The sequence below is a fragment of the Brugia malayi genome (genome assembly GCF_000002995.4).
Source record: "Brugia malayi strain FR3 genome assembly, contig: Bm_v4_ChrX_scaffold_001, whole genome shotgun sequence".
Classification (NCBI taxonomy): Eukaryota; Metazoa; Nematoda; class Chromadorea; order Rhabditida; family Onchocercidae; genus Brugia; species Brugia malayi.
In genome coordinates, this window is record NW_025062479.1 from 6481872 (window position 1) to 6596798 (window position 114927).

The following is a 114927-nucleotide window of genomic DNA, read 5'->3' on the forward strand; positions in this document are numbered from 1 at the left end:
TGTTATATAATTTAACTTAATTTGTATATTGGCTTCAATCATATATGTATGCTTGCTTATTAAATGAAATAATTTATGTGAGGATAAATTCTACATAAATTCACAGGTCATTACACTGGACAACAAATCCTTAGGATTGATCATTTCATTCGGTCACCTGCTGAAATACAAAGTGTTTTCACGTTTATGACATACCAGTCCTGCATATCAGTTACCATCCGTCAAATTTACACTATTACATTTTCCTTTTTATGGAAATTGTTATCTATTTGTTATATTTCAAGTGGATCTGAATTATGAATAAAATAAAATGAGCAAACCGGGAAGGCATTGGAAGGTAGAAACAACTAAAGGGACATTTTTGTATATTTTAGATGTTTGTGTTCATTTACTTATTACAACATGAATTACAATGTTAATATATGCTACTATTACCACTTCTTGCAGTCGCGTCTTATGTTTGTATTTACTAAGTAACATTAATAACTGCTTAACATCCGACAATATAACGATTAATATGGTTTGTTCACCATTCTTTCGTTTCTGGCCTCTGGTTGAAAAGTGGATTGTGCAGTCACATACTGTGCAAGTTAACCTATTCAGGCAAACTGTAACCGGTGAGTTATTTACTAGAAATTAAGGACATTCGGAGTATGCACAAAATAATGTGAGACATTTAAAATTAACATCAGTGTTTTCGATCGACACCACTGGTGGTGTGCAATGTGAAAGTCATCGTCGAAGTGTGTGTAGTGTTTGAGAACGCTTTTAGTTCAAGTCAATTACAATGTTGATGTATGCTATTACTTCTTTATTATATCAATTATTGTAGGGCACTTGAAATTTGGATTATTTACTTGAATCTATTCAGTGTGCGGATATGTATATGAAGTCTCAAAGAATAGCATTGATTTCAAATTATTTGCTCGTTTGATTTTGATTATGAAAACGGTTATCGCGCTGTAATTCATATTAATTCGTATTCGTGCTTCATAAGTGAAAAACAGGCTCTTTGTATAACCAGCAATATAGATTCACTAATCTTAAAAAGCTGCTGGTGCTGTAAATCTCACAAGTGGGCTCACAACCTTGCTAGAACTGAAAACATCACTTCTTTTTCTTGTTTTTGGAATTATTTGCATAGATGACTCAAGCAAACAGGCATTTGCAAAAAAATAAAGTAAGATCCGATATCTTGGGAAATTTTGAAGAATTGCATGCAAAAAAACTCATCAAGTGTACAAAAGATGATAGAGCTAAGAGGAAGGCAGAAGAGTTCAAAGTTGTTAACAAACCTCCGATATTATTGAGATGATTTCCCCAATTATTTTATTAAACATTTTAAGCATTTTGTTTAAAATTTAACATTTTTTTTTATATTTTGCACAAATGCGAAATAATTTATTCATGACACGAAATTGTTAAGCAAACAAGGGCTACGATAGCAATCCTAATTATTGATGACCGTTTGTTGTAGGAAACGGCCAAGAGGCCAAGATCCTCTCAAAAAGGGACGGTGTTAGCTCTTGCGATCTTGACTGTTCTTCCTTCATATATTTTTGTTGCTATATGCGATCAATAGTATTTAATTTTTATAAATATATGGAGCATATTCCCAAAACTCTCATAGTGGCAAGTAATTGACGAAATGGCATAGACCATCGTGTAGCCCAAGTAAAACAGAAAGTGTACTGAACGAAACGTCTTTTTTTGCGAGCTATTTGGCATCGTTAATTAGCGTTGTTTGATCCAGTCAGTAATGTAAGGGATTACGGTCGCTCAGTTCACATTTCAGCTCGATTTTGGCATTTCAAATCTTTGAGATGATTTTCCCAATTATTTTGTTAAACATTTTAAGCATTTTGTTTAAAATTTAACATTTTTCTTTTTTTTTTTTTTTATATTTTGCACAAAAGATATGTTTGTAAACGTGGACAACAATACGGACCAGATGGTTCGAAATCTCATTAATTGAGAGCTTAACTGCCAATATTAGTTTTTTCCCGGCAGAGTAGAAATGTGTAGTCAAGAAAAACTCTAGATATCTTTTTCAGAAATAATGTTTAGAATTTGGAGAATGCATAGAAAGTAATTAAAAATCGAATGTGATAATTTTTCCTTGCAATATTTCATTTCAGCATTGTTTACAAATTATTCTACGTTCATCTTAAGCTTCCGTCGTTAATCAATGTATGTTGCTTGCATCTGTCAATTAACACAAAAGTGGGCATGTGTCAGAAAAGTTTTATGTAAAATCTTTCAAATCTTTTTCGTCACTTTATTTTCCATTTCTTCTGAATTTTTTTCAACGAAGAATTTACCAACTTTCTTGTTTATGGAGATAAGTTGTATGACTTTCAAATTTTCATGATGAATTATAAAGATGAGTCATACATTTAAGGAAAGCTCATTTTATCGCAGTGGCAGCAGTGCTCATATAACTCAAAGTCATTTTTCGAGATTTCTGATTATGAATTAGCTCGTGTTGCAAAGCATTTTTTTTTAATTGTGATGAAAATTATCGCAGCTTTAAATTGATATAAGGAAAAAGAATTGAATGTAAAAAATATAAATTAAATTTATACTTAAGACATTTAAAAATGTAAAACACTTTAAAGATGATTCGCTTTTTCAAATAAGAATCTCGCTATGCATTTTGAGACTGTTTGGATTCCTTAGGTGTAGTATATTGTAGATAGTCTCGATGACGGATTTAATTAATTCTTTTGTATTCCCATTTTAAAATAGCGTTTTGTCCTGTGAAATATGTTATATATATATATATATATATACATAATCCGAAGCAAAGTTAAGAGAAAGATATCGCATCTTAGTTTCTTGTATATCTTTTCAGCGTTGAGTAAATGATAAGTTCTCTGTTTAACCAAAGAATAGATGTAAGGAAAAAGTATAAATTGGTTGAAATAGTTGGTCACTCTAATCTTTTTATAGAACTGAATATGCATTTCTGCTTTGTTGTTTGCATATAAATCATAATAATATCCGTAAATAAATGCGGACGTTTGAAGATTTTTGGACAGATCTCTGCTGATTTTTTCTTTATTCCATCATTCCAACATTTATGAAATGCTCCTCTACTTTTTTATGACTTTCATCATTTTCTTCATTAATTTATGGATTTATGCTAATTTGAAAGAGGTCTATGAATTTTGACGTTTATGTATATAGTACGTGTTTTGACATTTTCATGATGGAAGAATCAATAACTGTATCAATCAGTTGTTTTGCCTTAATTCGTATTTAAAATTTGTGCTGTAATTTAAAACAGTTCGAAGTTATAAGCCAACTGATTTTTTTTTCATGTCTACAAACAATTTATGACTTTATAGGCAATAATTTTCATTTATTTCATTCCAAAATGAATTTTTTTCTAAATACTGCTCTCGTACTGAGGGAGATAAAAATGGAAATACAAGGTTGAAATCCAAGCAGCAAAAAATTGCTGGTTATCGATGTACCAGTCTTCCTTTCTTTCTTGCTTTGGTTTTCAATCTTTTTTTATCAGAATATGAATTCACATATGTTTTACTAGAAAGAGTGACCAGTACAGTAATGGAAAAGATCTTAAAATGTCGGCGAAATGAGCCCTCTTTCTACAGGGGTATGAATAAGATTCGTCATATTCGTGGCGAACTCGCAGGATTTGTTATCGTGTGGCGCTTAGCGACGATAGTGTTGTATTTTTTCAGTGATTAGAAAGAGAACTGGTAGTGTCGTTGACATTACTGAAGTAGTGGTTGAAGAAGTTAAATAAATGTTCGCTTCAGATTCTGTTGATGCAGCGTTGGTATGGTAAAACATGATCCAATATACTATGAATGTGTCTGGTGGGGAAAGGTGAATCAATATGTTATTATTGCAGTGGGATATAATTTTCTTATCATGTTTTTAGCTGTGTTTAGAATCTGTAAAAGATAAATCTTGAGGCACTGTTCATTAAGTGGCAATCGCTTCCCTATGATTTTGGATCAAAAATCCGTGAACTTCTGTTACAAGTATTATCGGGAAATTATTGCAAACTAACATCGGAAATCACGGGAAAGAAGTAGTAGTAGCTGAGGATTGTAATTAGTAAGGTTAAGGTTCAGAGCAAAAGGAATGTGAGGGTTGAGAAGTGTGTTGTGCGATTTATTTTGTTATCTTCTACGATATTTTCGTCCTTAATTCTGCATCTAGATATGCATAGGGAAATTTTTATCATTGCCTTTTTTTAACCGCCAAGATTATTTGATATTTGTAAACACACTACTTCCATTGTGTGATACATGCTTCTCTTCTTGTGTTGATCCTGAACAACTTTTGATGAGAAATGCAATCATTATCGGCGGAAATAAATATGCTTCAGTGGTTTGCACTGAGACCATGATTCAAATTTATTCCTTTTTCGATTCATTTCCCATTCTGATCCAATCATTTCCCAAGTCAAAGTATGATAGGTACAAAATTCACTTACAAGAGGAACTTTTTTCCTTTCTACCATTTGCTGCCTTTAGAATTCAATGTAATTTTATGCCATTATTAGCCGTAATTTAATTTGCTGCTCTTTTTCTATATGTCAGGAAAGAGTGTTGATAACGAATGAATGAAAGAAATGAAATTATGCTTAACTTGATTTTGCTGTTTTTTACTACATTCTTCTGATTCTCACTGCAAGTTGATGTCGCAATGAAGTTTGTTCGGTGACTGAAGTAGGACCCATATGATGAAAAACTGTCAAATATTTATGTGGCAAAAATATTAGTCTTTTCAATTTCCATGTCTATTAGCGGTGACGAGGGATCTTGCTTTCATCGTCTCAGTATTTATGATATGAATAAAAAGTAATAGTATTTATCAGTTTTTTATCCAACCGCGTATGACTGGATTACTTTCCTTATAGATCTAAAAAATTTAGAAATCGAGTTATTTATAATAATCTGCTCATTCAGTTTGCCATGCAATACGAATTTGAAACCATATGATGAAAAAATATAATGACACCAAAACAACAACGATATATTTTTGTAAATATTTGTTTCCCGTTACATGACACGTTAGTTTGTTTTTTATAAATTTGGTTACTAAATTTAATTTTTTATCAGATTTAAATGGAATTTGAATTAATCTGTGCTGAGAATTGACAGTGAATATTAAAAGTTTTTCAAGTACAGTTGTAGATATATTACAAAAGTTAACATTAGATAAGGTAGTTGAGATTTTAACAGAAAACTTTAGTTGGCTTTAATCATGTAAGCCACTTTACTTTAGCATAGTGTAATAAGTAAAGCGTAAATAAATCATTTACACGCAATTCTTTGTAATGTACAGCAAATATATCATGGTTGTTTAATTTTACCTATGTTGGTGGTAAAGCAATGCAGAAAAAATAAATTGATTTCAGGTCGTTACCATACTTTGTTCATGTGACATTCTTATGACACTTTCATCAGATGATTTACTATTCGATTCAAAAATTTTCAGTTTATTTTAAAACATGACCTATCTAGATTCTTCATCAATTTTTCCTTTTAATATTGAAATAGAAACGCTGGGGAAATTTTGCTGCTATTGAAATACTAACATAGATTTGCGGAATATTTTTTAAACTTGCTAGTAATGCAGTATGACTACACACCAAAACTAAATTTCTTCATTTACGCATTGATAAAACCCGAAAACTAAGGATTTCTTTTCAATTTTTTTATGTTGAACTGTAAGAGATCATAGAAAATAAATTGTCATCCTTTCTACTTCCTGAGGGAATTCATTTCGAGAAAGTTTCCTCTTCTTCACTAAATTTTCCGTTGTAAATCTGATTTTTGCTAGTAGCTTATAGAAACATTTCACTTTGCACTAAGCAGAAAAAGAATAATGCGGTATGATTGTAAATTATTGCAGGATGTACAGCCTTTGTGCTTGCATCATATATCCGTATTTGAGTGTCATTTTTGAAAATATTCATTTTAATCTTGTTTTGATGTTTCACACACAGTTACTGCGTGATGAAGCTGTCGTAGGTAACTGTTGTAGGATGTTAAATAAAAGCGTATGAAGCAGTGAAATATTCTCCCATATTATACTACTTAGGCGCTTTTCTGTCCATTATCACCAACCGTAGATGGATGATGTCGAAACGTTTCAGGTATGTAGAGAGAATGCACAAAGAAAACGTTTTTTATAAGTAATGTCAGAGTAAAAAGTTGTTAAAAAATAACCAGGAGGAGGTGGATAATCTTCTGAATCAGAACTGATGGAATTATCAGTGGTACTTAGGATTTTAGCCGGGAGCACAGGCTGGATGACAGAATGCTTCTGGAAACTTTCATCAGAAAGAAATCGAGAAATACGACATAGATTCATTTGCGATGAATCTGATTCTTGTTTATTCAAGCCAGCTTCCAGCAACTGTCCACCACATCCTTGCAAATGGTAGGGAACCGCCTCGTTCGTTACATTTAACTGATATTGTGGGTAAACCTAAATAAAGCAATACCCAAATTAACGAATATTGCCAATCTTCTAAATTTTTACCTATAGTGAAAGTTATTTGAATACTTGTTTTTGTGCATGCGACTGACTGGGAAAGACTCACGAAGATGCGAATATTGTTTCCTAGTAATATAATTGTCCATAAGCTATTTAAACTAGCTGAATGCAAAGTGGATGCAGCGGCAAGAGGTGGTGGTATCAAATGTTAAAGTATCTGTGGAGAGTTATCTGGGGAAAAAATGAACAAAGAGAGCACTAAAAGATGGAGAAACTGATCATGTTTTAAAAACCGTTAATAAAATAACACATAACAGAAAACTCGCCTGAAAACCTATTTTATTCTGATGCACTGCAAAAGTTCCGAGTTGTTGCAGACTATTATTGGATTGGGTTTGACGAAATTCATAGTCCTGTAAGCAGTTTGATAAATGCATCATTTACACAACTTGTAAAATATAACTGCTCTAAAAAATCTTTCCCATCAATAATCAATTTAACTGTTCTCTAAAATAAAACTCTCCGCAGAGAGTTATATGCCACTATGATACATATAATAAGCATATGTTGACCTTCCACGCACTGTAGCGAAATCTTCATTATTATCTAGAATCGATGGGAACTAAGAATTTTGCTGACATCATGAGAGTACCTAGAAATCCTCTAGATTCCTCTACCTTAGTTTTTTTTTCAGTTTAGTTAAATTCTCATCGATTCTACATTAACGGTCTTGCAGGAAATTGTTTGTTGACCACAGATTCGCTCAGGCAAATTCAAAATCTTAAATTCAGATCTCTATGTCAGAAAAGAAATGAGTTCGCACTGATGATTTTTTTTTTTTATCCGTTATAGAATGTATATCAAGCCTTTCATATTTCTAGCGCTTAGTCAATCTATTACCGGATAGTGAGCAAGTGTCCAGTGGTCAAAACTAGAAAGTATGCTGTCTTTTTTCACTTTCACATTTATTTCTTTCAAGCCTATTATTCAAGGATACACACAGTTTATCATTTTTTATGATTGCTTGACATCATAAAAGTGAAAAAATGAACTTGAATTGTGGAAACATGGAAATTTTGGAAGAATTAAAACCAGAAAGAATTATTTATTCCAGATTTATGAGGGTTATGAAACAGTAATGGGAGGGTTTTTTCACGGGATTCCTAACAAAGTAGAAATTTTAATGTTTAAAGACAAGTAACTCCCCCTTCAGCACCCCTAAGAAAAAAGTTTTATAATGCGGTCTTCCAGAAAACGAATCTGCACGTCGGTACTGCACAATAAACAACATCAGTGCTCACATCTTTTTGGCAAACGGCAAACTCATTTAATGTCGTCACATATGACGCATATGTAGGAAGTGTTTGCATGTATCTACTGTATGTCTGTGTTTCTGTTTGTGTACGTTTGTGTGTTCGTGTTTCACCGCTGAGTGATCGGTCTGTTGTCCTACTCGGTCATCAGTTTCTGACCGTGAGGCTGCGGCGACTGTCGTGTCCACCGTATGTGTTTAGACCGTGCTGCGCTGTCTTTCCACAATAGTTCGTCGTCGTTGCATTTGCTTCGTAAAGATTTTAAACGTATTTAGTTTTCGTCCATATTCTTTTGTAAACGTCATCCTAAAAGTTACTGTTAGGATTAAGTCATTTAAAGTAAGGTGGAAACTGCTCTCTCTTTCTGAATCCATAAGTTCGTGATATCCTGAAGTATAAATCTCCAGCTTAATGCTCAGTTTAAAACCCAAACCTGCTGTTTTGGTTAGGAGGAAGCTTTACTCGACAACTCCAAATGATAAAGTGCGTAGTAATGGTGCTGATTATTGACGACAAATAATAAGACACATGATAATACGAAGACTGAAAAAGGAAGCAACTATCACTGATGGCAAGTGGCAGGTCATATCCCTCGGGTTAAATCGCTTGTGAAATCGATATACGTATATATATATATGTTTAGGTAGGGCACTTAAAATAGGCCGAGAGTTGTTAGTGCCGGATGCATTTGTCTTTTTCCCTGCTGCCTCTCAACCCTTAGCAATCTATATTTGATGTTCCTCTACATTTCAAATGTAAAGAAACCGCATGCTCTACCTCTCTGCATGTATACAGCAAATGAAATTGTTCCACTGAAATACAGTTAACAGCGAATCTTCCCCCCTGTATTTTATATTTATAAATAATTTGCCATTATTACACGTTGACGGCACCGCTGCTGTTACATTTAGATAGTATTTTTAAAATAGTGTGAAATGTTTAACAAATCGATCTGAAACATTCTAAAAACTAGATTCACTGCAAAATTTGACCTGCAGAAGGGAAAATATTCACAGAAGTTATTATGATTAATTATTGTTACTACCATTATTGTTATTAATTATGTCTTCGTAGCTTAAACTGGAATTAACCAGTGTTTAGTTGACCGGTTCGTCAGCAAAAGAAATTCAGCAATACAGTTTATTGACGATCACACAGCACTTTATTGATTTCGTGTTCTACATCAGCAGCTTTTATATGGGTCAGTTGTGGAATTTTGTGTGAAATGTAAAAGGATGATTATGTGATTTTCATAATTGACTTCATATTAAAATGTAGTCTATTCTAAATAGTTTGTATGCTTTTATATCTTACTTTTTTTATTATGTTACATATTTTCCGCATTTCACTTTTCTTATTAACCGATTATTCTAAAAGTTATTAAAGTACCTTCTGGCAGCCCTGTATCTAGATATTGTCAGGCACTAAGCCTTGAAGGCGAATTATATTTACTAAACTTCTTTATGGACAGATTTATAACTAAGAATAGACTTCAATACATATAATAATTTTTTTATAAGCTAGCTCCAGTACTCTCCCATACCTCCCAGTTTTGGAGTTGATATTGAGCATTTTCGCTGACGATGTTTTGATGCTTACCAAGAAATACTAAGTTTTACTTGATTTGCATGTAAGAGCGAAAGCAGCATTGCACTTTAATAGGAATAAGTATCATTCTTTTTTTTTTTTTTTGATTTTGACGCGTTATATTGCTCTATTTTCCTCCTCTCTAGTTGCGCAGTATGTTTTCTTCCATGAATTGTATTTTATTGGAGCGAGCGTTTATCAAGCTGCGAAAGCTTACGTTATTAGAAAACCAAAGAATGAATGTTTTTTAAATAACTTTCTTGTAAAATAACTTTTAATGCTCCTCTCTTCTTGTGTCTTTTTATGTCTTATATAGCAATATGTGGTTTTTCAGGTGGGGAATTATGTCGAGAAAAAAGATGAGTAAAGTCATACATTTTAGGCTTAACAAAAACTTTCGTCTGAACTTAAAATTCTTGGGAATTAGCTTTCTTGATATAACACCATCTTTTAATCTTTATTAATGCTTTATTGGAAGAATGTATTCGAGGAGGTTCGATAGAGAGTTGTATAACTATTGAGTAGGAACAATTATTTCTGAATGCAAGATTTTTTCAGGTTACAGTTTTGCATCATTTAATGGTGAGAATGTATCAGATTTATTGAAGTGATTTTTGAAGTTAGCGTACCCCTTTACAAAAGGCTCTACTGTTTACGTCTGAAGAAGACATGAATGATTTAAACAACTGTAAGAAATATTCTCTGCCATGTAATGCAAGCTTTCAAAAAAAGCCATATTCTGTAGGCACAATGTGGAATTCATCGTAAATCGAAGTAGCATGGTTTCTGCAGCAGTGGAGCAGTGCTTTTTCATCGTCCACTTCTGGGTTTGGATTTTATTTGTGAACGATAAAATATAGTGCACTCACTCACTCACTATAAGACATTTATTTTCGTGCAATTTCTTCTAGTGATCCCATCGATAAAACTATTTATGATTTTGAAACAATAGTTCGGTATATATTTAACTTATTTACCTTAATTATTACTTTGCGATTTAACAACGATGATTTAATTATAAACCGGTGAATTGTTAAGCAGCACAATATCTTCATTAGTAACAACAGCGTTCGAATTTGTCAGATTAAATGTTGCTTCCTTTTCTTTTCTTTACACTACTGTTGTTTGCGATTTTGCTGATAGTATCTTTGCGTTGCTCATGGTGTAAGAGCTACACCTGTAGTATCTCTTTCAAGGTACTATATATCTCTGAATGAATATTATCTCTTCAAATCAGTCATCCTGATACCATTATCAGCTCTCGAATACATAGTGCCATAAAAAAAAAAAAAAAAAAAAAAAAAAAAAAAACAGTAGTAAAACTTTTCCTTTTATTTACTGTGGAACACAGAAGCCTTCATTGAGTTGTAGTTGTCAGACTTCTTGTATCAGCTCTAACATGTGAGTTTTGGTATGATAAAATTAATCGTGATTAATTCCATTTTTATCTACTTTATTGATGCTCGCTTATTTTTTACATTCATTAACAAAAGCTTCAAGCAGGAAATATGAAACATTGCATTTTTCTAATACTTTCAGAATTACTCCACATTTCTTTCATGTGCTGTATACCTTTTTATGTTAGAGTTGTTTTTCCAGTTTGGGTTTAATACTCAAATCGGTTTACGGTCTTCGGGAAGCTATGCACACTTGTTCCCATTTCCCCATCCTTATTTCAAGCACATATCTTTCGCTCTTTTGGTGGACGTTCAATAATCGCAATTCTTAACTAAGATATTTTCATAAATTCCTAACCAATTCTTGATATTTTTTTGCTTTGTAACAAACATTAAATTGGTCGAACATAGAAGAAGTTGGGGAAAGTAGAATAGGGAAGATAGTGAAGAGTTCACTGAATTTAGTAAATAATCTTTCAGCAGTGCTTGCAAAATAACTTGGTAATTTCTGCGGTGCTGATGTTGCAGCTGTGAGGTCCAGTGATGCTTGAATATAAAGATACTTCTTACGAACTGGAATTTGCTTCTACAGGAATAATTAGATAGAATTCATAATTTATTGATACGTTCTAGCTCTACCTGTTCTTCCTCTTATATCTCATTTGCTATATAGCACATGAATTTATCGAAATATATTTTGTTTACTGATAATGAGATGAGCTCTGTTTCGAGGTTACGATATAGTTGTTCGTTTTCAGTAATTGCAATGCCATCACTTTTGGGATCACGTTCAGGCTCTACGGTAATGCACCAAATACCACGACAGGTTAAAAAAGTTTGTTTTTAAAAACTCTTTGGTCTTCCTAAAAACCTTATAAATTCTAAATTGTAGATTTAAGAGATGCAAATTTCATATCTGTAGTGTTTGTTCTAGTCTATTTGGCTGTGAATCATACATACTTAATACACACTTATAAGTCGTAAACTGTCTGTTAAGGGATAATTTCAGGTCTCAGTACCTATAGTACCCGACATTACTACTCAGAAGTACGAGATGTATGAAATGAAGAATGTTATTAGACAGGAGACAGTGACAGAGGACTTTTACGAACTGGAACATTCTGTTATGTTGCAGCAAAGGAATGGCTTATTGGAATGCGGAAAATATAGTAAAAGTAATCTTCATAGTTTTTCTATGTAAAAAAATTTCCCTCAAAGTAATTTTTCCTGGATTTTCCCTACTTAGTCAAAGTAATTTACTAGTCAGTTTTTCAGCATAAAGTCCGACTTGCGATTCTAAAAAGAATTTTTTTTTAATTTTATTCCCATCTTGATAATCGATCATCCTTTTTCCGTACAAGATTTGAAATGAATTTGCAACATAGGAGATGGACGAGCATTTGTTAGGAGTGAGCGATGAACAGTTCTTCAAACTATTTTATTTTATTTCTTAGTAGCCGCAGTTATTCCGAAACGATAAATAGTTTTTAGGCGTTCTCAACTTTTCAATTAATGAGGGACTTAGTTATATTTAGCTTTAGAAAAGCAAGTCAGGGCATTCTTTACTCATTGATATTAAATTGGATATGTTAGCAGTGAGACTAGACCAAGTTTCAATGGAGAAAAATTTGCTCTCAAACTTCCTACAAGTATACTTGAGCTTCTTTTTCAAGTTATCCTACCCTTTGGATTAACTCTCTTTCTTGTTACAGATTGTATTCCATTTTTATTATCTTTTAATATATTTTCATATATCTGGATGATGCAATAAAAGCTTCTCTCCTTTTGAATCGTAATCTTCTGTAACCTCTGAAATTAAAAAAAGAAAAAACAAAATTTTCTTTGTTGTTTTCGAAGATAAAAGAGTGGAAATTTGAATGATAACAAAATTCGATTATAGCATTTTTTTTTTTTTTTTTTTTTTTGGGAGTTCTGTGATTTTTTGCGTGAGCAAAATAGCAGTTACAGATACCAAATCACTGACAAATCATATACCATGCACTAGCACGACAACACTGATGTTCCCTTCAAGCTTCTGTTTCGGCGACGATTCATATTCTGTGCGTTCGATGCTCAGCAAAAGGAAAGGTTTGTGGTGCTTTTTATCTTGTTTATTCTTGCATGCAAATGATTAAGAGGTTAAACGACAAAACGACTGGAGAATATTGTTTTTCCAAAAAAGTAGTTACCGAAATGGCATAAGTATTACTGCCAAAAACATAAAATTCTTAGCTAGAATTACACGTTCACTCAGTTGCTTGAAGTTGATGACAAATGAACGTTCGAATAAACGGTCTTCCTCCTCTGCATTAGTCATTACAAATCTTCATTATTTACCATCTTCTTTTAGATCAATTTTCAGTTCCAGAATTTTACTGCATCTCTACTGACATTTTCATTTACTGTTTGGTCTTTAATTTATGCATCCGATACCTGTTTTGTCCTGGTCACCCTCCACCAACTTTATAATTTTGTCCATCGCTCATTCTAATTCGGTTACTGACATTGAGGAACAGGTTCTGCTTGCATATAAGATAGGAAAACATGGGAAATAAAGCCATCAGAGCTGTGTTGTAGTGATTCAAAGTTCAGCAAGGAATTATTAAGATAAGGCTTTTCATCAACGAGATCCCATTTTCCAGTGTTAAATTTAATGAATTAATATTACGGTTAATCTCTATTATAGTTTTAAGAAGTCGTTGATTAGAAGAGTTTAGCTTCTTTCGTCTTGTTTTGAGACTTTCTTTTTCTCTAAAGACCATGTTGTTCCTTAATCTTTATTACGCGGCATAAGATGATTTGAAGCAACTTTGTTTCGTCAATTTTGACTCTGCAGTTGAGTATAGGAGAATTATGATTTCTCAGTTTTTTCTTTGAACGTTAATTAGAACTTTAAATTGAGTTGTATTGGCACTCATTTTTTTTATTGGTATACACGCGATTTTAGAAATGTTATGTGAGCTCGAGTGGTAAGTTTTATTACATATCTGAAGTGAGAATTTCAATTCAATATAAGTTGTGAATTAGTGATATTATTCAATATAAGTTATGCAAAAGTACGAAAACTTTAATCAGTGGCATATGTGCAATCAGTTGGAAACTGAGCTAACTCTCAATAAACATTTTTAATATAATTTTGTTGTGATGGTTCAAATTTTTGAAAAAATTTTTTATTGATTGCAAAAATGTGTGTTATGAATTTCTATACTGATATCGAAGGTTCGTCGGACTGATTTTTTTCGCTGATATTTAATCGACCAGATGTTTGTGTGAAGTTCAGCTGCTCTATCTTATACTGGCTTGATTTTTGTTTCATTTCTTCCCTTATTGATATTTTTCTGATTTTCCCTCCATCGTGTTCTTTATTTGAAAAATTATCTAACTTATTCAAACGTGAATCTCAAAATAACAGTGACTGATAATAGTGTTTAATTCCTTCGTTACTGGAGCATGTTGCTTCTTAATAATAAAAATTTTTCTTTGGCCTACCAACAAATACAATATTGCCTTAAGAGGACTGCGTTGAGTTGTATGCTGTATAGAAGTAATAGTGGGAAATCAATTTGAATTTAAAGGTAACAGTGGTCAGTTTTCTAATTTGTATGCACTTGACTAAAACAAAATGTTGTGGAGGAAAGAGAGGTGAATAGAGAATTTAGCAAAAGAGAAGTTAGCGAAAGAGTTCACAGTAGTACATCATTGTTGTAATGGCTGTCACAGTGATTCTTGTATGCTTGCCATGTGTTTGATGCTTTTGTAATAAATTAACTACGTAGTATGATTCTATATCAAGGGAGCGGCAAGTTTTGTTAATGGAAATTTGATGGACATTGGTCTGTCAGTCGTTTTCCACTCATTTGCAAACGTATTTGTCCAAAGATAAGTATGTAACCTTAAAGCTAAGTAACAAAAAATAGTTAGAAGGATCCAAGGATAGAATAGTGGAAAAAAAATAATGATTACGAAACATCGTATGACAGTCCTTTTTTGTGAAGTGTGAAGTTAGCGTAGCTATGTTTATGTTATGAAATGATGTATCAAGCAGATGCTCATAGCTATCATTAAAAAATTGCTATAAATGGAACAAGATCGTATGTGATATTAGGTTGAGATGTGACTTTTATTTTACATTGGGTGAGAATTGTTGCAGAGTGAATGGCTCAACGAATCAGATGAGTTCCACTTTCCCAACCAAATGGCAATCCTTTACTTGACGCGTATCTTCATGAAAGATATATATTTTGCAAACAAGCAGCTGTATTTTCATTTGTACTCATATTTTCGAAATTTAAGGGGATTGATTGAACATTTAATGGTTGTTCTCAGCAACTCCAATTTTATCATTTTTCTTTCGACTATATGAAATTCTTAACTTTCCAAGTTACTTATTTTTTATAATGTACTACTGATTCGAGAAAAATCCAGATATTTCGTAAATCAATAGTTAATGAAAGTCTTGGATTCCTTTCCTGTTGCCTACCTCTAAACTCTTTTTAAATATTGCATTCCTTCTTGATCGTTTCTTTAAAAATCTAACCCTGAACTTGCAAGTTTTCCGTATAACTCGAGTCTTTTGAGTTGAGATAGGTTTGGAAGTTTTTGAACAAAAATATGATTCCTAGAGTCTTTGTGTTCTGATACTTAATACTGAAAACTTATCCTTCTTGCAGACCGCACTGATTCTATGACCACTGCGATTGCCATTTGATTATTTCCACGATCAGTTTTGACAATTACTTTCCCAGTCATTTTGTGTCTTAATATCACTTTTTTTTTTTTTTTTTTCAGTAAAGTTGGTTAAAAGGATGTCGGGAAAACTTTCAGATTGTTCTATGAACGTGGAAAAACAGTGCCAGGAGAATTTAATTAATCTATCACCATCCTCATTACTTTCTTTGAAACAACGATCCCTTTATGTTAATGGACGATATTCTAATGATTTGTCTTATAATGGATGCCATCGGAATTCAGCCGATTCTAGTTCAAGTTATAGCAGTTCTGGTTTTGAAAGTATGAAGGTGCTTAGATTTTTCGGTTTACTATCATTTTCACAACATTCAAGTAATGAAAATAATTTCTTCATTATTACTGTTATGAAAATGCATTGGTTTTGTGATGTGTAAGATTTTTTCGAATTTAAGTTTTTGGACGTTATTGTTAAAGTCCTCAATATAAAGGGTTAGCTTTCGTAAAATATTTTTCAGAGTGATCAGAATTATTTGGCTAGGTAAAAAAAATACAAAATTCACTCGCTAGGTAAAATATTAAAGCACAAGTAAACCATAACTTTATAAGCGGAAGTTCCGAAATTTACTTCTTGATTGAGATAGGAAATTTTAATATTTTCATAGAAATTGTTCAAAATAGGATCTTAGTGAATTGCAAGCAGTGAAATAAGATTAAGGCAGGAACACTTCAATTTTAAGTATCTCAACAGCAAAATCAAAATTTTTGCTTGTTTCAGTGTGGTTCTTCGCATGTTTGTTCAGCAATTGGTGCTCAAGATGCTATTGTTAGTAATTCTGCAGTTTTAAGAACTTCATCTACAAGTTTGTCTCTTTTGCAGATTTTCTTATCTGTAGCGACACTTTATTGACTTTGAGTTGTTTCAGTCGCAAATTTTTTTTGAGATCAATAAGCTATTAGTCACAAAGGACTAATAGTTTATTGATCTCAGAACATCAAACAAAATGAAACTATGGTGTCTTGAGTTTCGATTTTAATTGCAGTATATGGATCGTCATCGGGCCTATTACTGAACAGTTCGCAATCACGTCTTTCAATACAGAGCAGTATTAGTGGTGATGCTTCTTTAGTCATAAATAATATGGCAAACATATTCGACCATTCAGGATCTGAACGTTTGCATGAAGATCATTTAAAGGATATTATTAGATTATCGCTTTCTGACATAATGATCGAAAGAATGTCGGTATGCTACAATTTATATAAATACAGAAGTTTTTAGTGATATAAATATGACGGAGGTAAAATTCGATTTGTGCTGAAGTGAACTTATTTGTTGTGATTAATTCAACCCCAACACTTTTATGTCCTGTATAATTCTCTGTTTTCTCGCTGATTGTTTTTTAACACTTTCTGTGACATGTCTTGGTAAAGTCTGGTGTTTCTTTTGCTTCATTTTTTTTTTCTTTTTTTGGTCCTTTTTCCGCTATTTCCTATACTTTGCGTAAAAGATTCATGCCATTTTTTGGAATCGAATTAGATTCAACTTATAACGTATGTTACAGGAAGCAGAAATTTTGGCATTGTGGCTGGGTGATTTAGGATATCCAGAATATTTAACAGCATTCTTGACTCAAGGCTACGATCTCTCAACGATTGCACGGATTACACCTGAAGATCTGACAGCACTGGGAATAACCCATCCAACTCATCGAAGATTTCTTATCTCTGAAATTCATAGGTGGCATATAACCGATACTTGGCCTACACTGGTACCATCAGGAGAGTTAAGGTTATTTCTATTGCTATTAGTTTTTTAATTGTTTACTACAGGATTTAAATTATTTCCTTTTCAATAGTTCATTTTTAGTCTTTGATTTTTGATCAAATTTTTAATTGTTCCATTGTTTTATTGTTCGAACAAAACTAATATCTTTTATGTGTTAAAAATGCTTTAGAGATTGGCTTCCATTAATTGGCCTTCCTGAATATGTTGCTTTATTCGAGGATCAAGGATATTGCAGAATTGGTGAAGTTAAAAATTTTACATGGGAAGACTTCGAAGATATTGGTATCAAGAAGCTGGGACATTTAAAGCGTCTTGGTCTTGCTATTAAAAAAATGAAGGTTTATCTGTTATTGCTAACTTTGTTTAATATTTATTAGGCATATATCTCGGCACACGTCGATTGTTTTGGAGCACGTTCAGAGCTGTATCAGCAGCGTTATTTTTGCGCTTTTTATGAAGTAGTTTCGTCGAACTTAGATGTTTCGACATTTTGTGGAAGAGTAACTACAGTTTTCTAGTTGGCAAATATATCATCGGACAAACCGAAAAAAATTATCATCTATTAGTTAAAATCTAGACGTAGACTGCATGCTGCTGGTATTTTCATTATTCTAAATATTTTTGTCTTTTACTCAGACAATCAAATCAAACTGGAATTGGAATTCTTGAGCTTCAAATTTCAATTTGTGATAGAAATCAAATTTTCAGTTTCATTTTAGAGAACAGTTAAATTGATTATTGATGGGAAAGATTTTTTAGAGCAGTTATATTTTACAAGTTGTGTAAATGATGCATTTATCAAACTGCTTACAGGACTATGAATTTCGTCAAACCCAATCCAATAATAGTCTGCAACAACTCGGAACTTTTGCAGTGCATCAGAATAAAATAGGTTTTCAGGCGAGTTTTCTGTTATGTGTTATTTTATTAACGGTTTTTAAAACATGATCAGTTTCTCCATCTTTTAGTGCTCTCTTTGTTCATTTTTTCCCCAGATAACTCTCCACAGATACTTTAACATTTGATACCACCACCTCTTGCCGCTGCATCCACTTTGCATTCAGCTAGTTTAAATAGCTTATGGACAATTATATTACTAGGAAACAATATTCGCATCTTCGTGAGTCTTTCCCAGTCAGTCGCATGCACAAAAACAAGTATTCAAATAACTTTCACTATAGGTAAAAATTTAGAAGATTGGCAATATTCGTTAATTTGGGTATTGCTTTATTTAGGTTTACCCACAATATCAGTTAAATGTAACGAACGAGGCGGTTCCCTACCATTTGCAAGGATGTGGTGGACAGTTGCTGGAAGCTGGCTTGAATAAACAAGAATCAGATTCATCGCAAATGAATCTATGTCGTATTTCTCGATTTCTTTCTGATGAAAGTTTCCAGAAGCATTCTGTCATCCAGCCTGTGCTCCCGGCTAAAATCCTAAGTACCACTGATAATTCCATCAGTTCTGATTCAGAAGATTATCCACCTCCTCCTGGTTATTTTTTAACAACTTTTTACTCTGACATTACTTATAAAAAACGTTTTCTTTGTGCATTCTCTCTACATACCTGAAACGTTTCGACATCATCCATCTACGGTTGGTGATAATGGACAGAAAAGCGCCTAAGTAGTATAATACGGGAGAATAAAATATAAATGGATATAGTTTAAACTTAATTTATTAATAGTACACAGAAACAAGAATGAGAGATTCGAAGTAGGAGAATGCTTCCCAAAAACGCGTATTTCCCAAAAAACCTAAGGCGATCAAGGAATCCATAACAGTTGTTGGTCCTGTGGGATGCAGTTGTAGTGATTTTGAAAGTGGTTCGTTTCAGCACCCTTAGTATGTGAGGGGTCCGTCGAGCTTTTGAGATCGGCATTTAATGAAACAACAATGGCAGCAACAGCTGAATCAGGCACAACAAACGGTAGTAATTTTGAACAGTCCTGTAATGAGATTAATTCTTTCTCTTTAAACGAGCAACTATTATTTGCAAAAGATAACTGTGCTCCAGTAAAAAGTCGTGATAGCTTATTTATTGTTAGGATACAAATGTAATGAAGGATCGGCAAGTACCAGTTTTCCATGGCCGAAGACACCACGTCTCAGGTAAACTTATTTCACAAAGATTTTCACCAGAAGTTCAGTTTAGTCAATCTAAAATATAAACAAGTAAAAAGTTTTCAACCGCAACGGTGATTTTTTCCACTGTTTGTAACACAGTTTCGAACAGAAATTTTTTTGAGGAATACTGAGTTTTGCGGAAAACAATAAATAATATGTCTCAGCCTGTTAATTAAAAAGTAAAGTTATGGAATTAATGACTATTGGTATTAGTATTTTTCTACTTTGTTTGCATAATTGAAGTTACTCAACACCAACCAATAATGGTAGTTTATTGAACGATATTGGTTGTATGCTGCAAAACTTAACGGATGAGTTGGATGCCATGTTGTCACCTTCACAGTCTCCCAGTAGGCAAATCTCTTTCTAACGGCATAACAAATGGTTGAACTTCTGATTCTGTTTATTTTTATTTTCCTGATTGTGAGATTATTTTACAAATAATCCGGAATAAATTTCTAAATAAAAACTTGGGAAATATCCGCTTCGTTATGATCTATTGCCTTTGCTACTGAAGATACATCAAGCTCACAGGGCTATTGATTAGAATAGTGTTACAGCTATTATTTCAACGATAAGTTATCTCTTTACGTATGAAACAGTGAATTCCGAAAATCTTGCAAAACCGTAACTCAAATTAGTTAAGATTTAAGCTAAACTAAGGAAATAACTTTAACGTGTAGGTTATGCATGAAGCATTCCCAAATAGTTTACTGACAGATTGTTTAGTCAAAAAAAATTTTTTTGTAAATATCCAAGTTCTATGTTGATTATATTTAGCTTAAACTTAGTTGGAAGTTTCCTCAATGCAAAGTTGTTAGGCTTATAGCATGAACACAGTGGTTATGAAGCTTATTTTGATTGTTCCTGTCATTTTTCCTGCACCTTGCCTAATTGACTGCAAAATAATTCATATCTATTGTATATACTCTTCATACATACAGCAAATAGCTCGTCATATAAGCAATCGTTTATCTGCTGCAAATACCGTCAATCAGTTTATGTTAACGATATAAGAAGTATTGGCTGTTTTTAATTTGTTTTCGTGTGGATACCACTGTAGACTCAATAAAACATATTTGTCGTATTGTTGTACGTGTTACCTATGTCCATCTCGTTTTTCTAATGAATAGATTTTTTCATAAGATTGACGTCGGTATCAGTCTTACATAAAGTAATATGGATTGCTATTTACGGAAAAGCTCGGCGTTTGTTGCCTGATGTTAAGAACGGTTGAGAAGCTGAATGAGTTATCTAGCGTAAGGGGCTATCTAGATTGTAAAGTTGAATGTTTTAAGTCACGTCAATGCCAAAAAAAAGTTTATACGGTCGTGTTCAGGGAAAAGATTTGTTCATCTAGTGCTGGAATACATCCCATTATTTTCTAGTTCCACATTTTCTTTCTCAAATGTCAACTTAATGTTGTTGTGCCGATCGTTTTATGTTCCGAAATTCAATTATCGATTTGGGCGGTGCCTTAGATCCCGTTCATGACGTATTTCTCGAAGACGGGCAATTTTATTTCCTAAATTTGGGATGACGTCAAACAGTATCTAAGGATCCTCGACAACGTCATGAATGACGTCGAGGAAAGGGAAACACTGAAACTCCATCTTTAAATATTATTAATGTCATCCTAAACATTAATATGAACAACACGATAATATAAATCCATCCAGGCCCGAAGTCATGCTGTTAAGTTTCCTGATGAAGAGATGATTTTGATCAGGAAGGGAAACAAATGAGTAAATGCTAACGTTTTTTTCGATGAAACTGCAATAAATCAATATAGTACGTGTCCAGAACTTCCTGTTCTCGTTGGTGGTATTAGAGGAATTCGCAACAGCCTCCATTAATCTACATAGTCCATAATGAATAGCTCAACAATTGCCCTATGCTTAAGTCTCTTCACTGTAGTAAATTCTCTTCATCTTCGATAGGATTTGAACGCAAAGAATGTTTAACAAATCATACATTTTAGCGTAGAAACAGAAAACACATGGAATCTTTCAGCATTAGTACAGTCTAGAACTTATGCAGCAACAATTCTGAGTCTCTATTTGCGTCTTGGAAAATAACATATAAGCTGTTGAAGACGGTGATAAGTGACTGCGTGAAAGAAAATTTATACAATATACGGTTGACAAGATGTGAGTGAACTGAGAAAAGTCACTAGTGTGTCAACAAATAATGATAAAGGATAACCAATACACGTATTACTACGGCTTACACTGCGTTATACGAAGCTAACAATTTAAGAAAAAAAAAAGCATAAAGATTTCATCGAAACAATTGAAAACCAGCGACAACGAAGTTCATAAAAGAGTACCACATATCAACAAACCGTATTAAGAACGTGGTGTTTGGGAAAAAAAAGCCAGCAACATAAAACAGATAAATGACCCGATTAAATGAATCGCAATGCTGATGACGATTCACGCACATATCCTATTATATGTCTATATATCATAACAGTCCTTTTAAATGTGTATTCAAAACTACTGCGACCTTCTAGTGTAAGTTTAATAAAAATTATTTTTTTACCCATTCTACAAATAATACAACCAGTACTATTAGTCTTGATTGGTTGCATTAATTCAAACTCGATTTATTTCAGATATCGCTATTAAACAATAAACAAACTAGATGACCATTGATGCCTCCAATACAAATTAAGCATGACATCGTAAATGTACAATATGAACATAATTTTAGACTGCTTTACTATCAGTTCAGACACTATGGAATAATAAAAGTGAAGCACAGAAGCGCGTACCATACATCTGCAAAACTTCAACGAGACGAACCTGAATAAATGTAGGCTTTATATTTTTACCGGAGCGTATATCCTTCCACTTAGTATGAGAATCCTTACTAGTTATTTAACACGAAACATGATAAACACTGGATATATATACATATAATGGAGAGCTTGCTTTTTTCTCTCCTCTCGCCCTCTCCTACTTTTAAATTTGCATTGATCAGTCTCAATTAGGGAAAGTAAGCAAACGAATCAACAAATCAAAACTGGAAAAATGAAGCATAGTCACTTCTTTTTCTTGTAAATGTCCTCATTCATCTGGTACAGCCTTAGCAGTTGTAAAACAAAAGTATTCTAACATTTCATGAAGATTATAAAAACACATATAAAACAAGAGTGACTACAGCAATAACCAGCTTAATTTAGATCACATAGGATAATCCCTTCTTCAAAAACACTATAAAATCGTATTAAAAAAAGAATAAAACAGTTTAACGCTACTAAAACGTTTAAAAAAATGCACGCTTGCATGAAGTGATATTTAAACAGATGCACTACAACCAATAAAATGATATTCTCCTCCTCTTGCTTTCGAAGTTGTTGTCAACTAAGAATGACAGAAATAAGAACAAGTTTTAGGATGAAACATGAGAAAGTATGAAATAGCAGCTTAGTAAGGATGGATTAATTCAAAGGAGGGTCTTCTTAAGAAAACTAGGAAAAACTAAAGAAATTTGTAGCTCCGTGTTAAAACAGTGAGAGTTTACTACTAATGGTTCAGGCACAGAAAGAATTACTGAAGTTTAGTTAGTGTATTACATGCTCAGATCTCGATAAATACACCATGTAAAAACCTAGGGCGCTAAAAGTTGTTACATGAAGACCCAAACATTACTGGACCTGACAAATAAAGACATGGTTTCTGTTCAATATAAACAAAAGCGATTTAGTGTGTTCTAAATCTGACTTCATATTCGAGAAACCAGGTCCTTCAATCTTTTTTCGACCATTTAAAACAAGCAAATATTTGCATTTAAACTGAAAAAATTACCTAGCATGAAACATATGTAGGTAAAAGTATGACTTTATAATGAAATGAAAAACAAGCGTAATACATATTTTTCGAAAAAGAAAGGTGTAGATATGCGAAGAAGAAGGTCAAATGTATGGCATTAAATGATAGCGGGCACGTAAAGAAATCTGAAAAAACAGTACCATGTTCAGAGAACTTTCTCATTTGATTCTGTAAGGAACAACATATAGAATAGTTACAGCACTGGGTTGTGTTGATGTACAAAAGGAGAAAATCCAAAAATTTCAGATAAGTCCATAATAAATCACCAGATTTCGAGTCACTAGTGCCATATAGTTAAAGAAAAGAAACTAACCCTAGTGTGGTTAAATTAAATGTAGTACAGCTTGTACCATAGCTTCTTTCGAGAAGTTCATATATGGTGTATCCAATGTGCAGTAGCATGACTAGAGAGATGTACTACACTAGATGATCATATAGTTTCAAAATTACCATAGTTTTGATTCAGTGCAATTCAAATTTCCACCTTTTTATAGCTGACCTAGTAACCTGTTCCTATATATACAACAGTAAAAAGTATTAAAAGTAAAACATGTAAAAAAAAATCATCTTTGAATTTTCGAATGAAATTTATCTTAATTTCATCTAACCTAAGATTTGTCCAAAAATCTTTGCCAAGAGCTGTATTATACACAAACGTTAAACTTGAAAATAAAAACTAAAGTTTAATATAAGCAAGCAATTCCCCGCAGCTATGAATCACTGCTGACCGAGAGTGCCATTAGAAATGAATGTTGAATCTGATCGAAATGATCTTACGCACTGACCAAATAATTTTCACGCCGCTTTTGAATTAGCCTATCACTTCCATTTGCATTATACATAGTAATCATATTAAGGTCCGCTGATATGTACTGTATTGATACCAATGATTCGTACTCGAACTGGCTAACATAAAAACAGTTTATATGATAAAAATATTTTTACCTTAATTTATGTTAACTTACCCGAATCTAATACATCTGAACATTAATAATCTTTCCCATTTCAGACTTAACAAATATTCTTTATTGAAATAATTACTTACAGCAATGTTCAGATGACGATGTACAAACAGATTGGTTTACGAACAAGTTGCTTTGTTTCTGAGAAAATGAGCAGTCTATAAAAAATAGTAAAGTGCTAAGTTTTAATAAATATTTTCATTTGATTTCATCATACTCATTGTTTCTGATTGCAGAACATGCTTAATAAAATATTCGACAAATTTTTGCGAAGCATCCCAAAGTTATTTTGACAAGAAAACAGCAAATACCTGCCGACGGTGTTGTGGGAGATTGCATACTTGCCATCATTTTTTGTCGCATTTCACGAATTTTAAGTGTTAAAGTTTGCTTGTTGGGGAAGAACTGTCGGTATTTATTTTGGAAAGCCGAAATAGCTTGTCCTCAAATCACATCGAATAAATGTAGATGAAATACAGTAGCAATTTTTAATAAAAGTAATTATTAACAAAAACTAACCTGAAGGAAACATCCCATATTCTTCAAGAAGTTCAACTACCAACTGTCGCCGATGATCAAGTAATTTGCGACTTGATGATTTTTCAGTTGAGCTATCAAGAGGCGTTTTTGGTGTTCGCGGACTATAGAGCAATGGAGAAATACTGTCATCCTAAACATGATCACTGACTTCAACTGAATTAACTATTTTGGACGTATTAAAATCATTGATAGCAATTGCCAAAAACTATCAATAATGATTATATTTACAGGCATTCAATGCTTACGGGTATTTGGCAGATTTTTGGCCTTTACAAACAGGTAAGATACTATTAGTAGGAGAACTACTAAAGGAAATCGTATGAGCAATAAAGTATGATTTGGATTGTAATCATGTGGCAAAACTATAAATATATCAGATGTAAAAAATGTTGTTACATGATCGTGAAGCGCTAATGGACTGAAATTCGACCCGAAAAAGAAAGAAGAGTCATATCGAGCAGATGCGATCGCTAAAAAAAAGTTACTAATTTCAAAATATGGTTTTACAGTGTAATAGATAATATGCTTCCTTAATTTTAAGTCTTTCATATGATGACCACATTTCCATTTTGCTTTCTTTCATAATTATGTGTATTTACTATTCAAACAGAAGTTTTAAACATTTACTGAAGCAAACCTGTCTGCATTTTCACCAACCTGGAGTCCTTGGTTTTGATTGTACAGTGTGAGAAATGTTTAGAAGTGCCTCTTTTCTATCATAGTCACCTTTGCTACATTTCTGCTTTTCCAAAATTGTTCTCAAGAGAGCTGAAGGTGTTGAAGGAAGTGTTGCTGTGCCTGAAGAATAGTTTACAAATATTTAAACTATTCTAACTAATATTTCAAATAAAGAAGATACTCTTAGAGGAAAAAATACAAAAATCAAGAGCAGTACCTTTCTGCGGATCATCAGGAGTGAATGCCGGCAAGTTGGCAAATTTCTTCTCGAAGTCCACTTGATTTAAAACCCTAAAATGAGAAAATCGACCAGTTTCGAAAATTGCGCCAATAGCAAGTGGTAATACAGTACAATCTGCTTATTTCCATCTGACTAACCTGTCCATGCTTTCATCGTTCCGTTTAAAAAGCTTTTTGATTGGACTTCCGTTACTCGATAATCTGTTTGATATTGTAGAAACATTAACAACGTCTATTGTTTCGTTCAATTCCTTATAATCTCTCTGAAAAAAGAATGACAAACCTCGATTCTCTCTAATGCTATCAAATAAAGATTTACAATTATTACCTCAGCTCTTGATTTCTGAACTGTCTCAGGCTTTTCCAATTCACTTTTTTCTGAAATCGTGAACATTTCTATAATATATAAACTATAACATCAATTTCATACATTCTTTTTCCATTTGAAAATTTTGAAAACATCTTCAAAAGCTAGATATCATTTTTATTGCAGTAAATCTACAGGAGTTCAAAGAAAATAAGACTACTACTATTTTAAGCAAGAAGAGGGATTTCCAAAGTGGAAGATACAAGATCTCAGCAGTATGACTGTCAAAGATTCGTACACTTGCTCTAGTTGATCCTCATTCTATAGAGTTTATAATAACAGTTACCATTCAAAATTATGAAAGGATATTGCTATCGAGTTCTATCAGTATTTGCACAATAAATCCACAAACTGTTTTATCACTCATAAAAAAATTTAAATATTTACAAAGACCTACCTGCAGACTCAATTTTCATACTTCGCAGCTGTCCTTTTGCCATACCTCTTTGAGCTGGGGTGGGCATTAACAGAAAAGTATCCAGGTTTTCTTTTGTACAGGGGACTATAGTCAATGAACCATGTGGAATTGAAGAGACGATCTCTGATGGTTGCGTGAATTCCACAGAAAAACTAAATTAAAGAAAAAAAGGAAAATATATGTAAATTTTTGAAGTATAGTTTGCGCAACATAGCTGAGAAATAATAACCTTTCCAAATGATTACCATCCAACGCTTTTTGTTCTACCTTTGTAGATTTCATAACCGTAACCTGTAGATAAATCGATGACAGTAAAAACGTAACTAACTTGTCTTTTACAAACTATAACTTAAGAAAACATTTCAAATTCTCTCCGCAGTTAAAGAATTTTAGAAAAGAAAAATGAAGTCCGAATATCCTCATACGCAGTTGAAGCATGGCGTGATGACAAAAAAAAAAAAAACGATAAAAAAATTTCATTGGAAGAGATAAAAAATGGAAAATTTTGCTTTATCAACCAAACCTGGAAAGCTGAACTTCTTGAGCTCACCATATTGATGTTGCGATGATCGCTATCGAGAATATCATTACGAAAATGAGGGACAACTTGGTGTGCAAGTGATACCTAAAAGTTTTCATTAAAATATGCTACAGTGACTGCAAATCATGTAGGAAATGGATTTAAAGAAACCTGCTGATGAGTTTTCCTAGGAAAAGTGAATTCTGTCCCCGATGAGATCTGATTTCTGAAGGTACTGTCTGCATTTAAGTTAGCAACACGGCTTGCTTGCTCATTGTATGAAATCAAAACAGATCGATTTTGCATGCCTGATTCACGAGACAAAATTAATGGAATTAAAAGGCTGTTTTCAGATGACATCGATACCGGAAGTGGAAACAATTGTGCAGCTGATTCCACTGCAGTATTTCCATTTAAATGAAGCCGATCAGCTGTCGAAAAACCCATCTTAAAATGTATTCTCCAAGTAAGTATTACGAATGCTTTTTTGTTCATCGGATTAATGTGTATAGAAGGAAAAAAAAAAGTATTTCTGTGATAATATATGCATACAAAAATTCGAACCAGAGAAAATATGATCATTAAAGATTTAGTATAATGAAGAAAGTTAAAGTAAATTTGACCCAGAAGTTAATTAACAGCAAATAGGTTATGTCTTTCAACTTTCACAATCTCGATAACATATTACCGACCAACATAAATATACATAAAAAAAAAACATGATTTAAAAACACGGCTTTCTACACCACTTATGAAAGAGGTACAAAACCTGTCCTTCAAGTTAGGGAATCCCACAATCAATTAAGAAATTAAGAAAAGTAATTGTTAAATTTTTAGAGTAGAGAATCCATTATAAAACTTGAGAAATTACTATACCAGCGAATTGAAAGCTGTGTGAGCTTTGTTACAAAAGGTGTGCAGAGTATTGAACGTTCCATATGTATAATGACAATGCTGCTGTTTTTCAGCGGGAAGGATGGAATGTGATGCAAGATCCGGTATAGTCGTATTCCACGAAAATGACGAGGGATGAAGTGATGAAACAAGCGGTTGTAGTACACTGTTGCTGACATGATCCATATTGTCAGCCAGTATTTTGCTACCCTATAAGCGACTCACTGTAAGAAAATCGACTGAAATATTCTCATTCATTGTGCGCATAAAAATCCCTAGTAAAATGAGCTTTCTAATGATGGTATTCGGTTTGATTGTTTCAAATACATACACTATCAGTTCTCAAACCCATGATCGGCTGCAGCAGATCCAAACAATGTTTGTCGTTTCGTTGATCATTGCTTTAAAGAACACTGTGAATGTTAATGATTCATTTATTAAAACACACACACACAAAAAAAAAATAAATAAATAAATAAATAAAGAATTCTTCTTAAAAAATAAAGCCAATTAACGGGAGTGCTTACCCTGAAGACATGAGTGATAGCGGAATGCAACCAGGACTAACCAGTGGTGATCCTGGAACCATATCTATTTCTGGCTTCAATGATATCGGGTGATGAATTGTCTAAAACGCACCGAAATACGGTCATTTCAGACTTGTTAGAAGTGATCTGTAGAAAACATCAATTCTATTTTAAATCACAACTACAAGAATGTGTTCTTTCGAGCTCTACGGATTCAGTTCATTCCAAAATTCTTACGCTCAGCATAGTCTTGTGGACAAAATTCTTCCACCCAAGTAGTACTCGTTGATTTCTTCTTTTGTGAAGGGAAGAATGACAGTGTGGCTCATGATGGTTTATAAAATTTATGGCCACACCCATTTACTAAAAGCTAACATGTGTGGTTGGACTGAACAGTGGAAGAGAATTCCCATCGATACATTCTGACGCCATCTGATCCGAAATATCAAGATCACTCATAGTATTATCTTAAAATTGAGTAATTGATTATATGGACCAAGAATCTTGAAACATTAAGAGACATAAATTTTAGAAGAATTACTTATTAAAAGAACTGTAACTTTTAGCATTCACTTCGACCAGATAGAAGAGCATCTCCATAGTGAAACGAAAAAGTAAAAAAAAGAAGTCAAAAGCTTTGTTACTAGGCTATGTTCTTTCCATTCCATACTCTTATTTTCTAGGCTGTATTCTTTTTCTCTCTTTGTTTCGTGAAAATGTTTGTAAAAATTTATGACAGCAAATGCTTCTTTTCATCTTCTCACAAATCGCATTTTAATATATTAACAACAGCACTGCAGTGCTCTATAATATGTTACTGTGATTTCCAGTCTTAAATCCCACTGATTCTACTTAAATTGCACTGAAGAAATTTAGCAATACGTACGTATTTCTGCTTCCAATCTGATACCATTTGCTGTCTTCTTTCTCTCACGACTGCACCATTTCCAGTCTGGATGAGCACGGAAATGTGCTTCCTTAACCTAGAAATTGAAACATTCCGAGAATAAAAGACAGATTCCAAAGTGGCGAATTTCGATAGATCAAGTGGTGCTAACCTGGGTGGCAAGATCATGATATTTCTGCTTTTCCTCGGGGCCTAGTGCGTACCACCACTCACCAAGAATTTTCGAAACTGTTCGATTGTCACGATTCGGATACTTTTCATGTACTAAAGGTCGATGTCGTTTTGAAAAAATCATGAAAGCATTCATTGGCCGACGTATGTGCTGCCGAACCTGATAATTTTTTTACCATGTTAAGCAAAAACATATTCAAAACATTTAGCTACTGATGCAAACAAACTATGAACTCATCCGTATGAAAGATATAGCTATAAGATGTAAAGTCGATATAACGAAAATAAATGTCTTAGTGAACAGGAGAAACTCAATGTCTTTGTAGAAGCGTACAGATTTTTTGTTTGAAATATCTGGACAGAGCACTGTTTGCAATTTACGCTTTTTTGATAATTGATTCATCGACATTGATTCATCAGTTGTGTCAAATTCAAATGTTTCTTCATCAAACTCGAAGTTAAACTGATCTACAATTAATATTAAATATTACAAATAACCAAAATCGCAAAGAAGAGTTTTAAATTCATGTAATTTGAAATAATATTTCTCTTTTTTTTTTAATTTATGTAATCTGAACTGATGCATTTGCTTTTATTATAATGCTTTTCAAAAAAATTCTTGAATATAAAACAGACAATAAAATAAAACCATAATTTACAAACCAAACAAAATAGTCTTCGAAGTCTCCGACCCATAATGCGCTATAAGCTGAGTATCTGTACTCCCGTCTCTCTTTTCGAATTCATAATCCCTAAAAAGTTTTGAATTCAGAAAATTGTACCCGCTTATCACTTCTGGCCTTTTCTTACTTGTTGTAGCATTGGCTAACGCCATGTTGTTGAACATCTTCACTCTCCAATGTATTATTCTTAGTTCCTTCTTTTCTGTTTTTATCGTCGTCGATCATTTTACGATTTTGCACTTTATCAGTGCAATCAGTACCATTATCACATCTGTCACCTTCGGCACCGAACTGTTGGTTTGTACCACCCTGATCTCCATCGAGCGTCTTTTCAGTACCACTAGTTTGTTGGTCATCACTGAATTCTTTTTGATCCTGAACAGTACTATATTCACATTACCAAATATGTCTTTGTATAATCATCAGCAGGAAAGCACTGAAATACAGCAGGCAAACCGTATCTTGCGCTGAATCATCAGGTGTTGATGCAAATTCCTTTAATGAGTTTTCGAATACTCGTTTCTGTAAATGTGGTACCAAATGATGCCATGGAATCGATAACGAGAATCTCTCACCTGCAAGTTGCTTCCAGTTTCTTACCATACAATCTTAAAGGGACAGAAAAAAAAAAATTCGTAAAATTACTATTGAAATCTGTGTATTTCATTTATGATACAGAAAACAAATCTAGAAATCTCTAGAGCCACAGATCATTGAGATCTTTTATAAAGAAAAATATTTTAAAGTAAAAAAATTGAGCCACGAGAAACGAGTGTTCGTCAGCAACAAATTCACTTTATGAATTAAGAGACAAAATTTTTATTGATTTGACAGACTACTCATAGGGGAAACTAGATCAGTAATTTTATTAAGATAGGATAGGTTAGTACTAGCAAGAAGAAGCAAGTGAAATCCATTATAAAACTGTTTGTAATCATATCAAATAAAACCATGAAAACTCTGAACAGCAAAATAATTCATAAATAAAGCTTTAAGGAATAGCAGGATAAGAAGAGAAATGATGAAGAGAGCGGAAAGAAAGACGGAAGATGCAACCCTTACCTAACAAATATACAAATTAAATAAATGTGATAAATGACAGAAAGAAAAGGTCGAAACTGAGAAAGAATAAAGGCGGTAAGTGTGTTTATCAAATAAAACAGCCGAAATGGCACTTTTGGTAAACTCAGCTTAATCGCTGCTAACCAGGCATGACGAATTTGAAAATTTTGCCAGTACACAAGCAGTTCTCAGCTAGTAGCATAACTACCTACCTTATTCTTTTAGATACAGCATCACTGCGTATTCAATGAAATTAATTTCTCTTGAAATTATTGACTCCATTTAGTATTTGACCTACTATTGATAAAATAATAGAAAATCCATCCTCTCCGTAATTTTCATACACTTGACAGATCATTTTACTGTATAACAAACGTCAGTACTATTAACTCCTTCATTGCCAAATGACGCTTAAGTAAATCAAATTTGTAAAAAGTTATTTATTCTTTAACCGCCCTCCTCAGCCGTGTTCATTCCTTAAACCTCACTTCATTAAAAAAAAAAAGAAAAAACATATTTTTAACTTTCAAGAATAAAAATTAAATAGTAAAGGAAATTGCTTTTGAATGGAACTTTTCTACAAGAGTACTATGCTAAATGATTTATGTGTTTTCTGCTTAACCGAAAATTGTGCGACCAATTTACTTATTGGCATGCAACACTGCTACAATGTAAAGGATCAATTAATAGACCTTCCTGATCAGTTTCTCCTTCTGAGTCATCCATGATATTATGCCTCGCAGTATTGTCACCGGAGAATGTTCCAATCGCACTTCCTACAAAAATTCAATGGACTAGTAAGACTCACATAAAGGATACAAGTTATTTACATAAAAGAAAAGAAAAGAAAAAAAAAAAAGAAAAGAATGCAGACATATAACCAAAAATCATTCCAGGGAAAATTCTGAAGCTTAAAGAAACGTACCGCTTCTTTCACTTCCATGAAAAAGTTGTTCATGAACACTATTGCTGCAGTCTTCCTCAAAATCATCATTGTCTGTTATATTTTCATCATTGCAGCCGTCGCCCTTGCAAGACTGTGTTTTTTCGCTTGCGTCATCTACCTCCGTATCTGTATTTTATGAACAATCGAACAATTAGATTTCATCAACAAAACTTTTTTTTTTTTTTTTTTTTCTGATGATTTCTGATATTAAAATTTCTTGCTGAACAGTGAAATTATTATTAGAAACAGTTGAATGCTTGCTTTACAAAACAGTTCGAAAATATTAGCACTACGTTTTCAACAAAGGGTCATTTCTATCGTCGATTTTGTTATGTAATAAATTTTCTTAATGTATAAAATGAATTCAGACAAAAGATGCAACCCGTGCCAGCAGTGCTTGCATCATCCAATATATCGTCACTCTCGGAAAACTTCTTGCTTGTTAAAAAATCTCCTATCGGAGATGTTAAGTCATCCGATTTTGAAGCTCCCAAATTGTTCGACACTTCTGATAACATACTGAACGAAGAGAACGGGTCGAAACGAGGAGCAAGTTGCATCAGTAATGAATTATTTGCATTCGTACATATATTCAATTCCAACGCAGAATTCTTCAAAAATTTCAGTAATTCCTACTCGTATCCATGATTTCTTACAATATTAAAGAGCACTTCATACTTGAATCTATTATTAAAATATGATTTTGGTTTACTGAGAAAACTTTTTACAAAAATAACTCATGTATGGGGATGCAACCTTCTTCCTTGGGATTTGTATAGGCATAAGAGGCAGTAAATCACATGGTTGTGGATAGGTTCGCTCGAGGAGTCGATCTGTCACAGTCTTTAAATTCGGATGATACATACCATGATTAATAACTGACTTATCTATCTGAAACTGTTAAGATGACAAACGACTATGTAACTGATAAAAAAAAACGCAAGAAGTTACTTGAACAGGACGATTTCTGACAAAATGAAAATAACGGCGAAGTCTCACCTTGATCGCTTCAGTAAGGGTATCATCTACATTACACGAATGTGAGAAAGGTGGTGCACTGCCGGACATTAACTTTGGAGCTAAAGGATTTGGTGGAATAATATGGTGAAACCGTGCCGGTGCTGATGATGAAAATGGTTGTTCTACACTTGCGGATGGCATAAAACCTTGAAATATTTCATAACCAATTGCTGGAAGGTCCATTACGGATGAAATAATTTTATAATTTTTACTCCACGCATTAAAGCTTTAATATTATCAATTCCTCAAACACAATCAGGAAATTCAATCGAATGTTAATTTATTGAATTTTATGTATACATTAATTTTATTTTGAAAAAACTGATTGCTACCGTGAGTGTTATGAAGATTCAAGAGAGTATTGGCAACATCAGTTTCGTCGAATCGACGACCTTGTGCTTCTACTGGACTCAACTCTGAGAATTCTCCATGTGACCAGTCGATCGAACTACCACCTGTATTCATATACCCTTTTCTCAATTAAAACGATAATATGAAAAGTTTTGTTTAAAAAAAAAACATTTTTCTTAAATTGATAAATATATTCAATCGTTACCTGGTGAAAGTGTAGTAGCAAGATTAAACTCTGATCGAATAGATTTCCCTTTCAGTGAAAGATGCCTTGAACAGTAGCCACGTCGCTGCGATTCCTAAAAGTGACTGAACATACAATTTTCGGAAATTTCTAAACTTTAAAAACAATTTGAAAAAAGAAAGCAAGTTCGATGAGGGAAGCAATATAACAACCAACAATAATATCAATTTCAAAATATCAGAAATACCTTGTTACAACCTTCTTTGCTGCACAGCCGTCTCCACTGCTTCCCATTGAACTTTTTGCGAATTCCACCTGGTGTTGTTACGATTTCGCCTTTCTTGTATCTCTGCTGTTGCTAAAATCTCTTTTGCAATTATCTTCAGCATACTTTGATTTATGCAAAATTCATATTTGTGAATATTTATCAACATAATTGACAGTCGTCTGATGCAAGTTGCTAACCTTACAACATATTTATAAAATCTGCCCTGTATGTTATTTAAAATGCAATTTCAAAAAAATTCTCGACTTTAAAAACAATTTCAAAAAAGCCAAGTCAGATAAGGGAAGCAGTATAACAAACCAACAATAATGTCAGTGTTGTGAGGTCTCTAGAAGACTTGGGCAAATAGTGCACGAATAATTATTGATATGTAAACTTCGTAGTCTGTAGCTAGTGATTTCCGAAAGTTAACTGCAATCGGAAACATATTTAACTGTTTGATTTTAAAATTAAATTATAACTGCCACACAACGATGGATTTATCTCTCGCTCGTTTACTATTCATCGGTGGTCTTCATTATTACATCTTCCAATATCCTTGGTGAATGAAAAGTAATTCTTCCTTGATCACCTCTTGGAACAACATCCAAACGATGAGTCGATTCTGACAGATAAGAGGACGTCAATAATATAATAAATGCTAAACTCATGCTCATGCTAAACTAGAACGCCATTAAAAACAGCATTTACCTCTTCAACTATAACTTTAACTATAACTGTGGATCAATATCAGGATAGTCATCGGTAGTCTTCGTTATTACAATATCTTCCGATGTCCGTGGTGGATGAAAAGAAAATCGAAAACTGAAGCTTACCCTAATCCTCAAAAACAGTAAAACGATTATTCTGGGAACAGGTCAAAGACATAAACTGTACAAGGGAATGCTTACGTGAAACATGAAAAGTAAATGCAGTACCATAAATCCATAATGTAATCTGCAGTTCGGCTGAACAATACCAACAGTTTTGAAATCGGTTATGTTGAAGAATATATCCCAACTTAACGAATTCTACTCTAAGGAGTTTAATTAAGAACTCAAGTCAATGTTAGTATCAAGTTATTACTGTCATGATGGAAATTTTTAATGCGAACAGTGGACAAGAGGGAAGACCCAAATACAAAGCAAAAGGATTGAACAATAAAAAGTAGAATAAAGAGGTGGTCCGATGTTGCTAATGGCGGGGACCAAGCATTTTTAGAAGAGCTGCAAAGATCAAGAACAGAGCAAAGTGAGATGATGGTCAATATACAACGCATTTTAAGAAATATTTTCGAAAGCAAGTATCGACAGTTGCCGTCATGAGCATTCCTGCAGCGGGGAATAGAATACTACAGGGAAATACTGTCGACAAATAAAGTTCAAAAAAAAGAAACGAAATGCAATGCAGTTTAACCTTACCAACTGGCGATTAACAAGAGTGAAAGAATCATACATTTTATCGAGGAACCTTTTCGTGCGCAAAAAGTTACATTTTGCATCCACGGTGATTAAAATTACGATCATCCTAGCAATAAAAACTAAAAAAAAAAAACCGAGGAGTGAAAACGGGAATATTCCCTCCTCCCTAAATTGATTGAAAAGTAATTTGAGAGGATTTTAAGAAAAAGAAAGGTTGAAAGCGTGAAAGCTAAGCTTAAAGAAATCTTCGATTGAGATTTCTCTCTTGCACTGATCAATTGTATATGAAATTTTATCACATAGACAGAGGGAAATTCTTAGCACTAGTAGTAGCATCAATATCGAGCGCATTCATAAGGTTCAACTGAGGTTTAATTAAGATTATTTTTAGTTAATGAAAAGAGTAGATCACAGTATTGTTGCAAAAAAAAAGCAAAATTAACAGATTCCCAACATATTTATAAGCTATTGACGAATTTTATCACCAGTTATCTCAGCATGTAAACGATATATGATAAAAGTGGAATACGACTGGACAGTAAAAAAAATAGCATTATAGACAACATCTTCACTCGTAATCACTTGTTAAAATGAGGAAGGAAATTTCAGTTCCTTCTTTTATCTTTCTTATAGATTATAAGAAGCTGTTCAATGCAGTTGAAAAACCATCGTTATTCAGGCTCCAATAGAAACCTGACAGATTGTGATGTAAAATAACTTAAAGATTAATAAAGGCTGTTTGATGAAAGCGTATACTTTAATCCTTGAATTCGTTTACCAGTTGAGAAAGATATAAAGCAGAATGATTCTTACTCTCCAAGCCTTTATGTGTCTCCGTTTAAATGGTATTCTATAAATCGTATTACAGATATACAGATTAACAGCCGAAAGCTTGATTATCTAAGCATTACAGATGATTTGCAAGCGGACAAAGTCAGTCTAGAAGAACTCAATAGTTACGTTCACTTTCATCAAGAAGTACATATCACAGTCATAAGCTACAGATTTCAGGATAAAGAACTGCTATATGGTGCAAATTTTATAGCATTGTTAATGTTTTTAGAAGAAAAACGCGGAAGAATAACACAATTCCTCATTACTTCTCTAAAAAAGTTGGAAAACCTGGGAAAAAAAAGCAAGCGGGAATCATTCAGAGCATCCACAAGAAGAAAACGATGTCAATCAGTTGACCTCCAAGATGTCATGCATAATAGTGGAAGGGACAGGTAGCATTAGAAGCAGATTGACCAAGAGTAATAGGTCTAACATAATATGGTGGCCTCAAGAATATTGAAAAAAATGTTTAAATCCCACGTAATACTGTTAGTTTATGTGCAACAACTAATAAATGACCAATGGAGCCGTGAACACAATCTTGCAAGCAAGATAATTACGATAACCATTTGCAAAAAAAATAAGAGAAATATCCGTAGTGATGTGAATGAAGACACTGAAAGCAGATCCTTCGGGATTTTCTTCATCAGTACATCGTCAAGTATATATAACTTGACACAACGGAAACGAATTCTCACCTGCGCAGCTGCAGCGCAAGCTGCTGAGACAGCTTGACTTGCTACACACTGTTGTACTTGCTGGACTTCATCAAAAGTTGTCGAACTGCTAGAAATCGCTTGGTTTGGTGCTAGGCCAAAAAATTGCGTTGACATTCGCTCCGCAGCAGTTGCTCCTACAGCAGACTTTGGCGTTGATTTACCCGAAAAATTGTTCGCGTCAGATGTACCGTCAATCTTAACAACAATTACTTTAACAACAACTGAAAACAACAATTATTTTAAAGTAGTTTTATTAAAAATAAACTAGTAAGTGTATGTTTTACTAGTTAACAAATTAGAGATGTTGATAGCCAGCAGGGCTTCTTGTTGACAAGCCGCCAGTACGCAATCCTAATTCCAACAGACTTTGTGAAGTTTGAACTTTACTGTTGGAATAAATAATGCTATATCGTACACTCTAACCTGATCATCTTTCATCGGCTCATCATCTGAATCTGCAGCATCACTATAGCTTGTTTTTTTTTGTAATGTTTGAGATTCAGTTTCTGTCGTACTAAAACAAGTGTTTTAAATCGAAAATGAGTAAGCAGCTCAGAATAACAAAAGTTAAAAAGTATTTTTTTAGTCCCAGAAAAATTTCCGTGTTAATATAGATTTTTGCTACCTAGAGGATCTTAATTTTTAAAGATAAATGCAATTTGCTTCTACATCAAAATGTGCGATAGCATCTTTCTTAATTGGAAATGAAAAAAGAAAAGACCTCAAACGGCTGGATGAGGTTGTTTGAACAACACTTGGTAAAGTTGGAGGTGAAAAATGCGTTACTGTACTTGTCAATACTCCAGAAGAGCTGTTCGAATATATTCCACCGTTTTCATCACTGTAACATAATTAATTATGAAAAGCATAATTTTTCTTTCATAAGTGAAATCTTCGTAACTACGGCAAAACCATGGCATTTTGTAACTAAGCAGAATGAGTATGCACTATTTCACTTTCCTATCAACTGTTTATTAATCTCTTTTGAACGAACCGGCTTTTGACAGCCGTATTGTAATTGTTTATGGCACTTAGTTCATCATACCAAGGTGGACGTAACAACCGTATACTTGCACGGTGAAACCAAAAATCAGTTGAGATGCCGACATGTAAACGCATCTGCAATATTTCACTTTTAACTGGAACATTTCAGAAATTAATCTAGTCATTGCAAAACTGCGACCTCACTTTAACACGCATTCATTAGTAAAAATAAAACATGTAATTAAAATTCGGAAGAAACCTGAAACATTATGGGCCAAGCAGTTTTTTTCAGTACTTCAGCTAGATGATATATGTTCTCATCATTCCTCCACTTCACGCAAACTATGTCCGCAACATTGATCTGAAATAATAGAGCAGTCTTTTGCATGGTGATACTACTTAATAAAAAAAAAGGATGAAAAATTTATTGAATTGCATTACTAATGAGAATTTCAATTTTTAGTGATGAGTTTTCTAACAAATACTCCGATTATTGCTTTGAAGACTATGTGAGGACACAGTGAAATGAGTGGTGGATTATTCGGAAACATCCGATAACAAAACAAAAAAATAAAAGGCAATCTCCTCTTTTTTCTCATTAAGATTGAAATTTGGTTAAACAAAGCGATGTGAATTTCCATAAGGAAGAATAGTACAATATTAGGCGCATATGCTTACTTGTATTACTTGCGAAAATGAATGCTTTTTCAAGACTCGGTTTTCATATGGAAGGCAATAAACATAGGAAAAATTATAGCTCATTCTCTATTATTAGCATTCTGATGAGTATTTTCTAGAATATTAACAAAATAATTCATTCACAGTATGCAGTGAATGCTCTACAAGATTTTCACCCTAAATGAAAGAGAGAAGTTACCGAATCAGGGCTTGGTGCTTGATCGGCGAGTATGTCAGGATATTCACGCAATGATGTTATCACGTCTTCGAATACATGTTCAGTACCATTATCAAACTATAAACTTAATTAGAAACTTCCCAAAACATGCTGACCCATGATTGAAGCATAAAACAACTCGACTTCTTCCTTCTGAACATCTGATTTTGTTTTTGATGCAACGTTTTCAAGAGATTTTTGGTAATAGACAAACCTGTACAGTAATGTCTTTATTTGCTCTGACACCTTTAATACATGCTGGCAGATATCCTTCAGTATCAGGTGGACGAGCCAGCACACGACTTGTTTTCCACACTTCCAAATTGATTGTTGTTTCATTCACTGATTCCACTAAAACAAGTCAAATGGAGCACAGGAGAAATCCTTACCCCAAACACCATGGACTCCTGAATTTATCCATGGAAACAAATCATTATGTTCATAAAAACTTGAAGTTAAGAAATAAATAAATTCTGAGATATAAAATTACTCAGATGTAATAAATAAACGAGAATTCAACAGCTGAACGCAGATTACTGCATTCCACTTTCAGTTCTCATCGATAATTTTAAAAGTCTATAGCTTATTACAGTATTACAACAGTGACATGTTTTACTAAATTTGCTTCATATCTACCACCCCGAAACAAATATCAAGTTCATTTGTACCTTAAAACTAATAGAGTTGAACAGAAGGGTGTAAGGATGAACAATGCCATGACTGATGAAAAGCGCATGCATATAACGAACGTTAAAATCCAAAAATTCAAAAACCATATAAATTCTGATGAAACTTCATGATTTCATGAAGAGAATGGTGAATTCAGAAAAGGTACCGGTAAAATTCGTCGGTATTTCAAGTCCTAGATTACGTTTTTTCAACTGTTCCATTAATGCAAGAGTGTCAAACTGCAAATGAAGCTGATCACTGACTGACACATGTCATTTTACTAACAATGAGGCCAGTATGGTTACCATAGGTGATGGCAACTATATCGCAACTGTTTTAAATCACCTGTAGTGTCATTCCTTGAGGTGCTGCTGTTGTTGGTCTTGATGCATATATGTGCTGCTGTTGTTGTGGTTGCGATCCTGACGAAGACGAAGATACATGTAGCTGGACTAGCAGTGAACACGAACTGGGAGGTGAATCCAATGATCCTCCCGCTCCTAGTGAATATAAATTGTTTAAAACGCTGATAAAATTCTCTTTTCAAAGTTTGAGAGCTCAAAAGCATTTCACAACTATTACCAGAAACAGTTGAGGCAAGGAAATCAAAACCTTTGTGAAGTTGTAACTTCAAAGCAAATTTAAATGAAATCCAAAACTATATATGAGGAGAATACAGTTGACCGTTCAAACGTCCAAGCAAGGTGGACAAAGTAAAGCTAATTAGCGGATGGATATACGATTCTCCTATTTTTTCAACGTGAATTATATTCGAATACGCAACGCAAACGAAATAAAATAAAACACGTACCGATAGGATCATCGGTCGCTTTTCGTTTACCACGCAGCTTAGGATGTACGCTGGAGGAATCATCACGAATACTGTGTCCTTGTTCAGTGTTTCCATCCATTTTTCATTTATCTTTTAACCTTATTCTTCTTCAAACAAGAATACTGTACTGAGTTTTTAACTTAACCACTGTAATCAATTCTAAGCGCACCAATCGGAATTAGAATAGTACACATTTGAACTCAAAACATCTTTTGACAGAGACAAACTTAAATAACTTTGATCAGCAAAATGTGCACCTTGGGTTTTCTTCAATCAGATTAGAAATGAGGATTTTATAAATGACTTATAGCTACCTCTCGCCAAGTCTTGTCATATTTCTCTTCATCCTCTCTTGAATCAATATTTCAATATTTCGAAAAAAACGGGAAATTTTTATTTCTCTCAGCCTAAAATATATCTACGTATTTCTAAGAACAAAACATTCTAGATACTTTCATTAAGACAATTCAAGCAAAGAATGATTGAATAAGTGTATGATTTATCACGACTTATAATTAGAAATATTAAATTCATGTTTGTTAAAGAAATATTACAAACTGTATAAATTCACCTACAATCGTTCCTCTACAAATCAAATTTATCCAATAACGTTTACTGAACAGATGAGCAATCATGAAATTTCTTGTGGTTCTCTCAGCGAACTGGATATGTACTCTCATCAGATTACCTGTAAATGCCACTAATTAAGTTTGAACTTATTAAGCAATTGGCACTACTGGTAAGAACCGTACTGGATATTTAACACTTTAAAATTTGTATATTTTATATCATTAAAAAATTGTTTCCTTCCATATTTTTCTAAACAGAACTCATACTTGTTATGATTGATGTAAGACACTTTACACCACTCACCTCACGAATCGCTTGCATTTCGACAATAGAATGAAGAAGTAATCGCTTGCATTTCGATAGTAGAATGCAGAAGTCTATTGATTAGGGACTAATCCACAAATACAGTAACGTGCGCCAGAGCATACATCGTCTACCAAAAAGTGATAGCAGGTAAAAACACTTTGGCTTATCTCCAAATCTAATAATCAGCAATAATCAAAACCCGGATACTTGTAAACTGTCAGTAAATATGTTTGAAATATGAGAAAAAGGACGGTTCTTGTTGAAACAAAACATCCAAGAAAGGAAATGATGAGAAATACCAGTTTTCAAAAGATTAGAACTGCTTTAATAAACCTACTTATATAAGCGCAGTTGCTCTTGGAACTTATTTTTGCTCATGACACAATTTTTACTTTCATTTGATTAATTCGATGACTTAAGCTTTATAAATTGCAAACTCCTACTATATATGTTAAACGCTTCGATCAAATGGCTTGCTGACAACAGTTTGGGAAAATAAACACTGCTAATTTATATTTTGATAAAGTAATAATAAGGTGTCCGATACTCGTTAGTGCATTACGTTCTAATAAGAAAAGCATGCAAGTTAATCGGAAAATTAGATAAGAGAGTATGTTGAAAATATAAGACTCTGAGCAGAAAACAAAGGATTACTTAAATATCTACGGCGCCAAAAAAATATTGTCGGAATATTGTTTGAAGCACACGGTTCAGGTACAGCTAATAGCACGAGCTGCAGAAAACTATAAGCGCATAAAAGATGTTTGACCTGAAATGCTACGGCAATTCTATATGTTTTATAACTCAGTTACCTGATGATAGGGAAGATAATGAGTTATGTTGCTGTGACGAAATCGGAAAGGTGTCGGTCGTCACAGAAGTGTGAAAATGACTCTTTGGGTCTAGTAGTTCAAAAATTGTTTCAGGAGTGAACGATTCCTAAAGGATATCGCACTGTTTACTTGTTTAAAACAAAATGATCGACCAATAAAAAGACATAAGTTGAAATATTTACGAGTTTAATCCATTAATCTTCAAAATAGCAACGATGTAGCATGAAAAACTAAAAAAGTGAACTTCTGAGCTAACAAGAAACCTCGCGTTTTGATTGTTTTGTAGCAAAACACAACTCCCGAAATTGTTACCAAGAATAACATGCTAGTGAGTGCCTTCACGATATATCAAAGCGAATTGAGTCATTGACTTGATGGATTATATCAATTATGTAGCGAATTATTCTGTCCCCTAGCATGAAGTCTCAGAAGAGAAAAGCAGACATTGCAACTAGGATAACTCTCACTTTTTTAAATAACACATGGAATAGATAAAATCAATGCACTGCTTTTTTATGGCCTCCAAGAATTACTTCGTTAGAGTTTTCAAATAAAATTGATAATTGGTAAATAAAAGGCAAGTAGTAAGTGGATTAATGACAAAAGCGGACAGTACAGAAAGGGCATGATAAAATAAATGAGTGTGAATATCAATATCATCTATCAATGAACCAATTCAAGGTAACCTTAGTGTATTGTAGGTAAAAGAGCCGTGCAAGTTCCGTTTTTTCTTCCTTAAATACTTTTCAACCGCAATGGTGAACACGAATATCTCCACTGAAGCAAGAAATACACATACTCATATTAGATACATACATACAAACAAATGCACTTAATAAATACACGCAATGGCGAACACGAATAATAAACAAACAGCTGATTGTTTGGATGGAACTAGCTGTGGCGGTTTCTGACTGGCGCTGTGGTACAGTGTTCCTTTGGCAATATACAGAGACCTGAAGAAGTTTGTGTAGAATGAGTTCGTCTCATTGTGTATATGTGTAGGCATGTGGTAAGTGTATATATATATATATATATATATATATATATATGTGTGTGTGTGTGTGCAGAGTACATATCTATAAGAAAAACAAATGCTTTTACCCTAGCTATGGTGGATATGGCCTAGATAGTTTGTAGGTTCAGTGGTTGGCCATTATCACTTTTACATCAAAACTTTTCATTCCCAACACGATTCTTACTGAAGTAGGTGGAAGTTTTACAAGCATTATTTAAATATGGAATAGTTTTTCTCTAATGTGCACTTCGGTAAACTAAATAAGTCTTTCAGATTTCAATATCATTGGTAGAGAATGATGTTTTCTGATTCTCGTTATTCCTTTTTCATCTTTGTTTCATTTCTCGAAATTTCCCAACTTTCTTTTCTGTCATTTACCTCATACTTCCCTCACTATTCATTTTTCCGTCTTTGCACTTCAAAATTTGAATTGGAAACATGCTCACAATCCACATCGGTTTATATGTGTGTTTTTCATGTTTCCCATGCGTTCACTAATGATGCATTTAAGTGAAAAGTGAATTTAAGTCTTTAAATGTTAATAAAGGTTTGTATGGAATTTTTTAAACAAGCATAAAAAATTCTTATCATTTCTGTTTCGTCAATCCATCTCCTTCTATTCATTTGAACTACCCATTTGTCGTCGTCTGAATATCTTGATATTTACAATTCTTTATCAGTTTGTCTTAAGAAAAGAGTTAATCTATCGCTTCCGATATGGTTAATCTTTCCAGCTTGTTAGTAAATCTCATGGCTGTTTGATAAGTAACTTAACATTCAAATAAACGTCCTATCTGGTGTGAATTAGTACATAATCTAGATAAACCGAGAAATGCCGGGAATGCCGACTCCGACGACTGGCTGTAAATGACAAACACTGCAGCAACCACTCGAACGGTCACCAACCACAACTAGCAGTGGCTGCAACATTCCATTGGTTACAACGTTCGAATGTGAAGAACTGCAGTTCTACAAGCAACTTTACAAGCTATTTTTCAACTTTATCACAGTACAATGACTTTCGCTTGAACTCGATATATCCCAATTTTGTTTATTTGCTTATCTATCCACATCATCTACAAGTGTAAATGCGGGTTACAAACTTGTGACTTATCGAGCTTTGTGGTAAGTTGCGTCCTTAAACTCCGAAATGGTAGGGAAGAATGGAAGTTTCCTCCAATTTTATTGCTAGATAAAGTGTCTCACTTCTGCTGCCTATTTCTTTCCTTTCTTTCAGATTGCTTCCAATGCTGAAGTCCAGTCTTCCGTAGGGACAGAAAAACATAAAACGTTTTACATTTAATAACAAAATGTTTGAAGTAGCAAGAAAAAAAAACATTTATCATCTGCCTGGTTTATCAAAAATTATAACATGTAACCATATATAAATTTTAGGAGCCTCGAGTCATTAATGAGATAACAAACAAATGAATGAAGAGGCGCCCGTTTGTTTCTTTTTTTAAAACGATTACCTTTTTTCATTTCGGTTTAAATGAATTTTGTTCTTACCTTCTATCGGGACTGTCCTAGCACATAAGCGCGGAGAGTTGCATTATCATACGAACAATACCAATGCTCGGAAAAAAAATTTTAGCGGTAAAGACTGAATCCATAAACTTCAATACCATTCTTGATGTATTGTAAAAAAGATATATTAAGTGGTACTAAATTTGTGAAAATATAGCACCTTTGGAAAAATTCCTTAATAGTTATTCCATAAGAAGTTTTTTACGGGATTTTATCTAATCTGACTAGTTATTAAGGAATTTAATGTATGAATGAGAAAATGAAGCGAAAGATCACTTTCAGTAGAATTTAAATATAGTTAAAATTTTGCGCAAAAGAAAAGTCCACATAGTAACTAATCAGTGAAACTTCTAACTTCAAGATACAGTGCAAGAAAATGAACCAAATCTAGTGCTATCTGTTGTCACTTAAACTAGCTTAACGTACAACGCTTATAAGGTGTAAAGGTGGTCAACAGTAGAATTAGCAACATCTGAAATACAGACCCTTCTCAGCCTTCCCAGAACAGCCATCTATTTATAAGCTTAAACAATTTCCACAAGTACTTTTATCTTTAGACCGTCAGTTTTAGAAATAAGAAACAGTGATGAGGTGCAGTCATTATTTCATTACTACATTAAAGTCAATAGTTTTTGGAGACTTTGCTGCAGATCAGCATCATTCAATTTTTGTTTGATGCGCACTGGCATAACTTCAAGTTAATTTCGACCTGCGATCATTGGCCTTCTAATAACACTTATTTTTTATTGAATAAACTCACTCTTTTTTTCTAGTAGTTCACTCAATGCAAAAGTGACAATGACTGGTAATTCCGAATCATAGTTTACACAATTAAAAAGTTCAGAAGAAATTGTCATATTGGTTTACTAAGGATAGACAATTGAATTATCGATGAACTGACTGGTGCATGAAATGTTCTCAGGGTCTTCCACGAACGAAAGACATAAGGATACAAATGATAGACGAGTCCGTAATCTTCTAATCTTCAGAAACACAAACATGCATGTTTAGAGGGAGCAGTATATGGCAAACATGCGTCAAATATAATGAAGCACAGCTGAAGCCCCACAAATAACAACGACCTTAGATGCCCGCTCCGAATCCCATCAGATATTTTTATGCCATGCATATACAACTACCAGTCACATGATAACATGTCTTATTCCAAAATCAGTCATCGCATATCAAAGAAAGCAAACAGGAGATACTGCGACAAAAACTTGTCACTTCTACGACACTGCTTGTCAGGTCTACATGTCAGGTTCACAGCAAAATACTCCTGCACTATTCTGAGATATATTGAGATACGAAACAGGAAGGGAGAAAATAAAATTTATGACGTAAGACAAAAACAAAAGAAGAGTAACAAAAATGTAAAGTCATGAAAATGTGTGATAACGATAAGGATGAAGAGCTGAAAGACGATTGAGCGAACGTAGCAATGAGTGCAACTAAAAGAATTTCATTTTTTTAAAAACATACATACACACAGACACTCATACATACATACATACATACGTACATACCTACATACACACATACATATACACACAGAGAGACATACACATACAGATACAACAAACAGACTCGATATTCATACCGACATACGCAATCGAAAATACAGGGAAGCACTGGGAGTAGACTGGAAGCAGGCAAAGATGGGGAAGCGTAGATTTAAAGTGTCGATGAAGGTTAACGATGCCCCCTCTGAAAACGCACATTGTACTTTGCCTCACAGCAAGTGCTTCCCACACTGTCGTCAATTATGGAGAGCCATGCGGGAAGCTGTAGAACTATCATAACCGATTTCTGCAGTGTTCTGTGTCCCTTTTGCCGGAGCTGTACATGCATAGCTCTCCATCGCCCTTTTTTGATGCCATTTATGGATAGTAGTGAATCAAAATCATTTTAAGAACCATTTGAAGCGAAGCGTACTCTGAAAGTAGCGGTTTTGTCTATCATTGAGATTTTCTAAACCCTACATCCACACCGATGTGATTATTTACGCAATAAAGATCAGGGTTATTAATTCGTTCCTTTTGTAAACTTTGCGCAGTTTAAATGTTTCCGGAAGTTCAGAAGAATGGTTGTGAATGCAAAGAGACGTATGTCGTGTTTTTAAAGTTTAAAAAAATTTTTTTGGAGAATTTAAAGAAATTTAGAAAATCGAGAGAGTCTTCAGTCTTGTCGAATGGTTTTGGTTTAGGAGTCGGTAACTTTTATTTTTGTACAACAAATAAAGCCGCAATAAATGCGATAGCCATCCTCCAATTCACAGCAAAGACTCCAGGAGAAATGTACTGTACTCCATTTAAAAAATATCTGAACAACCTGATAAGTTTTTGAAAATGGCGAACTCACGATAAATAATAACGGTTGACGAAAGTCCAGAAGCATATCGTAAAATCATGACTTTCACACATTTGCAGTCTCAAACATCGTTTAAAATTCCAGTTTTCTCCACTTCTTCAAGATATGACATGTAGAGAAACTTGCTCTCTGCATTAATAATCGTATAAAAGCATAGCAAGATGTAGGATTAATAGCGATTAACTTTCTGTAGTCCTTTTACATCCAAGCTATCAAGAAGAGAATTCACGGAATCTTTAAAGATCAAAGAATTGTAAAAAATAATAGAATTGCAGGAGTATAGAATGCGATGGCATAAAAACCTTTTATAATTATTATTTATGGAAATAATTTTTTTCTGTTATGTCATGTATTATGCCTCCAGCATATATATACTCGCTTTCAGAAATGAAAAGGGGACACGACGCAAATTAATATTTGGAAGCAATGAAAAAGAGTGTTCGGGTTTACCAGTGTTTGTTTTTAGTTGTGACTGATGGACGAAAACCATGATGCAAGTGGCAAAAGTTCTAAGCTTTGAAGGAGTAAGTGAAACTGGATGTGTGCTGAAGAGTGGTGAAGAATTTTGCATTACCTACTGCTATGGAAAATGGCTGAATGATTACGATCTATTATTTTAACCTGGTTGGTAGTGAAAACGGCAGTGTCGAAAGTGTTCACAATTATCTCAACTTGAGATGAGTCATTGGATTGATCTTAAAACTGCGAACAAAAATTCATTTCATTTGTGTTGTTGGAAAACGCGTGCATTATGGTGTAGATCCTTATACTTGAGGCATTTCTAATGAGAATGAGACATTCTTAATTGTTGGACATTGAATTTTACTTTTGATTCCCAAATAAGCAATATTTCACTTGCACAGGCTAAATGATGTAATCACAGGAAGCTTTAGGAATGTCCTGCACTTTAGTGAAAAAACTGATGTTTTGAATAACGAACATGCTCATTCTCGATTCCTTTTAAACGCATTCATAATACAAACCGACAATCATTTTGTTTCATTTTAATGTCTTTCCTCTGAAATTTATCCTAGTCAATATACTACATGATCTCTTCTCGCTAACAAAAGAAAAAAAAAAAACGGCTGAGTTGTTTGTGAGAAATCCTGCTCTTTCCTGTGCATTACTCAGTAGTGATGTTGAACTCAAGATATAAATTTTATATTGGAGCTTGAATCAAGTAAATTTCAAAAAATTTCAGAATAATTTATGGAGAACAATTATTTTCTCGACTATTTTTAGTAAACGTTCACTTTGGCAATAAACAGAATTCCAGGTAATAGAATCTTGCAGCATGTGCAGCTTTCGATTCCTCTCATAAGTTTTCAACAAAAAAATATAATAAAGCATTTGCTTTGTATAAGTGGAACAAGGAAACAGCGGTATGCTACTATCCGCAGGAATTCCAAACTGTGCAGTTCGGAATCCTATGATTAAATTGCAGGGTTAAATTTTTATCTTCAATATGTTTTCAATACTGAAAATAGCATCCCTAATTTCAGAACATTTCATGAAGTCATTGGAGATATTAGTGTAAATTAATTTATGTTGCAAAAAATATCGAGTAGTGGTCATTACACTACCTCAAAACAAATTACGTATCATAGCTGGTTTTCATTATACCGATATCCTCATTATGGGAACATCTTGTAAACTTACTCAAAATAAGCTTAATATGTCCCAAAAAGCTAGAATACATACTGGAACAGTATGTATTCTAGCTTTTTGGCCTATTTATTCCACGAACAAGTGTTCAGGTTTTATATATCACTGAAAGATATCAGTTGCAACGTTATAATTTCATTCCTTGTATTTTTCTCAATTTCGAGGATCCACGGAGAGCATTAGAAGTGCAGATTTGAATAAAGAATCGCTCAACAAAAACAGAAAATGGATGCGACACATTAAAATGGTCAAACATTCAACTGGTTTTTTGCAGTTAACTGGTTTGCTTATATTATTTAACTGGTTTTTTTCGCGATTTCATGATCTTGCTTGGATGACGTCGGATCATCACCTTACCCTTCCTTTTTTAATTGCGGTATTTTGCTCTCACTTTGATTTCACTTTATCATGAAGATCTTCCGTAGACCATCAATCTACTTTTCTTGTTTCTTTACATCACTATCCATCCTCTCCTTTTATCTTATTTGCGTTTTTATCCAAAAGCAGTATTTAGCATTCAGTGTGTTTGTCTTTATCTTCCATCTTCAAGCTTTGACATCTACATCTGTTCATTCTCTTTTACAATCTCTTGTATCTACCTTCAGGCCACTCCCCAAACTAAAAAGTGTTAGCCACACTATTTCTGTGTTGAACGAGTTTTGTAAGTAAGCATTTTGTTGAAGTCATTTCATGAAGATAGTATCCTGCATAGCTATTACTTATTCGCCTTTGCGGCGATTAAATTTTTGGGTTACAAAGCTCAAGTTGTTGTGGAAGATTTGAGGAATTAATCATTATTTTAGGAAAGGTTGCTTGTCTCGGAGAGATTCGTTGGATATAGATGTAAATATTGGGGTAACAGAGGAATTCCTTTATTAATAATATTTATAATAATTCCTTTATTAGTAGAAGCAATAACACAACAACTTTATAGAGAAGAATTGAAGTTGAACTCTCCTGGTTATTGGTAAAAACACACAATGCCCCTTCTCAACAAGGATGACCTCGTTATATAGCAAGCAATGTGCATAAACAAAGTATATGATTTACAATATGAGGTTGACCTGCCGAAAGAGTAATCGATCTAACAATGAGCTGTTGACCTGGTTTACAAGCAAATCTAATTACTAGTTGACAAGCCGTAAAGGACAATAGTTAAGTAAAAGTTGTTAACCTCGTAGATTGATGGATAATTTACAATTAGTAGTGATACAACAATGAGGTCAACTAAATGAAGGACTGATACCGTGTAAACAATAGATAAAAGATTTACAGACTAAACATAAGATTGGAAACACAGAGTTGTAAGCATTATTTGCAAGATTTCATAGAACATATTTCCTACTCATATTTTCAACTCCTATGTAATATTTTAAAGTTTCGCGATATTAAAATCCGCGACATAGGTGGCAGAAATTTTGGTAAGCCTTATTTTGGTTTGAAAATTACTCTTTTTCCCTCTCGGGTTGTAATCTTAGTCTCAATTTCAAGCAGAAATCCTTAACTCGAAATGTTTGCTCAACTGAATATTATGTTGAAAACGCTTTCTCTTGCACATTTTGAACCATACAGATAAGTTAGGTTATTTGCATTTTGCAAGACATAAATATAAAATAGATCAGTGAAATTGGTCGTTGAATGACTGACTTTTATTTGAAAGATGGATCGACGAATAGTTTAAGAGAAGAGTGGACGTGACAGTATTTTCTTGAATAAAGTTGGACAACATTGTATAAATTAATAAATGACGCGAGTAAGTGGATGTCAAAAAAACATTTCTTAAACTAAAAACTGATTCCAGTGTTATTTTCGTGGTACTGCTGATTTCATTCGTCCTTGAAATTAGCTTGATAAGCTTAAGATTGTTTAACATGTCGTTTAGCTTGATAGCTAAGAGCTATAGCATAAGCCTGATTTCATAAAATTTATGATTTGGTCATTCCACATTCCAGTTAATATTTCAATTTTACATGAATTTCTCAGTAATTTGTGCCGAGAAGTTTGTAACTTTCAATTTACGATATAACAATGGTTAAAGTTTCAAAATATAAAAATTCATCGGAAACTTTTACCATTTTCGCATAGAAGTTAATCTATTCTGTTGGATTTTATTGCTGCTATTTTAGTAAGTTTCATTTTCCTAGTTTTTTGGCTAATAGAAGTCATATCTAACATACATGCATAAACAATAATAACTTTCCCATTATTTAATTAGACATAACCGGACATATTAACCTAAAATGAGCGAGAGTTGTTACTCATACTAAAATGACATGAAACGATTTTTTAGTGCATAATGAATATTGGCAAAAAATCTCAGCCAGAACTAAACAACTAAACAAGTGGCCTGGTATAAGGAATAATAGGAATTCATAGCTTTCCACTGAGCTACCAATCGGAATATTCATCCAAAATGCTCTTTATTTGGAATCTGGTTTAGTAACGGCAGGCGTAGCAGAGAAACACTAATAGTGTAGCCTCGCGGAACAGGTTTGCAATGCGCTGTGCCAAATTCATCAAATACTTCTGTACCACTGAAGCGCCTCTCTCCCTCATAATTTTTCAGTCTTGGATTTAATGCCAAATACTTGCGTTTTAATATGATATTTCATTTCTTTTTACCATATTTATCCTATTTCAAAAGTAATTTTTAACTGCTTTTCAATCATACTGCTGGAATTACGACAATTCTACTGATTAGGTTTTTGTCCTTCAAAAAATTTTTTAATAATGTTCCTACTTGCTTTGTACTGTTCTATTATTCCATCTTGCAATTGAAAAGTGTTGATATGCTATTGAAGAAGTTATCATTTTATCTTGTGATGAAACCTGATGTAACTTGAAGTATTAGACGTCATTACATGAATAGGTCCTTTTTGTTGACAGAAAAGGTTTCATTTAATGTAACTAATGCAGATAAAATGAATGAAAATTTTCAATTAAGTGATAATGACGGCATGATATTAGATGTTGTTTCTATAAAATTTTTGCAAAATATTTGTTCAGTCGCTCCAGTGCTTATACTAACGAATTATTTACGAATTTGTAGAAAACAGAAAACATTGGAGGAAGTGGAACAACGTATAGAACATTACACAAAATTTATTGTTGAAACTGACAGTACTTAGACTGATGGATTAAGAAACAATGTCAACTTCTGTTCATGATTTCCCTTCATTTTTTGTAAATTTAGCAATCCCATCCATTATTTCTAATCTATTCCACCCTCCCTTATTGATCATTATCATCAACCGTTCCTTTCTGAAATTGAAATTGATACACATAAGGCTTGAGATGAAGGTTATATTTTCTAGTTTTTTCTTGTTTTGATTGTGCACAAATCTTCAATTAAAAAAAAAAAAAACGATAAAACTAAACGATGTTGTAACAAATCGTTTAGTTTTATCTAAATTGAAACGAATTATCAAATGCACAAGAAAACGTGTTATCAAAACCTATGCTAATAAAAGGTCATTTAACAATAGAAACTTAAACATGAATAGATTACAATATTACCGTGTTATTCCTTAATTTACTTCTAAAATGTATTTTGAAACAATGGAAGAATTTAGAAAAGAGCAAGAATGTCAAAGTGTTACAAATTCTGCCTTTAAACAACAGCGTAGCGATAAGTTTATATAAATTGAAATGAATTATCAAATGAATGTGATAAGAAAGCATCGTATTAATATCTGCACTAGTAAGAGGTCATCAGAAAGGCTTGTAAAACGAAAATCTTCCAGTTTTGTAGGTCACGAAATGTACTCATTAGTCAGTAATTGAGCTCACTAATAATTTCACATTAAGCTACATTTTTTATATAGTATGAGTTGACTTTAAAATGGTCGTTTTCTTTTCAGAAGAATTCAGAACCAATTGATGTATTTGTTTATATATTTGTTCTAAAGTTCAACCTGAATATTAACATTATATTTCTTTTAATCTCAAACACATAGCACAGCAGATTACAATTATTTCAATATTACTTCACTTATGACCAATCTCTAGGAATTACAAGAATATATTATTAATATTTGTAAATGAATGAATATATATATATATAAATCTGTCAGTTATTTTTTCTCTAGTTATTTTTTCAAATACTTCTGTGGTTGTCAATAATTTATTCTAATTGACAATGTTGTGTCGTTTAAAAAAGTTATTAAGGTAATACTAACATAACGTATTATTTGCTTTTCAAATCTATACTGCTCTGAAAAGAATTAATGTAATGCCAGGAATGAATGGATCTTGAAACAATTAATATTATGCAGTCTGAGCAATGTATAATCAATACGAATGATTATAGACTTGACCATTTTAATGAACTAATGTCGATGATTAGTAAGTTGCTGTGGTACACTGTTCACCTGGTAATAGGCTATCTAATTTCCCTTGCTTACGAAAAGATTCAGCTAGGTCATTCTCACTGTAACTATTGCTGAACTACTGCTGCTTTCATCAATAACTTTTTATCTACTGCTGTTGATCACTTTGAAAAGTGATAAGAAAATACTTTTTCGCCCGGTTCTTTTCATCAGGTTATCTATAGTGCCGTGAATCAGGTCATTTGTAACGTTATGAATTAAAATCTTTGCCTGCCGTTCATCGATTAGACACAGTTCGAAATTGAATGGTATTCACCTATCGACTCAAATAAGCGTGATCACCAATTCTTTCAAGGCCGATAGTCTTGGAAGTGTCATCAGTCTTACCGTTTACTATGATATGTTGTTTTCAGGTCTTATTTTTTAAACCGAGTTTTTGCAAAATTTTATCTGCAATACCACATCTTTTCTTGATTACAGCTGATGGGACTGTTGCCTTTCTACTTCTGGTAATATCGTTTTTTTTTTCTTCCAATTCGAAGCATGTAACAATTCTCCTAACTCTCGCAGTTTTTCTGGTCGATCGAAAATCCAAAACACAAAAAAAAATTTCTAAAAAATTTTTCATGGTACTCATTATTACAAAGGCTTAAAACAAATCGTTCAATCGAATACTATCAAAGGCTTTTATGTAACCAGTTAAAAAATACAACGTTAAAATTTTTTAAAACAATTAATTAAATTAATCCAAAATGTGTTGTATAGTTTTCCGATTCGTCTTGCTTACCGTTTTGTAGAGCCACGAGTCTTATCACCGTTTCACTTTTTAAAAGAATCTTTTAAGTCTAACTATTCTTGGCAGAGATTGTATAATTGTCGAGTGGATATTTTCGTTGTTTTGGATATTTTTTTTGTCCTCATGAAGTTCAGATCTAACGAAACGATATTTGTGTTTTGTATAATTGTTCGGACTCATTTAAATCAGAGTAACGAACAATGCACTGATTTCTGCCACCTTTGGTTTTTTGTGAAACACATACATGTATTCACAATTACAAACACCAATAAACTAGCACGCGTTACAGCACCAGCTCAGGACTGGAACGAACGCAAAGTAATTGATATTCTCAAAATCATTGGCACTGCGATGATGCTCTTCAGTTTTTAATGTTCTTTAAGAACCGAGAAATTGTAATTTCATATTTTTTTTTTGTATTTATTTTTTTGTAATTTTATATTCTTATGAAAAGTAAAACGAAAACAATTGGCTTATCAGTTGATTAGCTTACTGGAATAAATCAGAAATCAGAAAATCGCTACTACTAATAATATCGCAGTGATACGGATATAATTCTCGCTCAGTTGCTGAATCTCAATTAACCTTACCAATCATAAGATAAAATTTTATCAACAATAAAGAACAGAATTGAGAAAAGCACTTTATCAAATTTGTTGCAATATTGAAAAGTTTACTTTAATGCCTCTTAATATTTTAACTTTAAAACCAGTTCTTTTCATGAGTCTGTGCTGATCGCTGTTCCATAGCATTTGCTTCCGCAACTATAAAAGTTTAAGGTCTCAAATTTTCACATTTTTCTAAAATCAGAATCTTTGGTTTTTCTTTCTGTTTATGAAGTTTAGAAGCTCATTTCAAGTCATGCCAGCTTTACACCAAGCAACTGAACTTTTGCTTGCATTGCTTACAAAATCTATACGTTAAACTGTTTTTGATCTGAGGACTGCAACATCAATAATATTGACAACTGATCAGTATGATTATACTTTGCTTGTACTGCCTAATTCTATTTATGCCACATTCAGTACTAACAATTTATTTTGTAAGCATAATTTCATCTTAGTTTAAAAATACTTTTAAGAAGAGCTATACAGCTTCATTCAAATACAGATATTACCCAAGCACTTTTCATTTAAATTATTTGAATTTTTGGAAGTAAGCAACCAGACAGAAGATAAACATTCTTATGAAAGGAATTTATTGGAAAGCGAAGTTCCTACTATAAACAATCAACACTCAGCTCTGCCCCCCAATGATTTTTTCATGAACTGTTCCTAAATTATTGATTGTCAGATACATAAGGTTTTGTTTTATCTTACATATGCCATATCTGTTACGTGAGATTCAGCGCTAAAATAAATTCTAACTGTATCTTACTAGAACTTGGGATTGATTAATGTTGAATCATGAAGACATGAAAACTATGAGTTGAGATGTTTTGGAAATTTTCAACTGCAATTGGCTACGTTCAATATTCATAATCGTCATTTCGAAGGTACTGTCAAACATCAGTCTCATAATTTGGTATGTGTCGAACTAAGTTCGAAATAACTCTTTGAAAAAAATGCAGAAAATAAAATGCTTCAAGTTAAACTGATTGTTACCATTACTGAGAGATTGGGTGAACGCCATTTAATTTTTTTCTAAGCGTTCCAAATGCAAGAAAGCCTTAGTAATTTGACATTATCAAGTCATACTGGTCATTGTTCGCTTATGAGCAATATTTTATAATCAAATTGTTAATCTATTTGCTTCTATTATCGGTCAAATATCACGCGAATGAGCAAGTGATGCAAAATGAATCTTAGAGCCATTCAGAATTTCTACTCACAACTTTTTTTTTCAGTATAACATGTTCGAAAAAACTTTTCTTATTTTTCTACTAACAGTGCCAGTGGTGATTGTCGAATCGAAGCAGTATGAAATCAAAGAATTCGAAAACCCTGCTGTAAGTTTCCCAATTATTTCCAATATCATTATGTAAAAGCTGCCATAACGTCTTTTTTTTTCCAGAAAGCATTGCCATACAAAGAAGTTCGTAAATCTCATGAAAGCGAAATTCTAAAGGGAATAGTACATTATGTTGCTGTTGCTCTTTTCTTGCGGTTACTTCACCCAAAAGGCGACTGAATCCATCATTAGTCAAGAATTCAAACTTGCGCGCCTTATTTATTCTGTAACCACAACGTCTTTAACAAACTGAGATGCTTTCAAATTCTTCCTAACTCGAATGTAAAATAACGTACTGCATTTCTTCGAGTTTCGGTCTTCTTCTAGTACTTGCACAAGTTCTCGAGAAATTCATTGTAGAAATCCTTAGCTATCATCCTTATTGGTAAGTCGATAGCACAGAAAATTACAAATGTTTCGTTTGTTCATTACTAAAGTTATCTTTTAGAAATGTCCATTACATAGATATATCTCCAGAAACAGCTGCTCTTGTCAAGATTGGTTCATGTATCAGCTTTCACAGTCTATTTGTAGTCCTTGAAAGTGAAGATGCACTACTGATTTTGTCTCCATGCTACAGCAGTTGTGTCGGTTGGATTTTGGTAAAAAACAAAAGAGACAAGTTATCAGATCTTAACAGCTCATTAGACTTGAGCAATTCTGCATTAGTAACTGTTACGTTATCGTGAACAGAAATAAAATGCGTCCGTGTGGTCTGTATTGGTTCTGCTTTACTGGTAATGAATTGAACGGACTCCCAGTCATCATTTCGGTTTCATTTGCATGATTTATTGGTTATTTCAAATGTAGTTATTTCTATTTAAATTTCTTTATAATTTCCTTTACTTTAACTTTCTCGTTCATACTTTTGATTCATTTATTCATCTTTGGTATTACCTGGAAAAATTGATTTTGTTACTAATAAGCTGCTAAGTTTGCTATATTCTCTTCCCTTTTTAGTTTTTATTAGAATAAAATGAGAGGTTTGAAATGAAGCTACATTAAAGCTTTAATCCTTTTTATCTCTTTTAATGCTTTTCAAAAATATATATATTTGCACTTTTTTTTTTCAGAGATTACCAGTGGAACCAGAGTTACGATAATAAATTTGTTCTTTTTAACAACACTGCTTGAAATGAAGTGATCCAAGAAAAAATGAAAAGCTTCATACTTTAAATCACAATTCTTCTTCCCAGTTTCTTATTTTGTTAGCCATTTCTGTTCTGCTTGTGCCACAGATATTCATCACTGTAAGTCGCAATGGTAGTTTGGTCATTTTCTTCTAAGAGTCCTTGTGCAAGGTTGCTGCTTCCACTGATTTTCCGTTCTGCACGTTGATTTGAGGAAGCGATTGGAGTGACACAGGTTAAATGAAACTATCGGCCCATTAATTTCAGAAAATCAATCAAGAAGAGATGGAATTTAGCAATGTTTCACGATCTATCGAATAGGAGCTTGCCTATAATTCCGAAATTTATATTACTTTCACATTATCTGAGCTATAATCATTAACAGTTATTACTACAAAAATCAGAAGAAATCATGGTTTCAAAGTTGGGGTTCAAGATAGTTAATCATTGAGTTGAAAACTTGCGCATGACGTGTAGGTTTTAGGATTGTGGTAATCAAGCAAATGAGTGGAAACCGTGCATTGAAAGAAAAATAGCTGATCAAGTTTTTGGAGCATGTTGTGATCGTTTTGCGCCACCAGAATGCCGAGGCTTATGTATCTACGAAAGTAATCCTATCGAAGCACGAGTTGTTGTAATTTTTTCTCCTTATTTCTAACTGCTCATCCTTTCCTTGTAAAATATGGGTTATCATAGTCGTTTGATTTACATATTTATTCATTAGAGTTTCATTATAAAAGGAAATTTGCAGTTAATGCATGCAATTCAACCATCTCGATGTCGTTTATATAAATATCTGAGTTCGATAATACATTGTGCCGCTCAAACGCACGACAATACGGCTTGCTGTAGAGACATGGGTGTTCATGAAATCGGTTCGCAGTGCTTGCAGTTGTGTAAACCACAAGTAATCTCTACAAACTTTAAATCTATTCCTTCATTCTCTTTTACTTATAAACAGCAAAAACTTTCATAATACGTATTACAATTTAACGAACTCTCTCAGATAATTGCATAAGGAAAAATGTTATTAATGTTTTCCGTTTAATTGAATGCGTTCACGCAGATGATGTTAGCTCAATCAATCATTTTTGACCTCTGATTCTAACTGTCGTGAAAGACGAAATATTTAAATTATTATATCCAAAACTAACAAATTCCTCTTATCTAATTCCTTTTCCTCACACAACAAAAACCCTTTGTTAGCAAAACCCTTTATTAGCAGTCTTTGTTTCACATCAGTTAAATATCCTCTGCCGGATATCTGGTCAGTTCAGTTTTGCATATAAACAATCGTCCTCCATACGGTTGTTCATTCTGCATTTTGGGGTGGTTTTGATATCATTTTAATGTTTTATAATTATATCTTTCGTTACGCATTGTTATAATATTGATTTGTCGGTTTAATTACCCATGTTTGAGGTTTCACGACACTAAGCGTCTATCTATATGAACATCTGATATTAGAAAAATACTTTTTCATATATTAGAAAAATTCGGTTATTTATTTCCAGGCAGTACCTCTTCAGTTGTGGGGTACTAGATCACTACGCAAAGATCTCGTCGTATGTTTGGCAAAGTGGGACCAAATAATGTTCTGTCATCAAGCTGGTCTACGTGCTCGGAAAATCATGAAAACACCAACGGTAGTTACGTCACAGTAACTCACTATAGTCCTGCTCTTTGTTCTTTCTCGCGTGTATTTTATAAACATATATTAGCGTTGTTCTTTTTTTGATTTTTGGAACAATGTTAGTGCATCTTACACAATTCTATTGACTCTAAATGATTAGAAGAATGAGAAAGTTCCTCTGACTCTGCAAGTAGGTAAGAATTTAACTTTTTAATAACTGAACTAAAATTTGTTTCGGTTTTCATACTTATCACACAGAATAGTTGAAGACTGCTGCAAAAAAAAAAAAAAACGTATAAAATATGTTTCGAATGCATTTGCTGAAAGAAATGTATATGCAAACATGGTTAATATGGCTCCATTTGTACAGATGTAATGGAGTATAACTTTTGGTTAACTTCACGCTATTTGAGACCACAATATTGTTCTTTGTGTGGCATTAATATTATTAAAACACTGGAATTCTCTCAATTTTTACTATTAAAACTGGAACTATTCTGTTCTTTTTCTTTTCTATTAAAACACTGGTATTCTCTCAATTTTTTAAGACAAACAGTGTTTCTTATGACAACCTATTTTTATTCCCAAGCAACTTGTTAAATACACATCACGTCAAGCAAAAGATGGTGCAAATTTCTTGCTTAGTGTGTGTCACCAATTTCATCACTATCTTTTCCTCCAGTTGTCATGAATGACTTTTTGTTCAACAAAACGTATTTTTTTCTGCATATTCATTTGTTTTTCTTTATCCACGTAGGGTTTGTTGATTTATATCTAATATTCTTCCTTACCCTCCAAAAACAAAAATAAAAAAACAAGAAAAAAAAAATCGACTAATACCTGCAAGAATTTTAATAGTTATGGTTTAATTTTGACAACTAATGTTTAAGACATTAATTAACTCAGCTGGTGTTTCAAAAGCAGTGGTGCTTAACAAAATCAAGCTTGCAAAGACACTATTGAAAACGTTGTCTTTGAACCCGCTAGTTCTGGAATTCTAGAGGAGTTCTTTGAAGTTCAGCAATGCCTATATAAACTACACTGAAAATGTTGTGCTGTTTCATTTGCTGCTGTTAGTTTGCAAATTTTGAAAAATTTCAGAGAGAACTTTTTATTTATAAAGGATTTAGGAGCGAAAAAAATTATCACATGAGAAGGAAGAAATGCGTTCTCAACTGAAAGGTGAAATTACTGAACTACGAGCAAATATCGCCAAGATGAACTTAATGATAGAGAAAGCTGGAACTTTTTGTAGTGAGCCAACAAATCAAATGAAACATGAATTGCAGGTAATATCGCATATTTAGTCGCTTCAAAGTGTAAAACTGTAATGGAATTCATAACTATACTTATAAACATGGTTTTGTTTTTTTTTCTCTAGATGAGTTATAACTTAATATTTTAGAACCTCTCAGAAGAAAATATAGTACTGAAGTTGAAGCTAACTGAAACTCACTTTGAACTGGCAATCATTAAATCGGAACTAGCCATTATTCGTACTGATTATGAGTCCAGGAAAAAAGAAATGTCAAGTAACTCGAAAGCATTATTTGAAAATGCTCAATAAACAAAATTTGGAACGACAACTCAAACTGCTCTAGTAGGTTTTTCTAGATTTATTCATTTTGCTTTCGAGTTTCTTTTTTTTTATTTCCAGGAAGGGGTCTAACTTTTTATGTAGCTCACACAAATACTGTCGTTTATAAGTAATTTAGTAGAATAGTTTTCAATTTCCAAGTATTATTTAGCAGTTAGTAGATAAAATGTACTTTATTGCTGGCATGATTCACAATTCGTTTACCGTTATTAAATTAACTGAGGTGAAAGGGATTTTTGTCCAGAGATGAGTCTTTGTCACCAATTTCTTACTAGATATGCAAGAAATTTCTTGAAAATTTTGTGAGCAAAATTATAGTGATGCGAACAGGAAGTTTCATGATACAAATGATAGCTTGCGCAAGGCGTTGGATCAGAAAGCCATAGTAAGCCATCTTTTTACAGCATATCTAATATATTTAAAACCGTCGGTACACGGTTCACCCTCCCATGCAACACTCTGGATTTTGGAAGCATCGATTTCTAAAATTTCGAGGAAGCTGTGCACTTTTTTCCTTCTTTTTAGCTCTTTCTTATCAAATGCTTAATTATTGTTTTCATCATTGTAACATACTAATGCTGTCTTGGAAACACTGGTCCCAAATTTCAGTCCTGGAAGTTACAACGCTTTTTTTTTTTCATCAAAACATTCAGAATAGTAGCAGATTTTTGAAAAAGGCATGTGTTTTCCGTAAATTTTCTAAGCCTGTTTTTGAAGTATAAAACGTCACTCTTTTCGAAACTATTTATAGTCAGTAACAATTATATATGAAAAGCACATAATGCTAGTTCTCAAACAATATACTGTTTTTGAAAATGTTTTAACTGATTTATCTTTTCCCCCTTTTTTTTTGATTTTGAGATAGGACTGCATTTTAAAAGATGAGGAATGAAGAAAATGCGAGAAAGGTTCTTGTTTCTGATTGACATCTTCTGAACAAAAAATAACCAAAATAATATGTTTACGTTTAAAACGGATTGTATTTTCGAAGGATTATGTGACTGTATGTTTTCGATATACTTTGATTTTATTTTTTCAGCTTACTTCATCGCCTATGCGGGTTTTGTATGATACTTCAAATGCGAAGCCGAGAGAAACTCATAGTGCATATAATACAGATGAAAATACTGTTTTCATTATTCTGATTAAATGACAGTTCTTTGGGAATCACTTTTAATAAATGTGGTAGTGGGTGGCCATGCATAAATATCTTCTAAAAGTTAACTGGAATTTGAATAGTTGTCGAATAAATAATGTATCACTCATGACTGTTGAATGAAGTCTCAACATCATACCAATAAGATCGACCTAAGGGATACTCTGTTCATCAAAACTATTTCTACGGAAGACGGTGAAGCGGTAGCAGCAGTAAATTTTTAATTTCATTTCTCCTATCTACTACTTTTAATTGATATTGTGTTTAGTTTTATTTTTTCTTCACTTCATTTCTCAACTTCAATTAAAATGCTAATTTAATTGAAAAAATTTAGGCAGTGGGTGTTCTGTTTGCAGAATGCAGTGCTCTGAATGGTATTAATATTGAAGGAGCTTTGATGAATCTGATTAGGTATAATATATAATTGCTGTTGTTTATTTATTACCTCTTCTGAAAAGGAACTTTTGCAGAGAACTGATAATAACGGAAGATGTGGAAATTAGTGGAACTGGTGTGATTATCATGTCGAAGTTTTCAAAAGAAATAAGTAATTGTTGCTGCTTGAAAAATTGAATATTTACCCTCCCGTATTTTAAGGATCCAGCAAATTCCGAAATGTAAACGAAACACTAAGCGGTTGTTTTTTATTCCTAGTTTCCTGTCAGATTATCTTCACATATTACTCGTTTGGATACAAATATTTATTCTGCGAGATACATTGTTCATATTTTTTACTTTATCAAAAATGCATTTTCGTTTAGAAACTGCGTAGCTTAGTACCAATGAATTAACTATAAAATCTGTGAATTCCATTTCACAGTGGTGAAATTCTTGCTACTTGTTTCTTACAGAGACATCTTTTCTTACTTGTGATTTACATTTTACACTAAAAGTAATAGATTTGTCGAAGTTATTCAAAATGCAGATAAATAAGTGTATATGATACATTCGACTATAGTGTATGCCAGGAAACAAAGCAAATACGTGATAAAGTGATGGATTATACTGTTTTTCTACAAATAAAAATCACCAAGGCTTTTTACTAAAACTGGAATTCGCTGTTGTCTGCGCTTTAACGTGGGTATAGTGGCGAAAGTAGTGATAGACATGTACTTAAAGGAATCGAAAAATAAAACTGTCCATTTTTAGGATGTTTTCATGATCTAAAACATCTAAAAAGTTTTCATGATCTCTCTTCTCAGACTTCAAATCCTCATGTTTTCTAGGTGGCATTGGAATTCTTGTTAGTGGATTTATAACTGAGTAAATTTTCTTGGCTGGTTCCTACGTTCATCTGAAAACCTAGATCTTTTTATGCACTTTATTTGTTTACATACGAAAAAAACTTGTTTTTTCGTAAACGAAGTTAAAAGAAAATCTTTTTCTAGAAATTTCGCTTTAATATCCGTACTTTTCGCAGATTCTTGATATGAATACTTATTTTCATCCTTGTAGACAAAAAGTGAGTATGTAAATAAATGTATTGAAGCATATGTGTTATATTTAATGACATGATATTTATATTGATATATTTACATTATATTTAATACAATATTTGTGTTTTTACTGTTTCAAGATCGTTCACATGACTTCATTCACATAAAATCTGTATGTCAATAATTGGGAAGCGCAAATTTTGGAAAAAAAAAATTTGACTACTTAAGCTAAATTGTTGCGAACGCTGTCCACTCTTTCCTTTTTCTCCGCTGTTTAATTACTAGCACAGATGACGGAAATTTAAAGTAAAGAATTAGTGACCTCGAATATTATAAGTGCTTGTAAAGTACTTAGCTTTACTTCTTTTTTGATGGTAATATCAAGAACGCAGACAAAGAGCATTTGTTTGTTTAATTACTAAACACAATTTGTTTCATTAGCGGGGTTAATTCTCCTGCGCCAGATATTTTGAAATGCACTGTGAATTTTAGAGTTTGCTTGGTATACGTCATATTATATAGTTAATTGTAACAGAAGGAAGTGTCGCATTAAGAAATTATATGCAAGGAAACTCCCATTTAAGTAACAGGGACCGATCAATCTATCGATCAAATTTAGCGGGGAAAATGCCCTGCTTTAGCTGATTATTCCATATTTCTATCCACTGCGAAGGGCACAAATCCATATAAACATTTCGGAAAAATTTACACCGCTCGTTTTTTTCACCAAGTAGTGTAATGCAACGGTGATAATCTACGTAGTAGTCAAAGCAGTGTCGGGTCGCCTTACATTGCGGATATCGTACATCATAAGGCGCAGTCCATAAAATACCATCTGGTCCTCGCTGTTTTTCATTGTACTCTTGAGAGAACCATTCCGGTGCATCTGGTTGCCGGGCTTTATATTCACTGCATTTTTTTTTCAGGTGTTCGAATCGTTCACCCAGGGTTTCCGGCACGGAAGAGAATTCGTCGCTCATATCTGTAATACTTCCCCTTTTACTTACTTTTGACAATATTAATTACAATATAAAATTAATTTTCAAATACTTCACTGAGGAAAATTAAATGCATTATTTCTACAACCTAATCGGCAGATTCTTGAATGAATTATTTTACCTAACATCCCTACAACTAACACACAACATCTTTATCTTTATATACAATATCACATTACTGGCTAATTTGACTTACTGGATATGTTTTGATTTCGGCTATAATTTGAAGCAAGGAAGAAGTCCAACTATGAAACAACTGTATATGGAAGCAATTAGAAAGAAATGAAGAGGTCGGAATTTAAAAGTTTCAAAAATATGCAAATTGCATTAGTATATATGTTGCAGCCATTTGGTTGTTTTAGTTCTTTTGCATAGCTGAAAAAATTTTTTTTTGCTTTAGTTCTGCTTCCATGGAGGAATGTTATAATCATATGCGTATATATATATATAGTAACACAAAAATATAAAAAGTACGAAGAAAAAAAGCAATAGTACATCAAATTCAAGTTTTCTTTTATTTATTTTGGAAACTTCCATTTTTTTTTCACAGAAAATGGTAAAAAGTATGAAGATGAACATAGTTTGTGGAAAGCATTTTGAAGACAGTTTGTTAATAGTCTACAGAATTTTACTTGTTATTCAACAGCTTTTGCTCCGGATCACCAAATTTCCTCAGAATATAAAAATGGGTCTCAAGGTACAATGTAAGGTATTCATTTTTGGGTTTTTATCTTCTTGGGATATAAAGACGCCTTTCCAACATTACCGTGTAATACTGCATATTAACACAAGCAAAATATACTTAGTATTGTAGTGCTGAAACAATCTCTCGATTGTTCTCAATTTCCAAAGAATTTGGTTGAACAGCAAAGCCAATAAATATGTTATTAATGCGGATGACCGCATTAATTTGCTCCATTTGAACAGTTCCGTCTTAATTGGAGGACCGGCAGTTCATTAAAGCAAATTATAAACATGAAACAGTTTCATTTATAAAATTTTAACCAGCTATATATTTAAGAGTTACGGTACTATCTCAGGAAACAGAAAACGGTATTGAAAGCATAGAAATATTTGAAGTTAACGATAATGAAATGAAAGGACAGAAACAGAATATCAGGTGCGAGATTCTGAATCCTTTTCATATCATTTGAAGTGAAGCCTCTGCAACGCTTCAATTGATTACAGTTAGATATCAGAATCGGATTTTAGTGTAAGATGCGCATTGTTAAATGAGTTTGTAATCATGAAGAGGAAGGGGATTAGGAATTTCAATTTATGGATCGAATCATGATATAAGAAAAACAGAATTTCGTGACCGTAAGAAACCTAGCGTGGTTTTGCAATGGTATTATCAATTCTGCGGTACCTTTTTTCCACCTACATACTGCTTCAATAGACCGAGGCACGTTAATGGAATTAGCGAATGATTATCACAAAAAAAAATTTTCAAATCTCTCTAAGGAACTGTAAAAATTTTCTATAAAAAATATCGCAAGGCCTCTTAAACAAGTGTAAACAGTATTCACAAAAGCTATTTACTTTATGCTGTTTTGTTAATCACTTGACTTGAATTTTATTTTAGAACATATTTCTATGAACATTAGAAAACGTCAAAAGAATTATAGGATATAATACAGACTTATATAGTAGCACCAATACAAAACAAGATTCTATGCGTTTCATATGCTTTAAAAAGCCTCCATATTTTTGTAAATATCGTAAAAATTTTATCCAATTTCTTCAATCACTCATGAAGGAATGAAAGTACAAAGATGAAAATTCAAAAAGAGTAAACGTTAAAAAAAATTTACATGTTAGATTTGCAGCAAGGGAAGATGCAAATGATTGAACTGGCAACTAATTATATAAATCAATCTCAATTAACAAGCAAAAAACGACCAATTAAACATGATTACTTTTTTCAAATTTAAATTAACTGTTGGATCCTGTAATGTAATACTCGAACATATCTTAGAAGTCGGCCATTTACAAAGGTCTGGTTCAAGATTAAATAAATCAAGGTCTAGATTTTCCAAGCTAATTATTAAGTAACAAGAAATAATAAAAACAACGAAGAAACATTCAAAGATGCAGAAACAGTGCACCAGAAACCGAAAGAAGATATGGACTGCTTAAATCTTTAAAATTAATCGCTAAACTTACAATGCATATAATCACGAAAACGTAGAAAAGTTCAAATGACGTAAAACAATGAATATAGCTTTAACAGTTAGGGGAAATAAATCAACTTAGAAAAAAGATCACAGTCATTAGGAATGGTAACAATTCATTCTTTTGCTTTGCAAATTGTTATGTGCATTACATTTTGAAATTCAAACAACTATAGTAGATTACATTTTTTAGGGAGCTTAGGCTTCACATAATTTTTATTTTTGGTCACTTTACTGAGCTATTAAGTTACTATAAATTCATTGTTTAAAGGAATGTTACAGGTTTTACATTTTGTGTCAAATGATAGACAGTAAAATTTACTTGAAAAGCTGGTGATTTTTTCCGAAAAGCGAAATAACTTCCAAAAATTACAAGATGTATTTCAAATTTTTGATGCGAAAGAGATGCACAGAATTTGCAAACTTACTATAAAATTTTTAATAAAGTATGGAATGAAATTTATAAAATGATCATGAAATGAAACGGGTGTTAAATGACAACTAAAAACATTTACACAACAAAAGTAAATTTTCAGTTAGCTAAATCCTTCAATTTCTTGAATTTTTTGATAAGTGCATTTACTAACGAAGCACGCTCAAATATGATATGTTGTTATATATGAGTCTTATTAATAATCCCTTTCCATTCTAGATCGCTTTGCAAAGGAACTGCACATTCCACATCTGATATTGATAATTTAGATATTGTTTCCGGTACCACACATTCCTGGATGCTGATTTTGCTTGTTAAAGATATTTGATTAAACTTAATTCCCAGCGTACTACACAAGAATTGATCCTTGGATTGCCTTAAGAAAGTGAATGCAGACGTGACGTTAAAGTTTAATGAATTCTTAATTTCTTGAATGTTTTGATAAGAGGGTTTACTAATGAAGCACGCTTAAATATAATATGTTGTTATGTATGCGTCGAGATCTGGTTTATTAGCCGCTGTTGCATTCGTACTGCACTGTTATGCAAGAGAGCTGCGCATTTCACATCCGGTGTTGAAACTTTAGACTTTATTTCCAGTACCTCATATCCCTGGATATTCTATCTGCGCTGAAATTTCTACTTTTTCCGTTTTTGCCGACTAGTAGAATCTCCAAACAGTCGTCGAACAAACTAAAGGGATGCCGGCAAAAGTTAACTAACCCGAAATTCCCTAACCTAGTAAATGGTTACGACCACTTATGAGACGTGGGTAAAAGGCTAATTCCGATGTAAACAACTAGAACACGTGCAACTAGGAACTGATAGCACAATCACACTCCGAAAAGTGAAAACTTCGTTAAAATAAATTGTAATGTGAATAGCAACAATCATACTTTAATCATTACTACTGCTGGTAAGAACAAAAAAAGAATTAGTGAAACCTACCTTTGAATTCTGATAGTGACATGGTTCAGATATGGTAACAGCGGCAGTACTTGAACTTGATGCAAAACTATTGTAGGGATGACTAATGTGTTGTTCATTTTGTTCATCGGTGCCACAATCAAAAGAATGTGAAGCACAAGTTTTGTAAATGCTTCTGTTAACAATCGGTGAACATGACAAATAATAGCAGTTTAGATTACTTTGTGGCATCGTTATGTAATCCTGAAATGTCACATGTCGTGCATATTCACATATCAAACATTACAATTATATGGTTCACTTTCTAAAAAAAGTAACTTACACTTTAGAAAGTGGAAAACTTTTTCTTATAATTAACTAACTTCAGAACAAAGAAGTTGATGACTTTCATTAGATGTAGAATTATACATGTCGGTAAAAAACTGATTGCCAATAAGCGTTTCAATTTTCACGCTCACATCAGAACGATCATCTAAAAAGGTGAATATAAAGCAACAAATGACAGCACATTAACGGTAATTGGTGATATAACAGAAAAGGAAAGATGTTTTAAGCGCATATAAAAGATATCATACCACTGAATTGAGCAGTTTTGTATGAATTTCGACGATACTGCCAACAACTACAGCAACCCATGATGAATAAAGCTGAGAATAGCAGGAAAGCGACTGGAAAAAAATACTGCGGTGGTACAAGTCCTGTAATTATCAACTTAATACATATATCAAGTTCTTTATAACGATATTTTTTATCCATTTAATATATCAAAAAGATTACATTTGTTACAGTTCTTTGTGCTAGTTTTCTACAAGTATTTTCAATCTGCTACAAGCCCGAAATTTTATCGCTCAAATTACTGAATTTGGTACAAGTTATTTCATATAAAAAGTGGAAAGATTACCAATAAATGCATCCACTATGTTCTTTGATTTCAGTTGAACTGTCTGGTAATCTTTGCCCAGCTCATTATATGCAGAGCAATTGTACGTACCAAAATCTGAATCCTTAATATTTTGAATAGCCAACCGACTTTCCACGCCAAACTGTCGCGCAACTTGATGAATCTGTATTAGTACCTTGGTCACTAAAAACTTGACGCCCAGAAATCATTTCTAGGAATTTCGAAATTTTCTGACATATTGGAAAGCACTATAAAGAATTTTTCAATACGTGAAAATATTTACCTGAAAGCGACTACTTAAACGCCCATATTCAAACGTTACCCCATTTAAGGACCACAAAACATCTTGTGGTTGCGGGCGACCTCTTACCTGAAAGTATTTTGCCTTTTTACCTTTATTATTAACTCGAACAAGAAGCAGTTACTTCGTTCTTTAAAATCGAAAAAGAACAAGAAATGACAAATTATATAAAAGAAGAAATTGGAGGACAAAAAAAAAAAAAAAATAATATTCACCAAAAATGTTATTTGCACGACAAACACGCATATTTGAATGAAAACTAGGAATTTAATTAATTTTGTGTCAAAATCATTCTAGCAAATCTTTAATGTGTTGAAAATCCAAATATTTCTGCTTATGGGATTAATCATATTTTTCGCTCGCTTTAGTATCTTAAAAGCAGAATTATTTAATTTATTCAATACTTGGTTTTAAATTAACTCATGTCAACTGCCAATGATTAAAAATACCATGCGATCAAACTCCACTAATCTTGACTAAAATTACAAAATGCTGCAGAAACTTTAGTCTTTGCAGTAAAAAATTACTGAGTAAATAAATTGATAAAACCAGAAATGGAAAAAAAGTTTATTTACAAAAGTGAATTAGCAATTACTATGGATTGAATTATTCAGAAGGATAGAACATGAGCAAAATGATGAAGTGGTCGAAAACAAAAATATGCATTAACAAACCTCACAGATAATCTCAAGACTTTCTCCAACAGCGGCAACAATTTCATCGCTTAAACTGACGGAAGGTGGTCCCCTGATGTGTAAATAATTTACTAAGCGTGCAGGCGGAAAACCCTGTACTGTTGCTACGCATTCATATTCACCACGTTGCCAGCTTTGAACTGATTCAATTGTTAAACTGGAATTGCATATAAAATCTATTAGAAGTTTAAAAATTTTTCACTGCTTTGATCCTGAACCCATATTTTCAGAAGCTTTGAGCAGGGGACAAAATAATAAGCTTTCCTTGTTTTATCACCTCCTTGGATAAAATTACAAAGAATAGTGTTGATGATAGATTATGTCAAATCCCGGTTTATGTGCAACTCTCTAGAAAATTTTTAGAATGAAAATTTAGGAAAACAGAACGGAAATTTCTGAATTTACTTGTTTCCGCGTGCTAAAATTTGACTATCAGCCACTTTGGTCCAGTAGATTGTTGGTGCTGGATTTCCAATAGCTTCACAAATAAATGATGCCGTTTCACCAGGATTTACCGCTTGATGTTGCTGGCGTGACATTATGTAAGCCCCATCTACAACTGAAGCATTTAAACTTAACTTACCGACAATTCAAATCCATATTTCATATTAAATTAGATCAGCTGTAATAATTCTAATGCTATAAAAATCCTAAACTGTCTAGTAAATCAAGTGATAAAAATTACATGTAATATTGAGGATAATAGAATCAGAAGCATCGCCTATTACATTTCTTGCAACACATGTGTACTCAGATTGATGATGATCAATTCTTAACTCGGATATTGATAACGTCTGCAATGCATCCATTTATAATCATCATCCTTCGAACAAGAAAATTTTTTAAATTTCTTCTTAGCTTACAATCTCAAGTAGTATTTTCCTCTTATGCCTAACATTATACTATCCCAACAGGTTAATATACAATTTATCACCTGAACTACCTAGCTAGAACTACTATTACATCAATATTGTTTTTCAAAAACAAATCTCACATATCTAAAACTGCTGGAGTAAACGCAGCTTAACAATGTTTACTGTAGAAAGAAGTTAAGGAGCAAAGACGATTAAAGTTGAAATTGGGTGCTCATAAAACGGGACTTTGTAAATCAGGTGTTTAAATTTAAGGAGTAGGAAAACTAAAATTTAAGTAGAATTTATTAACAAAAGTGCAACAAAACGGATGAACAAACACTAGCTGTTGCAAGGATGATTTCTTTTCCATTTCGATACCATGCTATTTTGATGTTTTTGAATGGTTTAGCCTTGACGTTGCAAAAGAGTTGTGCCGAACCATGCTCATAAAGTTTAGAGTTGTTGTCCAGCTCCACTTCCACTCTTGGTGGATAATTTAAATCAAGGCGAACGGCATGTAACTGTGGTGTTATATAGGTTTCATGATTCACCAAGCATACTAAATACTTATCATCGTCCTCCATTCGAGGTGCAAAACTATAAATTACACTTTAAGAACTTTCAAATTCTTTCTTTATTCATAATAACAAAAGCAAATTGTGGAAATGTCAGTCACTGCCTTTTAATAAAAATATTGACTGCTTTCAAATTCCCGATAAATTTAAGTAATTATTAATTATTTGGAGTGCAGTTTGTTTCTTTACCTTATATTACTAATAACATTGTATGTTCGATCGTCATTAGAGCTAACATATTCAACAACGCGTGCATTTTGTATCTCTTGACCGCTGTTAGTAAACTCTGGAAAACATCAGATAAAAAATACAAAAATTTTTGGGGATTTTTGAAATTTCATTAAGGAGAAGAATGAGTAGTGAATTCTGCATTAATTTAGAAGAGTTAAGAAAACAAATTCAATTCAATTTCGATTTAAATTACTGCTCATGAATATGACAGATGCTGTAAATTTCTAAACATTAAACTGAACCGAACGAAACATACTGGAGACAGGATTGAATTTCTCCCTGCTATCGCCCAACCACAACGAAACACTTGAGGCATTTGGATCATCTGATATCAGCCATCCTATTTTTGCCTGCGGTTTACCATGTTTGCTTATGCATGATCGTTGAATGTATTCACCAACTACTGTTCTCAGATTAGATACAGGTGACAATAATTTTGGATCTTCTGGTTTAACTGCAACTGATTACAATGAAGCATTCGTGTAAATAATTTTGTAGTCGGAAATGAATTTGAAAACACTTCTAAAAGTACTCACCTAAAACAGTAAGTTTGGCGAGATTGGATACCCTCGTTGGGTTTTCATTGGCTGCTTCAATCTGACACGCATATTCATCGTCATCATCCATTTGTACATTAATTATGCGCAAATTATACTCTCCTTTACTAACCCTACCTTCCATACTATATCTTTTAAATAAAGATAAATCTCGATCATTTCCTAAGCCAAAACCATTTTTCATCCATTGCACTGCTCCCTGCTGCAAAAAAATTCAACTGAAACATCAGCAGAGCTTTATCAAGATAGAATATCTTGCCTTTTTGAAAACTTTTGCGATCCAAAATTTTCAGAGAGATTTGTTAACTACGTTGATCCTGATTTACTGCTGTGTGCTTAATGAATACACCTGTGCTTCGACACGACATTTTAGAACGGCGGTACTACCAATTAAAGCCCGAGTGTCTGCAGGGCCTTCAATAATCCTTTGCTGTGAATGTATATAAGTTGAAACAGCTATTATTATGCAGGTTGTTGACCACTTCATTCCTGAAAATCAACAGTCGTCCTCAATGACGCTAATTACACGCGTTGAACTGCACTTCAAAAGCTGATATAGCAAATTTTAAATAGAAGATTTCAAAGTCCACCATCAAAACTTATAAACTCATCCGCGCTACAATTGGATTTATATTCATCAGATATTACTATGATGCTATCTCATACATGACACTAGGTTGAAATTTAATAAAATTATTTAATAGAAAGCTAAAACCTTAGAAGAAATAAAAATCAAGGTTTAGGGAACACTGTGAGAATAATGTCTTTTAGTTTTATCATCAAAAATAGAGAAACGGGTACCAAGCTCAATTTTCCCATCTTTAAAAGTTCTCGAGCATGTTATTAAATATACACAACATGTTAGCTTTAATGCTACGTCGCTCTCAGCATGAATATTCTGCAAGAAATATTATTAACAAAAGTGTTGGAGAGTGAAAACTAATTTTTTAAAATGTAGGATAAACTTAAAAGAATTGAATCAAAGGAACATTATGTACTCTAATTTGCGAGCAAAACTGCTCTCTTCTCATAATGCCAACTTAAGAACTAAGAATTGAAAAGTGCGCAATTTTGACCGAAAATCTGATGTTGTCACTAAAATAAATGTTTACAAATATTGATTAAAGTTGATACGCTTCAGTTTTGGCAAAGCTCTGTGATGGCAGCGAAAATATTACATGGTTACTAAAACATATTTTATTTTTCCGTCAATAAAAATGATGAACTGAAATAAGAAACAAACAGTATTTTGAATGAAGAGTAAGTAAATTGATAAAAGTTTCCATAGTTGATAAAAATATTGTATTACAAATGGCTTAGAAGAGCTCAGGTTTCAAAATAATTAGTAGTATTAATCAATTTATTTTAATTGCACTTTTTATAATAAGACAAAATCAAACTGTAATCAAATTTAAAGTTGGTCCATTTTTCATAGCTCAAAATTTTATTGAAGAAAACAGTCGACATACAAATTCAAATCCTAGCAGTGATTCGGAATATGATGTGTAAAAAAGATGTCATCATAAAAAGTCAGGAAATTTATTTGGCACAAAGTATGATGGAAAATGATGGAAGAAGACAGTTACACATAATCATAAAACACAAGATGATGATTAATTAATCGAAAAAACAGAAAACAAAATGGACAGTTTTTGAACTTGAATTTCGATTCATTACTTAAAAGGAAAAAAATGTCTGCTACGTAATTCGCAAGAAATAACATTGCATGTAACTCGTTTATTTGGCCTTCTATTGTATGCATTAACTTCTCATAAAAATTGCTTCCCAAAAATTTCAGTCAAAACAGTTGAGGCAAATCGATCAGCTCTTAATTATTACCAACACGTAACACTTCAAAAGTCAAATGTAATTACTAAATTGATGTTCACTTCAATCAAATGTTATAGATAATTTGTACTATGCTTTAATCAAGAATTTAACGAATAAAATCACATTTTAAATCGCTTTTGGGATTATTAGAATGAGGATATTCCCCCTTATTCCGTAAAAATTATTTTCAGTAGCGGATGAGGTAAGAGAGGGAATGTGCTTTAAAATCGCAAACTAAAACAAATGAAGGTTGAAATAACATATTTACTGTAATTGCATCAGTTTGTCCTTGGAAGTTTTAAAAATTGTGCCGTTAATTTCAGTTGTTCAGGCAAAATTTACCAACATTAAATGATGGTGTCTAATTAAAAAACAAAAAAAAAAATCTAGTGATTTCGATTACCTTGATTAAACCAGAACTGAGAAAATCAAAAACTTTTTTTTTAGGAGCTAATTTAGGATAAGCAGAAGATAAATTTAAAGGGGCAATTTAAACTTTAGGAAAAAGAATGAATGCAAAAATGTACTACTGGTCAAAAGAGCGGAAATCTTTTTGTTAGGTAGAATAAATGGAAGAAAAGCTTGTGAGATTTCGTTGGGTGCAGACTGCCAATTTTTGGAAGACTACATAGATAGATATCGCGATATAGCAGTAACAGAACAGTTGTTTCCGTGTTTTTCTATAATAAAATTTGAGAAATTGGTGTTATTATAGAATTTATTATGGGGAATTTATTACTGAGATACTGATATTACTTTAACTCAAGAGATGTAATTAGGTCATAATGAGTTAATAACGGAGTATTTGCAAATGATGCAACATTGAAAAGCTTTGGGTAACTACAAAGCGTTGATGAGGAAGATTACGGAAGACCTATAGTTTTTCTAAGCTGTAATATAGCAAGTGTTCTCGGCAAGCTGATTTGATCTGTAGCCGAAAACACTGCTGCAAAAAATATTGCGAAAGGATTGCGATTCCGACCATGATCCTGAAATACGACTGTGGTTCCCGAAACGATTGCAAAAATTCACCCGGTTACTACCACTGAAATTATTTGTTTCATACTGTTGAGAAATAAAAACAGCATAGTACTACTGTGCTCTACTTCACCATGTTATTGCACTTGATCAGGCACTAATTTGCTGTCTTACAGATTTTGCAGGATGTCATATTCTTACAGAAGTCATCGAAATTTCACTTGTCGACAAATAGGAAATTCCAGTTAGCAAGTTTGCTTTTCTACCTCTTATTTATCCACTGGAGCTTGACAAAGGTTCTAAATCAGATAGATGTAGCACAATAGTTGCAACGAATAATAACATCCAATATTGTTGGGATTTGTAGCGTATCAAAATCAGATTGAATATCAGTTATAATTTCTAAGGTTATTGCTTCTAACATTCATTTTAGACTTTTGAGTTATAATAGCAGTGATTTTTCAGCAAAATTTAAGCGTGAAGTAAAAGTAACGCACTTTAAAAAATTAGGAAAATGATGACATCAAAGCGATTGACGAAGTTATTATCCTATAATGTTTTAGGAAGGCCTAACTGTTCGTTGATATAAAGCAGTATTGCTTCATTTATTCAGCAACAAATATCCAGGTTTCTATAGAATTTGCATTGTCTGCACGTCCCGACAACTGACATGGAATAAGTAAGAAACAATCAATACTTTCTGCTGGAACAAGGAAATATACTATTTTCATATTTCCCTAACTACTATTTCCTTTCCTCAGCTGGTTATACGATGTTTATTGCATTGGAACATCAAATTTCAACAGTTGAGTTGAAATCTACAAAATAATAGATTAAAAACTAAAATTAAAGATTAATAAGGTCAAAAAGGAAGTGTGATTTTAAATTGCGAAAATATTACAACGAAAACTATGCAAATTTGAACACTCTGCTCTGTGTAGTTGCACAAACAATTCGTAACAGATGCTATCCAGTAAGAATTTCTGAAACAAATAACAAACATTTGCAAAAGTACTTATTTAGCTCTAATTGTTTATCAGTGCTTTATGCCAGGAAACCTTAACTCATACTTTCACACCAATCTTTTTTATCTCGAATATGTTTAGATTAGCTCCACTTCAATAAGTATTATATCAAAAAAAAGTGCTGCAGTTCATATTCAAAGATTTTTAAACAGCAATGTTAAGCGAAAAGTTCACGTTTTGTTTATGTTCTGCTGGAAACAGGAACTGATTATAGCACCTGATAACCTTTTTTTTTTTTTTTTTTTTTCACCCTTTTCAGCAGGACGGGATTTTCATGTTTCGTTGGTACAATAAAATAATATTTTCATCTTTGACAAAGCAAACTAAAAATAAGTCACCGAAATAGAAAGACGAAAATGATGACCCAAAATATAAGCAACAGATTACGTAGCTAGTCAGAAATTTATAAAGAAGAATTCTCTTGTTCTGGATTCTTATCAGTTATTTAACAAACTTCATATTTATAAATAGGCGGGTAATGCTTCCATTGAATGTGATATAAGACCTAAATTGAAGATATCCATTTGAGGAAAGATAAATCCTGAAATGTTAAAAACAAAACAGGCCCGCAAAATCTCTGTGTGTGTGTTTTTCTATGTACCCATATACTTTCAATTTGCTGAATTTTAAAACAGTAATTGTTTCCAGAGTATTTTAAATCTGAAAGACAGGAGGCGTATTGCTATTATTTCATTTCACTAATTTTTTAGGAGGGTGTAGGATGCTGCATCCTTGCTTTTAATGGGAAGTCAAAGTCAAACCAAAAATGTTCAAAATTTGGTTCAAAGAGTAAAGAAAAAACTTGCCCATCTAATGTCGTCAAAAATACTTTTATCAGTGATGTGGTATAGATTTCCTGTGGCTTGTACGTAGCTTATTGCATAACATTTTACCAAATTGCTCATACCGTTTCATACTTATGTTACCCAACGTCGAATTTAAGTGTATATTTTTAATGATAAGTTAATAACAAAAAGTTGGACACCTTACGAATAGTTCAATTAGGAGAACTAAACCATTCCAAGGAATTAGAAATTGGTTGAAGAAAGAAGTAGAAAATGATTCAATACAAATATGGTTAGTTAGATGTCATTAATGAGGTCGAGATACAAGCACTTCACGATCTAATTCATTTTCTTCGTTCTCTTCGCATTTTTAACGTAATTTTACCATCGACAAAACTTTATACCTTAAATCGCTATTTCCTCTGTCTCCATACAATCCTAATTCACAGAATGTAAAAGATCGATCAACTGTCGGTGCAAACTGAAAAATGATTTTATCCAGTAAGCGACCCACCTGCTATTCAGAGAAAAGGTTCTCATTCATTGGCAAACATTCCAGCAAGTATTTCCTAAGCTGAAATCTAGTAGCCACAAATTTGTGAGGTAAATACGAGAATAAATCCAGCTCAATTCACTTTTAGCCACATAATTTTTCTGCTTCGAATCAAGAAAAATTATCGTAGGTGATAATTTAAAACTTTATAACAGCTTTAAAAGAGTAAAAACTGGGAGAAACTTTTTGTTACACTATGAGCTTCTTCATGCAAGTTTTAGAAAAAAAAAAGAAGAAAGCATTGAGTAAATAATTCAAAGCCAAATCTCTTTAAATGAAATACTTCAACTATCAGTTATAAGAGATATGATCAGTAAAAGCACGAATGGATGAATGCATAATATCATCATTATAGCAGTCGATTTCACAGAGTATATTACTTTTTAAGAATGGGACCTCATGTTTTTATGATTGTTTAATATTCAAATTTTATAAGAATGAAGCACTGAAATGAAGTATTACGGGTGTGGTTAAAAGGTGGATCAGACTGCATCTAAAATACCAGTGCTATTAAACAGTTGATAAATCAAATGGGCACTAAGGTTCTAAAAATCAATCAGTCTAACACTTTTGAATCCTACAGCCCTACCTCTTAAAATTAGAGAACGTGGAAAAAGCAGTGAAGGTGAAATAAAGATTTCATATCTCGCTACCACTTAATTGTAAAAAAAAACAATGAAATGGAAGATCAGTGTAAAAGAACGAAAAGGAAGTTAAAAATTGAGACAAACCAGCGATCTAACTTTGAATTGGCAGTTAAGAATTATCATCTGGAAACTGACTAACTCATATCCAAATTTATTAAAGTATATTTCTGAACAAAAAGAAATTATATCGTAAATGAAAAGGCATTTGGTACGACAGGTATTTGCAAAAGTTCAATAAGAACAGAAATAAGAAATAAATTCAAAGATGGAGTTGAGAGAGACAAATGTGCGCAACGATAGATGATTATTGAGTTAGCTGAGGCAACTGGTGCGAGAGAATTGTTGGCTATTGAGCATAAACACGTTATCATTGAAGACCTTCAGAACACACAAACCGACAGCTGACTTTTAAAAATTCCGAATGCACCAATTCTACTGATAGCTCGATGACAGATCTGGCGATAATTTACAAGAGAACCATTCATTTCTAAAGCATGTCAGTATCTTTTTCTTTTTTTAAAAAGTCCATTAATTCCATCTGGCCAATGGTAACGTTGAGATTCATGAAACATTTTCTCTGCTTACAAATAACAAAAATTATCAGATAGATAGTTAGAAAGCAGAGGCACAATCGGCAAAGTAGTGGACACTAAAGATTTAAATATCTAGTAGGCACTAAATGGAAAGAAATACTGACATGTCAAAGATTTGTTAGCTTACTGCCGATTGAGAATTCGCCACACTGAGAATACTGAATCGCTCGATAGTCTTTCAAAAAATTAGATAGAATGAATGAGAGAAGTACACTTAACATAGAGACATACATAAGCTACATGAAGTGATTGATGTTGGTGGTGGCAACGTTAACGGGGGTAACTGTTGGGTTAAATTAATAGAAATAGAGAACCAACTGAGCTCTAGGCAAGTATTATTATATAGGTGTGTAGACATTAAAATATGAACATTCCATTTTATCTATTTCTCCTACTACCTCAGTCTGTCTCCTCAGATTGTTTCCCGTCTGTATGTCTCATGTACTCGTATATTCGACATGTGAATAAAGTGATTCCCCTCTCAAAAAAAAAAACAATTGTTTATGAATAGAAAATATAAACCACACGTTAAGAAAATATCTGTCCAGAGTACTTCATTAATTTCTAATGAGTAAAATCATACGCCGCTTTCCTTTCTATCGCAATACGCCTTTTATTATTTCGATATTGATTCTTTGTTTTTAAACTGTTTCACTTCGCTACCTATTGCATATCGTTTTAAGTCAAAAAGATAATGAAATCCTTTTTTTACTTTTTATCGTCATTTCCTAACTTAAATAGATAAATTAGAGCGATCACGACTTCTTCATCACTTTGAAATATGTATTTGCTCAGATATAATGCACTACTGATAATCTCTAATTTGGTGCAGTACTCTTATTTCGTTGTTCTCCAGACCAATGCAACACATATCGCATTATCTAATTTCATCCTTTGTTTGAACCACAATGTCTTTCCTTTTTCAAGTATTACAGTTCTCACTTCTTTATGCTGTGCTGTAGTCATAGCTTCTCCTCCATATCATCTTTTAACTATAAGAGATAAACGTAAAAAAAAATTTAGGATGAATAATCATAATCTTTAGGAGGTTGTAAAAGACAACTTGCGTATTTAAAATAATCAAAAATCTCTTAGATTTCCTACAATCAAAGTTCGCCTCGTTTCCACATACTGAAAGTAATTGCAAAATTTTTAACAAAAATTTTGCAATTTACTTCAAAAACCTGCAGAAGATTAAAATTTTGAACAATTGCAAAATGCAAAGAACAGCCGATGGAGATAAATTGTGGAACCTTTTTTTACTCAACTGCTATATCAAACATAACTCTTTTAATTTTGAAATAATCGCTTCCGGAATAACATCGACAAGAGTAAGAATAAATTATCAAACATACAAAGAAAAAGGAAGTAAACGTTATTGAAAAAGGGAAAGCTTACATGTGAGCAATGCGAATGAAAAGCGCATGAAAAAAACGTTGTTTGATATAAGAGTTGATTAAAATTCCTAAGATGACTGTACGCTGTAACTCAGCTCAGCTCTTCACAAACTACGTCTATCGCGAAACTCGAAAATTGTATTAATCCAGAATATTAAAATGTATCTTAATTGAACACTCTTGAAAAAAATGTAGAACTGTTTCAAATTACTTCTGATTTAAGCAATCATTATTCCAGCATTCATCCTCCCATTGTAGCTGAGCTTATGTGATTGTTTAGAAAAAAATTTTGTTTTTAACTGTTAACAAAGAGTATGTGCATTGTTTATTATGTTAAAAACTACTCCTTTGTTCCAAATCGAATTTGCTTACAATGTCGAAATATTGTAAAGGTTTTCTAATTTAATAGTCATTGTTGGAGGAGCTGATAATATTAAAATCATCTCATATTATATGAAGAGTAAAGATCATCTGATAGCTCTTTACTCAATGTAATTAGGCACTTGTTGCAAATCAGTTTGCCCATTATAGAGCATTTAAAAATCCTTTTTCTCAATCAGTTTTTTTAGCAGCAAGCTATAATTCGGCTGCTCTTCCTCACTCATAGTTCATTTAATTTTTCTAAGTTCCTCATCGACTTATTTTTGTTGATACTCTACGCTAGCGAATAAAATCGTTACAACAGACCTTTCATTCAACGCATTCATTTATGCTAACTATAATAACAAACAAGGAAGGCTCTTGAGCATATGAAAGTCTAATTCGACTCTAAGCCACGAGTTATATTCAGACTGAACTCCAAATTTCACGACAACATCTTCCAGAAAACTGATGACAAAGACAAGAAGGAAAAAGGAGACACTAATAGCCTTTCATCTTTAACGAATAAAGTTTCATACATATCAGTGCAGCGAAAATGACAGCGTTCAAAAATATACCTAGATGGAGGATGTAACTTAGGCTATCGAAATTTTCAAAGTGACTGTTTTTGTTTATTGGGAATGTTTCGATATTCTTTGAAACTTCACTGTGAATACCCGCAGGTGTTGCATCTCAACTATCGGCTTCACTTGTCTGAAATAGAATCAGCTCTACTTTTTTCTTCTTTGTTTAGGATCGAGGGACTACTTTTTCTAGTCTTTAAGTAAATAATGCTCAGTTTTAGAGCAGTAATCTCGAAGTCCAGAATTAACTGTTTTGATAAGCACAATTCCGTCATTGTGACTCATTTTATGCTTCAAACCGTTTATGCTTCATGATTTCAACTAATAAATTTTGGTAGTGCCGTGTTTCTTACCATTAATGTGCAAAGTATTCAGTGATAATCAATCTCGTAGGCAAAAAGTTAATGGAATTCCTTATCATTAATGAAATATGATTGCTTTATTTTCCCAAGATTACATTTACAACTTCTTGGCATTGAAAGAAATAAACTTTGTGTACATAATCGAGGGCGGTGAACTCTTAAAGCTGCGGAAAGTTCCGCTATTTACTCATTAAAATTTAGAAGAATGATGTCATTAGATCCTGATTTAATTGCAAGTAATAATATAATAATTTCAGCTTGCTATTTCCCTCTTCCTGATTTTTTTTAAACTGATATCATAAAGGAATGGAAGGAAGGAGAAAAGAAAATGTATGCTGGACTAATGCCAACAGATGGTTGCTTTGTGAAATTGTTTTATATTGATAAACAAAGACTGTCTGTATCTCTGCAAATCACACTGTACACTGTCTCTGGAGGCACCCATTCTAAATACTGAATTAATCTACAAGCCATAAATAAAAATCGCTTCCACTGTTTTGATTTTTTTTTTGCTGATTTTGCCTGACCGATATTTATATTCATTCCACCTTGCTGTCCTTAATTTGATTTGGAATAATTTCACGTTTTCAGCTGCTATTTTACATTCTAGGAAATCACAAAAAAGTAAATGGCTCAAAAAAAAATGCACATTTCATAACTTCTTCTTTAACATAAACATTAAAAGAATCAATTTTTAATGATTACAACAAGTGGTAGCTGTAGTAATGTGAAATCAAATACTGGAATGGTAAACTTCCCTCAAGAACAGAAGGATCATAAGCTTGTTTGGAGTATTGGCATGTAATTGCGTTAACACCAAGAATTGGTGTTGCTTTGCAAGTAGGCTTCATAGAAATTTAGGTGCGTATTATTATTCCTAAAGAGTAGTGGAGGTGATAAACAGGAACTGTTTCTTCCACAATTAAGTTTTGCAGTTAAGTCTTTCATAGCACACCTTGTAGAAAATGTCTATAGCGAGCACACACATAGAATAGAGACCCAAAGCAATTTGCAGATTCTTTCCTAACAAAATTTAATGAAGAGTTTGTTCATGAATGACTTTCAATTTGTACTACCAAATATCTTTTGCAATCGTAGATTACGATGTCAACAGCAAATAATTAATGGAAGTTGGGAAATATTTATAACAAAGCTTCATTATGTTATATAAAAGTGATGTAGTTCGCGTTTTTTTTTTTTTTTTCATTATGATTTTGACCAGAAAGTAACGAATAAGCAGTGAGTGGTGGTACACGTTATGATATTCAAAAAGATTATAATTACCAAAAGTTGCTTTCTGGGAAGACTAAAATTATCGAAAGGGTTAGAAATTTATGGAGAAAATGAAATTCATATAATTGAAGTAAGACATGCACAACAGACAACTCAAAAGACGACGACAGCAAATACATTTTCGTAGTCGTATTCAGATGCTATTAAAGCAGAGTGACAATATTTTTGTGCTGCTTCCCAGTTAGCATCTTGTTGTATAAAACGGATCTATATATTTACATACATGCATATATATGTCATGTATGTGAGAATATATCTGCATTTTCGAGCTGCAATAAACATATTATATGCATATTATATGTAGAAACGAACAAATAAATTGGTGGACGATAAAGCAATTAAGGACAAATGGAACAGTGGGTGAGTAGTGGGTGTTAGGATAATGGCTTGTTGTCGAGAAAGTTTTCTTCGAAGATTAGTTAATTGGAAACGCTAGACGCACACTGTGTGATTAATTGCCATTTCAAGTGCCAATTGAACATATCACGAGAGGCAAGACGGCCTCATCCTTCCATGTTTCTACCATACTGAACTTCACTGAGAAGATCCTTTAAATATCATTGATTGCAAAGTGAAAAGTGAATAGATATATTAAACATATTCTTCATAGATATAGATAGAATAGATATATTAAATGAATAGTTATATTAGACATAAATATATTCCTCAAATCGTAACTAAAGCTTTTGTGATCATAGAAAGCGATAAAATGAATCACTGACTAGTCTGAGAAATCGACCCTTAAATCAGAATTGAATAAAGTAATCAGTTAAAAGCAAAACAGAGAAGAAAAGTTATTTAAAATAATCCGCTCTTTAAAAAGAATCAGTAATTTCATTGCATCAATGTGTTCTGTAATAAGCAAATGACAGATTTAAGAGAAATTTGTTATTTTTACTGCGTTGTTATATTTTCTATTAAAATTAGTTAAAAAACAAAAAGTACTATCTGTCCGGTCTTTTTCTTCCAAAGGATTGAAGTAGATAAAATTAGTTTACTTTCTAATGTTGATTCAGTCAAATTAGTTGCGGGAACATCATATATATATATATATATATATATATATATATATATATATATATATATATTTATTTGCAAAATTGCATCATTATTATCGCATGATATCGGCACTTTTCTCAAATTGCACAGTAGATGACATCAGGGTAATACATCAAATTCGTTGCAAAGTTTTATGGTAAACCAATTTTTAAATGAATACCATTCAGTATTTCGTTGAGATGACTGAGATAAAAATATTCCTTCTGTGCTGCAATTTATCTTGATCATAAGCTAAGCAGATACAAACGACCTATACCTTTATCGCTGAAAATATAGAATTTAAAAAACATTCTTTACAATTCGTAAATATTTTATTTCAGAAGACAATGAAGTGCGTTGTTTAATATGAAAACAATGTTTTTTAGCACTTAATCGCAAATAAGACGCATAGTAAAGTTCTTATTATCAAGTAATCGAAAGAAGTACTATCAAAACTGAGCACATAATTTATTGAAGTTAAGAAATACAAATTGCCCTTGCCTTTACTTCAATTCACTTATAATCTTTATTCAATTCTTCAAAAACCAGAAGAATATCAGTAAACCAAGATCTATGTAACTTTAGGTTTTGTAATTTGTTCAACTTCTGAATATAAGCATAGGGAAGAAAACTAAACTGAAAAGTTTCCCTCTTTAATAAAACTGGAAGAGATCGAAATCTCTTTATGTAATATAAGTAACCATGAAGTAACAAAAATATTATCGATTTCAGAAATTAACAAGTTTCATCATGTTTACTACTGCTTTCACCATTGTTATGTTTCATGATTTTCTTGTTATACAATGACGAAATGAACTTCCGATAGCACATGTTATCCATTGTATAAATAAAAGTCGCTTATCACCAAAAAACACCATTATCATTTGCTACTTAATACTATAAATCGCGAAATGAAATAGAATGAAATCAGAAATGAAAAGATGACTTTGTTGACCAATGATGTAAAACTATGAACAATGCAGTTGGAACGATAAACAGGCCACCGGTAAAACGACAGCAAGCGTTAATCAAGGCACTTTCTTTCCAAATCAATCATGGTTTGATTGATTTCTTTGCATGCCTGGGTTTAACAAACACAAGCAAATACGCTTTTCTGTTTCCTAATAATCATATCATAGCCGAGTAAACGATTACTCAATTGAATAACCGATACACAACAGATCTCTAAGCTTCACTTCCTAAACTCTCATATACCAAATAGCCTCTTCTTTTTTAAACACATTACAGTAATATTGTTTAACTAAACTCGATTTCCATAATCCAAAATCTATTGAATAGAACTAATGACAGCAATATGTAAAAAATTAACAAGTTTTTTAATCTTAGAATCTTAGATATAGACATTAATGTATGGAAATGTACAAAAGATTCCAAAAATCCTAATTAGAGTTTCAAAGCCATTTTATCTAATCACAATATTTAATTTGGATCACGTGCTACAGTTCTCGCAGATGAAATTCGGGAATTGTTGGCAGGAAAAAGATTTCAGTTAATTTCATTTGATGGACTGTCTGGGCTATAGGAAATGTTAGGAAAATATTATTTCAACTTTGTTGATATAGTAGTACTGAAAAGGAACGCAGACACCAACAGCAACGCATTGTTTGAGGAGAAATTTTTTCACTTATCAAAGCGACCCTTAATCGAAGTACCCTAAAATCTTATTCGATAGATTTAGAATTGTTGTAACTTAGTCGTTATAATAATTATACAACAAGTTTGTTATGCTCTAAATCTTATTTTTACTATATAGTTATGGAAAGTTTCTAATTTAAATTGCGCCTTATAGTGGTCGGCAAACCTGTAAAAGAAGTCCATGAGTTTAATCAAATCACTCAGCATATTCGTGAAATATATTTAAAAATTTTTTCAAGTGATTTCTATGCGGTCTTTCGGGTCAATTTCAATGCATATCTTAGAAGGGAAACCAGTATTCAACAGTTAATACATCTATATCGACCAGTCTGATAACTGGTACTCACAATCACCATAAAAGAAGTTCCTCGGATATCACCATTTGGTGATCGCCACAGTGCTCAACTTCACTTTACAAACTTAATCGGTCTGTTGAACACTTTAATCTGTTTCATCACTATCACCAACATATCAGGTTGTTTACCGTTTTACATCTTTTTAATAAAATTTATTTGGAACACACACTAAGTAGCTTTTTATCAGATTTTATTGCAAAAGTGTTTCATTTGCAGAAAACAGTCTGAATTTTGTTCCTCAAGATGTCAGTAACCTGGTACCTTATTTTAATGGTGTCATACGTACTGGTCAGAGGACAAAATAGAAAAGAAACCTTGGAAGGCTTTAAATGGTCACGATGGGGTTTGCTCATTGAAAAATTTTTTTTAAGCATATAAAAGACAAGACTTAGCAGTAAATTTCTCTTTTATTCCACGGAGAAAGTTGGAAGGAAACATATCCCTGCAAAGTTTTGCTCTTACCCGGAAAATGCAAAAGTTTGCTAAACTGCTCCATAATTGTCTTCAGGAAATCCTTTAGTGTTCAAAACAAATTAATAAAGGAATAAGGGGCTGTACCCGTTACTCACTGTACCTAGCAAATAAAAATCATTGTTGTAACTAATGCCCACAGTTGGATTAAACGAGGGACTTTATCGGGAGATCAAGCAAAAGGAATTCTGTTTTCTGCTTATCACTCTTTTCTAAATTACTAAAACTCCTGAGAGCATATTTGTTTCAGAAGAACGAACGATCGATTGCACGACACAAGAGAAAGAACCAGATCAATGCACGTTGATAGCACGAAATGCCAAAATACCTCGAGATCCTACTAAATACAAGTGCCGCCGTGAGCAGATGCCAGTCAATAGCAGAAATATATTAGCACAGAATTCCACAAGACTAGCATGCCCTATTGGTTGTGAATCCGACAATAAGCTTTCTGTTACTTCTCAATTCTTTACTCACTTATTGTTTTGACATAACTTCCTCTTCCCCTACCGAACTAATTAGTTAATTACTTCAATCCACTTTTCAATTTGTTGTTAAGGACATCACGCGCTAAGTATTACATATAACTCTTTGTCATTACTTCCTCTATCTTTTTTAATTACGCCAGCATCTTTTAATGTCTAATTTAAGCTTATTAATCTAGCAACTTCGTTCTAGCATGGAAGTTACATGAAACTTATTCCTTCCAAATGACAATGTGACAAATGTCCCATAAAAGAGTTCTGAGTGTGCAAGTTGCCAAATTTTAGCAGCAGCAAAAGCCGGTTATAAACAGATTGATTGGTAAGCGAATTTCTTACGGGTTTACATATTTTACAGGTTTTGGTTAAATCACCTCAGAATAATCATCTATGTCAAAAATACTATACATACGGAAAATATCGCGACCAGAAAGAAGGTGAATGGTACCTTTGGTTAACGGAACCATGTCGAGCAAATTTAACAACATGGTGTCGTTTCAAGGATATTCCACTTTTCAACCCAAAAATTCGACATTAGTGATCCATAAATGTGCCCCTTAGATTGATGTCATTTGCATTCTGAATTAGTTTTCTCCAAAATTCTAATAACGGTAATTAGCAGTTGCTAGTAAGATAACGATCAATCTTTAATGAGTTAAACTGAATAATGTTGCCTTTATCTTTATATGTTAATTCTCATTCCAATCTAGTATGAAAAAAGTATTGAAGAGATTCGGGGTATTCTTATAAACCGGATCCAACATTAACGCAGAAAGTACAATAGGGGATAATAATGATTATCATAATAATTTGACTGCTGAAATCATCCTTTGCGATTTCACCAATTTAGATGGTAAGGTAGTAACAGGATTGAAAAGTAGTGTGTTCCCTTTTCTAGTCTCTTTGGCCATGAATTTAGCCAGCTTTGCCAAGATTTGTGAACACTACTTATTAGCTTGCTTGAACATATAAAAATTTGATAGCAATTAACAATTAAAGAGGAAAGAAAATTTATTACTATACACAGGTCATGAGACTTCAAGTTCTGGTCTAAAGAATGAAATGAACACCTATAATACAAATAATAATGAATTAAGAGTTAATTCCATAACTATTTTGGACTTGAGGACCAAGCAAAAAGATCCCAAAACTCCAAACATTTACATTCTTCCTTTATTTTTATACTTGTGCTCTTCCCTTATTCCTTTTCTATGGAAAAAATAGATACTTTGTCCCAGTAATTTATATCTAAGTGTCGAATAGTGCAATTCCACAAACCTGGAATTTTACACAAAAGAACCAACCAAACCATTTTACCACAGCAACAAAATTGATGGAATTACTGATGAGAACGAAGAAGTAATCCATTTGCAATAAAAAAATTAGTCATTGTAATCGACTTGAACTGAATGTTGATTGAAGCCAATTTAGAAATATATTTTTGGCATTTGAAGGAAGCATCGTTAGCAAATGAAGTGTTAATTTATATTCCGATTCAAAACTACTTTTAGCAGTCCCATCAATGCAAGTAGTTTCATGTAATCTGTTGACAATTTTACACTAAAATCAGACAACACGCCACATACACAGCATTTCTGAATCCATTATCCAGTGCTCCCTCAATGTACTGTTTAATATCCTGCCATCATTTTTATATCCATTTTCCACAAAAAAAAAAGCTGAATTTGAAAATCCCTTTTTTCTCCACATGAAAAAAAAAAAAAAATGGCAAAATAGCGATCATATTTAACAAAGATGCTCATGCAATCTCGTCCTGCTGATTGTTGTTTTGAACAATACAATCCTCGACTACCACATTTTTTTCTATTTCACCCTTCTTCCACTTTGTCCGCCGATTTTGAAACCAGATCTTTACCTAGACAAATAAAATATTGATCAGTCACTATTAAATCTTTTTATTCGTTTCTTCCAAAACTTATTTTTTTTAAGAAGTGAAATAATTTTAAAAAGTTTCGTAACAATTATCATGATAATGGTAACTGAACTGATACTGTCGAAGGAAAGTAAACTTCCCAAGTTAGTGATTTATAAAAATGAAAACGATCGTTAAAGTTCTGCAAAGTGAAATTAATGATTCCATTTTCACAAACTGTTATCTTCGCAAAAGAAATGAATAAGACTGCAAAAATTATTACTAGCAGGAGTAAAGAATGAAAAAATATCTCTTGTACGATCAGTTAATTGGGGCTTTAAGATCATTTATGAATTATGAATGTCGCATGAGAGATTCTAATAATATTATAAATAAATCCTGTTTACTGAACACATCTTTCCTAATAAAACTATCGTCTATTACCAGCAGTTGATAGTACTTTCAAAAAAGAATAAAAGTAATTGTTCCCGTCCTCCTATACTTCCATTACAAGTTTAGCAACAAACAGAACACAATTTTTTGTGAATCAACAACAAAAGAGTAATACCTGCGTTTCGGTAACATTGAGTAGCTTGGCGAGTTCACTTCGTTCACAAGATGACAAGTACTTCTTCTTCTCAAACTGTTTCTCAAGTTCAAAAATTTGTCGGCCAGTGAACGTTGTTCGCGCTTTTTTTTTTTGTGGTTTATTGAAAACAGTTTGAGTTCGGGACCACTCCAAATCTTTTCCGATGCATTTACACCTTTCTAGAAAATTAAGTTTTGGGAACAAAAGTTTGAAAGCATAAATATCGACAAATTAATGATTAGTCAAAGAGCTCACATAAATACCAAACTGTGACCCAGAGTCTGTGATTTCGTCGAAAACTTCAGTGAAGGGCAAAAATTGATATGAAATGGTCCACATCAAATCTGAAGCGAATGAATTTTAAAAAGTATAAAGTGGAAATAGCATGCCTTCAGAGTTCACTTGTGTTACTGACGAACTGTTGGACAAGATATCCTGAATGGTATACGAGCTTACAGATTTTCGAGCCGGTGTTGGAATCAGAATAGGTGGGCATACGAAAGCTTGTTGTAGCAAAGAAAGCAAGTAAGGAGATATGACCGGTAAAACAGGTGATAGTGATGATGAAGAAGATGACATGGATGAAGTGGGCTGAACCTCAGCCCAAGTCTGGCAAGATGCAAACTGACCAATGACTGGATTTGATGTAATTCAGCTATGAGCCGCGATCGAATACTACTCATCAAGTGTCTTGGCCAGACCCACAGATCCATTTAATTACTTGCCATTCATGAAAGCGTCCGTAGAATTATAATTTGGGATGTATTTTACAGCTCATTCTCCAATAATATGAAATCACTTATCAATGGCTCAGAACACTCTTGGTCGAAGATGCCATTCAGCATCTCGAAACCAAGTTCATATATTCATCACAGCAGCTGATTAAATTATTCAAAAAAAGAGAAATAGGAGCGGAGCTTATTCTAAAACTTCATACAAAACATAATCTAACGATACAAATATAAGAAAATTTACTAAGCGTGGGTCACACAATTTGTGATGCCGAATTGAGCCATTCTGCTAATACATATCCCTTTCCAAGGACGGGATCACGAAAGTTTGGTGCAAATGCACATTTCCTGTACTCCAGATTCATCACATATACCGAAAGTTGTCCATAATACAGAGAGAACTGGATTACATCTGAGATCTAAGAGATACAAAGAACCACAAAGACACAATGAACATCACCTTACTCTATCTAACGAATCCTCACTCTCTATCAGTACTCTTTGCATTGCATGCATGTGAGAAGACTGCTAAGTACACAAACAACGTACCTTTTGTCTCTCGCAATGTCAGCACTAAAAAAATGAAAGAGTTGCAGTAGAGATATCATAATACATTATCGGCTAACACTCTTACCATTTCATTGCATATGTGTTTTTTTCTAAAAATATTCAAATGTTAGTAAGTTTGCCAACAAGTTCACTTTAGCAATATATGCTTGAATGCAATACGTGAGGGAAATAGTGGGACAGGAATGCTCTGGCAGAATTACAACCCAGAAATTACAAATCCATATACGGTAATATAAGTTTATATGTCGGTAAATGACATAATAAACAATAACAATCATAATGGAGTATTAAATCTCTCCACAAGCAAAACAGCAATAAAACTGAATACAAGCAGAAATTATTACATAAAAGAGTTAATATTGAAAATGAGTCATAAGGCAATATGGTGGTATCTAAGTTCATTACGAACTCCATAGATTAATCATTGAAATGAAAAAAAAAAAAAAATCGAAAAGGATCTTGCGAATTTCGCTACAATTCTGTATCTTTTTTTCCTCTACAATAGTTCAGCAGCAAAACATACAAGATAAAGCGCTCACCGAGATTACAACATCGTTGCGAATCCATGCTTCAACAACACCTCTATTAACAAAAGCTGTCCTACATAGCTAGAATATAAATGTAGGAACTGCAATGCAAACTTTTTGTAAAACTATAAGTTTGAAAAAGTGAAGCGAAAAACATTGCTGACGGCAGAGACTGAATAGATAAATGAAACTGAATGACTAGTAGCAGATATAAGAATACGATTACTTATGCAATGAATCACAAAACATGTTCAAAATTGGTTAAAAATTTATGCATCACATCACTTTGACTGTCGTCTTATGATCCACTTTAAAGGAAGTTCAAGAAGTCACGAATGATTACAACAGACGGTACAGAAAACGTATTACATGTTGGAGACTAGCTTATATTTCTCCTTCAAACTCATTTGAGTGTCACGTCGAGGATCTTTCTTACGACTCACCAATCGACTGCGTGCCTCACCTGCACTCAATTTAAATATATCAGGTATTCCTGAAACCAAGAAGTCCTCAATACCGAAAAATGGACTGATAATGAACTTCTGTGCAAAAGCTCAGATTTTTTGCAACACAAAAATCATATGAACACATAAATGCACATCAGCACATAAACACCCAAGTCAATCTTCTATCCTTACAAATGTTTTTTTAAATAAAGGGTAGTATGCTTCAGTTAGTGACATAAGAGACGATAGTCTCGATGTCAAATGCCGTTTCAGTTTAAGAGACACAAGATTGTGAGAATAGATGTCATTAAACACATCACCTCATAATTATAAGATATTCACAAACCACTTTTATCCATTTTGTCGTTTCTCCCGAACCTCTCGGCTTCATCTTGATGAGATAAATCTGCTTCCTGTTTTAATGGTGCTACCGATGCAGTGATTTTTGGTTTTGAATTCGGTGAAACATTTTTCTGAAGTGAATGAAGTACTTCTAGCTAACTCGTTTCTGCCAACTTTCATTGAGGAATTCCCCATGTTTACCTAGGATACTTCTTTAGGCAAAATATTCAACCTCTACATGAAAAAGACTCCATCCAGCTAAAAAAGAAAAAAAAAAAACGCTTCAACTATTTCTAAGATCTTTCAGGACATTTCCAAGTCCTAATGTACACGTACAAAATATACATGGAAAGGAAACTTTTTAGATGAAAATCAAATTTGTGAGTGCTATCCATTCGGCGACTTGCAGTGTTCTCTAGTAAATTTATTCAAAGTAAAAAAAAGTTGTGATGTACTGAAGTTATAGAAAACACTGCACACCAAATGCCGGCTGTGAACGCCACAAGTGTTAGCATCGTTTTTTCATGAAGAGCAGCACAAGTCTTTCATACGTACAGCATAGCCAGATCCAAAAGTAATAAAATTTCCACAGTAGTGAACAATACAATATTCCTTAATCAGTAATCAAAAATGTTTCTAGAATAATGAGGAAAGTCGAATACGAAAAACAGTCGATATTCACAGAGATTACTACTGCAAATATCTTTAAAAAGCACCCATTGGCCAAATATTCTTCTGTTAAGTAAACCAAGTCACATAAGACTAAGACAGAAAAAAGAAAACCTTAAAAAATGAAAATATCAGTTCTTTTTTCTTAAAAATACAGTTTTTTTGCATTTTAAAGACAAAAAAGAGAACATATATGTTGTACGAATAAACTGTCATGGAGATGAATAAACACTTCTATAAACATACAGCTTCACTTCATTTACATAATCAACACAGAGGGAATGCAGAGTTATCTACAGAGTTATGAAATTCTTCAGAATATCCTATGTTTCGCACTTCTATAAAATACTGTACTGTTTGACAGTTCGATAACAATTTAATCGGTATTCATCTTCGCACTGCATCTTATTACCACAATTTTCGATAATTTTTGACTTTTGTAAAGTACATTATTTCTTGAATGAAAAACAACAAAATAAAAGTAAACGAAAGATTTCAAATCAAAACACCATTTTCAGGATAGAGACAGTAGTACGAAAGCAAACCTCACCGTACAGCGGTTTCTTGTTAAAAGTTGTAATGTGCAATTGGTATATCAATATAAAGTAGTTCTAGAGATGAATGCAAAGCTTCCATAAATTGATTAAGTGCTTAATAGTACTCATCATTAATTACAATAGGATTTTGAATGGACTTACACTGGAACTGATAGACTGCTCGCCAAACATCTTTACTTCGTTCGTTGGCTGAAACGCAGGGAAATTCTAACGGTTTGAAAAAATCGAAATATTCAGTTTCACAAACACTATAAAATCTATGACAAACTCATATTATTATTGCTGATGAGCTGGAAAACAAGTGGAAACACAGGACTGTACAAAATGGCATATATGTTCTTCTAGCTTACTTTCAATTTTGCGATAACATTCATAATATCATATACTCAGTTTTACGAAGGAAATTAATTGTTAGAAAAAATTTCTCTAGTTTCATAAACATGGACAAACAGTTATGCCGCCATTTGTATTTAACAAAATTTCATGAAACTGAACAAGATTAGTTAAACCATGAAAAACAAAGAGCAGAGCTTTGAAAAAAAGAACTAAAAGAAGTGAAGTTAACTATCTAATTCATTGTGGCTTTATAACACATTCGAGATGGTAACTTCCTCTTTATCACATAAAATTTTAGGAGTAAAAAATTGCTAAATTTAGGGTGATGTGCACGGGTGACAGGGAGTGGGAAAAGTGGTGAAAATAAAGATGGAGGATGTATTATGGGATAACGACGCCCGTAGATATTTTTGTTGTGCAAAAAACGCACCAGATTTACAAGGTTCTTTTTTATTACTCTTTCAACTATTAAATGGTTATTAAGCTAACAATGGTGTTAACACCGTGAATGCTTTAAAATGTCAGTTCCCTTTAAATGATCAATATTTTCAAAGATGGATGACCAAAAGTATTTTTTTAAGAACTTTTCTTCATAACTTTCCGTCCAGTTTTAAAAATGGTCCTTCAAAAACAATCTCAGCATACCTCAATAACACGACAGGTCAAAATTCGCTTTTTTATGTTTTCAATTGCAAGAATACTTCTACTAATATCCGTAAAAATTAATTAGTACTTTCATAGTGTAATTTAGTTATGAAACACAAAAACTTACTATAAGACATTTAATATAAGTAACTATTTAAGGAATGTAATAAAAACACTTTTAAATCAAATTCAGTAACTTCTTATCTGAACTCGTCAAATATCTGAAAAGGATGATTTTAGCAAAAAAAAAAAAAAAAAAAAGAAAATACATAGCAGATATGATATTTGAGCACTACGGTGTTTGACCAGATATGGCTGATAAACTGATTTATGTAAAACAAGGAATGTAAGGTAAAACTGAAATGCTATATTAGGAATATACGTCAAATGAGCTCATCTGTTTAACTTTTTTTTCTTCCCAATCTATTTAGCAAAGGTCACAGATTTCAAAAAAAGCACTAAACAGTACTATATCATCTGATGGTGAATGGCTGGATGATCATAAATCATGACAGAAGTTGGTATCCAATCAACAGTAAAAGATGCAGAGAAGTGAAGTACGAAAAAGGTGGTGAAATTACGTAAATTTTCGAAATGAATGGTAAAGCAACACTTGTAAGGAGGCTAACGTTAATAGTGACTGAAAATGCCATGGTAGGGTAAAGATGAAATGCACTGAAAAATGTAAGAAAACTGCATAGAATTACACTATTTTCTATAACGTGTAAGGATGACGTAGAAAGCATAGCATTTACTTCTTGGGAGGACACCGAGTCGACTTAGATGAACTGTGTTGACTGAACCATCCAAAATGCTAATATCATTTTTCATATTAAAAATATTACACATGAAATGGAACTAAACAGGAAACAGTATCTCGGGAAAATGATGTCTGATATTTTTTACAGTTTTGCTGCAGCCATACATTGAAAACACACAATATATAACTAAAAATATTTTCCATGGAAGTTTTCTAAATAGATATATTACATGTTTGTTGAGCACACAAAATTGTTAAGTTATACGGTATTGTCATGCAAGGTGTATGTTTTAAATTGGATTGCAATCTTGCTCACAAGAGGTTAAAACATTTCGTCTTTCGTATTGGACTCAGCACTTTACATTTTTCAGTTGAAAAAACTTAGGTGCTCTGCACATATGTTCGAGAGAATTTCGAACTGATATAACAAAAATGGGACAACACAACAAAGTTAAGGAGGATATTAATGAGATACCACATTACACTTCATTACAACAAGAAAGATAATCCATTCGAAATATTCGGTCATAAAAAGACAGAACGAATCTAAAGACAAAAAACAGTAAGAATTAAAAACTGGTCAGTTTGCTTAATAAACATAAAATCAGGAAAGGGGAAAAGAAATAAAACTTGAGTCACAATAGAAATACTATTTGCAAAACAGAAACTACTTAAGCATTATGAAACGGATGCATCAAACAGGTCTGTGCAGTATTTTTGATAGTCCTTGTAAATATATGAAAGTAGAGAAAATGAGTATGCTGCCATACATTCATTCCATAAATATAGGATAAAACTCCATTTGTAAAAAGGATGAATACAACGATGAAGCAGATCAGGGAATCACAGCTATTTTCAACATTACATTACTTGATAATTAATGTAGTTTTACAGTAATGTAGTCAAGTAATACAGTTCTGTGCCAGTTTTATATAGCATGTGAAATTTGTTTCGAAGAGAATTGCCAATAAAGCAATCATACCACAGATCTTTTGAATTATTCTTTAGTATAATTCGAGTAAAAAATAGCATACTTGATAAGAAACTTCTTTCCCTCAGCAGTATCTATTTATCCAATGGAATCAGAAAAAATGAAAAAAGAACAAGGTTTACCTTCTCCTAATTTATTTTTCTCAGAGTTCCAGCCAAATTCGTGATTAAATTCGTGGTTGTTGTTTAATCTCATGAATTTTTTGAAAATATAGTTAAAGACACTATTACCAGATATAAATTTTAAAAAGAGCTTACAGAAGAACCATTCTCGAAATTATACAAATCTACCCGACCAAATGAATACTCCATATGGTTTTCAGTGTACCACTGGTCAATTTCTTCTGATGCAACCAGCAGTTCGGTTCGTAATGGATTTTTTTTTATTAATGACACAACTTCCTATAAAGTAGCTTTTTGAACGAAAAGAACAATAGAAATTATAGTTCCCTAATGGAAGATGTAAATTCAGAATAAATTTTCTTAGGTTAACACATATTGAATTAAAATGAATGTGAATATCAAAAGCAGGGAATTTCGACCGCACAACGAACTAACAAACCATTTAAATGTCAAAATAAATCATTGTAAATGTACACTGAACAGAAAATATTAACCATATAAATCAGAGCTTGTATAAATGCGTTAAAATTATATACCTTGTGAGCAGTGCTTGGATAAATAAGTTGACCATTAACACCCACAATTCTCTGTCCCATCTGTAAACCAGCCCTTTCACCGATACCATTTTTATCAACAGCTCCAACAAAATGGCCTCGATTCTTTTCGGCATGTAAATTAAATCCAAACTCTTCCGTCGGATCACGTTTTCTCTGCATCAGATCAAATATATACGATTTTTCACCAGATTACAAAGCATATGAGGAAAAACTGCAAGTAAATACCGGAATAATGAATATTATGTATCCAGACCTACCTTTATTTTACAATATTATCTGAACAATAATCACATCCATGCTAATACTAGAGTATTCTCATGAGATACCCCACTGAGACGGTTGAACTTCGATTACAATACCAGAAAGAATTAAAGCCATGAATGCTGTATGATTCAGCATTCCGGGTAAGCTTAAGGTGCGCAAAATTTGAAATTTTTTAAAAAGAAATTTCAGATGGAACAGATGGTGCAAACAGATTTTTGTACTGAAAGAAAATTCTCTTCAAGACCTTTTATATTTGAGAGTGTTTATGAATCGAAAAACAAGAACGCTTACAGAACAATTTTTAACAACTATTTTTTGAATTTAATTTTATGTTTGCAAAAATACGAACCAATCGGCATAGCCGTGGTTTCGGAACATTCGTCATTGATGAAACACAAGAAGAAATGTAATGCTTTGGTTTATCCTCCTGAAAACAACAATATCTCGCATTCTATTTCTTTATAAAAAATTCTTTAAATATCAATGACGTAAATATTACATACGAATTCATATCTCATAATCAGTTTCAAATAGCATTCTTCAAACAGTATTTTTCCAGAAGAAAAATGGTAAAAGCCAACCAAAATTCATATAATTTGCTAAAAATAACTTCGAAAGATTGAAAATATTTTCCTAAAGAGGAACAATGAATCTAAAACGGGTATCCTGTGAATATCAAAAATATCAAATGTCCAGATAAACTGCTAATTTTACAAAATAACTAACAAAAAAATTAAAAATTCCTACACCAAGTAACCCTGCCAACAAATTAAATTTAAATATTTTCTTTATCAGTATGACTTGAAACAAGATAAGAAAATAAATCGACAGGAAAAACACAATCCGCAACTAACAGTCCTTAACTTCTATTGAACTATCGCAAATAGTTACTTTTCGAACTTCAAGTCCAAAAGCACAACAAAACTTAAGACCCTTATCCCACCATTAACTAAACCATCAAAATCAAAACGATGACTGCTAACTCCGAAAAATTGGAGATCCAATTTTTGTGCTTTCCATTTCTTCTAGAAATTGAAAACATTGCATTACAAGTGATAAGCTGAACATTTATGTGAAACTTCGACATCCACAACATATTAAATGATAATTATTCAAGTTGAAGGTTGTGAATACCCAGAGCACTACCATCTTCCAGGAGACATTAAAAAATTCGACCAGTTAACCACTAAAGTAACACATAAATTAATAACTGTTGACACAAATTTATGCAAAATTATTTAAACAGCCAATTCAATTTTCTATGTCTTCTAATCACTTATACTCAACTTTCACTTGGAACTGCTTGCCTAAATGACATATGCCTCCAGCCACCCACCGCTTATCTTCAGAAAATCCTAACTGATTATTGCATATAGAATCTTTACATGTGAATAGGTGAGTGGATTGCGATAATTACTAGAGAAATTACCAGTCCCAATTGATTTCCTGATTTCATCCATGGCCAATATTGTAAGCACAATTCCAAGAAAGTCCAAGGAAGCCAAATGTTATTTTGATGTAAACGAGAATAAAAAGCCGAGAGAAACTTCAAGATTTAATTCGTAATACTCCGACTAAATTAGCTTAGTTAGAAACAGTCATTATTACTGGTCTGTTCATTTTTTTATTTGCTAAATCAAGGATGAAAGAACTACTAAAGCTCTTAATCACACCAATAATTATTATACAAAATAGTTTTATAAAAATTTAACTGTTTTTCTGGTCAATAAAACATTATCCGGAATAAAAAACAAGTTATGTAACTGATCCTTTTTAAGCAGCAGAATTACATCTGCTTTAGAAAAAAGCATTTGAAATCTTAATTATTAAATGGTGACAGTATCTGAAGAAGTCCTTCAATACAGCAAAAATATGTATGCCTCGATTACCTCTTTGTCTACTAACAGAAGACTTTGTTTTTCCGATGATGCAACTGAATGTCAGAAAACATGCCTGTAAACCGAAGTATTCAGTCACATCTTTTCATTAATTCATATAATGTTAATAGACAATTCAAATTAATGGTTAAGAAATTTGTTCTATAATTTGCAACACTAATTATGATAACAGGAAGAAAGTTTCCCGATGTTTATCAAGAAATAACAGTCTTAATTAAAATTTGGTAATTTAAAGTAAAAACTATTTTAGGAAACAAGAAATTTAAACCACTAATTCTTGAGATGTTAGTGATACTAAATTTCATCCCGGCATTCAAGATTTTCATAACTATTTTTATAAACAAAACGAAGTGAGAAAAGACCAAGATGAATAAAGATGGGAATTGAAGGACAGAGCTGGCTTTCCGTGCTATGCCAGGCCACGTCATTTTATTGGATCAGTATAAATGTTAGACACTCAACATACATACGAACTTAGCAAATCAGAAAGTCAAAATACTTGGAGAATTCATCCAGAAAAGTGAATTACTAAAAAAATTTTCAGTGTTAGTTAACCCTTGACCATCAAAAGTACAGCATCTTTCAAACAGTCATAGAATTCCAGAAAGTTGCGAAAGTTTTCAAAATCTTTTTTAAGAAAACCAAGCAATTTCTAAGCAAATGTCTATAACCTGTCAAACTGTAAAAATCTAGAAAATAGCGCATCTTTATCCAGAAAATGCGCTATTCTTCTGTCTTCTTTAATAGCTTTCATTTCGAACAATCCTATCGAGAAAAAGATGATTCTGTGAAAGAAGGAAAAAGTAGTAAAAAGCTGTAAGAAACGGAAAAATTGTAGAATATGAAATGAATAAACAATAAGAAAAAAATTATAGTGAAGTAAGTGTAAGCAGTGCTTATTCTCTGTTAAAAATCCCCGACTTTCCCAAAACCTTACCTGAGAAAAGGAAATCAAACAAGTTCAGTGATCTAAATCCTCGCATATTTACAATGAGAATCAGACCTGCAGACTATGCATACATATATGCATAGTACACACACACACACACACACACACACATATATATGTATATACAAAGGCGGGGTGCAGACAAAGAAAGAGATGAAGTGACGTATGCAGGGGAAGCAGTCTTGGGACATAATCAATAACACTACAGAGAGTGTGTGGAAAGATAGCGTTGAAAGAAAACCATGATCGAAGAGTTTCTCCATCGAATTTTCAATGAGAACAGTGACGAGTGATAAAGGCATGTCGTGTCGTCACTTCCATTAAAGTTTAATCATGTTCGGAAGGGACAAATGGTTGTATTGCAGTAGTTGGTGTAACTTGTGTGGATATCACTCCCTCACAATGATTTATGTTGTTAAAACACAGCATGTTAATATGATATATGATTTGAAGTTCATTGTCCCCATGCTCACTCCCATCTAGAGTCTGGATTTTGCTAATTATCAGTGCAAATGTTCACGGTCAATTCAACACATTATGATAGGGAAATACAGAAACTCAACTTGAAAGAGTGATCACTAATAAATAAATGAAAAGTTGAAAGCTTTCAGATAAACAGTTCATAACATGCAAATATTAGTTCAAGCTTGACCAGATAACTGGATAAGTGTGGCATTCATCCACTGATATTTTAATCACTTTTCTGCAACTCTTTAGGATCTATATAATCACTTCTCAAATACAGTTCAGATGAATATGGAGTCGAAAAATAAGAATAGGAAATCTTTAACAGTTCTTTAATAGCCATTCGATGACACAATTTCTGCTAAGTGATAAGACGACCGCTGTCTAGAAGAGGATTGTATGAACAGACATAGGTGGGCAGCAAAGAGAATAAGCGACAGTAAATGGGAAAAAAAGGAGAACACACAAAAGGAACCATTTCTACTCTTTAAAAATAGTTTCTTTAGAATTGTATCCTAGTGAAAAGACGATAAGATTTATTTGCTAACAGCGATACGCGCCATAGATGGCAAACTTGCAAAATGTCGAACACTTTTATTCGGGAGTGATAGAATTCTACGATGAAATGGCATAACATCATTATACGGCCAAAACGGATGCATAAACCGGGAAAGAAAGCAAAAGAGGAGGACCTATCTTCGATAAGGACCAGTGCACTGCTGCTGAAGTTGTTAGTGACTTGTTATCGAGGGATAGCCCTGTTCCTTCTTACTAGAAAAATGAAAGGACACACTGTTCTGACTACGCTGAAACAATCGTTAGTTCCTCTAATGGTAACCAATAAGTAGCAAATTGGAGATACCCAAGGCTATGAAGAAGGAGAAATAAAACATGCAGGTGCAGTCGCATATATCGATCTCCTCATCAACATGTACATTAGATGCAGGTACAGTCGATCCTCACCCTCATCCTGTTCTTCTTACAGACGTTTCTCTCCATGACAACTTGATCATACCATTCAAGTCTTTCTTTAATTGAATTAAATGTTGGCACTACCGCTACTTATTATAATTGTCATTATGCTAACTACTAGAAAATAAAAAACAAGTTACTCAGACTAGTGCAGTAGGTTGAAATAAGCGGAATGCTAAGTGTGGCATATTTCAGATTCTTCTAGTAACTATGAGTCAAGAAAAAGATTACTGAAACTGTCGGGTTTTACATATTATTGGACGTGAATTTCGCATTTGAAAATAATCATCTAAAAAAGGTCTAGTCATATGATTAGATTTTAATAATAGTTGATTTCGTTAGAGCCAATTCTAACTTTATTTGAAGGACAAAGTATTTTCATGCATAAATCATCAGTGATACAAAGACTGTCACGAACTTTCTAGACAATCAATGAATTGAAAAGCAAGGATTCAACTATTTGCTATTTCATTTCACCTTTCCATAGAGTACTTCTGCTTTCAATTTTTTAAAGAATTGGAAGGAGTGAACAATCGTTGTTATATATAGATAATGGAAATGCGAAAGCACAGAAAAGGAAGAAGGGAAGCACATAATAGACAAATTTGAAAAGTATGAAAAAGATAGCCCAAGCAGGCACTGTATTTGACAGCTGCACATTTTACTTCATTGAGCATTTGTTCTATCGAATGTTCAATGAATACACCAATAGCCATCAATGGACAAATTTCAGTTAGGATATAAAAACAGTACTTATTTGAATGTGAAACTGAATAGCGATCTAATCTATATTCATAAGGCATGAACTTACCTTCTCATTCTTGGTTTGGCTTCGCGAAGAAAGATTTGTGAAGGGATTTAACCACGGTTGTTGCAAATTAGTCTGTAGTTGAAAATACCAATGCGAGAAAGGCAAGTTTATTGTAAGAGACATAGCTTCACATTGGTGGTGCGGTTCTTAATACATTGTCTTCTCCTCGAGTACTTGTTGAGTTAGTTTACCAATGGTTTACAGCACGGAACATACTCAATAATAATAAACAGTTATCAATTTGATGGTGAAACTGTAAGGACTGCAAGCACAAACATTCGCCACGAAACAATTAAAAAATACTAAATTGAAAAACCAGCCCTTTTTGAGAGGAACACAGACAACATGAAGTAAGGGCAGTGTTCATGGAGGCATGCCTCTTACACCATTCCAAGTTTTCCCTGATATCAGAAAAAGCTGATGCTGCAGTGGACTCTCCTTGATTCTTTGAATTACCTATAAATAAATTTTCACTTCTGTTTCCTTTCTTGGAATTTGTGATCTCTTTAAAGAAACTGCTAGTGAATCAGCAACTCACCTATCTTATTCATTTTTCATTATTGTCATGATTATCACTGTGTACTAGAAAAAACGTTTCTGAATAATTTGAAATATCTTCGTGTCCGACACTTTCGTTTTTCCTATTGATGAAAGGCAAAACACTGAAGTTAGAGTAGCACTGGGAATTACTCGCAAATCATAAATCACTTTCTTTATAAAAACTGAAAAAATGTTAGGTGAAGCAGTTTAATCGATTTGAAGTTTTTTGTTGATGGCACGAATATCTTATGCTTAAAGGAAGAGTTAAACAAAGTAGATATTCCCGCAGAGCTGGACAACAATATCAAAAGAGAAGGAAGTGGACAATCAGGAAATGAAGTCACCGTGCTGAACGTATTACTGAATAATTCCAACTCCGCATTCATAAATTGCCTCTGTTTCCCCATTTCCTTTTTTTTTTCTTTCTTTCTCCCACACACAATCTTTTAACACCCATCGTACTAGAGGTCATTTCCTGAAAGTGTTCAAAATTTATGGTAATAATAGAAACAGTTTCATTCACAACAGTACAACAGAAAAATAATGCACCCTGCCCAGAACAAAAAAACGATTAGCAAAAATGCAAGACTTCTGCTATATTTTTGCAATACGCTAGCGGACGATTGTGGAACTTTTAAATCTGCCATCACGGTTAGTTAAAATAATAAAATGATAGGATTATCACGGATAAGGAAAGTAAATGATAAACAGTCCTGAGAGAGGGAATAACCTGAATTATATGTATAGCATATTAAAAGCAGTATCAAAAGAAAATGTCATTGGCATATTTTTGGCAAAGATTACCAAAACTTCATTCACAAATGACAAAGCTAACTAATCAAAGTCATTATGAAATAAAACTTCGTCCACGTGAAGCAAATGGTTCTGCCGGAAACAATTCCACTGACATTAACCACTATACTTTTATATTATCAGTATTACTCGAGTTCAAAATGGCATATAAGAACTCTTATTCCAAGAAACAAAGCAGTGGTGGTAGAATGTGGAGCTTAATTACCTCTTAATTCTCTTATGCAATCCTAATTCCCTTATGCAACTGCCCGATATTCAGATAGAGTTCCCCATCTATGTAAGCTCTCTGTAATATTAGTACTATTAAGTGGATAGTGAATATTAAGAGTAAGGATGAAAAACACACCATTAAAGCTTGCTGTTATGAGTAAAGTTAGTGTAAAAAGTGTATGCTTTACACTATTTTCCCTTTCTGTCAACTGATTTTGTGGCATATTTTAAGTTGTGACAATCCTTATACTAAATTTTAAAAAATGAGAAATTGGAAAGAAAACAAGAATTAGCACCGTTCACGCAGAAACAATCTAGCATGATTAACAGTTAAGCATATCAGATGAAAACCAGGAACTTGTGATACTCAGAGTAAAAGTTCTCTGTCACTTATAACTCAGTTGTTTCTCTACACAACATGATTACTAAACATGTGTTTTTCTTGGTCATTGAAGACTGTCCGAATAACAACCCGAAGATGAAGGAACAAGTTACTGACTAGCAATGGTGACATATATCCCTAAGTCACAGTTAAAACACAAAAATAAAGAACACAAATGAAAGCTGAGACGATTTCTAGAAGCAGCGGCGTTATTACCAACAATAGTTTAAACGAAAAGCACCAAAAAAGTTGTTAGACCTTATTACAACAGAACAACAATCATTAGTAATATAAAAACGGGCAAAGAAAAAGGGTTCAGAGGTGCAAAGCAGACAAAAATCAATGAGCGATAACGGCAGCAGCAAACAAATTGGTTAAAGATATTTTCATCAATGGAAGCAGCATAGAGTGTAGTTGCTCCACATCGGACAAGTAGGAAAAGTTAAGATACTGAACGTAGCCGCAACAGATTCCAGACATTTACCCAAGCGACAGAAAATGCTTAAATAATAATTGGCACATAAAACTACCTCAATCCATTTCGAAAACATAGTGAATCCAGAAATATTATGACCCAGAATTAATCTCATTCCAAAGGAAAGTTACACAACCAGTCAACTTCGGAAAATATTTTCATATAAAAAGAAATGAAGTGTAGCGATATGTTCCCATCATGAAAACCTGATATAAAACTCAGTGTTGCAACTACAATTAAAAGTAGGCATATTCACGGAGTGATTAAAAGAATATAATCCTTTATTTAACATCGAGTTGTTTTTTCTAAAGAAAATGTAGACACTTGTTAAATGTAATCACTGTCCCTGCCAAAGCATATTATAGTAATGTCATCTTAACCACAAGATATCATCAACTCACTCCATTTACAACTACCATAATTACCATCTATATCTCTCACTTCTGATGGAGTATATTTCTGCAATTTATTTTCCTTAACAGTGTGGTATTGTTAAAAAATTCTTAACTCCCAAAAAGTGTTATCTCAACAATAATTAAGGTACGAAGTTCCTTGCTGGGATTCAACGCATGCAACGTACTATGTAATCACAAGAAAGCGTGGCCATCGATTTAACGAAGGCAGTAAGCAAAAAATAAAAATCATTTACAACAACATGCTTGAAATATGTGAGGTCTCTACTTAACACAGTATAACAGTTAAGCGATCAAATTTCTTTTATGATTAGTGAAATTTCTGACGAAAAAAGACAGCGAGCAATAATTTATAGGAACTATAAAAATAGCAAAACACTTCCCAATTCAAACATAAAAATAAAAGCTGTTGCTGAGTTAAAAGTTCTAATATTCCTTCACCCAATATAATGGAAAATAACTGTGTTATGTGTATTTTCGAATGAGTTAAAAAAAAAAAAATAATTTTGTAAACAATAGGTCAACAATATGGAGATGCCAGTACTTTCATGAATCACCCCGACAAAACATATCAACAAATTTTTGCCAAAAAAATATATGAATTATAATTCATCCGTCGTGGAAATCTGACTATTTCGCTTGTGATTTCTTTCACTTTCCACTTTTGAATTCGACAAATCCTTTTGCGGGTTCTCAAAATTTTTCGTCGTAATATCGATTTCGAAGTTCTCTAAATTGCCACTGCTCTTCCTATTTTTGGCCCTTTCCTCATTAATCGCACTAGGTGCTGTAAAAAGCTATATTGGCAAATCATAAAATATATAAAGAAATTTATGAAAAAACAAAAATTGCAAGTATTTCCCATGAACAACTCATCTAATCTTGCATTTCTGCTGTTTTTAGCAGAAAGTGAATTTCATTTGTTGAAAATCAGATTTGACGAATTCACGTGCTGAATCGTATTCATGCAGGTAATAATCAAAAACAATTCTTAGTCAGTAATTATGCAAATCTGTACTTCGCTTTACACATCAATTTATATAAAGATTAACAGAAAATGGGAGAAGCTTCCAGATGAAACGAGGATAAGACGTCTGGGACAATTTTTGAAACAGCTAGTAGATCAAAGCAAGGAATGTGGAATTTTAGAAAGTGTGCTGTGATCAAAATAAAATTCAATGAACAAAGCCATGAGTGCACACAGAGCAGCGAATACAAATAAACTGAATGACCGCCGCCAAATGACCACTATTACTAATATACAAAGGCCTGTAATCGAAAACGAACGAAGTAACCTGTCTGGTCGTACCCACAATTTCCCAGGCGAAGCTGAAAAGCATTACAGCAGTAAATGTTATAATAAAATGTACCAACACTCAAGAATACTGTCAACAAAATCTGATATTTTAGCATCACCGCATCACCATTCACATTAAGTACCCAACAATTCCATGGTAATTATTGTTAAACAGCTTTAAAATGCTAATATGAAAGCAGCTTTTACATTTAGAATACTAAAAGATTAGGCATATAAAACAAAACAGAGATCACCATAAAAGTGTGAATATAACATTATACCGATTTTGATCAGCCTAATGTGCTGTAAAGTATTATGCCATAAAAAAAAAAACGTCATGCTATTTACCTCAAGAAGAACATATAAGGACAAAACGGTGATAGTGTTTTCAAAAAATTTTTCCTATGTTTTAACATTTCTAAAGGTTGGTTATATATATTAGGGTAAAATTAAACCGAGAAACAGCAGCGTGTTCTCGCCTCTAGAATAAGACAAGACTTACAAGTAAGTGTCACAATATACATGAATTTAAATATTAAAAATTTTGCCACATATATTTGGCAAATACCAGAACATACTTAAAAACAACACCTATTTCAACAAAGCATAAAGTAAATTAAACCTGGAGGACACTTCTATAATATTTTTAAGCGAGAAAATAAAAAAAAAAAAAAAAGAAAAAAAAAAAACAGAAGGTTTTTCTACAAAAAGAAAATCGAGACATACCTTTAACGTCAACTTCACAAATACCCTTAGAGCCTTTGACAAAGCCTTTCTCACATATACATTCGTATGAACCATCTGTATTAATGCACTTAACATGTTCACCAGTACACCGATTTTCATCAAGACATTCGTTGGTATCTGTAAAACCAAAAAAAAATTGAATAAACTTTAAAAATAACTGTTTAAGCGATAGTGAAAATATACTTTGCTCCATGTAAAGAAATCTGCAAGAACATTAATTCCACAATACGGTTAAAACTGGAACTTTTCGAACCTTCACATTCATTGTTATCATTCATGACCCACCCAACATGACACTCTTTACAATTTCCTGGCCCACCAGCAGAACAACCGCCTCTACACGATTTGTGACATTCTAGAAATGTCAAAGGCATTATAAATAATGAAAACCGTAAAAGATTTAGTTATTCCACTTCATAAGTGAAATCGTCATATTTTTCTAATTTCCAAGCATTAAAAAAATTGGCAAAAAATATTAAAAAGTAAAAACACTTCAAAATATTCATCATATCCATTTGTTTTAGTGCATAATGCACTGTGTATAATTAAATTTACCCTTGCAAATGAAAGCAGAACTATTTCGCGTAGCGTAATAATTTGCATCACAGTTGCTACACATAAAGCCAACATAACCTATGTCACACCTGCACTTACCACTCCCTTCTCGAGAGCCATCACCCTAAAACTTATTATCGTAAAAGTATCAATTTAATTTCTTTTACTATTTTTGGTTTCATTGGAACTTTTTTCAAAACTGACAGATTTTTAATGGAAACCTGACAAGATCCATGGCCAGAACAAACTGGAAGACCTTTATCAACACCAGGACAAGGTTTGCAATCTGCACCAAAATGTCCCGCATTGCAACATAACCGCAACTTTTCGTAACAAAACCACTTCAGGAAATCAGGATTGGAAAGCTGTTTATGGAAGTACCAGTTCTCAATGCTCTCTTCATGTTCTTCAACCAACTGCTGACACTGCAATATCGTTATAATTAATTTTGCCTTTGTAAAAACCTATAGCGTTTCAAATAAAACGACTTTTAATGAACGAATGCTGCTGGTAACCGTTCAGATACCTTGAATTCGATATCCTTGACATCTCTAAATCCATTCGAATCATCCAAATATTTCATTTTACATAGATACTCCATAATCTCTATCAATCTTATTTCACTAAAACGATAAAGATTATACAGCACTGTGAACTTTCAATAAATTTTTTGGTTAATTTCAAATATTTCAGTCCCAAATATCCCATAAAAACTCCTCTTTGAAAGCAAAGACAAAAGTTCACCTAAAAACTACCTTAGCTTTATGTGTACCAACTTTATCATTATCCTTTATCCTTTATCATTAGCTTTATACAAAATTTTTTGAATTACAGTCCACATAAAGTTCTATATGAACTAGTCTTTCACACTCACAATTTACAATCAAACCTTAAACATATCCAATGCTAATTTTTGAAAGAACAAATTTTAACCAAAATTAACTTTAACAGAAAGAGATTCTAAAAATATCAACAAACCTTCTGGCAAACTTTCCCAACTTTTTCTCCTCCCAATCAGTATTTCCACCAGCAAAGTGCTGATTTTCAGTTTTTTTCAGGCCCTACAAAATAAACTAGAAAAACTGGTGCAAAAATAGAATTTATACATACGTAGTATCTCTAAAATAAGTCATCCTTACATTACATATATGCACTCTTTACCAAACCAGAATCTATAACTGTGGATGTAAAAAAGATTTCCAAAGTTCAGAACGAATCCTACATTGCCAAAATGTTAAATAACTTTAATAACTCTGTTTATCCTTAAGAAATAGTACCTGCCATTATAAAACAAACCGCTTTGAATGTTTCCACGACAAGCGAGCAGTATTTACATTTATCAATGTATGCAGCGAATCCCAATGTGACCATGAAAATCAGCCAATAGATCATTGAGGAAGATAAAACACTTTGACTGTTGTACATCTTAGCATTACTGAAATGCAGTTAATGATACAAAGAAGTGACGGACAATAGTACCATACTAAAACCACATGGACATATAGTGCTGACTGATAACGACTAGAATTACATGTTCTGACAATATGCAGGTAGTAGCCAATAGCAAAACGAAAGTATTTTGGTTGTAGAACGATAGAAAACAAAAAAAGTAGTGGAAATCAAACTGCGCTAGACGACGATGTAATTTGCGAAAAGGCATTTAAAGGTATTTAGTAATTGACTAAGTAGCAATGTAAATGCAGATATGGTGAACGAAGTCATCGTCCACACCTTTTGAGGTGTATTATATGCACACGGTGTTAAGGCTTTATTTATTTCCTTTGTACGTTTTTTCATTAATCTTGAGGAAATCCTTTTCTTGCACCATGCCTTCGTTGCAGCAATAGTTGAACCACGGATCCTTTTCTTCTTTTTTAATCTCTGTGGGCTTTTAAATGAATCCAATAGGATCCTGTGCTCTTGAATGACGCTAACAACTGAACTTCCCGGCCTTTCTCCACCCTCCCGTTCACATCGAGACTAAGTAGCGAAACACCTCTACTGTAAAAGATAAAGAAAGAGAGGCAGAAAAGCAGTAGGAAATAGGACGGGGCGTGGAACATTCTAGAACAGGTTCGGGATATACACATTCTAAGACAGCAGAAAGGAGGGATGGCGTTCGGTCGCGTAGCTCTGGCACATCCGTGTCCTGGAACTTATTGCTTTTGTCTGCAATATGTACGTGCACCTGTGTGTGCTGCTTTTTTGTAAGTGAGTGTGAATTTTGAATATGTAATTTGGTGAAGTGCACTATACAGTTTGCAAGTGCTTTCAGCGTTGTGAGATAGCTGTAATATAAACAAACTTGTAGAGCTAATAAAGGAGCTGGTAATTAGCTATATTACCAAGAGTCTTTTATAAACTATTTGTTGTCACTTATGTGTGGATGGAACAAAAGATACTAAGGTTTTGCTGATATTTCGATCTTTTTTAATGGCACTACAATGACATTGTGATTGTCTTTACTTTGATGATTTTTAAATGTAAGCAATGAAACAATAATGATACTGGAAAATATGCATCTCTCATAATTCATCGCAAGGTCTAAGTTTTTGTAAATGGGACGTCTCTTTTTTGTTATTACTGTAAACAGATATCAGCAATATTAATTTAATAATTTTATGCTCAGATTAGATTTCACTTTTGCTTTAATTATCCACGAATGATAACACTTTTCTCATGAAAGCGTGTTTGATTTCTATTCTTAATACTATATATCAATTGATTTTGCATCTTTACTAAACTGTTGCTAAAAATGCAGTTGCTCATTTTTATCCTAACAAACTAAACGGTATTGGTTGTGGTCCATATTTGACAAATATCCAAAACTAATTATGCTATCCACTTAATATGCTGATCCTGATAAAATGCAGCCAATCCCGAGTTACATGGGATTCAAGGACAGATTCACAGTATGATAGATAGCTTTTCAAAGTTTGAAGTACTTGGAATTTTAGTTTAGACTTTGAGAATAAGATACATCAATGAAATACATCTAAACTCATCCATTTTTTTAATGTCATCTGCTTGTACTATTTGCATCTCAGGTTGAGCAGTTGATTAAGTGCTCTCTCAGTTAATATTGCATGCTACCTATCAAATGGTTAAAGAACAGACTCATTCGTCGCAATTTTTTTTTTTTTTCTGATAAGCATTCTAAGAGTATTGCACTGAATCACGCGTATTTGGGCTGTTAAGTAAAAGTGACAATTTGATGGGTAAGTTATTACTGGACTGGTCAGGATTTTGCGTTATTCCTTGCCATATGGTTGGGCAGATTTGGAATGTTGCAGTAACTACTGCAATATGTTTCGCTTATAATTTAACTTGTGTTAATTCTCTGCACTACTGCTACTATCAGTATCAAGTGCGCAGTCAGGATTTCTTTTTTTCAATAGGCAAACTTTTCATTTTGTTGCTGTGAAAATATTCCGTGAGAGATTGTTAGACAAACTGTTCCTTTTATACCTGATTCAGAGTTTCTACTATCCGTTTACCATTCGAAAACGTCTTGCTTACTTTTTTCTCTGACTGCCTGCTCTTATATTCTTCATATGTAAGCTTCATTATTATTTTATTTGAATGCCATTCAAAGATTTTGCGAATGCAGTTAGTTTTTGTTCTGTTATCAGGTGTCGCCTTCTGGTCAGAGCGGTACTGTGATTCGGTCAAACTTGTCTTACCAGAAATCTTAACTTCGCTGCGTTAGGTGAAAATGCTTGTTTTCTTAACATCTAAAGTAACAATGTGGAATATCGAATGCTTCACTTTTTTATGGAATTTTCTCGTCTTTTTGATGTAGGAGGATTTAATCTGAACACTTCGAGACTTTTTTCAAATCGCCGTTGCTTCCACTTCGTACTTTGACTGCAGATTTTCTATCTGGGCGCCAGAGAATGGCATAGGAGAATTTGACGAGTTAAATGAATCTTTCAAGGATTAAATTATGTTCTGGTTTTCATTTAACTGATGAAACAGTCATTGCATTTTATTCTGATGGCTTTCGCGATAAAGTGGAATAATATTATTCCGTCCAATGTGCAAATCTTATTGCCGTATCATCGTACGATGATCAATATATTTATCCATATCTTTACATTATGGGTTTCATTTAAGTTAAGTGAAATCTAGAATATGTAATTCACAGCCATTATACCACTAACTTTCGGCTTAGCAACTTAGTGAGTAGTGTGAGTGTTTGAAACATCGCAAGAAATGTTGCATGCTTCTTCTTTTCTCTAGTTTCATTTTTTTTTTTTTTTTTTTTTTTTTTTTGAGAATTAGTGAGAGAAGACTATAGCCTAATATGTTCGACACTTATTTCTACGAAACTTCATTATTTGAATAATGATAGTCCAATTCCTTTTTCATTGCTTTAACCAAGTACTGCACAGTCTTTGATTTGCTAGTTTATACTGGTTCGTCTTTGGTCCTCTCGAGGTAATAAGAGAAAAATTTCATACAGGAGATGCATACAGGTCATCTGCTTTCGGGTTGAGTGTCTTAAAGCTTGATGTTTGAAACACTTCAGCATTCGAGCGAAACATCATGGACTACTAATGATTTATATGTTGATATTATGGAAATTAAGGCTCAGTAGAACATTGCGAATTTCGTATATGTGAATGAAGGAAGAAAAAATCAACGTTGGCATTATGGATGAAGTAGGGGAAGATTACAAAAGAATGCGTAATTAAATGTGGATGTGTATACTAAAGTGGAGGGGTCGTGAGAACTGACTATTATAATCACAAAGCATCAGTGAAATTATTGTTTTGAGATTTGTCTTTTTTATATTCATGATTTTCTTGAATTTTATCGTTGCAAAACACAAAAATATTTATCAGTGCAGTATATGAATTGGATTTTGTTAAGATTCGTATATAAGGCAGTATATTTTTCCTTATTCATTATCATATTTTCTTAATAGCTGACGATTCCTTTCAGTTCCTCGGCATTTCTTAAAAATTGCAGGCTGAACATAATCGTGTGGGCAGTTCTGTTCTTGGTGAGACTAAGAAAAATATGTAGTTTTGGGAAAAGAGAAAAGACTGCAAAAAACTTTCCAGATGGAAGCAGATAAATACTACTATATATTCATCCTTTATGTTTTGTTGGTATGAAACAAATGGTGTTATTTTTAATGTATGAAAGCTGAAGGTTTTTAGACATACCTTAACATTATTGTGAATCAACCAAATCTTCTTTGCCAGTAGATGCCCAGGATTCTTTAACCTAAAACAATACAGTATTATTCACTGAAATAAAGAAATAAATTATAAGCCGCATAAATGGATAAAAGAAATTTTGTTACACAAACCAGTCCTGAAAAATGAAAACAGAGAATCCGTAAAGAAAGCGGACACTGAGAAAATTTTATTCATGTCTTTTCAGAGTCACCTTTTTGCTACTGTTCTTGGTTAGAACTTCAGATGTTTTTAAACAGAACAGTAGGAATAAAATCCATACACTCTGCCATGGATAAAAGAAATTGTGATACATCTGTGATCATTTATTGGATACGATGATCAATTTTCCATTACTTAAGTATGAAGCAGCTAGTTTGTGACTGGTAGAATTCATTTAGATTTTTTGAATGAGCCTATACTATTACTTTCAAAAATATTTGTGAAAAGTTGGTGAAAGCTATGAAAAACTGACGGGATTCTTATTTCCATTTTTGCAATCACAGTCATTCTTTGTTGTTTGCCTTCTGTCCAATTTATTGATAATCTCTTATTTGAATGGGAACTACAGAATTCGTAACTATTTGAGAGTGTTCGTGCAGCTGCTTTATAGAATCTGTTACAAATATTGCTCCTGGATGCTAAATTGGTAAAAGAGGGAAGAGTAGAAGAAAAGGCTAGTTTTGTAACAAATAAAATAACAGTGTACATCTACATAATAATGTGCTTTTAAATGCTTTTTAAAATGTGTTTCTAAAAGAAATATTTTATGTGATTTTGACACAGTTTTAGTATCAGTAGTATCAAGCTTCATTAATGTATCACTTTTATAACATCGTTGCTGTTAATTTTTACATTGTCTTATCTGTTAGTATAAAGCATGCAGACTTGATTTACTCCATACAGCTCTGGCTATTTATCATTTTGCAAAAAAGTGTTGTGACATGGTTGACTGTTAGCGTTTGCAGTAATAGTAATAACTCTTTGTTTAAATGTATATCCAATATAGTTTTTATTGTGAAGTGAAATTGAATAAGGTTACCCGTTCTCTTTTTATAGATTGACTGTGAGAAATGCGTAAATAAGTTTATCAATAATAAAGAATGCTGTGGAAGAGTAGTGTCTTACCACTATTTACTGGTTCTTAATCTGTTAAACAACGTAAGGCAGGGTTTTTTTCAAAAAAGTGCTTTTGTTATTCCGACATTTTTGGTCTCTATGTCCTCTAGAAACTTCTATTTTTTCAAACTAAACTGCTGTTTTGTATAAAGCATTATTCATGTTTTTGTCATCGAGTTGAAGATAATGCTATCGTGGCAGTTTATGTATCCAGTGTTTTTTTCTTAAAATCACTGATTTTAAGAAAAAAAGAAAACAGTTTTACTAAAATCTCTTCGTCTTTTCAGAGGTAACATCAGTTGTTTTTTACCGGATTAACTTCACTGTATAATTCCGAGTGGATTTAGTGTATCTGCTGAGTGAAATGATTTTTTATTCACACCACAAGCATATTGTCACACACCAAGTTTGAATCTGAACATTCCTATATTTAATTTCTTACTAGTCATTCTTTCGTTGACACAAAAGAAATTACGTGATTTTTTTGTTTTCTTCGTGACCTGTTACCATTCGGAGAACTGTAAATAGAGTCCAGAGTGAGGGATTAATAGTTAAACATATTAAATGTGATCCTCAGATTTCAAGTAAGGCGTTTAAGTCGACATTGCTGGTGTGCATTAAAAACATTCAGTTAAAACATCTGGGATTCTTACCAATCAGCTTATCAGTATAGCAGTTTATGCAAAATTGAACAATTTGTCACCTTTTTTTAATTATTTTTTTTTTACACTCACAAGGAAATAACATCATTGCCCTTTCTTTGAAATTTAATTTTCGATTCCCGATGTTATCTTCACATTATCTTCTGTTTCATCACTTTTTTTTTATCAGGACCATCTTTTTTTGTATTTATCTAACAGTTTAGGCGATGTGACTACCATTAAAGTCTAAGCCTCAAACGGAATGAATCTTGAGGAACTGTAACTCTAAGCTACAAACAGCTTAATATTTCGAAATTTAATTTTTTATATTTATAACATTAAAAAAAAACGCCAAATTCTTTTCAGATATTTTGACTTTCCCTGTCTTTGTCTTGTTTAATTCCTCTAAATCGTTAGTTATCCATTCTCTTCCTCACTGGTCGAAGTTAAAATGGTTCTTGAAGTGTCTTTTGCCGAAAGAATTTCTTATTGAATATTCCCTTGAATTTTAATAGCTTTTTTCCTTGAGTATAAAGCCAATAATATTCAAGTTTGATTTATGTTGAAAAAATACGTAACTATTACCACTTACGTTCGAATTAGAACTACTGATGCAATCCTGATGTCTCTGTAGCTATTATCACGAAATATCATGGTATAATTTATCTGGATTATTAGTATATTTTGACGTTTCGTTTCATAAACTGTTTTCATTTTGCTTGAATATGTCGTTTAGCTATTCTACTGGAACTATAACGAATGCTGCAGGGTCTTATGAAATGGTATTCTCAGTACCTTTTATAGGTACCAATTTAAAAGGACAAAAAACAGACACGAAATCAAAAGATTCTTTAAAAAATCAAGACGATACAATAGTACGAACTCGCCAGACGTCACACCACTTAAATTTTTTTTTCCGTGGACATCTGAAATGTGACAATGAGAAATGGAATTTGCTGATAACAAAAATGAATAATCCTATAATGTTACCATCATAAAATTCTCTCTGGGTTTCCATCATCCATCTAGAACTTTTCCAACTTACTGGTTATCGCAGCAGTCAACAATTGTCACCTTTAATCCAGAAGATATTTTTTTAGTAGCTTTTGTCAAAAGTTCATATTGTAAATATCACATGTTTGTCTTGGATAGACCTGCAGTAATAAAGATTTGGATTTTTTTAAAATCTGCAAATCATTCAGATTTAATTAGGAAAATGCTGTGTATCATTTTGAAAGCACTATTAGTGTGGGAGATTTAATAACACAAATTAATCGTTTTGACAGTTAGTGAGCTAAGGAAACAGCATAAACAGCCAATGCAACTATTATTTTGACCTGCAGACAAATCTGCTGGAAAGCTAAATTTTATTTATAGGCTGGCTTTCAGTGGTGTTGTTGCTGCAGAACAGGTATTAACATCATTAAATTAGCTTAAATGTTGCAAAGTCTAGACAGAGTTTCTTGCGACATCAGAAAAGTACGAGTAAGTTTGTGATTTTGCTTTCAAATTTCCTTTATATTTCTAACTGGTATGAAAGTTAGTGAATTTCATAAAATTAGTGGAACTGCGGAAAAGGCGATGTCATTCGAGTTATCACATTTATTGGCTACTTATTTACTGCCAGTTTGGTAGACTTAAAAATGTGCGACGTGCTGTTTGTATGTCTCGTTTGCACTAAGAGTTTACTCTCTTCTTATTTCTAGTGATTCTCTGGCATGTAATTATGGAGTTATAATTTATTTTGTTTTTACTTAGGAGTTATGAACTATCTGGGAATTTGAAAGTCGGT

The 114927-nt window shown here is 32.9% G+C and overlaps 12 protein-coding genes across 16 annotated transcripts; 4 read left to right on the forward strand and 8 right to left on the reverse strand.

The window, feature by feature from the left end:
• Positions 1-6138: 6138 nt before the first annotated feature.
• Bm13073 (Uncharacterized protein) lies at positions 6139-6926 on the reverse strand (the record flags this gene model as incomplete). Its single annotated transcript, XM_043073868.1, has 2 exons — positions 6139-6477; positions 6813-6926. The coding sequence occupies 2 exons, from the start codon at positions 6924-6926 to the stop codon at positions 6139-6141; spliced, it is 453 nt and encodes a 150-aa protein (XP_042929802.1).
• Positions 6927-11498: 4572 nt separating this feature from the next.
• On the forward strand, positions 11499-19758 carry Bm2800 (Uncharacterized protein; the record flags this gene model as incomplete). Its single annotated transcript, XM_043073869.1, has 13 exons — positions 11499-11618; positions 11793-11958; positions 12752-12871; positions 15608-15801; positions 16248-16332; positions 16513-16715; positions 17035-17261; positions 17428-17596; positions 18072-18158; positions 18494-18755; positions 19099-19191; positions 19310-19373; positions 19632-19758. 13 exons carry the CDS (start codon positions 11499-11501, stop codon positions 19756-19758), a joined length of 1917 nt encoding a protein of 638 aa, XP_042929803.1.
• A 4313-nt stretch (positions 19759-24071) lies between these two features.
• On the reverse strand, positions 24072-40392 carry Bma-gei-3 (Uncharacterized protein; the record flags this gene model as incomplete). Its single annotated transcript, XM_043073870.1, has 41 exons — positions 24072-24130; positions 24270-24344; positions 24498-24629; positions 24706-24856; positions 25123-25196; positions 25384-25524; positions 25622-25695; positions 25783-25907; positions 25973-26022; positions 26409-26581; positions 26659-26720; positions 26953-27054; positions 27121-27396; positions 27826-28053; positions 28175-28244; positions 28371-28471; positions 28746-28837; positions 29257-29353; positions 29429-29608; positions 29783-29916; positions 30112-30200; positions 30259-30506; positions 30588-30706; positions 31886-31969; positions 32119-32265; positions 32522-32750; positions 32896-33030; positions 33139-33305; positions 33492-33614; positions 33716-33809; positions 33942-34052; positions 36913-37128; positions 37357-37447; positions 37655-37774; positions 37928-38052; positions 38177-38278; positions 38795-38890; positions 39027-39163; positions 39648-39720; positions 39827-39981; positions 40293-40392. 41 exons carry the CDS (start codon positions 40390-40392, stop codon positions 24072-24074), a joined length of 5157 nt encoding a protein of 1718 aa, XP_042929804.1.
• A 15186-nt stretch (positions 40393-55578) lies between these two features.
• Positions 55579-58470, forward strand: Bm2848 (Uncharacterized protein; the record flags this gene model as incomplete). Its single annotated transcript, XM_043073871.1, has 4 exons — positions 55579-55674; positions 57291-57440; positions 57558-57713; positions 58321-58470. The coding sequence occupies 4 exons, from the start codon at positions 55579-55581 to the stop codon at positions 58468-58470; spliced, it is 552 nt and encodes a 183-aa protein (XP_042929805.1).
• A 1474-nt stretch (positions 58471-59944) lies between these two features.
• Bm2535 (Uncharacterized protein) lies at positions 59945-61189 on the forward strand (the record flags this gene model as incomplete). Its single annotated transcript, XM_043073872.1, has 3 exons — positions 59945-60039; positions 60355-60421; positions 61076-61189. 3 exons carry the CDS (start codon positions 59945-59947, stop codon positions 61187-61189), a joined length of 276 nt encoding a protein of 91 aa, XP_042929806.1.
• Positions 61190-63230: 2041 nt separating this feature from the next.
• Positions 63231-63754, reverse strand: Bma-cox-6B (Uncharacterized protein; the record flags this gene model as incomplete). The annotated part of the gene is made up of 2 exons (XM_001899110.2): positions 63231-63610; positions 63748-63754. The coding sequence occupies 2 exons, from the start codon at positions 63752-63754 to the stop codon at positions 63231-63233; spliced, it is 387 nt and encodes a 128-aa protein (XP_001899145.2).
• A 2828-nt stretch (positions 63755-66582) lies between these two features.
• Positions 66583-71760, reverse strand: Bma-syg-1 (Uncharacterized protein; the record flags this gene model as incomplete). Of its 4 annotated transcripts, none has more annotated exons than XM_043073873.1 (14): positions 66583-66609; positions 67181-67402; positions 67522-67631; positions 67735-67857; positions 68061-68223; positions 68344-68430; positions 69036-69213; positions 69462-69609; positions 69742-69850; positions 70249-70507; positions 70675-70771; positions 70973-71170; positions 71253-71475; positions 71623-71760. In XM_043073873.1, the coding sequence occupies 14 exons, from the start codon at positions 71758-71760 to the stop codon at positions 66583-66585; spliced, it is 2082 nt and encodes a 693-aa protein (XP_042929807.1). The 4 variants fall into 4 exon arrangements, with proteins under 4 accessions (XP_042929807.1, XP_042929808.1, XP_042929809.1 ...); XM_043073874.1 differs by having other exon boundaries at positions 69462-69615; XM_043073875.1 differs by lacking the exon at positions 66583-66609 and adding an exon at positions 66854-66862.
• Positions 71761-82143: 10383 nt separating this feature from the next.
• On the reverse strand, positions 82144-82967 carry Bm1272 (Uncharacterized protein; the record flags this gene model as incomplete). Its single annotated transcript, XM_043073877.1, has 2 exons — positions 82144-82228; positions 82900-82967. The coding sequence occupies 2 exons, from the start codon at positions 82965-82967 to the stop codon at positions 82144-82146; spliced, it is 153 nt and encodes a 50-aa protein (XP_042929811.1).
• Positions 82968-84973: 2006 nt separating this feature from the next.
• Bm2139 (Uncharacterized protein) lies at positions 84974-86221 on the forward strand (the record flags this gene model as incomplete). The annotated part of the gene is made up of 3 exons (XM_001899108.1): positions 84974-85073; positions 85452-85654; positions 86042-86221. 3 exons carry the CDS (start codon positions 84974-84976, stop codon positions 86219-86221), a joined length of 483 nt encoding a protein of 160 aa, XP_001899143.1.
• A 1334-nt stretch (positions 86222-87555) lies between these two features.
• Positions 87556-88484, reverse strand: Bm1880 (Uncharacterized protein; the record flags this gene model as incomplete). The annotated part of the gene is made up of 3 exons (XM_043073878.1): positions 87556-87559; positions 88125-88324; positions 88401-88484. 3 exons carry the CDS (start codon positions 88482-88484, stop codon positions 87556-87558), a joined length of 288 nt encoding a protein of 95 aa, XP_042929812.1.
• A 1854-nt stretch (positions 88485-90338) lies between these two features.
• On the reverse strand, positions 90339-100880 carry Bma-nrfl-1 (Uncharacterized protein; the record flags this gene model as incomplete). The annotated part of the gene is made up of 7 exons (XM_001899106.2): positions 90339-90466; positions 90766-90892; positions 92129-92176; positions 94977-95120; positions 95378-95551; positions 96012-96089; positions 100758-100880. The coding sequence occupies 7 exons, from the start codon at positions 100878-100880 to the stop codon at positions 90339-90341; spliced, it is 822 nt and encodes a 273-aa protein (XP_001899141.2).
• A 3312-nt stretch (positions 100881-104192) lies between these two features.
• On the reverse strand, positions 104193-107614 carry Bm3228 (Uncharacterized protein; the record flags this gene model as incomplete). 2 transcript variants are annotated; one of them, XM_043073879.1, is made up of 9 exons in its annotated part: positions 104371-104377; positions 104886-104919; positions 105614-105751; positions 105888-105989; positions 106190-106313; positions 106411-106614; positions 106716-106812; positions 107168-107250; positions 107486-107614. In XM_043073879.1, the coding sequence occupies 9 exons, from the start codon at positions 107612-107614 to the stop codon at positions 104371-104373; spliced, it is 918 nt and encodes a 305-aa protein (XP_042929813.1). The 2 variants fall into 2 exon arrangements, with proteins under 2 accessions (XP_001899139.2, XP_042929813.1); XM_001899104.2 differs by lacking the exon at positions 104886-104919 and having other exon boundaries at positions 104193-104377.
• Positions 107615-114927: the final 7313 nt, after the last annotated feature.